Here is a 141,497-nt window from a genome sequence, read left to right on the forward strand (position 1 = left end):
GAGGAAGGTGATTGAACCATGGATACCACCTAAGTAAGTACTGGTTTCAAAATACCATGTTTGCTGCTTAAAGGTAACATGGGGATGGCGGTGGGTGGGTGAAGAAGCACTTTCACAGGAGAATCAGTGATTGGCAGATGCTTAACCAATTGCTCTCCTGCAGTTTTCCCCACTCACAACCTCACAGGCTGCTTTTCTTCCAGCCAGTCTTGGCGCCCAAGAGGGGCAGTACAGACAAAGAGAGGGGGCATGGGGGGAAAGCAGTACCTGTTGGAAGGGTAAAGCATCCGTCCTGCCCACTACTTCTCTGAAGAAAGCCCTTCCTTATAATTCAGCTTATCCAGCATTCACAGGGTCGGAACCCTTATGGTAATGTGTAGTTCTGCCCTAGAGAGATGAAACAGGAGGCTGCAAGGAGACGATGTTGAAAAGAACAAATTGGGGAAAGAGTCACATTCTGTCAAAATGTGAATACCCACAGGATTGGAGAGGCAAGCAACAAAATGTTCTACTTTAGAAAACACATGACTAGCCCTCAGAACTCATGGAAACAAGATCCTTCTAAAGCTTCCCGCCACTACCTTGAGGGTTAAATGACTCAGCGTCCCTCCTTCTCATTGATCCTTTCCTATAAATCCCCTTTGGTATTCTCATTATATTTGCTGATATAGATTTTGTCGATGTGTGCTTTTGCCCAAGTAACATCATTCAGGCCTTGTTAGAAAAGTGCAGAACTAGAATGTCTGAACACAGAAATGAATTTGGGGTGAGATGAGGGATTCTTCAACAAACTCCATATTTGAAATTTGCTAGTAAAAAAAATTGAGTTTATATTTTTTTCCCTGATTCAGTTTTCCCCCAGTGTGCCTAGTTATGATAGTGGAGCTTTCCTTTTTTTAAAAAAATGGTATCAAATATATATTGTCTGTAGTTAATATTATTACTTTAATATTCTCAGCAAGACTGAACAGATTTTAAAAGTCACACTTTAGGTACTAGTGCACTTACGTTGATGTTGGATGATCTTGGATCACAGCCTTTCCTACTAGGTAGGATTAAACTATACAGATTACTGACTGGGGTTGGGATTTTCGTTTTCAGAGACTTGGAAGATTTCTTTCTCTCATGTGGAAAAAGAGATTTTGAACTGCCATTGGAGCCCTGAAGCGTGCCGCAGGTACCATATGAAGGAATGCTGCAGGTGTGTATCTTTGAGGGCATCTGCCACCTTCGAAATCTAGTGGTGGGAAGGCAAAAGTGTGGCCTGCCAGGATCTAAGGACAACTGAATCAAAACCAAGAATCTTGAGAATGTCTTGTCAAATTCTGTGTCCCTGGATTCAGTGGCTAAAATTTGCATTTGGAACTGGAACAGCTGGGGGTGTTGGAGGGTTGCCAACTCTGGGTTTTGATATTCCTGGAGATTTTAGGGGTGGGGTCTAGGGATGGTGAGGTTTGAGGAGGGAGCTCAGTGGGATATAATGCAATAGAATCCAGCCTCCAAATCAATCATTTCACCAGGTGAACTGATCTCTATTGTCTGGAAACCATTTATAATTCCAACAGATCTCCAAGACCTACCAGGAGGTTGGCAACCCTAGGTGAAAATGCTGCAGGGAGAAGATGACTAGCTATGGTGAACCTCTGTGTCCAGAGGCAATCAACCTCTGGAATAGCAGCACTAGGAGGAAGCATTGGGGAAGACTCTTCATCCTGTTTGTTGGACAGGATGGTGGACTAGATGGACCACTGGTCTGGCCCAGCAGGACCCCTCCCCTACCTTATGTTCATTTGGTCTGGAAAGCAGTATCTTTTAATTGCAAAAATGGGGGCACTGGCTGTGTTTGCCAGAAGACAGCCACTTTGCAAAAGTTTAAAGGCATTCCTTTTTATATAATTTCTTCCCATGTCCCTCTCTGAGCTAAAACGTGGCTCTGGAATGGGTTCAGATTGAGGGTAGACAGGGTGGGTGGGGTTGAATTTGGAAATTCATTAATCACTGATGTCATACAGGTACTTTCTCAACCCCACTCCACAGGGTAATGCAGTGCCATTTCTGGTCATGGTTTTAAGGCTCAAGATGCAGCCCCCTTGCTGAAGCCAAACAGGCCTGGCCCTTCCCTGAGCCTGGATGAGAGACCACCTGGACTTCCTTGATGGAAAAAAGGCAGAATAGAAATAATATGCTATATGTGGCAGGACAAAATATTGATTCCAAGAACAAGCAGCATCCCTATCTACACTACACACTTAAACCAGTTTAATCCCCATTTATAATACATCCCAACCAGGGAAGCCTTAGAAAATGTGCAAAGGTGGTAGAGGTTCTCCAGTGCAGTTTTTCTCATCTTTCCTTCCTCCAAGGAGCTCAGGATGACATCTATGGTCCTCTTCCCCTCCCAGTTTATCCTCACAACATTTTATTCTATGAGGTACATGAGGCCGACAGAGCTAACTGGTGCAGTCACCCAATGCACTTCATGACTGAATGGGGATTCAAACTGAGGTCACTCAGAACCCAGTCTCATGATGTAACCACTACTTGGCTCAGGAATTCTCATTATTTTCATAATGTACACTTTTCAGAGTTATTTGGTCAAAACTATGACCACTAATCCAGTTTCCAAGGGGTTTGTGTGTACAAATCCATAATATTGTATTTCAGCACTTTTTTTCTTTGGTGAAAGACATTTCTGGACCCCGTTTAATAAATGAATAATGAACAGTGCCATCCTAGGCAGGATAAGACCCTTCTAAATCTATGAGTTTAGAAGGATGCAGCTCTTCTTGGGATTGTTTTGCATATACAGTTGATCACTCTGCACCCCGCCCAGATTGCTTGGAGAGGTCTTTCAGAGATTTGAATTAATTGAATAACTGAGGTCTTTTTTTGTTGGACCTAGGAAAGAGTGTCTAAAGATGCTGGATGACCTTGTGGATGCCCTCAAGATGGAATATCCTCAGATGTTGGCTCATCTGAGTTCCTATCACACCAGGACATCCTTCCTGCACACCCTCTGGGAGTGGAAAAATAATGAAGACTGGAAGCCCTCTGAGGTCTCTCAGTGTTTCTCAAGGGTCTTGGCCAATTTCATTCATGAGGTGGCCACAGCTCACCTGACCCATTTCTTCCTTCCCAAATGCAATCTGTTTGGTGCGAAGTTCTTCCCTCCAACTAAGCTGAAGTTCTTGTGGGCCCGCCTGAGAGAGAAGGAAGGAACAACGAAGACCTTCACAGTATCACGCAAGAAAGCTTGTTCTGCTCTGGTGGTGAATCCTGACATGAGCTGGCCGATCATGATAACACTTGGTCTGATGGTTCTGGTGTCCATTGTTATCCCCCATATTACACTTTAAAAATTGCAAGACACTTCTGTTGTCTTTACAGTAAGAGTAAGCATAGTTTAGAATAGTTAGTGACAAAGCAAACCAGTCCTGATTGAACTTGCAACTGAGGACTGTTTCTGAGGTAATGTTTGGCCTCCATAGGAATGACTTATATGGAACTGGAATGGAAAAATGTGATACAGATATGGGGCGGGTGAAGCCTACACAAGATCTGTGAGCAGGATTTTAGTTCTCTTGTCCATTCCTGCTTGTTGATCCTTCCTGTAAAATCCAGTGGCATTATCTTTTATAGCTGTGATTGTCTGTGGGAGTACTTCCACAGAGTTCCCATAGAGGGGGAAATGCTACATCCCAAATGATCCTCTCATTGGCCTGAGAGAGATTGTAGAAGCACTAACACATGCCACGTTTGATCTTTTTTGTACACTTTTGCCTCTCTGTGACTTTAATTAGGGCAAGTCAAGTATAGGATCAAAATGTTCTCTGGTGATATAGTGAAATCCCACACCAATAAACAGGCAGGGAAATGCACATTCCCCAGTGTAGCGCTGTTCCATCATGGCTTCCTTTTTTTCACCATATGTATGTCAAGATGCCTGTTCAGTTAGAAATTGCTCTCTGAGAATGCTGTCTTGAGAGTTTAGTCTGTGTCCCTGTAAAAAGGATTTAGCCTTTGCGTTCTGCCTGTGATGAAAAGTCCAAACTCTGCATCCCTCCAAGCCAATCAGACCCCCTCAGTCTGAGGTGAAGCTTTGCATACCTGCCGTGTCCTACTACAGGGCAATCCTAAAAGGAGTTACGCCCTTCCAAATGAATTGGTCTTAGAAAGGTGTAACTGTGCTTAAGATTTCATTGCAAACCAGCATAAAACCTCCCATTCTCTTATCTGTAGTTCAAGAGTTACCCTACTTTTTAGTATCCCCACCATGTACCTCGTTTAAAAGATTGTAAGTTTTGATAGAACACAAATTACACTTCTTGTCTTTCTTGTTTGTTTGTATTTGTTAATAAGCTGTGACACTGTCACTTGGTTGGACTGGTTTCTTTGTTCAAAAAAAGTGCAATGCTTCCTGGAAGTAAAAATATTTTTTTTGAAAAGTTAAATGTAAGGAGACTTTTTGCAGGGGGAGGGGGGAAGGTTTGGAATCTAGTCCTTAGCAGTATTAACTATAACTACAGTGCAATCCCAAAACTCTTGAAAGCCTGTTGACTTCAGTGAACTCGGAAGGGTATAACTCTGTTTAGATTCACTTCTTTGTTACATCTAAGCCTTACTGTATTATTATCAAAGGAGAAATCTAGAAATGATGTGCAGTATCACAGTTTATTCATGACTGCCCCATAGGAAGAAGTAGGTTGACAACAGGACCATTTTAAAGAAGCAATAATCCTAGGATGAAATATAGGATTGTCTGATGCTTCCATTTGTTTTTAATTTCAAAAAAGTCAATACAGGTCACAATTTGAAATAATGCATTAAGAAACACAAGGACTGCTGGAATGTAACAGGTTTACTACAATGTCTGAATTAACGGGGGTTTAAAAAAACAACAACAAAAAACCCTAAACCTAAACAATGGCAATTTCATACTAAATGACTCCCATTGAACCAACTTCAGATATGAATATGGAGATTTTATTTAGCCAGCACAGCCTACAGTGTTTGTTAGACATCAATTTGCCGAATCCTGTTTAAAATTTATTTATTTGAACATTTATCAGCCACTTTTCCTCTAGCATTGACAAATGTATCAGGAAATCCTTGGAATTTCAGTAGGGTTGTCTGGCCAAGTATTTTTACATAATATTCAGTATTTCCACAACCTGTATAACCACTACAACAGATTAATGTTCCATTATCATATATGTAGAGAGTGGAGGAGGAGAAGAAGACCGCAGATTTATACCCTGCCCTTCTCTCTGAATCAGAGTCTCAGAGGCTTACAATCTCCTTTAGCTTCTTCTCGCACAACAGAAACCCTGTGAGGTGGGTGGGGCTGAGAGAGCTCTCCCAGAAGCTGCCCTTTCAAGGACAGCCTCTGCAAGAGCTATGGCTAGCCCAAGGTCATTCCAGCAGCTGCAAGTGGAGGAGTGGGGAATCAAACCCAGTTCTCCCAGATAAGGGTCTGCACACTTGACTACACCCAACTGGCTCTGGAGGGGTGAAACATCCTTTTCGTGAGGAAATATTAACTTTTCCCCACCTTCTGTTTATAATATCAACAAATGTTTGCAACTATGCCACTCAAATACATTCTTTAACTTGTTCATTAATGCTCTTTAACTTGTTCATTAATGATCTGGAGTTGAGAGTAAGCAGTGAAGTGGTCAAGTTTGTAGATGACAATAAATTGTTCAGGGTGGTGAGAACCAGAGAAGATTGTGAGGCACTCCAAAGGGATCTGTTGAGGCTGGGTGAGTGGGCGTCAACGTGGCAGATGAGGTTCAGTGTGGCCAAGTGCAAAGTAATGCACATTGGGGCCAAGAATCCCAGCTACAAATACAAGTTGATGGGTTGTGAACTGGCAGAGACTGACCAAGAGAGAGATCTTGGGGTCATGGTAGGTAACTCACTGAAAATGTCAAGACAGTGTGTGATTGCAATAAAAAAAGGCCAACACCATGCTGGGAATTATTAGGAAGGGAACTGAAAACAAATCAGCCAGTATCATAATGCCCCTGTATAAATCGATGGTGCGGTCTCATTTGGAATACTGTGTACAATTCTGGTCACTGCACCTCAAAAAGGATATTACAGCATTGGAAAAAGTGCAGAAAAGGGCAACTAGAATGATTAAAGGTTTGGAACACTTTCCCTATGAAGAAACGTTAAAACGCTTGGGGCTCTTTAGCTTGGAGAAATGCCGACTGCGGGGTGCCATGACAGAGGTTTACAAGATTATGCATGGAATGGAGAAAGAAGTCCTTTTCTCCCTTTCTCACAATACAAGAACAAGTGGGCATTCAATGAAATTGCTGAGCAGTCAGGTTAAAACGGATAAAAGGAAGTACCGTATTTTTCGGACCATGTGGAGAAACGCCATCTTAGTCAATGTTGGTGCTTCATTGTGAGGGATCATTAAACTCCTAAGCAGGCTTTGGCCTAGCCTCCCTCCAACCCCCCCCTCTCCCTTCCAGAGCCAAACCAACAACTCTAGGGGGAAAGTCTCCTAGAGAGGCAGGAAGTTCTTTTGTTCTTTGTATTGGAGTTAGCAGGAAGAGAAGGCAGTTGGCAACTGGCGCTCAAGGGAGCATGTGATGAGCATGGGGGATCCTGCCTGTGAGGCCCCCAGGCAGTCAGACCAAGTAAGTCATCCCCAAGGCGGGGCAAGTTTAGACCAGGGACAGTAGGATGCGTTTATAACACCTTTCCTTTGTCATGCTGTTTGCTGTGCGGGTGTTGTGCTGTGCTAACTTTTTATATGCAACTGTTTTTGTTTTGTTTTTCTTTCCCTTTCTTTTTCTCTTGTAAATAAATATTTTTTCTGTTTTGAATGCTGGCAGTCAAACTCTGTACCACATAGATCCCCAACCGCCTTAGACCACGCTGCTTTAAGAAGGGGGCCCCGGGGAAGGGGGAAGGCATGCAGTTGGATAAGGTGCCAATCCTCCAGGGGTTCCCCAAAGAAGTGCTGAGGTCTCTGTGATACCCAAGTACAGGGTGGCAGAGGACCTTGAGGCCTGGCCTCATAGCTGGAGAGGGGGATTGGGAGTCCTGTTCCTCTCAATCTGAACCCCTAGACTGAGCAGGTGGTGGCAGCGAGCCCAAGGGGCAGGAGGAGAAATAGCTCCCTCCAGGAGTTGGCGACTCAATAGGGAGTTGACGGGACCGGGTCTGAAGGCAGAATCGGGCCGGTTCCGTCACAGACCATAAGACGCACTTTCCCCAAAAAAAAAAACAGTGGGGGGGAAGTGCGTGCGTCTTATGGTCCAAATACTAAAAGATGAGGGGGGAGGGGCCTGCAGCCCCCGGGAGACAAGCGGCGAGATTGCTCCCTCCGCCCCCATCGCCAACCCAGCACTTCGCAGGGAGCGATCTCGCCGCTTGTCTCCCAGCCAGGCATGCTTCCCCCGCACCTGCGTGCCTGGCTGGGAGACAAGCGGCGAGATCGCTCCCTGCGAAGTGCTGGGTTGGCGATGGGGGCGAAGGGAGCGATCTCACCGCTTGTCTCCCAGCCAGGCACTCAAGCGCGGGGGAAGCTCGCCTGGCTGGGAGACAAGCGGCGAGATCGCTCCCTGCGAAGTGCTGGGTTTGCGATGGGGGCGGAGGGAGCGATCTCGCCGCTTGTCTCCCCGCCAGGCGTACTTCCCCCGCACCTGCGTGCCTGGCTGGGAGACAAGCGGCGAGATCGCCCTCACCGCAAATCCAGCACTTCGCAGGCGCCGGCATGCTTCTCCCGCGCCTGTGTGCCTGGCTCCAGCTGTGCGGCCCCCGGCCGAGGCGGCCCGAAGGCTGCAATGGCGCCCGCATCACCAAAGATGGCCATTTTCGCATGTAGACGAAGGTGCATCTTATGGTCCGGTGCGTCTAATCGTCCGAAAAATACGGTACTTCTTCACCCAAAGGGTGATTAACATGTGGAATTCACTGCCACAGGAGGTGGTGGCAGCTATGACTTCCGGGGTTGGAAAATGCCGAGCTGAATTGCTTCTCAGAAGGGGAGCAGGCTGGGGCTTCTGTTCGGGGTAGTGGAGGGCAATTTAATGCCTACTGCCTACTTTTCTCAGTCAGAGATCAGTCCAAGATATGCACAGGAAACCCTGAGGAGATTTACCTTGGCTAAAAGGGAGTCCCGGGGGGGGCCTCCTTTGAGGCTTTGAGGGGTCTCTGGAGTCAAGTTGCATATTCATCATCTGCAGAAGTTTCCAGAATCATTTATTTGACATAAACTCGACAGGATCCTAACCTTCTTTGAGACTGCTAAACATCTAAAGCTATACAAGACCGGTGCTGGATCTGGATAACTGCAGAAAAAGATACTGATGACTATCTTAATTCTGGGACTATTTAAAGTTAAACAAAATAAAATCAGAAGGTGGGAAAAAGAGATTCAGAAAGCTCGGAAGAAGAAGGGGAGAAGGGGCAAAATTTGAACTTTGTAAATTTAAAGGACAGTGCTAAAAAGTGGAAAGGAATTTATTGTTTTGTCTACTTGCGGTTTTGTTGAAAAAGCCCCATTTTCACAGATTTGCAGCTCACAGTCAACACAGGAAATACGTCAAAAATCGCAAGATCTTTTTACCAGTGAAAACGGGATTTGGTGGCAAGAAAAGCAGGAAGTGTCAGATGGAAAAGGGAAATCATTGAAGCAACTAGCCTATTCTAGGACTATAATATCATAAAAAAACATCAGGGGCCATTGCTAGGAGGTCAAAATTTAAACAAAGTTTTTAAAGTGTTTGGGACATTAAACACTGGTGAAGCTGACAGAGGTGACAATTATAAGGTAAATACTATTGGACATTATCGCTGATAATTATTTTAGAAGCCTTTTGAAGGGAAATTTTTTTAAAGGGAAGCAGAAAGTCGTGACCGCCATTTTGGAAGAAATAAAAACTTTAAAAATTAATATCTGAGCCCAGGAGGCTCTGAGGACGGCAAAATTAGGCTTATTGAAAAGGGCAAGCCTTACTCTATCAAACCTGGTTTATTTTGGAGAGGTCAAAATTTTTGGTGTTTTTTTAAATGTCAGAGCATAAGTTAACCCGTGCAAGGACTGCCTCAATGGAGAAAATGCAAGAGCAATTAGAAGCAATGGAAGCCAGGATGATGAAAGGGGTGAGAGACATGATAACTGCTTCTAAAAAAGAAATTAGAAAAGATATTGAAGAGCTAAGGAAAGATATAGAAGATCTCAGAAATGAGACTGTGGTAACATCAAAGAAAATGCAAGAGGTGGAAGAGAGAGTGAAAGTTCATGATTCCACCATGCTAAAAATGCAAGAAAAGGTGGCAATTCATGACTGCAAATTGATGGAAACCCAGATACGTCTGAGAGGAGTACCTGAGGATGAAGAGACTGATTTGAAAGGATATATAATAAGAATAATTGCAGAATTTTTGGAGGAAGATCCTGAAGGAACTAGAAGCATGTATGACTATATGTATAGAGTGAACTCACTATATGCCAAGAAAAATAATCTACCAAGAGATGTGGTTATAAGATATATGACAAAAGAAATGGTGGGAAAAATCTTGAATAAAAATTTTGAAAAGACATTGATAGTGGGAGGCAACAATGTAAGAATCGTGAAAGAATTGCCAAGACAGGTGATAAATGACAGAAAAGCATGCAAAAAATTGACAGAAAAACTACGTGACAATGAAATGAGGTATAGATGGATAATACCTGAAGGTCTGAGCTTTGAGCCACAAGGAAAAAGGATTACAATTACAAGCACACAGGAACTGCGTAGGTTTTATGAAGAACATATAGAATTTGCACCATGATGGATTACAAATTATTATCTTGGAATGTAAATAGACTAAATTCACCACAAAAAAGAAAGGCAACGTTTCATTGGATTAAAAAGCAAAATTGTAATATAGTTTGTTTATAAGAAGTGCATATCAAACAAAAGGATTACAAATTTTTATGGAATAAACAACTAGGACTAGAATTTTATTCAGAAGAAAAGGGGAGTGATTTTCTATATTACACAAGAATTGGAACCGAAATTGGTGTTTAAAGATAAAGATGGAAGATTTGTAGCTGTAGAAATAATATTAAATGCAAAAAAAAAAATGTTGTTATTGGGACTCTATGCACCAAATGGTGCAAAGGATGCTTTTTTAAAAGACATTATACAACAATTTGATGAACTGATTTATGACCAAGTTTTGATAATGGGGGACTTTAATGGAACAATTAAGAACACACTGGATAGGTTTGGGGGTAAAAAAAATAATAAGGAAGGAAAATTGCCAAAGCCTTTTTTTGAATTGGTCAAACAAGAAAATTTGGAGGATATATGGAGAAAATTTAATCCTGAAGTGCGGGACTATACCTTTTTTTCAGCAAGACATAAAACTTTTTCCAGAATTGACATGTTGTGGGGCACTAAAGACTTAGGCCTTATAACAAAGAAAATAGAGATTTTACCTAAAATTGGGGCTGACTATAACCCAATAATGTGGATTACAAAATTGTCTAAGAAGTTGAGAAGATGGAGATTGAATGAAGATTTACCACAGAATAAAGAGATAGTGACATCTCTAGAAAATGAAACTAAAGCTTTCTTCCAAATAAACGATAAAGAGGATATAGAATTTCAGACGGTGTGGGATGCTTATAAAGCAGTAATGAGAGGAATATTGATTACATTGAATAACAAAGATAAGAGGGCAAAAGAAAAACAGATGTTGGACATTCAAAATGAAATAAAGAAAAAAGAAGGGGAACTGAGAAAAAGGCCAGGGAAAAAGAAAATTATAAGGGAGATTACAATATTACAAACGCAAATGAGACATTTGTTAAATAAAGAACTGGAATGGAATCTGAAAAGATTGCAGCAGAAATCTTTCGAGGGAACAAACAAACCCGGAAAATATTTGGCCTGGCAACTGAAGAAAAAGAGAGAAAGTAAAATTATTAATAAAATTGTGGTGGAGGGAAGAGAGGTGGTAGATCAAGAAGGAATAAACAGAGAATTCGTTAAGTATTATGCCAAATTATTTAAAGGCGTTAATATAAGGAAAGAAAAGATGGATGAGTACTTACAAAAGATAAAAATAGCACCCTTGGCAGAAAATATGTGAAAAGTTTTGAACGATCCAATTGAAAAAATAGAAATTGAAGCAGCAATTAATGCAATGGAAAATGGAAAAGCACCTGGGCCAGATGGATATACAGCTAAATTTTTTAATCCCGAAACTTCAGAAATTGATGAATATGATAAGAACAAAAGGGAAAATACCAAATAAGTGGAAGGAAGCTGTTATTTCCTTGATTCCAAAGGAAGATAGAGATGTTACGAACATAAAAAAATTATAGCCCAATTTAATTATTAAATAATGACTATAAAATATATACAAGAATCTTGGCAGAACGGTTTAAACAATATTTGATAAATCTTATAAAGGAAGATCAAGCGGGGTTTCTTCCCAAAAGGCAAATAAGAGACAATATCAGAACTGTTGTAAATATTGTAGAATATTATGAAAGACATCCAGAAAAGGAAGTAGCATTATTCTTTGCGGACACAGATAAAGCATTTGACAATTTAAATTGGGATTTTATGTTTGCAGTAATGGAGAAAATGGATCTGGGAGAAAGCTTTATAAGAATGATAAAAGCAATATATACTGAACAATGTGCAAGGCTATGTATAAATACCGATCTTACAGAAGATATGATAATTAGAAAAGGTACAAGACAAGGTTGTCCACTTTCCCCACTGTTGTTTATAATGACTCTTGAAATATTACTGATGCAAATTCAAGAAGATAAAGAAATAGAAGGATTAAAAGTAAAAGGATTTACTTACAAATACAGAGCATTTGCAGATGATATAATGTTTATAAATGAAAACCCCATACAAGTCACACCTTTGTTGTTAGCAAAAATACAAGAATATGGGGAGTTGGCGGGACTTTGTATTAATAAAGAAAATTCAATACTTCTATGTAAAAATATGCAAATAAATAAGCAACAAGAATTGCAGAGACTAACGGGCTGTGAAGTTACCTCCAAAGTAAAATATTTGGGTGTGGAGATAACAATGAAGAATACTGATTTGTTCAAAAATAATTATGAGAAGCTATGGCGTAAAATGGATGAAGATATGTTAAAGTGGAATAAACTTAATTTGTCACTGTTGGGTAGAATAGCCACAATTAAAATGAATATTCTACCAAGAATAATGTATTTGTTTCAAACTATTCCGATTGTGAAAGACAGTAAACAATTTAATAGATGGCAAAGAAAAATTTCAGCGTTTGTGTGGGCGGGGAAGAAACCAAGAATTAAAATGAAAATTTTAACAGATGCAAAAGAGAGAGGCAGAGTTCAATTACCAGACTTAAAATTATATCATGAAGCAGTTTGCTTAGTATGGATAAAAGAATGGATAATGTTGTTAAACAAAAAACTCTTAGTGTTGGAAGGTCATGGAAATAAATTTGGCTGGCACGCTTATATGTATTATGGGGGAAAAAGTTAGACGGCTTTTTCTCTCACCATTATATAAGAAACAGCTTGCTAAATACATGGATGAAATATAAGAAATATGGAGATGAGAGAAAACCGTTATGGATAGTGCCAGCCGAAGTGATAAAAATAACAGCTGAGATGAGTGAAGAAAAGTGGTTGTCATATAATCAACTATTAAAAATACAAAGTGGCAAAATAGAATTGAAAACTGCTGAAGAGCTGAATAATAAATATGATTGGTTTCAAATGCAACAAATAAAGAGCTTGGTGGAGAATGACATTAAAACTGAAGGAATAAGAAGAGAGCAAACAGAAATGGAAAAAGTTCTGCTTGGAGACAATGAAAAATTAATTCCAAAAATATATAAATTACTGTTAAAATGGTCTACGGAAGATGAAGTAGTGAAATCTCAAAATGATTAAGTGGGCAATTAATGTAAATAAAGAAATACAGATGGAAATTTGGGAATATTTGTGGAAGAACTCTATGAAGCTTTCAACGTGTCATAGTATTAAAGAGAACTGTTTTAAAATGATGTATAGATGGTATATGACTCCTAAGAAATTGGCAAAGATGAATAATAAGGTGCCAGACAGATGTTGGAAATGTAAAAAACATGAAGGTTCTTTCTACCATATGTGGTGGACTTGTGAAAGAGCAAAAAAGTATTGGCAGAGGTTTCAACAAGAAATTTCTAGGATCTTGGGATACGAATTTAAGAAAGTTGCAGAGACTTTTCTGTTGGGATTACAAATGGAAACATTTCCAAAAGAAGATAGAACTATAATTTGGTACTTGCTTTCAGCTGCTAGGACATTATATGTGCAGTTGTGGAAGCAAGAAATACCAGAGAAATGGGATTGGATTGTAAAAGTTATGACATGGAGTGAAATTGACAAATTAACAAGAATTTTAAGAGACTATGATTTAGAAGTTTTTAAGATGGAGTGGAAAAAGTTCAGAAGATATGTAGAAAAAGAGTGGAAAATAAAAGGACATTGGACAATTTTTGATAATGATTAAGTCTTAGAAAAAAGAATATTAATTTTTGTTTTTATTAGTTAAGGTACCTTTAAACACTAGTACTTTAAATAACACCGGCGGGGGTCAAGTAACAGGGGGGAGGGGTGGGTAGAAAGTAATATATGGGATAGATAAAAGAAGTTATTAATGATGCAAGAAATATAATTTGTTACCATATGATACCAAATAAAATTGTTATAACCAAGGAGGTGGTGGCAGCTACAAGCATAGCCAGCTTTAAAAGGGGATTGGATAAAAATATGGAGCAGAGGTCCATCAGTGGCTATTAGCCACAGTATATATATATGTGTGCGTGTGTATGTGTATATATATATATATATGTGTGTGTGTGTGTGTGTGTGTGTGTGTATATATATATATATATATATATATATATATATATATATATATATATATATATATATATATATACACACACACACACACACATATATTGGCTACTGTGTGACACAGAGTGTTGGACTGGAAGGGCCATTGGCCTGATCCAACATGGCTTCTCTTATGTTCTTATTCTTCACCAAGCAGAATAGGGATGCTCAGAGATCTTGAGGCTGAAAAGTGAAAAGGGGGGGCGGGCACAGAAAAAGGTATGGGGAAGTAAGACAGAGATGAGTGAGATAAGTGTGGAAAAGTGAGAGAGAAATTAAGAGAGGGAAAAATTGCATTATCTTGCTGAAACGCCCTAACTACTGCTTTGTAAGATATGGCTGAGCTGTGTGCAGGGAGAAAGCCTAGACTATTAGAGAAAAATGACCTGCAGGCTGTCAATTTCTGAGCAGCTCTCAGCAAGGTATTGGCTCCACTCTACCATCTGTTAAGAAAGTCTTGGAGATATCGAAGTCTACCTAGTCGATCCTAGAGGGGGTTTTGCCCCTAGTGGCTCCATCCAGAACTGCAGTTTAAAACGAAAAGGAAGACGCTCGCCTTTACTCAGCATCCTAAGGTTGCACCGGAGGCAGATCGAACCGCCCGTCTGCCGCAGCCGCCACCACCATAAGAACATAAGAGAAGCCATGTTGGATCAGGCCCATCCAGTCCAACACTCTATGTCACACAGTGGCCAAAAAAATTTAGATAGATAGATAGATAGATAGATAGATAGATAGATAGATAGATAGATAGATAGATAGATAGATAGATAGATAGATACTGTGGCTAATAGCCACTGATGGACCTCTGCTCCATATTTTTATCTAACCCCCTCTTGAAGGTGGCCATGCTTGTGGCCGCCACCACCTCCTGTGGCAGTGAATTCCACATGTTAATCACCCTTTGGGTGAAGAAGTACTTCCTTTTATCCGTTTTAACCTGTCTGCTCAGCAATTGCATCGAATGCCCACGAGTTCTTGTATTGTGATAAAGGGAGAAAAGAACTTCTTTTCCCATGCATAATCTTGCAACCACCCCCTCCGCTCTATCCAGCCTCCGCATGGTATAGCAGCCAATGCGCAGAGCTTCCTTCCTGCCTCTAGAGGGCCGCCGAGCTCTCCTCGAGGGAACTGCCAGCTTCTCTCGTCTCCGTAGCAAGGCGCAAGCGACCTCCCTCAGAAGATCCGCTTCCGGGGCTTTCCTGGTCTCTTCCACGCCTCCAAGATGGCGGTGAGTAGCTGCGGTTTGCAGAGATGCGGCGGAGGGTCGGATTGAATCCGCCTCCATCGTCCCGGACCAGAGTTCTTTTGGCGAAGCTTTGGTCGAGGCGACTCGGAGAAGGACTGGGGGGTTTCCCGCAGGCGGTTTGGGGGGCAGTGTGTGCTCTTCTAGGGTCCGGGAGCCGCAGGCATGTTGGAGGGACTAGCTCTTCCTGCAGCCTGGGACGCCGTCCAGCCTCCGGTTTTAATGAGGATGCTGCTGAATCAAAACTAGTAGGCCATCTCGTTCAGCACCCCGTTTTGCTTAGTAGTCCACTAGTCGCTGTGGAGAGTCGACGAACGGAACGGAAAGGCCAAGGCCTCCCTCGATGTTGCCTCCCAGCACTGAGATTAATTGGTTGATTTTCTCTGGACGTGGAAACTTCGTTTGGTTCATCTTGGTTGGTGCCCATTAATGGACTTTTCCTCCCTTGAGCTTGTCTAATCCTCTTTTAAAGCCATCACTATCTCCGGTGGCAGTGAATTTCGCAAGTTGGTTTTTTTTGGGGGGGGGGGGGAGCACTTCATTTTATTTGCCCTGAATCGGTTGCATATCAGCTTTACGGTGTTGTCCCTAGTATTATAGAACTTTTTAAATGTGCTCTCCCCACTACATCCGTAAGTTTCTGTCAAGTCACACGCACACCATTGCCTTTTATACAAAATCAAGAAACGTGAACTTCTGATCTTGTCTGCCTGGGTGGTCCCTACTTGCCATCCCACCCCCCATCCCTAAACAACAGTGTGACAGATCTAACTAGAGAAACTTCCCCCATTTTTGACCTGGGAAGAACCACACTTATGTAATAGTCTGGGTCTGGTTTCCCTTGATAACTACCAGCGGCTGGGATCTATCTTGCTCTGTGGGGTGGGGAAAATCTCAGAGCTGTATATTGCCATTTTAAAAAATTACTGTTATGTAGAAAACTGGCATGTCAGGGGAGACTAGGTTACAAGACTTCCCCCTGGCATCTGGCTTTCTGTGTGGGGAGTATAGAAAGGGATGACACATCTTTGGTAGATGAGTTACAAGTGAATTCATCTGGTAACACTGCACTGAATACATACTGAAAACTGGCATTGTAGAATGTTGTCATGTCCCCTCTCCCACCCCAATCTGCTGCAGGCATCAAAATGGTAGAGCAGGGGTGCTCAAACTGCAGCTTGGGAGCCACATGTGGCTCTTGAAGCCCCTACCACCTCGTTGGCCAGTTTGGAGAAGGCATTTGTCTCTTTAAATCATTTCTCCAACCCGAGCCAGCCAGCAGCTTGGAGAATACATTTAAAGTTAAAGTTGTTTTCTTTCCACCTTTCTCTCCCTCCCCCATCTATATTCCTTCCTTCCTCTTTCACGTTCATGTCTTGCACCTCTCAAACATCTGACGTTTAGTCTGTGTGACTCTTGTATTAAGTAAGTTTGGTCACTCCTGTGGTAGTGTTCAAAGTATTTATTGTTGTAGCCATAGGCCATAACAACCCAGCATACCCCCCAAAGTATACAGTTTACTTCTAGCCATAAAAATAAAACATTAAAAAACATAGTAACATACAGAACTATGAACAAGAGTTAAACATAAATAATAAAACAATGTGACAGAATGAGACTATAACTTGGCCAAAATACTTGTATGGGTGGCTGTGGTTATCATCTTCCTTATTTTTGTTGCTGAAAAGATGAAAGTAGCCACCTTAAGCGTAGCATCTGGAATGGCATCAGCCAATAAAAATGTAATACATTCCTCTTCTGATTTAAACTTTGTGAGAAATTGATTCAGCAGTTTATTTCGAATGGGCCCATAGAATGGACAGGATAGAATACAATAAGCAATATCTTCTATCTGATTGGTACCACAGGAACAGAGAAGCTGGTCTACAGGTATTTTTTGGAATTACCCTGAAGGTATAAGGATGGCATGGTTTGGAAATGGGCTTGGGTAAATGCTTTTCTTAGAGGGGCATTTGAGAGGTCAGCAAGATAGTGGGAAAAGAATTTCTTTTTCTTGAACTGGGGATACCAGACAGAATTTAGATTGATGGATCAGATTGATGTCACGAAGGGCATCCTTTTCAAAAATCCAGTCCCACAGTTTACTTGGGTCCCAGCCTATTACCAACTTTAAAGAGGGTAAAGAGTACATTTGTAAAATGGGAGGAAGTAATTTGGACCACTCATTCCTATTGCTGAAGTACTGAAAACTGTTTTACCAAGTGGTGGTCTGGAATACTACTAAGCTTCTTATAGTATTTTAACAGTATCAAGTGGGCTCTAGAGGTGATAAAAGGCAAACCGACTTCTAGTCTCAGGTGTGGAGCAGGCGTACCTTGGGGAAGGCCCAGAATTTTCCTTAAAAAGGTATTTTGGATAACTACTAGCTGGATTAGTATTTTCTCATTCCACCCCCAGATTTCTACTCCATACAGAAGCTGTGACACCACCTTTCCCTGGAAGACCTTTAGGGCTGGAGGTATTAACTGATCATCCTTTGAAAAGAAAAATTTTAAAATAACTCCCATAGTACGTCATACTGTTAAAAGTGTGGCATTAAGATGGGCTTACCAGATCTGGGACCTCTGGAAAGTTATACCAAGATATTTTAAAAAGGAGCATTGCTCTGTTTCATGAGCGTTGATGGACCAGCTGTGTTTTGGGCTATTATTACCAAAAACTACAATTTTTGTTTTACTGTAATTAATTTTCAGTTCTTCTCTGTCACAGTGATCAGTCAGCTTAAATAACACATCCTTCTAAGTCCTACCTGGGTGAATGACATAATTTAAAGTTAAAGTTGCTTTCTTTCCACCTTTCTCTCCCTCCCCCATCTATATTCCTTCCTTCCTCTTTCACGTTCATGTCTTGCACCTCTCAAACATCTGACGTTTAGTCTGTGTGACTCTTATATTAAGTAAGTGTGGTCACTCCTGTGGTAGTGAGTCCACAGCCTTTTTACTACTGTTTAACTCTCTTATAAAGGGTGGGTGTGCTGAAGGATACAAAATTCATCGGAAGAAGGCTTTGAGTATCTATGTCATCCTGCTTTGCTCACTGTGCTGGATTCATCATCTGATAAAGCTTACATTCTAAATAAAAATTGGTTGGTCTTAAAGGGGCCACTTGACTCCTGCTTTGTTCACCTCTTCAGACCAACACGGCTACCCGCTTGGATGTTTCATATTCTGATTCTCATGTAGCGATGAGGAGCAGTTTAAAATTCGTTCTGCCTTGGGATGTTGCTAGCTGAGGAATAATTCTAGGGTCCCCCACCATTGAGGTTGGTGTAGGGTTTATCCTGAGGTCATCTGTCTCCTTTATTATATTTTAGTGATAAGCTATAGTTGCTACCTTGTGAGCCCTTATGTTTTACTTCTTGGAGTTCGTATTTGTGGGTAAGGAAAGCTGCTTAAATCTCCAGCACAAATATTTAGGAGCCAGATTCATATTTCCGCCTTCAGGGTTATATTTCATCATATTTCCTAATTATTGCTAGAACAAAAAAAAATACTAGATGCCATAATACATTTTCTAGGTTCAGTAGTGGCCTGGCACCTCGGATTTGTCAAGCCCTGTGATATAGATATTGATGGTGGGATATTGGCAGAATTTAAGTGGGGTGGGGTGTATAAAAGGAAGAAGGAAAAGCTTTAAGGTAGAATTTTGAAACAGTCTGTGTTAAGGACTGTCATCTACTACAGTGATAAGGTGGGGGTTTTGTTCCCCCTTGTAGGTTGTCTTCAGGGCAGGTTTGGAAGTGGGCTAAGCTGACAATGGGGAGCATGGTAGCTGCAGTGAAAACAGGCAGTGTAGTGTAATGGTTAATGTTGGGCTAACATTTGGGTGGCCCAGGTTGGAATCCCCATTCTGCCGTGAAAATGTGTTGGCTTGGGCCAGTCACACACTCACGGCCTAATTTCTTCCACTCGGAGCTTTTGTGAAGGTAACACAGAGGAGAGAACAATGTAAGCCATCTTAGACTTCCATTGGGGAGAAAGGCAGTTTATAAATTTAGTAAATAAATACATAAACTGTGGTGAAACAGGGTGGCTTTTGGGGGGGGGCGGTGAGTGAGTGAAAATGTGACTCTTCCTCAATGCTGAGAAATGGTCCAGGTCTGGTGGGTATTGCAGAAAGCGGTTGCATAAACATCTAAGACCTTCCTTTGAGATTTAAAGGATTTCATCGTACATTCATAACACAAGCTGAAAATAGGTACTTGGATTTGCCTCAGCAGTTTGTCCCAAATCCCCACAGCCCTTTGACATACTGGTTCTTCTTTTTGTGCCACACATTTTGGTCACAGGGTTAAGCCTCCTTGGTTTTTAACAGTGCATTCTCTTTCCGTTTTCACACAGCAACAAGATCAGGGTGAAAAGGAGAACCCCATGCGGGAGCTGCGCATCCGCAAACTCTGCCTGAACATCTGTGTCGGGGAGAGTGGAGACAGACTTACCCGAGCAGCCAAAGTGCTGGAGCAGCTCACGGGCCAGACTCCTGTCTTCTCAAAAGGTAAAACTTGTTAAGGAGGCTGTCACTGAAACATTTCCAGCCAAGGCCCTGGAATTTGTTTGCTGGGGGGAGGGAGGGGCAGAGTGGAAGAGAAAAGCAAGGATCTGCCCTTGTGTTGCAGTATAACTAAAATCCATTTTAAGGTTATCTTAAATAAGGTATCTGTAGTCCAAGCAGAAGGTAAGATGATGATTCCAGGGGGATTGCAAATTGGACTGGACTAATGATAAGTGTGTGTAAGCATATAATGTTCATTGTCCAGACTTGTATTTCAGACCTCTCTGTCTTGTGGATTCCTAATTCTTGCAGTGTTGCCAACTTCTAGAGGTGTACATTTTGATTCATAATAGTCTCTTTTTCAAATTTCACAAAGGGTGGAAGCCAGAGACCTGGATTCTAAGCCAGCTTTTTAATAGCTGAGTGACCCAAAGCTGCATTTTGAATTGACTTGGGATTGCCCCCTCAAACTCATCTCCTCAATAATAGCTCCCTGGTCTCTTCTGAACTGTTGTGGCATGATCTACTCATAAGTCTTCTGTGCCTTTTTTTTTTTTTTAGGAAACAAGTGCAGACTATCATGTGTGGAAGCCATCCCAGATGGTTTTGGGGTGGACTTTTTGCCACATGTTTTTAGTTCCTTTGAGCCTTGTTTTTGTTAGCTGCCTAGTGAATATTGTTGAATCACTGAGCAGGATAAAAGAATGCACCACACCATAACTATGTCGCTGTCACTTCAGACTGGCTGATTTTGGCTTTCTTCTGCAGCTCGATACACTGTCAGATCTTTTGGGATCAGAAGAAATGAGAAGATTGCTGTTCACTGCACTGTACGTGGAGCCAAAGCTGAGGAGATCCTGGAGAAGGGGTTGAAGGTGAGCTGTTCTCCTTGTGATCTGGTGCTTTCTTACTCCAGCATTTAGAAGGGAAAAACTAAGCGTGAATGTTTTATATCAATATTTCAGGTGCGAGAATATGAACTAAGGAAGAACAACTTCTCGGACACTGGCAACTTTGGTTTTGGAATCCAGGAGCACATTGATCTGGGCATTAAATATGATCCCAGCATTGGAATCTATGGCTTGGACTTCTACGTGGTATGTATGCTTTCCTTATTGTGTTGTTAATTTGCAGTCTCAAAGTCATATCCTGCATAGTTCTTTTCTCCCTTTTTCTGTTGGACCTTATCTACCTTGTGCCTTGTAGTTATAGCAATGGACAGCCACCCATCCTTGGGATGGTCTGGTGTTAGCTATTGTAGGTCAGAAGAAGGGTATTCCCCCCCCCCCACCGAAGGCTGATTAAATTCCATAGCGATTTTCCCTGCTGTGTGTGTGTGTAGATGTGTCCTGAGGCTTGTTTGTTAGTACACACCTGTAGTTTTGCACTTCCGTCAATGAATAACCGAGTCAAGATGGAGGATAGGTAGACCATAGCCCATAGTTGTGCTGACATAGTTAAGAACTGTTGGCTGTGTTGTTCTCAAGTAGAAGAGTAAGACTGGAGTCCAGTTGCGCCAGAAGACCAACATAATTTCCAGAGCATAACCTTTTGAGAATCGGAGCTCCTTGCTTGCGTCTGACAAAGGGAGCTTTGCATCTCAGAAGTGTATATCCTGGAAATCTTGTTGGTCTTTAAGGAGCTACTCGACTTGACTCTTATATTCATTATTAGGTTTGAATTTTGTATAATTGCATCTCAGCTGTACTTTCTGCATTTCATGGCCTTTTGCTCTTTTAGTAGAGTTTTTTCATACTCTTAGATAAAATGATTGCGTAGGGAGAATTGAGTCAATGGATCTGAAAAAGTTAACTATTCTGTGAAAGCTTATGCTGGAAAATTCTGTTACATATTTTAATATGGTGCTAAATTTTTTTTTGCATAATTCAGTGAGTCCTAGCAACTCACTAACATTTTCTGTGTCCAGTGGTTTGGCGAGGGTTCATGGTTCAACATTTGGCATGCAGTAGATTCCAGGTTCAATCCCTGGTATATCGAATTAAAAGGATGAAGTAGGTGATGTGAGAAAAGCTCTGCCTGAGATCTCAGAGAGCTGCTGCCAGCCTGAGTAGATAATACTGACCTTGATGGACCAAAGGTCTGATTCAGTATAAGCTGCCATGAAGAAAAGGGAGCACTTAATATAGGCCTCTGGTTAGTGGTAGCCCAGGGGGCTCAGCATTTAAACATATATGAACATATGAAGCTGCCTTATACTGAATCAGACCTTTTGGTCCATCAAAGTCAGTATTGTCTTCTCAGACTGGCAGCGGCTCTCCAGGGTCTCAAGCTGAGGTTTTTCACACATATTTGCCTGGACCCTTTTTTGGAGATGCCAGGGATTGAACCTGGGACCTTCCGCTTCCCAAGCAGATGCTCTACCACTGAGCCACAGTCCCTCCCTATTTGAGGTGTGGGTTTAAAGACTGATGTTATCTCTGCAGGTTCTGGGCCGGCCAGGCTTCAGCATTGCGGACAAGAAACGCCGAACCGGCAGTATTGGGGCCAAGCACAGGATCAGCAAGGAGGAAGCCATGCGCTGGTTCCAACAGAAGGTACAATCTGGGGCTGTTTGGACAGCTAGCAAATTTGCAAAAGACATTTGATTGGCATTGTTAACCAACCACGCCTGAGGGGCCCCTGCTCGAATTGTTCAGCATACCACAGAGACAGCATAGTAGAGCCTTGTTGGGGAGGCAAAGAACAGCTCCAGACATCTTTACAGTATCATTAGAATGTGGTCTGCTCTTTCTGAATCTTAAGAGTGGGATGGACAGTAAGCCTGTGGTAGAACTTTGAAAGGGAGCAGAAGCATGTGCTTGCTTCTTTCTGCTTCTGTCAGACTCTGAATTTGCTCTCTTAGCAATTATGCCGGGTTTAGACAGGTTAGGAGGGTTAGCTGTTGACCTAGACAGTTAATTTTGTTTACAGGATGTAAAAGATATGCATATGGTGTAGCTTGCTTTCTGCAGCAAAGTAATTTGGGAGGACTTGCGTTAACTGGGCACTTAAACTCTTTTTAACCCAGCAGTGTACCATGAGATACATGGTAAAGTCTCATTCCAATTAAGTTCATATGATTCACCGTGTGGTACAGGAGAGGAGCTGGCAAATAGAGGTCTTCTTAATAAATAATAATTTAATAAGAGAAAATAGCTGTTTGCTTAGGAACCTTTGAATAAGAAGTGCCTTGCTGGCCACAGGGCAGGGTGATGTTACAAGAGTTGACTATGAGTGACTGTCCTGGGGAAAAAATACAGATGTTTGCAGGGCAAGTATAGTTTTTGCTGGCTGGTAACTTCTGTGAGTCCTGACCTGGATGGCCTAGGTTAGCCTGATCTTACCAGATCTCAAAAGCTAAGCAGGGTCAGCCCTGGTTAGTACTTGGATGGGAGACCACCCAGGAGTCCAGGGTTGCTACACAGAGGCAGGCAGTGGCAAACCACCTCTGTTTGTTTCTTGCCTGTGGGGTCACCAGAAGTTAGCTGTGTCTTGAAGGCATTTGCCATCACTAACCTCTATGGAGCAGTTTGCAAGATTGCTGATCGCAGTTGATACATGTGAGAAAGCATCTAGGAACAGTTTGTTTTGATGAGACGTTTGCTGTTGGTTATTTCTGATTGTCTCTTTTTTTTCTGTTGCAGTATGATGGCATCATCCTTCCAGGCAAATAAATGGTCCCTGTCCTCAAAAAAGTTAATAAAGTATTCCATTGTTTAACTGGTGGGCTTTGCCTCCTTTCTTCCCCCTCGGTTGTTGGATCTTTATATCAGTATTGGCTGTGGGTCTCTCCCCCACCCCCACTGCCAGCTGTGGTTTTGGAATCCAGGAGTACGTTGATCTCAGCATTAAATACAGTTCCAGTATATGAATTTATGGCTTGGATGAAAAAAATAGTCTTTTTTTTTTAAAGAGATTTTATTCAGTAAAAAGAAAGCTGGATACAAAGTTTTCCAAGTTTATCTTAAAGCAAATAATACAAATATTAGCTTCAATTTACCATCCTTTTTCCATTCCGCTTATCAAACTTACCTAACTTTTTACCACGCAATTTACTGCTTAGTTTACTCAGCTGAACGTATTCCTTTAGCGTCTCCAACCACCCCTCTTTATTTGGAGTTACGTTCCTTTTTCAGTATTTAACAATGACAAACCTTGGAGAGGTTACATAATTCAACAGGAAACATGGGCAGCCCATTCCAGACATAAGTGGCGGCCGGCCGCGGCGTAGCTGCCATGCCGCTAGTAGACTTCCTGAGGACTTTGGCACGCTGGAGTGTGGAGAGGGGAGAGGCATAGCTTGCCGTGAGATGGTCACGCCGCCGGCGTAGGCACAAGGGAGGCGGAGGCAGCTGGAGGGGAGGGCTAGCCCACCCACCCCCCATTGGCCAGTCCTGGTGCATGCGCTGCAGCTCATGACAGTCAGGGATGGGGAGAGGCAGCCTCAGAGAGGCTGATAGCCATCCCCAAACAGAGAACAGAGCCACGGAGAAGCCGTCAATCCCCTCACACCCTCCCGCTGTCAGAGGCTCTGCCAATGGCAGGCAGACAAGCAGAAAGTACCAAGTGCAGGAGTTCACTGTCATAGACAGCGGCTGGAATGTGTGTCTGGGAGTGAGCAGCCCAGCAGCAGACACCCCCCCACCCAGAGACCCCCTGTGTTGCCCTGATGCTCCCTGCCGTGTGCACGGAACACCTCCCCCGGGGCCTGCGGAACTCAGAGTGCAAGCACATCAGCCGCAGAACTCTGAGTCCACTTCATCAGCCCCCCCCCCCCCCTTAGTGCCCTGCGCACAACAGCTCTGTGGGATCGGGTAGGCTGAGGGGCGGCACTCCCCTGTCCAGCCATGTGGGGGGCAGCGTATAGACCATTTCCCCCCCCAAAACCAAGTCTGCCCACCCTCCCAGGCATTCCCTCAGAGAGGCCACTGACCGGGGGGCGGGGGTTGCCCAGGGAACGTGCAGCAGATGCCAAGCAGGAGAGACAACAGGGCACAGCTCAGACTTTATTTTTCCGGAACAGTGCAACAGTCTCCCTGGCACGCGCTGGGCAGTCTCGTCGTGGGCGGGGCTCCATTCAGAGCGGCAGGCAGAAACAGCTTGAGGGAGTGGGGGGGCAGTGGAGCAACACAGGCGGAAGCCTCTGTGTTGGAGTCCCACCTGCAAAACGGAGATAGAGATCAAGAGCACCTGCACGGGCGGCGGCTGGAAGAGCAGGCTGCGTTTCAGCCCGGTGCTCTCTTAAAGGGACAGTCTGACCCACCTCCCTGCAACAGGGCAACTGCCACACACACAATCCCCATGCTCTAACGGGTTGGGAACGCGGCAGAGGGCAGACCAAGGGAAGGGAGCAGGCAGCAGCACAGGGGAGTGGGCTCAGCAAATGCCCCCTGCTGGAGCCCACTGCTGGGTTCAAATGCCAGAGACCCTCGCACACCGAGCAGTCGAGAGCAAGGGAAGGGGGAGGATGGGGGGGGGGGGGACAGTGGAACTTACCCAGCCATGGGCGACAGTCCTTGCAGGCAGAGGCTCTGGGAGCTCGGAACCTGTGGAGACCTGGAAACAAGCAGTTAGCCCTCGCAAGTCAAAGATACTGTCAAAGCAACCACGCAGTGCAAAACCAATGTGCCTGCCTGTCCCTCACTCTAAATCTGTATGGCTGGGAGCTCGCCAACAGAGCTTCCCGCCATGCACTCCTCTCCCTAACAACTGAGTTGTGCGAGGCCAGAGCAGAAGTATTTCTAGGAGGGGGGAGACCGCGATTGGGTGCTGGGGAGGGGGCTCGTCAGCCCGAGGCACGATGGGATTGGTGAGGCAATCACGCCGCTCCCTAAGGCGTTTGCGAGCTTCCACAGTGGCGGAGGTGACCTTTGTTTTTGGTTTTCACGAGTGCCTAAGGGACATGCTATTTTTGCTGGCATAAAGTTGAGCCTTTGGGGGGGGGCGTGTCATGGGCCAAACTGCTCAGGAAGCTGCCTAAGCCTGGCCACCCCCCCAACTCCACCCTCTTCACCTGAATGCCACGCTCCACCTCACTTCTGCCCACGCTCGGGCACAGCCCTCGGGCACCACTGCCCTCGGGCAGAGCAGCACAAGGCGGCCCCCCGCCCACATAACCCCCCCGCTGTGGCGGCGCCGATCATACATCCTGCGCCCACGTAGCGGCTCGTCTGCTCCCAAAAGACTTTCCGCCCCCTCCCGGATTGTGCTGTTATGTAAGAAAGGTAACTCTTTACTTATTTATTGAGAAATAGCTCTAGAAATAATTTTCCAATATTCTTCAACTCTAGTAAATCCCCACATATGTATAAAATTTGACTCAGCAAATCCAACAATTACATTTAACCCCTTTATTAATTTTAGCAGATTATGAGGGGGACTAGGGATCCTTGCTGAAACATTTTGATCATATTCTTTTTTTCAGTAGTGAAATTTATCGAAAAATTTAAGCTACTTTTTTATGCTGTTGTCCAGAAATTCAGTTACAGATTCCAAATGCCTAGTCCATAGCTTTACAATTTTTTTTCCTCCTGATTGCTGTCTGACTGGTAAGAGATTATATATATTTTTGGAAAAATTGGCATTAGCTGGAGAAATATATAAGTAATTTGTTTTTTTATTTCTCCTTTTAAAAACCAATTGTGAAAAGTTTTTTTACCTGCAAATACTGGAAGAAAGGAATTTGTTACTTAAAGATCAAAGCCCGTGGACCTAGGTAATTGCTGAAGAACCTGGTACTTAATTGGATGAAGATGGGTAAAATGTCAGTTTGCCGGTAATACCAGACCTGCCCACAATGCACAGTAGCGATTCCTATCATGGGTCCCTCCTATTCTGGAATACAGAGAAGGACTTTGAGAGTGGATATACTTCACTATGCTTCACTTAGACTGGGCAGAATAAGGCACTATTGTCAGTCTGGCAACCAGCAGGGCTCTTGGCAGTCCAGCCTCTTGGTGGCTTGGCTTGGCAGGAAAGTTGCAATATCTCCATGCATAAGATATTGGCCCTTGCTGAGATGGATGACTTCTTCAATTCTCTCCCAGTACAGGTTTTATATGCTGCTCTTGCTTCGCTTCAGAGTTGTGTTCTTCCAAAAGGGTACAGTAGATCAGGTATCTTCAGCCTTTTACAATTTGAGACAAATATCAATATCCAGAGCAGAAGATCAACTGGGTGTTTGCCAAGGCTTTTTAATGAGGTAGCGGGTGCAGGCATTTGGGGGTTGGGGTTTTTTTTGTTCTGAATTCAAATTTGTAAGCTGCTGTGAGCCACAAAGGTGAGGTGTAAATTGGCCGATGCTGGTGGGACACCTCTCTTCATTTATGTTGATTGAGGCAGTCAGAGGGGAAGAATAGCAGCTTGACCTGTTGGGTAATATGAAACTGGGAGCAGCTTCTCACTGCCATGGTGATCTGTCTCTGTAGGATTGCCTCCCTTAACGCTTTACAAAAAGCTGCCACTCTGGATACAGAAATCTGTGTTGGAACCGGATCAATACAAACACATCCCAGCAACTGCTGTCTTGCCTACGGCGTTAGGCGGAGTGAGAGCAGGAAGTACTTTCAACTTGTCTGTAATTACTGATCTTGGCTTGTTAATTCCTTAGTACCATATTTCTTGAGCATTAAACAGTGCATACGTTAGGGTGATGGAAGGTATATGACTGAACACGTGGCTGGGTTGCTCTATTCTGTGATGTGTTCTGGCCTCTGGCTGGCAAATTGCTGCCGTCGAGCAAACTCACTTTTTACAAGGCTAGCAGAGTTCTATGTAATGCTCTTACTCCAGTTGCAAGAAATGACTTAACTCATGGCTAAAGGAGGAGCCACAATATTTTCTCTGCATTAGAGATCAATGCCAATGGCTTTGAGGCCAGCATGTGTCGAACTTGAAATGTTACAGGGTCCAGAGAGGTCCATTGCTCCCAAGCTTTTCCCTGGGAATTGAATTTGCTTAACAGCTGGTTTGAAGAGCCCCAGGAAAGGGACCCAGTAAGCCAGCATTTGTGCTGACTGATTTTTCTGCTGGCTCAAGAGAAGATGCCTGCTTCTGAACACCTAAAAGGCTGTGGCAGGCACTGCAGAACTTCTGTGGACAAAAAGCCATGTGAGTCAGGGCTTAATGAGGAGGGGAATCGGATGAGATTGCAACTTCTCTTGTGGATCAAAACCATCATCCCTGAGCTTAATGCCAGCTTTTGATCTGCTTTGTGTTGACTTGATTCTACCAATTTTCCTTTATTTTCTGAGGCCAGGTAGTATCTCTCACCTAGAGTGTATTATTACTCAGGGCACTGATGTCAGCAGTCTTGGCAGCAAGGAAAATAGTGACTGGCATCTTTCACAGAACTATTGCTGGCATGAAAGCTGTTATCCTCGGGTTGGCCTTTCTGTATGCGAGAATTCAACAGAATATATTGATGCCTTCCCATCAGGGATGCACAGGTACTCAAAGCTTTGTGGCTTTTGCTTGTGGTCTGCACAAAAATGTGTTGGATTGCAACATGTATTCTAAGACCTTGTTCCTTTCAAACGCAGTGCTGTCTTCCTCATTCCACCCCCCCCCCCCCCACAACACCTCTTTGGTATCTTAAGTCCCACAATAGTGAAATATATGTACAGCAAAAGTGATGTTTCTAGAATTGTGTCCTCTTTATATGTCTGAGAGCGGCTGTGGGTCTGAACAGGCCTTATATTCCCTCCCATGAGAATAAAAGTATTCACTCTGTGGTTGTCTTTGCAGTTCTGCTGCTGCCTTTTGCCCCTTGCAACTTTTGGGCCATAGCTCAGTGATAGAACGCCAGCTTTGTATATATAAGGCCCCCAGTTCAATCCCTAGCATCTTTACTTTATCAGGTAGCAGGTGACATAAATGGCCTTGACCCAAGACCTTGGAGAGCAGCTGCCAGTCAGAGTAGATAATACTGATTGAGGGTGCTATAGCCTGACTCAGTAGAAAGCAGCTTCATGTATATACATTTGTGTTCATGAAGTTAGGGTGGCCATTCTGTCCTTACATTTTGAAAATCATTCTCCCCCTGCCATGCTATGTGATCTATAATAACATTCTACTGGAGGGTATGCTCCCAATAAACACTTCTCCTGTTTTAGCAAGCCTGCTCACTTCACTTCCCCTGACGTAGGAATTAAATTGGAAAAGAATCTTGAGCTTCAATGAGCTGCACTTGCTCTTAGCCCAGAGGTCTTCTTACATGTCTTTTCCTGTCCTGTATATTTTAACCTACTGCAGAGAAAATAACTGTTTCGATCCAATTATTGAACTGGTTGTTGTTACTAGTACCTCCCATGTCAATAAGGGCTAGAGAAATGTGGGATGTTCTGTAACTTAAACTCAGTCCTTGAGGATAAAGAGGCTTATGCTATGTACATTTAAAAAATTGTGAACAGAGGCCATGGGATCCTAAATGGAGACTACAGTTATGTTAACTTCCATCTTGCAGAGCATTTTCACTGCTCATCGTCCCTTATTTCTGAACTCAGTGGGTCTGTACAGAAAATACACCAAAGCTTCAGAGTGTACTTCATATATATTTTTTTAATTTAGACCTGAAAAGTCCAAGATTCCAATAATGCAGTTTCATTCAAGTTAGACCCCGGGCGGCTGTGTTTTGAAAGGGAAAGGGGTAAGCAGATTTTTTTACATTGAGGCCATTCTGTTTTTCACTGGAACGCCAGAAATTAAGTAGCTCAGCCTTTGTTCAGCAGTTTCTGGGAGGTAGAAACAGCTGTGGTAAGATTTGTGACTGTTCTGGGAGGTGAAGCAGATTTTGGATAAGTAGAAGGTTTGGAAGTTGGCAAAACTGGTACATGAAAACTGCAAAATCTCTTCAGCATTTTTAGGTAAACTCCGGATGATATTGCACATCAAATTTTCTATGACTCATTCGTTAGCAATTGGTTGATGAAATTAAATTCTAAATTAGAGGAAAGTAATCTGAATATTGATTCTCTAGCCCTCATGTTTAAGAACGGGGCAAAAGCAATTATCAGAGACCGATTACTGAAATTGGAGTTGAAACAATCTCTGGCCAAAGTTGGGGGGACGTATATCCCAACCCTCTTTACAAGTGATCTTAAAAGTGCCAGGTATCTAGGAAAGATACAGCCAATTAAGATCAGGCGGATGCTGTCCTTGGCATGCTTGAACATTCTGGACACAGCAGTTCTGAGGGGCCGTTTCCATAAGATTCCGCTAGAAGACAGGATCTGTCCGTGCGGCCTGGAGGAGGTTGATACTGTTCCCCATCTTATTCTGAACTGTCTTTTCCATACAGAGGTAAGGTACAAACTTCTGCGGAACCACTTAATGTTAGCTGAATCTTTAAATCAGGCCCAAGTCTTGCACTTCCTCCTAGGGGACGGGTGTGATCAACTTTCCCTGGATCTTGCTAAGTTCCTATATGTTTCCGACCTTGACAGGAAGAAATTTAACACTGCTTGTATTTGAAAGAAAGTTGCCCTTAGTTAAGTATTGCCTATATCAGATAATTTTATTACTACTTTGATGGTTGTACATAGTTATTATATTGTTTTGTGATATTTTAGCTTGGTGTTGTGTTGTTGTTGTATTGTTATCGATGTGTTGTGTTGTTGTTGTTGATTGGCCTAGAGCCGTATTAAACTGACTGACTGACTGACTGACTGACTAGACCAGTTATTAATGGTTCATCCTATACCCTGCCCTTCTATCCTTAAATACTGACAGTTGCAGAGGCCACTGAGCTGGCCCTCGATCCCCGGGTGCTTGACTGGGGGAGAGCGATAGTACAACAGGAAACCCCCACGGTGCCTTCCAAGAGTTCCCCTTCCTCTGTCCATTCATTCAGGTCAGGGTTGTAGGCTAAGACACTCTTCTGATACTTCTTTCCACTTTCATTCCAACCGCCTGCTAGCAAGATTTGCCCACCGAGAGTAGCCACCCCAGCCATGCTCAGACCTATGGGCAAGGGGGCCATGCAGCTCCATTGGTTTGTCATAGGGTTGTAGCGTTCCACAGGGATCACGTCCACCCTCTCGCCTCGGGGGCCCAGCTGGCTGCCTCCCAGGACGTAGGCATAGTCTCCTAAGGTGGCAGCACAGTGCCACCCTCTTGGGCTACTTAGCCAAGAGCAATCTTGCCAAATGTCTGCCGCAGGGTTGTAGCTGCATACGGTGCGAGAGTAGGCATTGTTCACATAGCCACCGGTGGTCAAGATTTTGCCGCCAATGACCACACTGGCATGGCAGCAGCGTGACAACTCCATGTTGGCTTTGGCATGCCAGCTGTTGGTGGAAGGGACATAGCACTCAACAGAGACCAGGGCCCCCTTGGCATTGCGGCCCCCAACAGCATACAGGTGCCCATTGAAAGCACTGAGGCTGAAGTGAGTTCTCTTGTGCGACATGCTAGCCAAGTGCAGCCAAGTTTTGAAACGTGGGTCGTACCTGCAGGGAAAAGAAGATTGTCAACCAAAAGTACAGTGCATGCATACAGCACTGGGCCATGAGTAGCCCTTTGATGCAGAGAGAGAATGTCTTGAAATCTTTTAAGAACATAAGAGAAGCCATGTTAGATCAGGCCAATGGCCCCTCCAGTCCAACACTCTGTGTCACACAGTGGCAAAAATTTTTTATATATACACACACACTGTGGCTAATAGCCACTGATGGACCTCTGCTCCATATTTTTATCTAAACCCCTCTTGAAGCTGGCTATGCTTGTGGCCGCCACCACCTCCTGTGGCAGTGAATTCCACATGTTAATCACCCTTTGGGTGAAGAAGTACTTCCTTTTATCCGTTTTAACCTGTCTGCTCAGCAATTTCATCAAATGCCCATGAGTTCTTGTATTGTGAGAAAGGGAGAAAAGTACTTCTTTCTCTACTTTCTCCATACCATGCATTACCTTGTAAACCTCTATCATGTCACCCCGCAGTCGACGTCTCTCCAAGCTAAAGAGTTCCAAGCGTTTCAACCTGTCTTCATAGGGAAAGTGTTCCAGCCCTTTAATCATTCTAGTTGCCCTTTTCTGGACTTTCTCCAATGCTATAATATCATTTTTGAGGTGCGGCGATCAGAACTGCACACAGTACTCCAAATGAGACAGCACCGTCGATTTATACAGGGGCATTATGATACTGGCTGATTTGTTTTCAATTCCCTTCCTAATAATTCCCAGCATGCCATTGGCCTTTTTTATTGCAAACGCACACTGTCTTGACATTTTCAGTGAGTTATCTACCACGACCCCAAGATCTCTTTCTTTTCTTTCTACCACCCTTAATATTTATTTAAGTGAGTGGGCATGGTTTTTGTGCAGAAAGATCGGATCTATGTTCTAAAAAATGAACTTGACCTGCCTTACACTTACTCATACCATTAGGTCTACTCTGACAAGTGGTGGCTCTCCAAGGTCTCAGAGGAGACCTTTCACATCACCTATGATCTGATCCTTTTAAAACTGGAGATAATAGTGACTGAACGTGGGATCCTCAGTACTCTGCCTTTGTGCCATGGCCTTATTCCAACCAACATTAGGACCAAAAATCATTTTGACTGCACAATATATCCTAAATATTACTTCTTTAGCTCTGACTCAACTGCTTAAATCTCCCAGATTATATTTTCTGGTGGTTTTATGGTCCAGGATCAAATTTGACAGAAGCCATAGCTCAGTTGATAGAGCATCTAGGAGAAAAAAGACCCCTCAGTGAACACTGTGGAGATTTACAGCCAACCAGAGTAGACAATACTGAGCTAAATGGACCAGTGCCTTCACAGTATAAGCACATACGTTTCCCATACACTTCTCTCCTGAAGCCTTATTTGGTATTTTTGTTACCTGCAAACATTGTTAAGTGCATGTTTTGCTTGGTTTCGGGCATCATTCTGATCTTCTCCCCCTGCCACATACAGAAATCCATCCATCACCACGACACACTGGTTAAAGCATTTGTTTGGCATCTCTGTTAACTTATTCCAGTTTCCCTCTTCATCCCTGTAGTTTATGTCTTTGCTAAGGGCCTTTTCGGTAGAGCATGGACGGCCGCCGACTGTGATCAGCACTTTGTAGCTGCCTCGAATCTTGGTCCTTCTGGACTGGAGGCCATTTTGCTGATAGGGCAACAAGTGGTAATTCATAGCATCTACCAGCAGCTTATGACATTCTGGGTTCTGCATCATACATGGCACAGGTTGGATGTAGTTGATCAGATCCTGAGCTGGGATGGTGCCAAACCGAATGTTGTTCAGGAGATCCGCAGCGTGTTTGAACCGCTTGGAATCAAATTCAAGCCATTTCATTGCGGTCTGGAAGGCCACCACTTCATCAGTGATCTGAAGGCTGTCATCCATCAAAAGTTCATCAAGTTGATCAAAAGTGAGTTTCATGAACTGTTCTGTGTCAGAGAACTCCAAGAAGTGTTCTCTGATGAACTTTTTTGCAGCCTCCTTTACTTGGTTGAGATTGTATGTGTCTGCCATATTGACAATATACACCCAGTTTTCCACATTCATTTCCTGAATGAGGAAGTCGGTGCATATGTTGAGCAGAGCATACATCTGCAGGTGGCTGGCGGTGGAAATGGTGCTGCCAATGGTGTAGAGGGAAAGACTCAGCTTCCCTGTGTAGGCATAGGCTATGGCAGTGGACAGACCCAAGGAAGAGATGTCTTTGAGGTCCACTTGTTGAAGATGGGGATCTGTTGTCAGCAGATTTCTGAAATAATCACTACAGGAGGACATCACCAGCTTGTGAACGCTGAAGGACTTTGCTTTGGTGGTGATTGTGAGGTCGCAAAGTAATTGCTCTTGGCGCATGTGACTCATCACCTGCAAGATGCTGTTTCCATGGCTTGGATCTATGATTTCAACAGCGGTACACAGGAACCCATCAGAACCATTTTCAAATAACCCCTCCAACTGCTGCTGCTGGTCAATATCAAGGGAAGGATCCTCTACCATTGTGGGGTTAAGAAGACACTCTCTCTTCACTGCCTTGCTCTTCTTTGGGGTTTTCTTCTTGGGAGCCATTGGCACAAGAAGATGCCTGCAATGGCAACATTAAGGAGGAAACCATTTTAGATGATACACACATACACAGTGATCCTAAATGGTTATATTGATTTGAGAGCAGAGATTCCACTGAAACCACAGGATCTACTACTGCCAGCTAGGGTTGACAAGTCCCCTCCACTCTCCGGTGGGGGACTTTTGCATGTGCGCAAAGTGCATGCATAACGCAGTGACGTCATCGTGCCGGCAATGGCACTTGCGGTCGCTCTAGGCATTTCTGGGAAAACTCTATGGTTTCCCTGGACACTCTAGCCATTTGGGAGGGGAGAACTCTATGGTACCAATTGTATCATAGAGTTTTCATCCCAAATGGCTAGAGCATCCGGGAAAACCATAGAGTTTTCCCAGAAATGCCTAGAGCGACAGTCGCACCCCAGCGTCAGTACGATGACATCACTTCCAGGTGACGTCATCGCACCAACAATGTTCGGGGAGGTTCCCCCTCCTGGGCCGGGGGCTTGGCAGCCCTGCTGCCAGCTATAGTGGTTGTGGAGAAATGAAATTCTGTGTGTGGATGGGAGGAGACTATCAAACTTTATATAAGCCTTGACCTAGTTTCCTCCTCATTCCTCCCCTCCCCTCCTGTCTGTAACCAGTAGTCTAAGGACAAGTCCTTCCCTAGAGAGGACAGGAAATCCCTCAAGGTTAGAGGAGATCTGCCCCAGAATGCTGAGGAGAGAGAGAGAGCCAGTTCCTAGGTGGGACCTGTGGTTTATATTACTGAGCTTTAGGCAGAAAGCCAATCAGTTGTTGGTTGGAGCTTGCAACAGACAGAGCTCTGCTTCTAGGCCAGAGTTGGTGGCCATTTGGGGAGTATGTTTGACTGGCTTACCAAGAGTAACTAAGTTGCCTGCCCTGCGTATCATCTAGATAGGGCATGAGTTTATAGTACAGAGAAGAGATGGAGCATTTTTGCCCATGTTATTTTAGTCCTTTCGTTCATTTCTGAATTGGATTTGAATAGTTATGGGTTTTAAATTTTTTAACTATTGAAGGAGTGAAGTTCCTTTTGTACCACATAGTTTTCCCAGCCACTTGGAAATGCTAGAAGTGGGTCAGAGAATCCCTAGGAAGGAGAAAAGCTGTGAAATGGCCAGCTGCCAACATTCCAGGGAAGGCCCAAAGATCCCTGGGAAGCCTTGAGGTGGGTTCCTAGTGACACAGGAGAGAGGTTAGGAGGCTGTCCCGCCTAACCAGAGCCCCAAGACAGGAACAGTGGTGGCAGCAATACCCTGAGGCAGTGAACAGCCCCTTCAGGTCAGACTCCCAGGAGGGGTAGGCAGAGCTGGGGTATGCTGGCTGACAGGCCCAGTCTGCCACAGTGGACTTTGGACTTGCCTTAGAAAAGAACAAAGCACCAAAACCAGAACCGCTTCAGTTCAGTTTAACACAGCATTTCCCCCAATTCTTTACCTCGAATGCACACAGTCTTGTTAAATTCCCAAGGACAACCAGGATTTCACAATCTAAAACCCATTTATTTTAACAACAGTGTGGATGGTTTACTGTACTGTGTTGTATAAAGGCTACAAGGCTGGGTTTCAAACAGACCTTGGGTTTAAATCCCAACTTGGTGCCAAACCAGGCATATGCTTGGAAGATTGGATTCAGAGTGCCCAACAGTTGTTTTTTAAAAACTTCCCTTTTCGCACACAAGGCGACCAAATTCAGGTGGGTGCTATGGCATGCAGGGAAGTTTTCCCTATCTTAAACAACCCCGAGCAGCTGATACATGTTGTGTTTATAGCAGCTGCTCAGGATACTTTCAGCTCAGGAAAACAACATGGGTGCAGAGGCTTAAGCTCCTTTTTTTCCTGCATGCCCTGGTCCTAATTTGAATGAGGTCTCTCGGGCCTGAAAGTGAAGTTTTTCTAAAAAAAAACCAGCAGAAGTTCTGAACAGAGAACTCCCTGTGCATGTCTGGTCTAGCCCTCAGCCATGAGACTCACTGACTGTTTTTGCACACAGCTTACGTCGCAGTCACAATTAGGCTTCCCAACCCTCCCGCCCTGGTGGGGGACCCCAGGATTTCCACCCTCTTCCCCCGCTCCCCAAAAAAACGGAAGCGGGGGGAGGGGGGAAACGGCGCTGGGGAGCATGGCGAGCCGCCCGATCCTGGAGCGGGCGAGGCCGCTGCGCCGCTGCGGCCCCCTTCCCGCCCACCGCAGCTGCTCCTCCGAGATGGGCCCAGGCTGAGCCCATATCGAAGGAGCAGCCAAGAGGCGGCAGCAGCGCAGGGGAGGGCGAGGCAGGCCAGGAGCATGGCGAGCCGCGAATCTGGGCCCTTCTAGGACCTGGACTTGCGGCTCGCCATGCCCCCGGCCCGCCTCCACCCCCCCCTCAGCTTCCACCCCAGAGGCGGAGCGGGCGAGGCTGCTGCGCCGCTGCCGCCTCTTCTCTGCTCGCCGTGGCTGCTCCTCCGAGATGGGCTCAGGCTGAGCCCATCTCGGAGGAGCAGCCATGGCGAGCGGAGAAGAGGCGGCAGCTACGGGGCAGCTCGCCACGCTCCCCGGCGCCGTTTCCCCCCTCCCCCCTCCCTCCACCCCAATGTCTCCTGGCTCCACCCCCAAAGTCCCCAGATATTTCTGGGGTTGGACTTGGCAACCCTAGTCACAATCCTGTTCCCTCCGCAGCGTCTGTCGGATTTCCCACCATCTGCGCCGAAGTTACAGGAAGTGCCGCGGCTTTTGCGTAGCAAACGTAAACTGGGTTTTAGCGGTTTACGTTTGCTACGCAAAAGCTGCGGCACTTCCTGTAACTTCGGCGCAGATGGTGGGAAATCCGACCAGACGCTGCGGAGGGAACAGGATTGTGACCGCGAGCTGAGCTGTGTGCAAAAACGGTCACTGAGTAACTTCTGCTGCGTCATTCTGTCTTCTAACCTAATCTAGCTGACACAAAGGATAAACCGGGGAGGTTGTGAGAATAAAATGGAGAGATGGAATCCTCTGTACTTTGCTATGAGATCCATGAAAGGGGGTGAAATGTAATTAACGGATACTCTAATACAGTTTGTAAAACTCCATTTTAGAGCTCAAACAGATGAGCGGGAACACAATGTGACATATCTAATTTGGAGTGGTAACAAAACTAGAATGTCTCAATGCTCTTCTCCCCGCAACCAATACACACATTCAAATGTAAAATGCTGCCTTGTAATACTTCTAAAAAATCATGTGTTAGGACTTTTGGTCTCCTTTGTCCTAGGTTGGCTCCAAGGTTCCTACTAGCGTAACTCCCCTACCTTTAGCTCCTTCCAGTGTTGTCCACAAAGATTCCTTCTCAGACACTCACTTCACTCAGACCAACCCAAACATAGTATGAAAGCAAATGCTCAGCTCCATGGGTGATGTGAGTTCCTGGAATGTTGGCTTGCATGCTAAGCAGTGTGAGAGGAAATGCTGCTCCGTTAGAGGAACCGCTGTTGTGCGTACAGCCCTTGTGATCCAAGCGCTTCTCCCCTTAAATCCTCCCCCTTCCGTCAGCCCTGGCTTTTTTCTCTGCTCAGCTGTCTCTTGCTGAGCTATGAATATGTGCTGATCCCTTGGCTGTTCTTGTTCAAGGCCAGGTGTGCCAGATGTTTAGGCCCAAATAGTAAAAACAGGAAGTTTAAATTGGATCAAAAGGATATATGATGACTGTGCAATACTGCCGAGTGCTTTAGGGTGCACAATGTATTCACCTTGTAGGCAGGTCTGGTCTCCCAACTGCTAACAAGGGCTTTGCCTAACATCAGAGTTCACAGTGATGGCATATTTTGAAGCAGAGGCTTCTTAGCTCACTTTTGTACTCCTTCACTGTCAGGGACAGCGCATAAGAGTAGGTCAGGTAGGTGGCCACCTAGGGCACCACCTTGCCACGCGGGTGGAAGACCAGTGCCCCCTCCCTGCTCATGCCATCCCTGCCCAGACCCAGGCAGGGGTGGCACACAACGTGTTCACATGCCTTGGAGGTGTTTGGAGCAGCGCTGAATGCCTCCGAGGCAAGCAAACATGCCACGCACCCTGCCCAGCCCCTTCTGGGTCTGGAGGGGGCTGAGTGGGGTGCGTGGCTCATTTGCTCACCTTGGAGGCATTCAGAGCAGCTCCGAACACCTCTGAGTCAAGCAAATGTGCCATGTGCCCCGCCCAACCCCTTCCAGGTATAGAGGGGGCTGAGTAGGGTGCAGTGTTGTGGTGCATTTGCTTGCCTTAGAGGTGTTTGGAGCAGCTCCGAATGCCTCCGAGCCAAGCAAACACACTACATGCTGCCCCAGCCCTTTGGGGCTGTGGGGCAGTGCACGCCTCTTGCCTGGGTCTCTGGAAGCCCCAGCACTGGCAGTGTTCACTGTACCAATTTTAAATCAACCCCAGCCCACCCCCTTTTTTGCTGGAATCTCTCTTGGGAAACTTCCCCGTTACTGAGACGGTCAGTTGTAGCTGGAACCAGAGAGTACTGAGGTCTGGGACTCAAAATCTTCTCAACATCCCCGGGCCCAAGGAAGTGCGTCTCAAGACAACTAGAGACAGGGCCTTTTCTACAATGGCCCCTATGTGGTGGAACCAGCTACCGGAAGAGGTGAGGGCCCTGCGGGATCTTACTCAGTTCCGCAGGGCCTGTAAGACGACCCTCTTCCGGTTAGCCTACGCCTGACTGGATAAATGTAGCTTTCTAGATCTCTGTGATTACTGTATAGTTTTAATGCTAAAATTTTTTAAGGTTTTTAGGTTTTTAAATGCTTGATTTTAAATGTAATTACGTTGTTCCGATTTTATTGTTTTATTGTTTGTTGTAAGCCGCCCTGAGCCACTCGTGGGAAGGGCGGGATATAAATCCCGGAATGAATGAATGAATGAATGAATGAATGAATGAATGAATGAATAAATAAATAAGGTATTTCTCTGGAAAAGGCATGTAACTTATCCTTCAAAGCTCCAGCTACATATGCAGTAGACTTGCATGCTTGATTCTGGAGAGGGTAGGATAGATTTATCATTGCCGCCTGTGTGTGGGGGCAGATGTCTTTGAATGGTCCCCTGCATAAACAAAGCTTCCGACACAGGAAAGATAACTAATACATCAGTTTTATTTAGATATTTGCACCTGGCTTTTCTCCCCAGGTAGGACCCAAAGCAGCATTCAGAGTTACAAAGCTGCTTCTGTTTCTGTCACCACAACAACCCTGTAGAGTGGGTCAGGCTGAGAGTGTGTGGCTGGTCTGGAGCACCAACTTAGCTTCCCTGGAAGAGCAGGGATTTAAACCTGGATCTTCCAGGCTCCGGTCTGAAACTCTGACAATTACGTGGGATCAGGCTGATCAGAGTTTTTTTTACTTACTGCTTTCATTTTAAATGTAGAAAATTCAGTTCCCGGGGGAGCATTTGCTGAGGCAGTATCCTATATGAAGAGGTACAGCCCAGGATGGGGAACGGGGCAGCCTGAAACATGGCAGCGTGAACTTTAAGGGCTTGGGGACCCAGCAGGGAGGCACTGAGCACAGTGCAGTTTTGGATCCCTGATGGAGAAAACCATGCTGTTCTTCAGCTGTTTCTGTCCCGCTTCCCTTCCCCTCTGCTGAAGAGTGGGGGCAGGGGGAAGAGAGAGATTTTCAGCCTCTGAGTGACAAACCTGTTTGTTGCAGGACAGAAATAGCTGAGGTTCCTCTCTGCCTTGCAGCTTTGAGAGCTGGATAACAGGATCAAGTTTCTGGAAGGCTAACCAATTGGTCATTCTTAGAATAGGAGAGACCCAGGCTAGGGTTGCCAATGTTTTTGGACTAGCCCCTGTAGCTGTGCCTTAAACAGTCACTTCATCTGCATTTATCTCTTTTAATATTTATGTTCATTTTACTTCCCAATAGGGACTCCAAGCAGTTTACAACATTGTTTTGTCCTCCTCCTCCTTGAATTAACAATACTATGAGGAAGGTTAAGTTAACAGAGAGTTTCTGGCTCCAAGTCAGCCCGTGAGTTTCTGTGGCAGAGAGGGGTTTTGAACCCAGCTCTCCCAGATACCAGTCAGACACTCTAACCACTGTGCTGCTTTGGCTTGCTCTGTGAACTTCAGCATGTCAAGGACAGCTTTTCATCCGCTGACTGATGCAGAATCACAGCTGGATCCACAGGTGAATGCATGTAAATGAAAATGCACTTAGCGCAGTTCCTCTTACGCACACAACAGCATAGGGGCTGCAGAAATACATAGGGTGCATTCACACACACTAAAGAATTCACTTTGCAATTGAATTTTTACTACATCATAATAGCAAAATCTACTTGCAAACGGTTGCCATGTGAAAGCACCCATATAGTGTTTTAAGTATACTTTTAAATCAAAACATCCCAATGAATGTGTCGCAGAATGGGATGTGCAGTAGATGGTTTGCAATTGCTTTCATTTAAAGAGTAGGCCATGCTGAGGGGGGGGGGTGTTGTTTCCTGGCCAGCAATTATTCTAGGTTATGCTTGATTTCTTGCATTTAATAGTTTAATCCTTTATAAGGCTGAGCACACTTTATTTAAATGTTTATATGTCACCTTTCCTCATGGCTCAAGGTGGTTTATGATTCACAGTGAAAATATTACAATTTAAAACCAACAGAATAAAACCCAAATTCTCCCCTCCAACCTTGTTACTGCATTTCTTTCTGTGGGTTTCAGTATGGCTAGCGTTCATAGAATTATAGAGTTGGAAGGGGCCATACAGGCCATCTAGTCCAACCCCCTGCTCAACACAGAATCAGCCTACAGCATCCCTGAGAAGTGTTTGTCCAGCCACTGCTTAAAGATTGCCAGTGAGGGAGAGCTCACCACCACCCTCGGTGACTGATTCCATGGTTGAACAGCTCTTATTCTAAAAAAGTTTTTCCTAATATCCAGTCAATACCTTCCCACCCTCTGCGCCTGAGGTTGGTTGAGCTCGAACTGAGATCTGCCAGAGCTAGTCTTTCTGCGCACATTTACTTAGGGAAGCAAGCCAAAGTACTATCCCCGGCCAGGTATCTTTTCAACATCACTATCCCAAAATATCGGATAGCTTTCTCAAAAGCACGGCTCAACGCACTTTTTTCTTCGGTGCTTTTGGGACGCTACGCCGGGCGCCCATATCTGGAAAGACTGTGCCCTTGCAATTGTAACGAGGTTGAAACAACTCTCCACATTGTTTTGCAGTGCCCAAATTACAAGGACTTGAGGGCAAGACTAATCTCTCAGATTCTCGGATCCTTGGCGGGCTGGCAGGAAGATGAGCAAATTGCCTTCCTCCTGTCTGACGCTCATTCTGATGTTTCTTCTAAGATTGCCCGTTTTTGTTACGCTGCTCAGTTGGAAAGGAGGGTAATTGAAAGTGTAAATCTTGGTTATGGGTTTTAACAATATATGTAATAGTAGGAGACAGGAATTTTGTGTAAGAGGTGAGGGGTTTGTTTCTGTTTTTTAAGTTTTGTTTGTATTTTTAAGCTGGTCAGATGACCGTGAATAAAGAACTACTACTACCTTCCCACCTTTTATCTAACCTCGTTATTATAAATCCTCCCTCTGCTGTTAACAGGAACAGTTTCTTGTCCTCCTTTAAGTGGCAGCACTTTAAATGTAGAGAGTAATAATGTCCCCCCCACAACTTTCAACTGTAGCTCCTCCAACCAATAAAAAATAATAATAATTATGAGTGAAAGTTCCAGCTTTGTCTGCTTTCGGTTGTCATTAGCAAAACTGAGATTACGTTGGTTTGTGTGCAAATATTTTCTTGTTTAGGAAACCTTCGATATAGCTAATCAATTATGATGAGCAGGCACTTCAACAAAATGGAATTTGTTCCTTCCCCAGTAAGTGAGATTCTAAATGCCCATTTTACCCTGGTACAAAATCCCAGTTACTGAGAAAGAAGCAACCTCCAGTTGGTTGAAGAGCCACATTGGAACTAGACTGAAGATTTCCTAGAGCAAGAAGACTTTGGTCATGGTCAGAGTTGGCCCTAGAATGTCTGGCCCCCTAGGCAAGGCTAACTTCTGGCACCACCCCGCACTGATAACATAACCGAGTCACATGGGGAGCACCCAATCAGGCGCCCCCCAGAAGGCCAGAGCCCTAGGGAAACACCTCGTTTGCTTAGTGGCAAGGATGGCCCTGGTCATGGTGCAGCACATCAGAAAAGGACTGCGTGAGCCTGAAAAGTTCATGTTCATCACCAGTTACAGCTTAGTTGTGACAGTGGTTTGCAACAGATAGGGACCAGATGAGGGGCTCTTTCTGGGACATTTTCAGCACCTGAAACACTGCCATGAACATTTGGCTGTGATTGTCCAAAAGGGCCTTCTGCCCCTAGAGTGTTTGGTAATTTTTGTTGGTGAAATTAGAGAGTCTCTGATTCACATCATCCCAGTGCTTTGGAGGATTATGGATACAATGTCAAGCACGTGGACATCACAGCAGTCTTTCTCTTGTGGTGCATAGAGGAGTCTTTCCCAAACTGATGATAATCTGAGGCACACTCCACTCCCCCAAATTAAAACTGGAAGCATACTTTGCTCTTACACACACACATGTGCAAGGTTTTTTTTTAGTGTGCAAGATTGACACACAAACTCTAAGAGCACTTTATCTGAATTAAGCCCCACTGAAACAACTTCAGTAGGATTCGGAGTAGACCTGCTTAATGCTTAGGATTGTTCCCTTTGAGTGACCTGACCCTGCTCATACTGTTCCCCAGGTATTAAAAAGTATAAGAAACACCACATTAATTAAAAATAAACAGTTAATATATTTTGTTTTCTGCTGGTATGCTATGCTTATACACAAAGAATGATTGCAGATACAGTCATTGATTGCTTTATTTGTATGTTTACTAAATTCAATAAAAAAGTTTTTGGACCAAAAAAAAAAAAGAATTTGAGTGGCCCATAGCCCATAAGAGACTGATCGGACATTAGTGCGGAGCTACACATTGATCCACTTTTTGCCACGTACCCCAAATATTTGCTCCAGTTTGTTTTTGGTAGGCTAAATAGCAAAACTGAACTGCAAAGTCAGACTTTGAAAACATGCACACATTTCCCTTACACTGCAGAAGGTAGCATACATATGGATCATCATGTTACATACCATTTACTATCAACAGCAAAATTTAGCACAAAGCAGCCACTGCATATACTAAAATCATCATTTTATAGACTCATCATAGAGTCTCTCTCTTCCCAGCATGTAGAAATTTAGATCTTTGGGTGTGAATGTGTTTTGCAACTGGAATTTTACTGCGTAAGATTAACAAAAATCCAGTTGCAAAATGCATTATTTAGTGTAGTGCGAACGTACCCTGTGTCTTTATTCTCTGCATATTTTATGTAATAACACCAATAATGACATTTCTAGCTTTGAAGAGTTCGAAGTATTTTACGTAACTCTAACAGAATAGCCTCAGTTGTTTTAGAGCCTCTAAACCAACTGAGGCTATTCTGTTAGAACTATGTAAAATACCTCTAAATTTGAGATATTATTTCCCTTTCCTGGACACTTTTCTTGTGTTATGAAAATTTTTAAACCCACAAGCACCCCACCATACTGAGACCCTGATCCAGAGATGCAGTTCTGAAACTAGTGATCTGAACTCTCTGTTGTTATTTCCCACTCTGATCACACTAGCTGTCCCTTTCTTCACAAAGAAAAACAAAACGCACTTGGTTGGCTCTGTGCCCAGTTTGGAACCGCTTCACTTACCTGCCAAGGACTTGGTAAATACTCCAGTGGAAAGGGTAGATGGAGTCTGTGGCAAGCTGTTCTGAAAATGAAGGCTGTCTTTTGCTCCCTACCTCTGTGTCAGAGGTTGATCTAATGGAGGGTGAAGCCACAGGGGTCTGTATGCTTTGCAAGCGAAAAGAACCGAGGAGTCTGGGCAGAAGGCCAGACCCCAGCAGCTCCCCTGGCTCTCCTCCTCCTCCCTTTTTCCCAATTCAGCCAGGCCAGCTGACTACCCTTATCATATCCTCCATCACCTTGGCTGGACGGGAGTGACGCAAAAAGAGGTCTGACAGGCCAAGAAAGGGAGAAGAGCTGAGCCAGCCAAAGGCAGCTTCTGTGAGGCCAAGAATACACGTGGCACCTTTACCATTGCAGAGTGGGCAGCTTAACTATTCCTCTGGTTCTGATCTCCTCTGAGTCACTAACTGAAGCCATGGCTCTTGTAGACTCTGTCCTCCTTCTGCAGCTTTGGGAGGGGAATCATATTGGCATACCTTACCAGGCTGTTGTAAGGATTATTAATATCTGCTGTAAGTAGGGTTGCCAAGTCCAATTCAAGAAATATCTGGGGACTTTGGGGGTGGAGCCAGGAGACTTTGGGGGTGGAGCCAGGAGACATTGGTGGCAGAGCCAGGAGCAAGGGTGTGATAAGCAAAATTGAACTCCAATGGAGTTCTGGCCATCACATTTAAAGGGACAGCACACCTTTTAGAATGCCTTCCTTCCATAGAAAATAATGAAGGATAGGGGCACCTTCTTTTGGGGCTCATAGAATTGAACCCCCTGGTCCAATCCTTTTGAAACTTGGGTGCTATACTGAAAATTTGGTGCCGCTACCTCCAAAAACAGCTCCCTCAGAGCCTCTGATACCTGCAGATCAATTCCCTATCATTCCCTATGGGAATTGTTCATGGAGGTGCATAATAGCTGTGGGGGTGGGGCTTCCCCCGCCGGCCAGCTGGCTGGGGGAGGGGGGAAGCCTGTAAAACCAGGGGATCCCCCGCTGGGACCTGGGGATTGGGAAGCCTAGCTGTAAGCATGCAGCAAAATGAAATGGGAGAGTGAACTGTACTGTTTCCAATTGCATTTTTGAATGTTCTTGTGTCTACAGTGTCTTAGAATTCCATTGTTGGAATTATGTCAGAGATTAAAGGTAAATAACAGGAATAGTATGTCTCTGGTATAATCCAACAATGGCATTTTAGGATGGTGGTGGGGAAGAGGGGCAAGTATCTTGTATTTAAAATTTTGATATTTCTTTTAAATATATATAGACATCTGTCTGCTCCTTCCTCTGGAGGCTTGGCCTGCCAGAGCCATTTCTCGACAAGTAGGCTCGTTAAGGAGATACCAGCATTGTTACAAGACATCACCCCCTTTTGTCAAGGGCCCTGATTTCTTAAAGGCATGCCACTTTAGACCAAGCCTATAGGACAGAATCATTCTATAATAAGACAGTGATTCTCAGATGTTTCAACAGGATAAAATTACCCACCCCCAAATAAAAATGGGAACTCTAGAATATTTGCTAGTGCAACCCAAAGAAAACACCGACAACCCAATGCTGAACTGGCGCAAATAGTTTTGTGTTGAACAAGCAAACTGTGACAGAAACTGGGGTGTAGTAGTTAGAGAACCAGACTAGGATCTAGAACACCGGTGTTCAAAACACCCATTCTGCCATGAAGCTGGCAAAGGTGACTATGATGATTTCACCCTCCTTCACAAGGTTTCCTTTATCGTGTTCTTTCCTGAGCAACTGCTTTTCCTTTGTTTGGCTGTCCCACCCAGTCCTTTGAATGTATATTGTTAGATGCTGATCCAGCCCAGGGAACTGAGGAGAGAGACTAAAATCCTACTTTTGGTCCTGGTTTGATAATGGCACACGTGAGGCTGATGGTAAATGGAAAATAGCAAACTTTCTTATTTCACTTTGAGGGAAAATGCTCAGGTGGAAATCTTAGGATTTATGTCAACAGGCAAGAAGAATGAGGTAACTTTGTATAAAAGTAAACACCAGATAATTTGTCACAAACAAGTAACTGTTCTAGTTATTCGGACAGGCCTTTAAAACTCGAGGAGAGTGATTTCTAGGCAGTTTTTCTTACATAAACTAGCACAAGCTTCTTGGTATAACAAACACTAAAGTTGGTGAAGGCATTCACACAAGTTCTAATTTCCTATTGGCTAGGGATCACCCCTGTCTTTTGGGAGCTATTTCCCTCTAGGGTTGCCATTCCCCAGATCCCAGCAGGGGACCCCCTGGTTTTGGGGGCTTCTGCCCACTATTGGCAGTAGGATTGCCAATCCCCAGGTGGGGGCAGGGGATCCCCTGGTTTGGAGGCCCTCCCCCTGCTTCAGGGTCATCAGAAAACGGGGGGAGGGGAGGGAAATGTCTGCTGGGAATTATTATTATTATGGAGATTTATTCCCATAGAAAATAATGGAGAATTGATCCGTGGGTATCTGGGGCTCTGGGGGAGCTGTTTTTTTCAGTACAGCATCTAGTGCCTCTCCCCAAAATATCCCCCAAGTTTCAAAAAGATTGGACCAGGGGGTCCAATTCTATGAGCCCCAAAAGAAGGTGCCCCTATCCTGCATTATTTCCTATGGAAGGAAGGCATTGAAAAGGTGTGCCGTCCCTTTAAATGTGATGGCCAGAACTCCCTTTGGAGTTCAATTATGCTTGTCACAGCCTTGATCTTGGCTCCACCCCTAATGTCTCCTGGCTCCACCCCCAAAGTCCCCAGATATTTCTTAAATTGGACTTGGCAACCCTAATTGGCAGGGAAACCCTATCCTCAAATAGTGACATCATGTGGAAGTGACATCATTGCATTGGAGATGTCGCACAGCAATGCTCTGGTTTTGGGTCAAAACTCTATTATTTGAGAGGAATTTTATCATAGGGTTCCCCCCCCCCCAAAAAAAAACAGTGTTGCCATGCAACATCCCCAACATGATGACATCATTTCTGCATGATGTCATCTCATCTTAGAGCCCTGCCCCCGCTCCCAGAAGGCTGGTTCCCACCTCCTGCTGGCACACCATTGGGACCTGGCAACCTCAGACTTGTTATGGATGGACTAAGCTTCCTACTTTCCTAACTCAAGATCCTTCTTGATCCCACTCAGCTTCGCTCTCTTACTGTGAACTGTCAGCCCTCAACTGCCACTCCTAACTGGCTCTCTCAACTGAAGAATTCCATTGGAATCGCTTGTCACTCCAGGTTCTCAGGCCCTGGTTACAGCATTAACCATTTACTGTGCATTACACAGGGACCTTGGCCTAAGCACTTTCCGACTCACTTTTTTAAAGGGTTTTCAACTCCAGCTTGGGACATTCTTGGAGATTTGGGGCAGTGCAATTTGGAAAAGGTGCTCAGTGGAGATGCCATGCCACAGATAGGGTTGCCAACCTCCAGGTGAAGATGCAGTTCTCCCAGAATTATACCTGGTCTCCAAACTACAGAGATCAGTTCCCCTGGAGGAAATAGCACCTTTGGCAACTACTCTCTGAGGTGCTTGCACGGGGGACCTTCCCTTTCCTTTCCCTCTGAGATATATCGTATAGTCTAGAAGGAAGTGAAGTTCCTCTTTCAGCCCTGCCCCCAAATCTCCATAAATATTCCAAGCCAGAGATGACAACCCTGCAGAAGGCTGTCTCTCAAGCTACCATTTCCCCCAGGGGAGCCAATATCTGCAGTCTGGGAATCAGCTGTAATTCTGAGAGAACTCCAGGCTCCACAGGGAGATTGGTAACCCTATCTTGCAAGGTTATAAAGATAAAATGGAGGAGACTTATGAAACTGTGTCTGCCTTTCCGGCCTCGTTGTTGTGAGGACAGAATGGAGGATGAAAGACCATGTCAACCACAGTGAGCTTTTTGGAGGCAGGGTGGGATTTTAAAAAATATACTGAACCAATGTTGAAATCCTTTTCGGGCCAGCGGGCTTCTGCCAACTCTCAAAATGGCGGCCGCGCCTCAGCAAAGATGCTTCCTACCCTGACTCAAGACGGGAAGGTTCCAACCTATTTCCCACTCAGACGATGCATGCCCTGATCCAAGATGGCGACGTTGGCCTTTCGCTAGCTCCTCCAGTTTAGAAGCTTTTGCCCTCTTCCAAGATGGCGTACAGCCGCTTTAAGAATCATAGAACTGTAGCAACGCCCCCCCCCCTTTCGCGGCCTTTCCGGGTTTTTTTTTTTTTCCCTTGGCAAAGATGGCGGTACGAGAAAAGCAAGCGAAGAGAGACGAGAAGTCCCGGGTTCTCCTGGGTAGGAGTTGAAGCAACGGCCACTTCCGCCGCGAAGAGGCCTCGCCAGCAGTAAAAATGGCGGAGTCGGTACTCGAAGTTGTGGGGAAGCTGCAATCGAGGCTTTCAGGCAGTTCGGAGCCCAAGAAGGTAAAAGGAGCCCCTGCAGGGAGGCGAGGGAGGGAGCCGGGACGGCGCTGCAGGCCGCCCGGTGGTTCTCCGAGCGGGGGTGGGGGTCAGGCTGGCCCACCGGGCCTCAACGGAGAAAGCGAGAGCGGGGGGGGGGGGGGGTGCTCATATCAAGGGCTGTGATGGATGCGCGTCGTGAATGGGGAGGGCGCAAAGCTGGAGCTGCAACTCGGAGCTCTTTCTCGACATCCTGACAGCGGGGGCAGGGGGAGCAGGCAGATCTGCAATCCCACCCCCACCTCCCGTGTTTGGAGGGAGCTGTTGCCCAAGCGGCGGGACTCCCCCAGCTAAATCCCCCGGGGCAAACTCGGATTAAGTTACCCCGGGACGCCCTTTGACACGCCTGAAGCTTAAGCCAGGGAGGCTGGAGAAGGGTTAAGTGGGGCGGGAGGGGAGGGGGGTTGTTCCTGTTCTCAAAATCTCCCTTCCCAACCCTTCGATCACCTTTCACTTTTTTTTTTTGTATCTACCTAAAAGACATTTGACTGGTCAGGGACTCGATTCTTTGGGGCCCAGAACCCATTCCTTGGCTTTAGGCACACTTTGTCACAATTAATCTGTTAGTCTTATGATCTTTCCCTTTTTTTTTTTTTTTGCCCTGTTTTTCGTTGGTGTTCTCGATTGACTTCTGCTCCCCATATTTCAACATGCAGAGGGCCTACTGTTGAAATTCTTCTTCAGTCCCCCTGGCTATATATACAAATGATTAAAGTATGTGTATAGGGTTTGTGCAGGGGTTCTCCTGCACCCCGCTCCATCTCATCCACTCACCTCCCATTCAAGACATGCAAAGAAAACAAGCCCTCTAGTTGGAGTTCCTGGCAAGGGACCCCTCAGCCCGCATTTCCTTTGCTGTAGCCCTTACAGACCCCTCCCTAGTGGTCCGAGCCACTGGACTACCATAGGCCACCTGCTCACCTGCACTGAGTCCTTTGTGGAGAAAGGCAGAATAAAAGTATTGTTAAATGATAATTGTCACTGCGGACTTTGGGTGTGCACTGATGTCAGGCACAGCATCTGACTAAATGCATTTCAGCCCTTGAAAGTTCACACTGCCATCATTGTGTTGGGCTTGCAGATGCAGGGGTGCTCTCTTTATTTTTGCTGCAACCTACTAACACAGTTACCCCACTGGAGAAAGTCTGTGTGTGTGTGTGTTTGGGGGGGGGGCGTGAAAAGAAAGGGGGAAATGTCCTCTTTCTATCAGAAAACTTGATAAGAATATCTGCAGGACAGCCCTTGGTGCTGTCTGTAAGATTTTACCCTTTAAAATAAATTCAAGGCAGGTAGCTGCCTAGTATATGTACAGTCTTGAAGACGTTGATTTATGATGGCCCAATATTTTCTGGATCATGGTCCACTTAATGGAAAGCTTTTGCCACAATAAATCTATTAGGTATCAAGGTACTTTTAAAGGCTATTTCTTTTCTTTTTCATTGTTTTTATGGTGCTTTAAAACTCTTTTCTTTTCTGGACTAGTTTTAGATTAATTAGTCTGGATTAATTGCTGCATTCTGGTTTTGTATACCCATCGGAGCCACATTTACAGAGCTGCTCTGTAGCCATCTTTTTTCTGTATATATAGTCACTGTGAGCCTCCTTAAGCTGTGTAAGGAAGTGGTGTAGAATAAGATGTTTGGAACAGACATGGTGGGTGGGTCAAGTGGTGCTCTGTTTTGTTATACTTTTAGCTCTGTTTAGTGGTGCTCTGTTTTGTTATACTCTTTGTGAGGGAGGTCTGATTCCCTTCCCCCCTCCTCAATAATTTTGTGCGGTATGGTAGGTGGAAAATATTGCCGGTGTGCGGTCTGCTCCTTTACTTGGAGGGGGGGAGGGATTTGAACCTGGCATTATCTAGTACTAACTTAATAGTTTAACCACTGTAGCATAGTATCTGTATCTAGAAGACTGATAAAGAAAAGGAGAGATTTAATTCTGCCTTCCCAAATTCTTTGAACTCTAAATACTAAGCGTAGGTGTGAGAAGAGGTACATGAAGCATTTTTCATTGTGGCATGTTAATTACTTAGTGAGCATTTCAAGTGCTGGAAGGAAGGCACTTTTTTCTCCTGTAGCCTGAAACCACTGAGGTAAGAGACGTTGTTCTTAAAAGTACTTCTAGTGTTTTAAAAGGTTTACTGCTTGCTCAGGAACTATCTGAACTGCTCCCATTAAAAAAACAAATCCCTTTGGGATTCTGGGAGCTCAGCTATGTTGGCCAAAGGTGCGCTGCTTGAAAACCATTCAAAAATGCTTTTAGGTTTGGATGTGATTTTATTTGGTTGAGGGGTGTTCTAAAAAGCACCAGCCTCAGAGTCTTTTGCTCAGGAGCAACTGATAGATTTATCAGTTTCAGAATGCTATTTTTTTTTCATGCAACTATTTAGTAAACTTCAGCTTCCCCTGCAGTTCCCTTGTTCCCACAAATGATTTTGAGCTATGAGAACTGGAAGGGTGCAATAAGGAAAAGTATGCTGGACTAGATGGACGACTGGCCTGATCCAGCAGACTCTATTTATGTTCTTACATTTAAATAACATACATGCAGAGGAATGGTAATGCTACACTGGATTTTTTTTTTTCAAGTTGACAGATCTGCTTGTGCCTATCTGCATCCCCACATACATGTGAAGTTTTATAGCAGGGTTGTGGGACATGATTCCATTTGTTGTACGCATTTGTTCGTGATAGATCTGTGTCTAACTCAGTGGAAGGCAGTTTCATGCGGCCACATACCTTGCTCAAAATAATGTTTTCTTACCATAGTTTCCACATGTTTTCATCAATGCATAGTTTTCTTTAGGTAGATAAGAATTATCTCTGGTTTAAAGTCTGTGTTGTACATGAATCACTGGCGATTCTTATTGTACATGAATCACTGGCGATTTCTGTAGGCAGAGCTACTCTGTTATCTGGCCCAGAAATCTTTTTTTAAAAAAAATTAAGAAAAAACTGAAGATTGTACATCTTTCAGGGAGGGAACATATCTTTGCGGTAATATTTTGAATATAGATAGCCTCTAGATTAGTCTCCAGATTTTTCAGCAAAATTGGTGGCTCTCAGACTGTGAGTTGGGATCCAGAAGTGATCCATGACTTTCTCGCAGATGGACTGCAAGACTAGGGGGGAGGAGCAGGAGGAGAAAAATCAGAGTGAGCTGGGAGAGGAGGCTTGAGGGCAAACTTGCCTTTGCCTCTCCATAATGTGCCAAATAGCTATGAAATACAGTTTGTTATTCAGTAACATTGCGCATGTATACTTAGTATTTATTTATTGTATGGCAGTTACACACAGGAAGTATATAATAATATAAACTATGTAACTAAGTTGATGCAACGGGTATGCAGACCGATTGGGTAATCCCCCTAAATACTAATATCTAGACTTTCAGTCTACTCGGTTGTAACTGGGAAGAATTCAAAGAGCTCTGTAACATCTCCCTGAAAAGCATGACGCTCACATTCCTGTGACAGATGGAGAATAGTTTGGTGGGCTGCACCACATATATTCAGGTCCTGATATTTTGCCCCATTTAAACAACAGGTCTGCACAACTGCCATAGCCTGTTTGTATTCTGTTAGTTGTCTTCCATGCTTTACATGACAAGTCAAATCCTGAGGGCCTCTCATTGGTGTCTCTCAGGTAATGGATATTGGGTGGCACTGACTGCATCCATGTTTGCAACCAAGTCATTCCCTAGAATAAGATTTTGTAATTGCAGATTTGTGCTGGCTGAGTGTCAGGATCTTAGTCTGGATAGGCTTAGTCAGCTGTGTCTTTGTGGATGGGCAAGCCTGTTTTCAATTATCCTTCTATATTCATGAAGAAGAGCATCTTGTTCTTGGAGATGTGGAGAAGCAATGTGGCACAACATGGGTAGCCCATAGTTTGGAGTGGGTTTAATACATTGCTGATGGCTCTCATTGTTGTGTTGAATTGGGCATCAAGTTTGTGGACACTGAGGCTGTTTAACATACTGAAGCACCATATTCTGTAGTACTATACATCAACCCCAAAGCTGAGCACCTCAGTGTTGTAGCAAACGTCCCCCCCAAGTTGTACCACAGATAATTTTTGGAGAATGTTGTTTTGCATGCACATTTTCACTGCTACATTGGTAAGATGGTGTTTATAGCTCAAGGTCCTGTCCAGGGTAATGCCAAGGTACTTAGGGGCATGGTGGTGTGTAAGTTGGCTGCCATTAAAGTAGACATTCAGTTCACGGTTGGCAAGATTGTTGTTGAGATGGAAACAGGAGCATTCTGTTTTTCCTGGACTTAGGATAAACTGCCATTTACAGTAGTAGCCAAAATTTCAAGGTCCCTGGACAGCGTTTCCTCAGTCCTTTAAATTGATTTGTCTTACTGCAATTGCCATGTCATCAGCATAAGCAAACTTCCTGGGTATTGTCCTGGGAACATTAGAGAGGTACAGATTGAAAAGAACTGGAGTGAGGACTGAGCCCTGGGGTAGGAGGTTATTCAGTTTCTTCTGCTGGCTGGTTAACTGGCACGTAATTACTTGGAAAGTTCTGTCGCTCAGCTTGTTATTTAGGAGTTGAAATGATGTTCTGCAGGGGAAAACTTGTACAACAGATATCATAAGCGGCAGTCAGATTGACAAAAACTACATAGGACACTCCTGATACCCTGTTTCTGAACCTGATCTTCACAAACTACAGTGTAGTCTAAATCCTGCTTGTTCTATAGGGACAAGTTCATTAATTCTGTCACTGGTTCTGTTCATAATTAGCCTCTTGAGTTTATAACAGGAGCTCAGAAGGGAAACAGGTCTGTAACTTTCCACCAGGTGTTTTGATTTTCCAGGTTTCAGAATGGCAACTATCTTTGCTTTCTTGAATTCCCCTGGGAGTCTTCCTGTTCTCATGATGTCAGCGAGAAACTTTGTGAGCCACTTCTTAGTGAACATGCTGCTGCTGATCAGGAACTCATTATAGATGCAGTCAAGGCCTGGTGCCTTTCCCGTCTTGATATCCTTTAGTGCCTTGGAAATCTCATCAGCACTGAAATTCCCCGGCAGCTTGCACTCTTCAGGGCCAGGTGCATTTCGAACTGTGTTCTTTTTTAAAAATCCTGATAGTAAAATCTCAATGCTTTGGAACTCTGGATAGGGCTACCTGTCGGGCAGCTGACTGTGTGAGAAAGTCTTAAGGACATGTCTGGATATAGGCAAGGACTGACTTCTCCAGTCAGATAAAGGAAATGCTACATCAGGGCTGGACTCTCTGTTCCATGCCACTGATTTGAAGGTGCCTGTGCCTTAATCATCGAAAACAAGATGCAAGCCATGTTCTTCAGCCCAATCAACAAGTGCTTCACTGTTCTTACCATTAGCCATGTATCTCCAATTTCCATGGTGGCTGTTGAAGTCACTGATGTATATAGGACATGTATTAATCATGAAGCTGCAGGAGATTTGTAAACATTGACAGCATGTGCTTTCCCAACTTTTACTACAATTGTGTGGATGTCATTGTGGATATTGGTCAGTCCCATTTTCACATTTTCACTGTTGCTTCCAGCATAAGTCACTATGCTGTAGGTATGATGATATATGATGCCAACAACATCGTATCCTGCGATTTTTGCTCTGTGGTGGGCTTGATATTCATTATCAAGCTTAGTTTCTTGGACAAGAGTTAAATCTATTTTATTGGCTAGTAAGATTTACAACAATTATTGGCATTTAGGCTTGCTTTATACCATCCATATTCATTTGGCAGATTTGGATGCAGTCTCCTATACCCCTCGTCAAGTAGCCCTGAGAAGGACTTTTTGATTGGTTGATTGTTTCCATGCATGTAGTGTAGCCAATTGTCTAGCTGCCAGAAGTTCTAGCTCTTTAGCATTATCCAAGATCTACTACAAGGAGGTGAGCTATAATTGTATACCTAGTGGTGGAAAGTGCCATCACGTTGCAGCCAACTCATGGCAAATCTATAGGGTTTTTGAGGCAAGAGACAAACAGAGGGGGTTTCCCATTGCCTGCCTCCACATAGTGACCGTGGACTTCCTTGGTGGTCTCCCATCCAAGTACCAACGAAGGCTGACACTGCTTAGCTTCCAAGATCTGATGAGATGGGGCTAGCCTGGGTCATCTGGGTGAGGGCATATGTATACATACTAAACATGAAAAATATGTTGATCTGAAGTGGATTTCTGCTTTATGAATACATGAAGCTGCCTGCTTCCGTATGAGATCACTGATCCATTGCAGTTACTCTTCTCTAACTGGTGACAGCCCACCAAAGACACAGGCCTTTTGCATCATTTCCTGCCTGATCCTTTTAAGGGGAAATCAAAGCTCCAGCCTTTGGTAAGCAAAACAGATGCTCTGCTACTGAGTCTCAAACTCCCCAGAGTTTAAGATCATGAATCAGCATCCCTTCCAATAAATTAAAACCAGGGGGGGGGGGAAATACAATGACATAAAAACAAAAATTAAAACATTGGGCAGGAAGGAGGATCAATGAGGAAATGCCAAATGAAACAAAAAAAAATTCTTCCCAGAAGATGGCAACAGAAGGGGACAGACAAATCTTTCTAGGAAAGTATTTTAGAGTTTTGGTGCCATAACCAAGAAGGCCATCTCTTGTGTTGCTGCCCACCTAATCTCAGAAGACAGGAGCACCTGAAACAGAGCCTCCGAAGAAAGTTCTAATTATCTAGAAATAAGTTCATTATACAATTTTCACCTCTATGCCTTGCATTTAATATTGATAAAGTTCTGAGGTCCACTGATTTATTGAAGGGGTCCATTTATCTCCCCAGTGCTGTAATATGAGCCTTTCAGGCATTGCAAGGGCACAGAGGATCATCACTTAGCCTCCAAGAGATGGAAGAAGATGATATTGGATTTATATCCCGCCCTCCACTCCGAAGAGTCTCAGAGCAGCTCACAATCTCCTTTACCTTCCTCCCCCACAACAGACACCCTGTGAGGTGGGTGGGGCTGGAAAGGGCTCTCACAGCAGCTGCCCTTTCAAGGACAACCTCTGCCAGAGCTATGGCTGACCCAAGGCCATTCCAGCAGGTGCAAGTGGAAGAGTGGGGAATCAAACCCAGTTCTCCCAGATAAGAGTCCGCACACTTAACCACTACACCAAACTGGCTCTCCAGATGGGCGTATAGTTTGCAAGTACATAAACATCATCAAAAATAAATGAATATTCTAATATAAAATGGATATGACTAATAACTTCTTCCTCCAAAAAAATGAATGACTGGACACACTCAAAGCATATGTTTAAGGGATGCGTTGCAATGCCAGCAGTTAGAGACCTCCCTCAGATCTTTGCTAAAAGTCACTGTTGCCCAGTATATCCTAATTCCATTCCTTTCTGAGACCTGGCATGTCATGTTTATTAATGAACATCAAATATTTATAGACCAATATTGTAGACTTTGTCTTGATTGAGTTAGAGTTTCCAGGAGCAAAGGTGACCAGGAACAGGGCCGTATTCAGATACCAGCAGATGTTGCAATTGTAAATATTGCCATTCAGCAGTTGACAAATCCTACTTAGACCACAGCTGAGAAAATGTCAAAAACCGATCATCATAGTCTTATCAACTGGTCCAGTGTAAAAATCCCCCTTTCAATCCTTCCATAATAGAGGCTTCTGCCATTCAGGTCTTGATTGGATCAAACTGATACTGTTGTCACATCATGTACCATTGTTCTCTAGGTGTAGAAATTGCAGGAGGAATGGGATCCACTCTACTATAAGTAGACCCTAATACATTCCACTTAGAGGGGGTCACCAGAAAAGAAGTCTCCAGAATAGTCCAAGATGCAAGGAGTGACCCCAGTAATTAGTACAGTAATTAGTTACCAAGTATTCCTGATGATATAAACTAAGAGCAGGGAAACCAAAACCTCCTTCATTGAATGGGAGCTGCACATCATAAAGGTCAGGCAGGTTCATGGGGGTGTCCTCTCCCTTATCCCCTGTATGTAGTAGTCTGATGAAATAATTCTGCAGTTTGTTATTGTATCAAAGTCACAAACTGTGATTGCTGCTTTCCGCTGTAAATCAGGATTTCCACTCTGGTTTGTAGGGAAGCGTGCAAACTTGCAGTTTATGGTTTGGACATACCAGTAAACTGTGATATGTCCCCAAAACAGATGTCTTTCATTAACTTGCTGGTGAGCGAGGGAATCCAAGGATTCCCCAGGGCTTGTAATCCCCTGTAATGATGAACCATTGGTCTCTTTGAGTCATGTCTCCATTGCTCAAACCAACCTGACCTAAGATTCTTTAAAAAAAAAAAATTAAATTAAATTTGCAAAAGCGGGGGGGAGGAAGAGGAAAAGGAATAATAGAATGTTACATATCTGCATGTTATAGTATAGGAGCTCAGGGCAGTGTGTAAGGTTTCTTCCATTCCCTGCAGGTAAGTTAGGCCCTTGCAGGGGCGTCGAACTCATTTGTTAGGAGGGCCAGATCTGACACAAATGGAACTTCATGGTGCCAAGCCATATGTGCCATAAAATGTAATGTGAAGTAGCAGAAATATAAACTTTATAAAGGACACTGACAAACACAATTAAATATATTATTTTTAACTTAAAATACACATGCTTAAAACTCTTGCAATATTTTGTTTAAAATGGAAAGGTGGGGGAATAGTGGGATTTGGCAATGCATTTTAAAAAATAAAATATCAAGAAAAAGCACAAGGGTCACAGCAGAAACTAAAAGTATAAATTGTGCTGAGCCTGGGAAAACAATGACATAGCATTGCAAGCTTCCCTCCCCCTCCCCCAAGTCTACTCAGATTAGCAATGGCTCTCCAGTGTAATATCTACCTTTGGCTGTGGGTTCCCGGGTTAGAGTATTCACTAGGTCAGGTCCATTGAGCAGAGACAAGCTGGCTCAAAGCCTCAATCAACCCTGTATTTGGAAGAGCACAACTCCAGAAAGCTTGAGCTTCAACAGTCTATATGGGAATGCTGAAAGTGAAACTGATCTCCTCTCCCTTGAGACACATTGCAGCACAGATGAAGCTGCAAGAAAAATGTGGAATGGATCTGCCATCCAGGTTCCTGGGCCCTATCTATCTGGGTACAGAGACCTTCATGGAAAATCCACTCCCATGTTCTCCCCGCAGCTTTGATGAAGGGTGCATTCCATGTTTTCCTTGCAGCTTTGTCAGTGCTGCAGCCTGCAAAGATTCTGGGAGCTCAGCTATGTCGGCCAAAGGTGCACTGCTTGAAAACCATTCAAAAATGCTTTTAGGTTTGGATGTGATTTGGAATTACAGCGGATCTCCAGACCATGGAGATCAGTTTCCCTGGAGAAAATGGCAGCTTCGGAGGATGGACTCTATGGTATTATAACCTGCTGAGGTCCTTCTCCCACTCAAACCCTCCACTCCCCCAGGCTCCATCCCCCAAAAATCCTGGTAAGTTACAACCCTAGCCTGGGCAGGGGGGCAGCAGGGCTTCTTTCTAAGAATGAAAAAACTCAGGTCCACAGGAGCCATTGGTGCCTTAAAAATGGAAATGGGCTGAAGAAGAACATATGAACATATGAAGCTGCCTTCTACTGAATCAGACCTTTGGTCCATCAAAGTCAGTATTGTCTTCTCAGACTGGCAGCGGCTCTCCAGGGTCTCAAGCTGAGGTTTTTCACACCTATTTGCCTGGACCCTTTTTTGGAGATGCCAGGGATTGAACCTGGGACCTTCTGCTTCCCAAGCAGATGCTCTACCACTGAGCCACCGTCCCTCCCAAGAACACCGTCCCTCCCAAGAAGGCTGGAAGAAGGTTGTTATGAGATCTAGCATAAGGTTTTGAGTGCTTGACTAGGGCTGAGAAGAGTCAGGCTTCTGTCCCTTCTTGCATTGGGTGACCTTGGGTCTTCAGTCATTCTCTCTCAGTCTATCTTACATCACAGAACCATCATGGGGATAAAACAAAGGAGGGAGATCTATGTGCGTGTTGCCTTGCATTCTTTTAGGATTGCGGGATTGAAAAAAATTGAATTCCATTTATTTGAACTTTTAGGTCACCCTTACGTGTGTGTAACAGGGCTCAGGGCAGTTTACAACAGAATAAAAATACAATAATCCAATAAAATTAGACCAACATCAGAACCCAGTACACAGTCATAATAGAAAGCAATTCCAAGGGTGGTGGATAATTTGAATAAAAAATGGGGTAGGTAAGGGAGTGGGGTGGGAAACCTGAGAGTGCCAGACTGCTTGATATCCCATCACAGTCCTCAGCCAAAAGCCTGGCAGAACGTCTCTGCCTTACAGGCCCTGTGGAAAAGTAAGTCCTGCAGGGTGTGGATATACTCCAGCAGGGAGTTCCACCAGGCAGGGAACAACTAGATTTCTCTCAGGCCAGGAACCACCAGGAGATTTTTAGTACCCCAGCGTGACACTCTATTGGGGGCATACTGAGAAAGGTGATCCTGGAGGTATGTGGGTCCCTAACCATGAAGGGCCTTAAAGGTCAAAATCAGCACCTTGAACTTGATCCGGTGCTTGATCACGCAGCACAGGTTGAATGTGTACCACCCTGGGGGGGTGTCCCTGTAAAGATGTGTGTGGCTGCATTTTGGACCGGTTGGAGCTTCCAAGTCGATCCCAAGGGAAGGCCTGTGTAGAATGAGTCACAGTAATCTATCCTGGAGGTGAGCGTTGCATAGGTTACTGTGGGTAGGTCAGAGCCAGTGCAATTGTAAAAATGCCAGCCTGGCAGCCTTCACTATCTGGGCCTCTATTGCAGGTTGGCATCCAGAGTCACACCCAGGTGCCTGATGGTTGGTGCCAGTGAAAATAGATGTTAAACAACATCGGGGAAAGGAGTGTTCCCTCAGGAGCCCCTCACACCAGCTTTGGGGACACTTCCCTGCCCAGCACCACCCTTTGTCCCTGACCGTGGAGAAATGAAGTAAGCCATTACAAGGCTACCCACAAACTCCAATGGCAGTGTGGATTGATAAGGGGAGTGCTACAGAGCCGTTCCCTCACTACTAAGTGGCTATGTCTAGCAGCTAGTTGTTGGAGAGAGAACTCCAAAATGTGGAGGCTTTCCTTTCCTAGTAGGTTTGAGCTTTGCCTGGAAGGAGGTTAGTAAAGAAGGGCTAGAAGAGGGGGAGAGATCATTCTTCTCACTCACCGATAGTTTCAGAGGATAGCCATGTTGATCTGCCAAAGAGCTAGATTCAAATCCAGTAGCACCTTAGAGACCAACAAGTCTTCTGAGATATAAGGACTTGGGGATCTCCATTCCAACAAGTCTTCTGAGATATAAGGACTTGGGGATCTCCATTCCAACAAGTCTTCTGAGATATAAGGACTTGGGGATCTCCATTCCAACAAGTCTTCTGAGATATAAGGACTTGGGGATCTCCATTCCAACAAGTCTTCTGAGATATAAGGACTTGGGGATCTCCATTCCTGCTTGTACCCGATAAAGAAAGCTCTGGCTCTAGAAAACTTGTAACCCAAGATCTTGTTGGTCTCTAAGGGGCTACTCAGATCTAGCTCTTCTTACCAGATTGTATGGTGGAATAGATGAAAGCCTTGGTTTTACAAAATGCTTTCTTACTTTGTTTCTTACTTATATGTCAGTAAGGTGCCACTAGTAACATTTTAGATCTCTTTTGTGGTGAAGGTTTGATAGGAACTCTTGTCTCTTTACCATAATTGGTGTTGTGATGGCCTGTGCAGCGTCGTGGTTAGAGTGTTGGACTAGGATCTGGGAGACCCTGGGTTGGATCCCCACCCTGCCACAGATGTTTGCTGGGTGACCTTGGGCCAATCACATGCTCTCAGCCTAACCTCCCTTACTGGATGTTGGTTGTGAGGAGAAAATGGAAAAGAGGACAGTGGTGTAAGCCGCTTTGAGTCCCCTTTGAGGAGAAGGGCAGGGTATAAATAAATATATAAATGATTCAAGTTGGCATTGCCACTGGTGGCAACTTTAACAGTTCTCCCCCCTCCCCACTGATCCTGGACCTGAGCTGTGTTCCCACCCTGTTTCTCTAATGCAATGACGTATCAAAGGCAAGGATTTGTCTCCTTTGCACGGTGTTGAAAATGGAATATCTCCAGAGCCACAGCAACGATCCCCACTAATAGGGGTGAACGCGAAGTCACAGGTTACCAGTAGCAGTGCCATCAGCCTGAGAATTTGGCATCTCTGGGCATCAGAAGATCACTGAAAGTTGTTTACAGCAAGTCCGAATTCAGTCTGTGTGGCTGTCCTCCTAACAACTCCATTGGTTTTGTTTTATCCCCTTCCTGTATGTCTGTTTCAAGGAAGAGCTATTTTCCTAGGTTTTGTGATTTGTGTGGGAAAACAACAACAAAAACCAACAACCCATTTTTTTCCTCCTTTGCCTTTGCAGCTGCTGAAGAGTTTGAAGAGGCTTTCTGAGCTGCCCATAACGGTTGATATCCTTCTGGTAAGAGCTCTTTCATAGTGACGCTATTATATTTTTTAACCACCCGTCACAGCCAAGAAGTGGCAGGATGAGATCAGGGCTTCAACACCCAGGATTTTAAAATAGGGATTAAAAATTACCCGTGAGCAACCCCATCAGTCTTAATGGCACAATCTCAATTTTTTTTATTGGCGTGACTACTTGGGTGAGTCTCAGTAGTTGTGTCCTGAGGAATGGGGGGCATGTCACTTGGAGGGCCCTGGCCTTTCTCTTTTGCACTTTGTGCTTACCCATCATGGCTAGTAAAATTGAGCCTGGTAAGAGAGAGGTATTCTAAAGGAGACCAGGGTTGCATCTATGCAGAGATGATGTTCTGTGTCCCTCCCCTAGAGCTGCTGCAACTGCTAAGGTGTTTGCAGTGGCGACAGAGTATCCATATGGAAGTCTTCTCCTTTCATTTGTCTCAGCCTTTCCCCTTGCACCCACTAGAGTGTTCAGGTTTTTTTTAAAAAAGCAGGGATCTCTGTAGCATTCTGACCGTCAATTCAAATAATGTATTAGTACCCAGCTTTAACTTTCAAAAACCAAGCCGCTAGCCCTTCTTGTTGTAAAATTGCGAGGAGAAAAGCGCAGCTGGTATATTTTCCTCATATAACGTCACGATCAAAAGGACGAGAGGCTTTATTTTTTAAAAAAAGCTGGCAATGAGTATATCTGTTGCAATAAACCATTTACCAATTTTAAAAAGCTATTTGGTGGAAGACGAAAATGGCCTTTGCAGGAACTGGGGTAAAGAAAATGGTGCCAGTGTGGGCAGGGCTTGAAAAGACACGCACCTTCTGGTCCACACGGTGTCCAAGGTGTTTCGGTTGCAGTCTTTCCAAAAAAGATAGTATCAAACCAGGTTTGGGACAAATCGTGGCAAAGTGGGCAGAGAAGTTCCTTGGAAGCAGGATGAGCAGTGGATGTCGTCATGTGGATGCACCCCCAAACTGCACTGCTATAGGGGTGCCAAGGCAGAGGAAGACTTCCATGTGGAAAAAGTCCAGGAGACACTGAAAGCTTCTTTCAAAGGGGGGGAAGGCATCTTGGAAAAAGTGGTTATGAAATCACCACTACTCTAGCCATCTTTGGTCTCAAAAGGTCTATTGCCCCCTGGCTAATATTTCCTTGTTGTGTAAACTGCTTAAGAAAGCTTCATCTGGCCACCTCCATGCTTTCTTAGATGATTCTATACGCTTGTTTCTGTTTGGTTTCAGGCCTCATATTGGAATTGAACCTGCCATGGTGCTTCTCGTGGATTACCACTGAGATGGGTTTTGAGGGCACCATCCTCTGACTGTTCTGTTCCCATATGGCTTATCTGTCCCTCTGATTGTTCTGTTCCTATAGGACTGATCTGTCCCAGACAGTTTCTCAATCCTCTGGTCCTTGTGCTGTTTCTCTTGTACATCTGAATCATATGCTTGGAACTTGTGCATGAAGGCACAGAGGAGGACGACTGCCAATAAACCAAAGCTCTGGTAGGACCCGCAACCCCTTCGTCACACACCTCAGATGGATGCAGCAAATGGGAGTGACCAGCTGAGGTGCTTGAAGAAGGGGTTCTGCCAAGGCCTCGGCTCTTGAAGAAGGAAGGGGTTAAAAATCCTGTGGCTTCATGGAGAAGCAAGGCAGAGGGTGCCGGGTATGACCATCTAACTAAACCAGGGGTGGCCAAACTGCAGCTCAGGAGCTGCATGTGGCTCTTTCACACATACTGTGCGGCTCTTGAAGCCTCCACTGCCCAGTTCAGCCAGCTTAGAGAAGGGATTTCTCTCTTTAAATCACTTCTCCAAGCCGAGCCAGCAGGCGGCTTGGAAAAATGCATTTAAAGTTGCTTTCTTTCCACCTTTCCTTCCCTCCCCCCTCTGCCCATCTGTCTGCCTGCCTGCCTTCCCTCCATCTCTCCCTTGCAGCTCTCAGACACCTGACATTTATTCTATATGGCTCTTTCATTAAGCAAGTTTGACCACCCCTGAACTAAACTAACTAAAAAAATGTCTATACTTGCCTTGGAGATGCAGGATATGCATATACTTCCTTTCTCTTCTGCGAAGGTCTCTAGTGCGGGGGTGTCAAACATGCAGCCTGGGAGCCGAATCAGGTCCCTGGAGGGCTCCTATCAGCCCCCCGAGCAACTGCCTCTCGTCTGCTTCCTTCTCCATCACTCTTGCTTCCTTCTGCATCTCAGCTTGCTTTGCATGCTCAATCATGCTCAATCGCACAGGAGCTACAGAACAAAACCTCGATTTTCTCCATTGGTTGAGGGAGGGAGGGAATTAGCCAGAGCTTCCTTTGCTCAGTTCCCTAAATCCCATGGGAGAAATACAAAGAAAGCACCTTTAAGACCAACGAGTGCTAATGTTTTAAGCATGTTTTATTTTAAGTTTTTTTTTAGTTGTGTTTGTCTGTGTCCTTTAAAAAGTTTATATCTCTGCTACCTAATCTTAAATAGGGACACACATGGCCGGCCCGACATGGCCTGGCCTAGCTTGACAAGGTCTCCTTTAGGTCAGATCCGCCCCTCATAACAAATGAGTTTGACGCCCCTGCTCTAGTGAGTCATGCAGAATTCTGGGAAACCTGTAAAAAAATATCCCCCAGAAGCATGACCAGCACTATTGCACTGACTGTATGTATCTTTTGATGTGGCTTTTGTGAGCACTTTCAGGGTAGTTCCTGCGGCATGGAAATTGCTCCTCCTTGCACCTTCCCCATTCAGAGTACTTTTGGAAGCACTCATCAGATTTCTGCACATCACAATGAGGTGCAGATGGATTAAGATTCATATTTAGACTTCAGTATGGGGTGGGAAAGAAATCTAGCAAAAGCCAAACACACACATTTTTATTAAAATGTTTATATAATGTTACCTTTTGGGATATATGTGCTAAAGGGAAACTAGTATTGGGGATTGATTCAGGTGGGTAGCCATGTTAGTCAAAAGCAACAGAAGAAAGTTCTAGGGAGAGCCAGTTTGGTGTAGTGGCTAAGTGTGTGGACTCTTATCTGGGGGAACCGGGTTTGATTCCCCACTCCTCCACTTGCACCTGCTGGAATGGCCTTGGGTCAGCCATAGCTCTGGCAGAGGTTGTCCTTGAAAGGGCAGCTGCTGTGAGAGCCCTCTCCAGCCCCACCCACCTCACAGGGTGTCTGTTGTGGGGGAGGAAGGGAAAGGAGATTGTGAGCCGCTCTGAGACTCTTCAGAGTGGAGGGCGGGATATAAATCCAATATCATCTTCTTCTTCATCATCTAGTCCAGTAGCATCCGTAAGACCAACAAAGTTTAATTCTGGGTTTAAGCTTTTGTGTGCCTGCACCCTTCTTCAGATTATTCTGAAAACCTAAGCAGAATTTCTACATTTTCATGCAGGAGACTGGAGTTGGGAAGACAGTGAATGGTTTACGGAAACATGAACTGGTTGGAGACTTTGCCAAGGACTTGGTGGCAAGGTGGAAGAAACTGGTGCCTGTCCCCCAGGAAACAGACCGGTAAGCCCTCGGCTGTGATGTCCAGAGACTTATTTCCCAAGTTATAGGGCACAGCAGACATTGAACATCATTGCAAACAAAGATAAAGCCAATTTTCCTTCCATCCCTTGTGCTCCTGTCATGATCAAATGTGTGCTGTTTATTTAGATTTTTTTTTTAAAGAAATCCCACCCATTCCTTAAGAATTCTCTTTCACTTTGTTGCGACAGCCATGAGAGGTAGGTTAGGCCAAGAGTGTGTAACTGGGCCAAGGTCACCCAGGGGATTTGAACCAGGTTTCCCTGGTCATCCTCTGACACTCTCCCCTCCCAACAGAGCTTCTCAAAATGAGTCATGAAATTAACCATTACAGTTAAGATTGACGTATAGGACCTGCTGCATTTGGAAGGATCAGTCAAGCAGATTGTATGTGGCCAGCCAAACCTATGTAAACAACAAAAGCCTGAATGAAGCAATAAAAATTCTTCAAGGTCTTTTTAAGAATGTCAAATCCCAGATTCTATGAATTTCAGTAGGAAATGTCGGAGGGATCTTAGTGAATGGGAGAGATCATATGGAGGAAGACAGCCTCTCTATCTTTGTGCAATGCCTTTAAGAGTTGATAGGTAATAATCTTCCCCTTGAACCGCAGAAGCAAAAATTGGCAGACCACACAACTCATAACAAATGGGAGTAATATCCCCTCAGTGACTAATGCTAGGAATTAATCCTGGCTGCCTCATTCTGGATTGGTTTTAGTTTCCAAACTATCTTCAGGGGTTGCGCATCATCAGACTGCTTAGCAATGTTCCACTGTGGAAGTTATGAGGAGACATACCTCAGAGGCCAGGTGCCACTGGGTCTAAGATTTGGGCCATCACTGACCTCCAACAGGTATTTAGAAAAGGGGTTGCGAACATAAAGGAGAAATAGAGCTATCAATCTCAGCTGCTTTATATCTCCCAAGACTTCTCCCAGCTGCTTAAGAAGCATTGAGCAAGGATCAGATATCACAAATTGTGGTCAACAAAAATGCAGCTAATCAAATTGGGCGTATCATGCAGCTCAACCCACAGAGGACTGTGCCGTCTGGACCCTCTCTTTCTTGGCCACAGTTGGAATTTGATGCCAAGCAGTTTTTAAAATGCACAATATGAAAACTCTGTTCTTCAAGTCAATAGAACTTGCATGCATTTTGCTTAAACTTGCTCACTGGCTGACATTACTCTGAACTTGGTCTCGTAGATTTTATTAGCTTTTATTTTATTAGCTTGGAGAAACGTCGACTGCGGGGTGACATGATAGAGGTTTACAAGATAATGCATGGGATGGAGAAAGTAGAGAAAGAAGTCCTTTTCTCCCTTTCTCACAATACAAGAACTCATGGGCATTCAATGAAATTGCTGAGCAGACAGGTTAAAACGGATAAAAGGAAGTACTTCACCCAAAGGGTGATTAACATGTGGAATTCACTGCCACAGGAGGTGGTGGCGGCCACAAGTATAGCCACCTTCAAGAGGGGTTTAGATAAAAATATGGAGCACAGGTCCATCAGTGGCTATTAGCCACAGTGTGTGTGTATATATAAAATTTTTTGCCACTGTGTGACACAGAGTGTTGGACTGGATGGGCCGTTGGCCTGATCTAACATGGCTTCTCTTATGTTCTTATGTAGTTTGGAAATTTAAGGGTAAAATATAGAAGAAAGAGACTGTCTTAAGTTCTTGGGTAAAAGAAAGTGAAGGAAGGTGGAAGTTCTGCTCTTTAAGGCTGGAATTTATAGACGCTTTTGAAAATATGCCATGTGTATCTTGAACCATGAGGACTAGAAGTTTTGTTTCAAAAATCCACAAGAGTATAATGCTCTGTTTTGCTTCTCTAGAAGTGACAGTGTCTAGCAACCTGGGCTGCGTTCTTTGCCTCCAGCAAAGAGGGTGGCACTAACCATGCCATCAAGTTCACTTAATTCTTCTTTTGGGCTCTCAGTCAAGGGTGGTCTTAGCCAATAGGCCAAAGGGGCAGCTGCCCTGGGAGCTATGCTTAGAGATGCCCCAGCCACCCAGAGCCTTACCCCACCCTACGACATTGGAGGGGTGAGGAGAAGAACAGAGCAGGCTCCTGCTGCTGCCACATGACCCACCATGTCTGGGTCTTGGGCTCCTTGCTTGCAGCAGCTGCTGTTTGCTCCCACTCCATCTGGGGCTTGGACCACCCAACCAGGTGGCAGCTGCTTGTGCCTGCTCTGTCCAGAGTTCAGGTAGTCAGCATATGGTTATGGCTGCCACCCACTTCGCATGGAGCAAGAGCCACCCCATGGTTGATTCCAGCCCCATCTTGGAACTTAGAATTATTAAAGCCCAGGACCACAGAATTATTGAGACTGCCCCTGCTGTAGATCCGTGGATCTCATTTTCATAATTCTCTCTCTCCCTCCCTCCCTCCCTCCCTTAAGGAATAACCTTGAATCTGAAGAACGCAACTACCACCGAAGCAGCTCAAGGAAACTGCAGCGGGAACCCTCCCCCAAAGAGGATGAGGAGATGGAGCAGGACTATTCAGAAGCATACCAGCCTTCCTGCAGCCAGTCGTATGAGCCAGACTGTGGTGCAAAGAAGCTCAAAAGGTACCCCAAGCCAGAGAGACTCCATCAGACTGTGAGCTGTGGCAGACCAGAGGGCAGGACATGGGGCAGAGAGTCTCCCGTGCTCTCCTCTGATCAGGAATGCTTGGACTATGGGCATCCTGTCTCGCCCACGCTGAGTGATAGCCCTCAGGAATTATCCCCGGACCTCTGCATAGCTGAGGAGCAGGAGCAGAAGGTCCTTCAACGGAAGGCTAACAAGAACAGACAAGAGGGGGGTCATGGACGGACCCTCAGTGAGCCCCAGGACAAAGGCAGCTTGAGTTGGAGCAAAGAGCATAAATCCTCTCACAAGGAAAGGCGGTGGCCAGAGGCCAAGGGGGAGGAGAGTGTCTTGGCTTTTAGCCCAGAGCGGCTTCACAAGAGGTCTTCCAAAGAGCCTCTGCGAGAAGCTTCTTTGCCAGGTGGCAGCAAGGAGAAGCTGAAGGCCGCGGACAGCAGCAAGCCGGAGAAGAAGAAAGAAAGCAGCAGCTTGAAGAGGGAGAAGCTGCTGCACACTGACTTTGAGGAGGCTCTGGGCAACCACATCAAGAAGCAGAAGCATGTGGATTCCGAGCCACCCAAACCCAAGAAAGCCAGGCAGGGTTCAGAGGCCTTGCATGGCAATCGGGAGAAGCGAAAACCGGAGCAGGATTTGTCCAATAAGAATAAAGAGAAAATGGCTTCTAGTAGTTTGAAAACCCCAGAGGGCAAATCCAAATCCTCCGATCTGAACAAAAAAAGAGCCAGCTTCTCCCCTTCCGATTTCGGCGACAGAGAAGCAGAGGATGAATTTGAAAAGCCAATAATGTCTTTTGAGAATTACCTGATGTATGACCAGCCTCAGCACAAGAAGAAAAAGAAGAAGAAGGTGCCAGTCAAGCCCCCAGCACCTGCTCCTGTCAAGGACCGAGGGCACGACAAGCAGAATGGATCCAAGTCCAGCACCAAGAGCTCTGACTCGAGCCGAAAATCCCACAAGCAGGTGAGCGAGAAGAAGCAATCGGAGGCGTCCAAACCAACAAAGGTAAGCCAAATACCGTGGCCACATATCTTGCCCAGAACCAATTTGGTTGTGACACAACGTGTGTGTGAGGGGAATTGCATTTGAGGGGCTGTTAAGGATATCCAAGGTGATGTGGCAGGAGTGTTAGATGTTTGGGATTACACCCAGGGGTCCAGAATCTCAAGGAAGGACACTCTTGCCCAGGGAAGAAAGTTAATAAAGAACTTTTTTTTAATATAAAGAACTATATACATAATTGGGTAGCATGCTTTTAAATGTTCTCATATTTGCTTATTTCTCTCTTAAAGGTAGCCACTTTTCAAGTATATTTGAGTTACTATATAAATCTGACTTTTCTAAATTATCTGTTAATTTGTCCAAAATAAAAAAAAATCCCAAAGTTTGGTATACCAAGAGTAAATAAACAGAGGCTTATCCTCCCTCCATTTGCTTGTCATTAGGCTTTTTGCTGCTGTGAACATTAGCAATATAATAAGTTCTTTACTAATATTTGGAATTTTTACATTATCCCATAGATTTTGAAGCAAGATTTCTGGCTTCACCAGAATTTTAAAAAATCTGTAATCATCTAATTTCTGATAAAACCTGTTTCCAGAAGTTATTGATCAATGTGCATGATCACCATGTAGAAACATCCCCACTTCCCCTCAGTTTTTCCAGCACAATGGGGATACCTGAGGCATATAATATGAAAGTTGGGTAGGTGTGAGGTACCACCTTTTTAATTATTTTTATGTTGACACGAGGGAGTTCCAGATAGAAGATCATTGTGAGTCTGATCATTCTAGATTATGATCTTTATGCCCTGTAGTTGGAGATGGCAATTGTTTATTTGTGATAAGTAACAATATGCATAGTTTAGAAATCAACCCTTTAATTGGTGAATATTTACAGATATGAGTTCTTTGTTGTAAGAGAATCAACAGAAAGTGTGCAACATACCAATTCACAAAGATTGTATAAATTGGTGAATATTTGAATATTTACAGACATGAGTTCTTTGTTGTAAGAGATTCAACAGAAAATGTGCAACATACCATACCATACCATAGACCTTTATCGCTGCCTTTTTAGACCTCAAGGCGGCGTTTGACTCAGTTCCTAGAGAGTTGCTCTGGGTTAAGTTGGCCAGGATGAACACGGATCCCAGATTGCTTACCTTGACTAAAAAACTGTATACACGTACCAGCTGTCAAGTTAAGTACAACCTCCAGGGAAATCTAACTTCGGAAATTCCAATTTGTAAGGGTGTGAAACAGGGCTGTATCTTTGCCCCAGCACTTTTTAATCTTTTTTAAAATGATCTAGCTCCTGTTTTATATGCAATCGATGGGCATGCCCCTAAAATTGCTCACCGTCACGTTCCCATCCTTTTATACGCGGATGATGCCGTCTTATTGTCATGTTCCCAAATTGGATTGAGGTGTCTATTATACCAAGTTATGACCTATCTCAATAACAACGAGTTAACCCTGAATTATGGGAAAACAAAGATTTTAGTTTTGTCTAAATCTTGGAAGCAATTATTATGGTCAGTCCAGGGAAACCCTATTGAACAGGTCAAAACTACCAAATATCTGGGGATTAATTTTTCCTATAATGGGAGCTGGGCAACCCATCGCAAGTGCGCTCTAACAGTGGCAAGAACTAGTGCCTTGGCTATTGCCCGTTTCTTTTATTTGAAAGGGAACCGATATGTCCCTTTGGCCCTAAGAGCTTTTAACGCGAAATCTAGCCCCCAACTTTTATATGGTGCCCCTATATGGATCAGTGCCTTTGATCACACCACTGAAGGCCTACAATCCTTCTTTTTGAGGAAAATTCTGGGACTACCCAACTGTGTTCCTTATGCTGCAATTTGCAACATACCAATTCGCAAAGATTGTATAAATTGTCTGGCAGTTGCTTTGAAGGACATGCTTTTTAAAAGATTTATCTGTAGTATATTTCTCTCTCGAAAATAATGTGGTTTCAATGACATCTGAACTTTTTCTAATTTAAGGCCCTGTTATGAAAGCCTGTTTTTTTAAAGAGAACTGTGGCCAAAAATGTCTTTGTAAGTCATCATATAACACAGTACAGTGTGGGTGCATTGCTGCTGGGGGCCAAGGATGAGCAAGGAACCACAGTTATCATCCATTCTTCTTTTTGGGTGATGTTTCACTCCTCTTTTATTCCTGCAACTGGCTCACAGCATAATCCCTAAACAAAGCTTTACACCCTTCTCAGCTCATTGTCTTCAAAGGAGAAGGGTGTATACCTCTGATTAGGATGGTCCTGTTAGCGCCCTAAGAACTGATTAGGATGGCCCTGTTAGCTTTTTATCTTCCATTCCATGGAGAACATTGGTCTGGTTTTTAACTGTTTTGAGCCCTTGCTTCTAGCAGAGATTATTTTACATGGCGGGAGGGGCAGAGGTAGGACTAGGCAATTCTGTGATAGAGATGAAGGTGCAAAATAATGTGGGAAAGGACACTGAAGAAACAACACTTTCTTGTGTTGATTCTAACCAGCACCTGTCTGTAAAGAAAAATGTATTCGGGTTCATTAGCATGAATAAGGAACACATCTTATATAAAGCAATACATCATATATCACCTTTTGAAATGTTAAATATGTGAGAAACCTCTGATGTGCTCTCTGAGGTGATAATAAGGCTGTTTTATAGTTTATAGCAACTGGTGGGTATGCATCTTCATTGTATCTAAATCATCAACGGGAAAAATTGTTTCAGATGTCACCTTGATTTATATCAATCTGTCCAGCCTGCACTTTTTAATGTGTTGTAGTCTTATAAGCCTTCAACTTCAAGAATGCCATAGGGAGAACTACTGCAGACTCTCTCCCCTAGCTGTCCTCTTGCAATTCTTCTGTAGCTCCTTTTCCATTTGAGATAGTGTGTAGGTCTTTAGTGATCTAGGACAGGGACTGGAATGGCTTTTGGGACACTTGGCATATTCTTGTTCTTGTTCCCATTTAAGGAGAACATCCTGAGATGTTTGAGTATTCTCTTACCCATGACTTCCAGGGGTAGGAGGTAGGTTGCTGTTTCCATCTCCAGTTGGGAGGGAGCAACCTCTGTCTTCTGTTCTCTTCGCACTACTTCTGGCTTAGAGCAAGGTCTATGAGAGCCTTTGTTCAAAGACAGTGGTTGCTGCCTCCTGATCACAGATGGAAAGAGCAACCTATTTCCTGTCCCCAGAGGTCATGAATAAGGAAGTATCCAAATGTTTCAGGAGGTCCTCCGCACCTTTGCATAGGAAGAACCTTTATGGTAAATCCAGTGTTCTGTACAAATGTCTGTGGGGGACGTGTCAAGGCAGGAAGATCAGATTTTTATACACCAGGGCATCTGGGATAGTGCCCATTCTTCCTGGCTACTGCATGCATTAAATTCACTCCCAGATTTAGAACCCTAATGTTGGAAGGATTTTATACAATACCCCCTCGAAGCTGTGGAGTCTTGTGAACAAAAATTCTACTTTGTGAGCTACTGGCATTAAAGTTGTGAGCAAGTGATTTGGCGACTGCATAAATTGGTTTGCCCTGGGGCCATCTTTCTTGAGCTAAGACAAAAATGTGTGAGCTGGGGGGCTAAAAAATTGTGAGCTAGCTCACACTAACTCAGAGGGAATTCTGATTTTATAGATTGTCTAGACCAGGAGTGGCCAAACTGTGGCTTGGGAGCCACATGTGGCTCTTTAATACATATTGTGTGTCTCTCGAAGCCCCCACTGCCCCATTGGCCAGCTTGAAGAATGCATATAAAGTTAAAGTTGCTTCTTTCCATCTCTTCCTCCCTCCATCTGTTTTCCTTCCTTCCTTGTGGCTCCCAAACATTTGACGTTTATGTCTTGCGGGTCTCAAACATCTGACTTTTTCTATGTGGCTCTAATATTAAGCAAGTTTGGACACCCCTGGTCTAGACCAATTCCAACATTAGTCTATTGTAGTAAAATGAAGTAGAAGTCCAGTGACACAGTTATCTGCTATGAGCTTGTCCAGTTGTCTGATTGCATCTTTTCTTCTAAGTTTGTTCAAAGCTTAATGTTTTCATTACCCTTAACACTATTTGATGGACTATCATATTTTCCAAACACTAGTCCAGGAGCCAGAAGAAGCCAAATCACCTATAAGAAAATTGTCTCCACGATAATGAATGAGCCTCATGGCTTCAGAGGCCATAATTTGTCCACCTTTGCTCTAGAAGCTGAGCAGGAATTATCTGAAAACAGCTTATTTCTGTTGTATTCACTAAAACTTTCTCAGACTATCATTACTTGCAAAACAAATCTGATTTTGTTCCCTCACTCAGCCAATGAAATGTGGCATGCTTTTGAGTGTCATCTGTTGCCACCTAGCTGCCTTTGTCAGTATTTGTAAACAACTCAGTTTGTTGCCTGCAGTGAGTGATAATTGCTTCTAGGAGACCAGGCCAAAAAGCTTTTGCAAACTGGAAGAGGGTTTTATTTTTTGCACCAATATTTAACATGGGTATGTGTGAGGAAAGAATGGCTAGTAAATATTTTTGTGGACTAGTAACTACATGCAAGCTTATTATACCTAAATGCTGTGTTTTAACCCCCTTTAGATTCCCATTGATGTGGTGCCAACACTTCCTGACATACCTTTGCCCCCAATCCAGAGTTCCTACCGCCCTCTTCCTTCATTGGATTCACTCCCCCTCAGCCAGCCAAAGAGGAAAGGTAACTCCTGAGACGAGAATGGAATGGAACCTACTTGTGAAAACCCTTTTGCTGTTTCTTGATGCAGGACTGAGATACTGGAAGTGGTTTAAAAATCTTTTTGTAAATGTATTTATATCCCTCTCCACCTCAAACTCCTGCTTACAATAATGAAAACGGTGAATGAATCTCATAGTGGCATCATTAAAGAACAAAAATTTCTTGTAAAGTATATCAGTCTGATTGCTAGAAAGGGTGGCATATGTTGAACATATGAAGCTGCCTTATACTGAATCAGACCCTTCGTCCATCAAAGTCAGTATTGTCTTCTCAGACTGGCAGTGGCTCTCCAGGGTCTCAAGCTGAGGTTTTTCACACCTATTTGCCTGGACCCTTTTTTGGAGATGCCAGGGATTGAACCTGGGGCCTTCTGCTTCCCAAGCAGATGCTCTACCACTGAGCCACCTTCCCTCGCCTTCAGTACTGTCTTCTCAGACTGGCAGCGGCTCTCCAGGGTCTCAAGCTGAGGTTTTTCACACCTATTTGCCTGGACCCTTTTTTGGAGATGCCAGGGATTGAACCTGGGGCCTTCTGCTTCCCAAGCAGATGCTCTACCACTGAGCCACCGTCCCTCCATGTATGTATGTAAGTCCCATCATGTCACAGCCAATTTATGTCAACCTTAGCAAATGGCTTGGAAAGAAGGCAAGCGAGAAGCAGAGGTGGTTTGCTATTGCCTTCCTTTGCATAGCCACCCCCAGTATTACCTGGTGGTCTCTGTCCGAGTCCTGACCAGGGCTAACCCTGCTCACTTCTGAAATCTAATGAGTTCAAGCTATACTGTGCTACCTTCCCTCCTGAAGGTGCCATAGCAAGGCCTGTTGGTATGGAAACTTTTGAGCTTGCTGTTAAAAGACAATTAAAGATGCATTGGCTTCTGTGAATCTTGTTGGGGAGAAAAATCCCACAAAGTGGATGCTGCTGCTAGGAATCTTGTGGCTCTCACACTGAAAAGGTATTGGCACTATGAGAGACGGCATGCTCTTGCGTGTCCTGGATCCAAGGTATCGAGTATGCCTGCTGCGGTGAGGAATCAGGCAATTTGAGTTGGATGATAGACAGTCTGTAGGCTGGATTCCATGGTGAAAGGGCTTTCTTTCAGCGGAAGGTGCCTTCCTTTGATGCAAGGTAGGACCTCTGTTAGCAGAATGGATCCATGAGATCCAACCCAGCATTTAGCAGTTTGTCTTTTCCTTACAAAACTAGGAGTGTTGTAGAGTGTGCTTTGAGGTATAAGGAACCCTTTCTTGGTGTCTGGTTACCCAAGGCTGATAGATACATTCTAGAGTACACAGGTTGGGTCTGGGTTTCCTCTTCAATTCCCATGCACATGATATCTGATTCGGATCACGACTGTGAAGAAAGGGCCTGGGCCTACCACCCCTTGAACTGTTTTCCTAGTCTGAAATGGACTGGGGGGCATTATTTGGCCTGCAAGGAGAAGCCCTGAAGCAGCCCATGTCGGTTCCCCAGGCGGGCAAACAGCACAGCCCTGGGACTATTACAGGATAGGTAAATGGTGCACTGGCACAGGCTGAATCTGCTCATCACAAGTACCACAGTCGTGATCTGAATTGGGTATCTTACATGTGGGAATTGTTCAGAGCCTGCGACTCACGACGGTGTGTGGGTTCCAGAACCCGTCTTACGTACTCTGCAGTGTGTGAATCAACAATGAAAGAACTAATGTAGTTTTCCTTGGTATGCTGCTGTTCAGTTAATGTATGCTTGCACAGTTCTTTGTACTTTCCTATGCAGCTTTGGTTTAAAGAGAAGAAGCAGTTCCTCCTTCCCCATGCAGCTTCAGTATGCTTGTTCCAAGCTTCCAGCACTTAGCCATTCAGACCACTTTCAAGCAGTATGCAAACAGATTAATCAGTTCTCTTCCATGATAGGGTGGTAGTGGCTATTTACTATGATAGTGGAATGAATCCTCAGTGTCCATCAGCAGTATACCTGATGTAGGTGCTTTGGGGTTTTGCCTTGTGGGGTCATTTGATTGACTACTGCTGGACTAGGTAGATCTTCAGTCTAATCCAATGAAACATTTTGAATCTTCTGAGAATGGGCTCATCCAGCCGTTGGCAGATTGCCTTTGATGATCCGCACTTGATCCCTGCGCTGGATCTTGTGACCTGATAGCAATTCCCCTGCACACGCGCACACAGCCCTACTTAACCTCCTGTTTTGCAGCATTGTCCTCCCCTACAGAGGAGGATGAAGCAGGCTTCACAGGGCGCAGGCTGAATTCCAAGATGCAGGTGTATTCGGGATCCAAGACTGCCTACCTCCCAAAGATGATGACTCTGTATGAACAGTGCATCCGGGTCCTCAGCAATAACATTGACTGTGAGTATTGCCAGCTGTGAGTTGCCTATCATGTGCACTGGGTGGCTGCTCGTGGTTGGGTTTTTTTACTGCGGTTGATCTGAGACTTAGGCAAGCTGCACTTCCAACTTCCCACATCTCCCAGGTAAAACAGATGGTAAAACTGACGCAGGTATTTGGAGGGGAAAAACTGTGTACAGGAGGAAAGTCTGTGCATGTTTAGTTTAGTTTATTTGTAATTTGTATCCCGCCCTTCCCACCAGGTGGCTCAGGGCGGCTTACAGCATATAAAATTTAACATAAGAATATAAAATTAAACATTTCACACAGTTTACATAGTTAAAAATTTAGACATTTCACACAGTTTACATAGTTAAAACATTAAAAACACACAGCAATCTTATAAAAACAACACTCAGTTTCAAGTTTCAAGTGCCGGTTAGTTGTAAGCCAGCCGGAAGAGGACTGTCTTACAGGCCCTGCGGAATTGAGCGAGGTCCCGCAGGACCCTTACCTCTTCCGGCAGCTGGTTCCACCAGGAAGGGGCCATTACAGAGAAGGCCCTATCCCTAGTAGATTTCAAATGGGCTTCCTTTGGCCCGGGGACAACAAGGAGATTTTGAGTTCCCGATCTGATTCCCCCCCTCCCTTTCTTGGGATCAGCGACTTTAAAAGAAAGGCCATTTCGTACTAACTAGCGGTAACATTAATGAGGATTCATAGTCCATAATGCTTCTGCAGTCAAAATGGTGGTGATTGCGAGTCCTTTATTAGGAAGCAGTGCACACAAGGTCATGCAGTGGCAGGGCTTTTCTTGAGCAGGAAGGCAGTTCTGGTTGGCTTGGCGTCAGGGGGTGTGGACTAGTATGCAAATTAGCTCCTGCTGGGCTTTTTCTACAAAAAAGCCCTATGTAGGACAAAGGTGGTATCGGGGTGTGGCCTAATATGCAAATGAGTCCCTGCTGGACTTTTCCTACAAAAATAGCCCTGTGCAGTGGTAATAAATATATACAGAAGCACCCTACAGTACAGTTTTAGTGCACCGATGTACACTTGTGCATGACTTGCACTTGGCAGTTGTTCAGCTCTGTTGTTTCCCTTTTCTGAAGCATCTCACAGGAGCCCTTTAGTCTTCATTTTCCATTCCCTTTCTCAGGCTAGTTCTTCTAGCATCTCACCCCTCCAATAGACCTTCAGGATTTCATTTTCTTTTTTAAATTTAGAACTGGATTGAGCTGTATATCATCTGAGGCCTTTCCACCAACCCCAATCCCAGTATGGCTTTCGGAGCCAACTGCAGGACACACCTTGCCTGCCTTCTCAGCTCCTGTTTCCTGTGGGTTAGCTCCTGCTTCTGATCCCTTCCGCCTGCCATCCTTTTGCTCTGTGACCTCTTGTCTGAGCAACGACATTGGCCAGTTTGGAAAAGGGGCAATGAAGCAGCTGGATGATCTGTAGTTGAGTCCCTAACGGTCACCAGCCAGCCTTTGCAGCAACATGTTAGTGATCTAGTGCATCTTGATGCCTAAATTTCAGAAGGCACTATAGTGGTCTATGTTTTATAGTGTGCAAGAATATTATTTTACTTTAGGTATTTATCCCCTGCTTTTCTCCCCAAGGGGGACTGCCAGCTGCTTACTACATTTCTCCCCTCCTGTGTTTCGTCCTCACAATAACTACCCTGTATGCTAGACTAAGAGAGAGTGATGGGCCCAAAGTGAAAAGAAAAGAAAAGGAAAAGCTGTAAACAACCATATTGTCCCTTGCAAAATCCAGGACAAGAAACAACATCCATGTAATATCCTTTTATTAAATGTCACAAAGCATTGCATGCAAGCTTTCAAGGTTATCAGAATGCTGACCACTACACCATGGTGGAATCAACTCCCAGAGGAGGTGCGAGCCCTGCGAGCCCTGAATCAGTTTTGCAGGGCTTGCAAAACCGCCCTCTTTCAGCTTGCTTTTGAGATGGAACCCGGCTAACTGACATCTGGCCATCCTATACATGTTTCTGAATTGTAGCACCTTAATTAATAATTTATAATGGTTAACTGTTTTATCTAATTTTTAACTTAATTTATAAATGTAATTCAACTGTATTTTAATCCGTTTTATAGTAATGATTGTATTTTATTGAAATCATGGTTACACCATGTCCTGTGAGCCGCCCTGAGCCTGCCTTTGGCAGGGGAGGGCGGGATATAAAAATAAATTTATTTTTATTATTATTATTATTATTACAACATGCTGTACACCAGACATTCTGACCACTACACCATGCTGGCTTGTGATGTTTATGACCCTCCCTGGGGGAGTTCTACCATATAGAGGCAGCAGTCTGAGGACTACAGCACATAATTTCCCCCTCTTTCCGCACAGCAATTTATGAAGTTGGTGGAGTTCCTTTCAGTGTCCTGGAACCCGTCTTGGAGCGATGCACCCCAGAGCAGCTGTATCGCATTGAGGAGTGTAATCCCGTAAGTGCCAGGAGAATGGGGCCGGGGGATTTTTTGGTGTTGGCCTGACTTCCAGCACCCTAGCAAAGGGCTTGGTGCAAGGTCATTGTTCAGGGGTACCTTAGGATTTGCAAAGTTGTGTGGTATATCGATAGTACAGCCGAGCTCTGAACTAGGCAGTGCCTTGTTTATTTAACAATTACAAAAGCAGAAAGCAATCCAATAAGATAATACAGTGAACAGTGGAATTCTGTTCCTTTTATAAAAGCACCCTCCTGAACCATCTCGCCTAGCCTCTGCTGTGCAGTTGGCAGAGCTGCTGTTTGCTCAGTTTTGACTGCAGATCTGAAATATGGGGAAAGAAAGACTGGCCTACAGTGCAGGTCTCTTTCCTGGATTTCTGAGAGAATGGATGCGAAATGCATGAAGTGCAATTATTAATCATAAGGAATATGTGATGGCAGGTGGGATGTGTGCAGAGGGAAAGTTTACTTCTTGTCTGGAGTCTGGGGTGTGTGCACGTGCAAAAGACTTTGCAGCATCCCTGATGGTCAAGGCCGAGCCACCCACTGATAGGAGAAGATGGGCCTTGCTTGCACCCCAACGGTGTCCCTGTGATGAAGTACTTTAACTCACTCACCCCAAAGAATGAATGGCAGCCATCCACTTCCAAAGCCAAAGGACTGCAACCAGGTTTTCTAATTCAGATTTTGAATTGTGAAAAGAAGCCAGTATCATCTGGGTTTTGCTCTAAGTTGATCACAACATTTCAAACCCCCCCCCCACAAGGTTTTAAACAGAATGTGTGCATGTAGTCAACTTGCTCTTTGCAGCAGCAAGGTTTCTGATGGATGTCATGCCAGTTGTGTTTTACAAATCCATGATGCTATGGAATTTCAGTTGGAGGAGCCCAAGACTGTTATTTGCTTTTCTAGATCTTTCAGAGTACAAGTGGATGAAGGTTCTTCACCAGTTCTAGGTGGCAGGGGTGGAGAGTCAGGAGTTGTCTGCTGAGTGGTGCTCTGCAGCTCAAGTGGGCAACAGATTGGCATGGCACCTGAGTTTGGGCAGCACACACTGGTATCCAGCTGCTGCTGTTGCAAATGAGCCTCTGGAGTAGAAAAAAGGCAGAGTTGCCACATGTCTTTGGAAAGAAAAACATGCTCAACAACCCTGTAATTTTTTCCTGTCTCCACGGAGCCCAGGAGCAGCTGGTGCAAATGGTCTCCTAGGTTCACACAGTGGGGACAAGGAGAGAGAACAAGTTTTGTGTAATCGTTTGGCTGGCAGAATTTGCCAGCATGTACCTTGCTCTCTATTAAAGGCCCTTTGACAAATTGCTGGCAAACTTCAGCAGTCATAAGATAGGAGCTTTATGTATTCTGTGTAAAATAAAAATTCCCCATTCTATGCATGGTTGTTTTGTTGTTGCTGTTGCCATTGGCTTTGTCTTGTGTGATTTAGGTTTTGGAAATGTTTGGCAAGGATGGTCATGGGGGCAAATGGAAGGAAGGGGAGAATGCAGAAACTTTTCCATGTATGTTTGCTATATACCCATGAGAGTTAGGAGCTTGGATCTTGGCTTTAAAAAGAGTTTGAGCAAACCAATTATATAAGCCATGGCTGTCCAGAACATCTGAATGCCGCAGTTGGAGCTGCATTATGTGCCTTTTGATGGTTCTGAGCTGCTAGCTTCTCCCTTCTACTCCCTGAGCTCATTTTTTGTGCTTTTGGTTTCCAGTTTTTAACTGAGGACACCAATGAGTTGTGGCATAATCACTGCATCCGTGATTTCAAGAAGGAGAAGCCAGAAGAGTTCGAGTCATGGAGGGAGATGTACCTCCGCCTGCATGATGCCCGAGAGCAGCGGCTGCTCATGCTGACCCACAACATCCGCTCGGCTCATGCCAATAAACCCAAAGGTAGAGGGGAGGGGAGGGCAGGCCCTGCAGTGGCAGGAAATGGGGAGGCTCCATCCATCTGTCACTGGATCTGAAAGGCAGCAGGGATCAGCTTTTGTATTAGGCCTGCTGTTTGCCTCTAACTGCACTTCTATGCTGGATGCTATAATTTCTGTCCATCATATTAATAGGCTGCTCTGCTAGATCAGTGTCTGCACAGCCGGCTACTGTTAAGAGCACAAGAGCGGGATCAATATGAAACCAAAGTTTTAGTAGTAGTTGTTGCTGTTTTAATGATATTAATAGTTTCACTTATGGAAGGCCTTTCTCACTGGGACTCAAGGCAGATCACAAGTATGATTTTTAAAAAAAAAAAACGTTTCAGTGTCACTAGACATATGACAAAATAGGATAACAGCCATTCAGTGAACAGACTCCAATGAACATATGAACATATGAAGCTGCCTTATACTGAATCAGACCCTTGGTCCATCAAAGTCAGTATTGTCTTCTCAGACTGGCAGCGGCTCTCCAGGGCCTCAAGCTGAGGTTTTTCACACCATTTTGCCTGGACCCTTTTTTGGAGATGCCGGGGATTGATCCTGGGACCTTCTGCTTCCCAAGCAGATGCTCTACCACTGAGCCACCATCCCTTCTACATATGAAGCTGCCTTCTACTGAATCAGACCCTCGGTCCATCAAAGTCAGTATTGTCTTATCGGACTGGCAGCGGCTCTCCAGGGCCTCAAGCTGAGGTTTTTCACACCATTTTGCCTGGACCCTTTTTTGGAGATGCCGGGGATTGAACCTGGGACCTTCTGCTTACCAAGCAGATGCTCTACCACTGAGCCACCGTCCCTCCTCCACCAATGCATGATCACATTTGACTCTATCAGCAAATATTTCTAGTAAGACAAAATTATGCAGCTGGGCTGCAATTATAGGACAGGAGGGAAAAAACAGACCAACACATGCAAATGTATCTGTAAGACAACATGATAATCAGTGTCAGAAAGATTTTATCCCTAATCAAAGTTGGCATCTGTCGTTAGGATGTGCATTTTCTACACCGCTTATGTGGTTTCAAAGGTTAGGGTTCATAGGTATGGTCATCTGCAGTGAACCAAGGCGAATTCTAAAGTTCTCTTCTACAAAGCCAGATTTGGCTTTCAGCCCAAGTTTTTGACAGCTGCCTCCAAGCTGCCAACAAACTTTTTAAAAACCCAGCTGGGCCTACTCATATGTGTTGAACACGAGCTTTTCACTGCACTGTGACCATGTTAATCTTCTGTAGACTAACCTGCTCTTACAGTGCATGACTGCAAGAGCCAATAGAGAACATGACAAGGCTATTTGCCTCTGTGAGGTAGGATTGCCCAGTATCTTACAGGAGTGGGCTTCCTGTTACTTCTGGGGCAAAGTGGAAATAGAGGTTTCACAGACCTTGCTTCACTTATGCAGTGTATGAGGGGGGAAACTGCCCCTGTTTAATGGTTTCTGGCTTTGGTGCAGCAGGATGTGATAAGCCACCTGTCCTGCAAAGCCCTAGGTCTGGTGATGTGTTCTTGAAGTGCTACTGCTGGTTAGAGCTGCCAGTTAGAAAAGCCTTCTATGTTGCCCCTGTGTGGCTGTAAAAAAGAAACTGTTGCAGGGAACATATTGACACTCCTAAAGGGAAAAGGTGCAGATGAGGCCTGGTGAGCGGGGAGGATAGCGAAGATGAAGGCCGTCTGCTGTGAAGTAGGGAAAGAGCAGGCTGGCCAGTCTTTGAGGCCTTGAACAGACTTGCTTCCTTTGGCTAACCTGAGTTTCTCTCACCTGCATGATTCTAGGCAGAGTAGCCAAGATGGCATTTGTCAATTCTGCTGTGAAGCCCCCCCGGGATGTGCGAAGAAGACAGGAGAAGTTTGGCACTGGAGGAGCAGCCATCCCGGAGAAGATCAAGTGAGTCTCAAACCACATCCTCTGTGTCAGTGGACCCTACTGCAAATGGAAGTCAAGCAGCTTGTTCAAGAGGGACCCCCCCCTTTTTTCTGTTTTTCAGTATATGCTGATACACACACACACACAACATTGTGCAGTTTTACTGAAGCTGCAGAGCGATCACCCTTGAGCATGTACAGAGTGCTTTTTTTAACATGTAAGTCATTTAGGATCTTTCTTTCCCCCTCAGGATAAAGCCAGTTCTCTTCTCCCCGGCAAAAAGCAGCAGTGTTCAAGCAGAAGAGGAACAGGCCTACGAAGGGCCAAGCACGAGCAGCAGTCACTCGGGCCCATCTGTGGGCAGTTCATCTTCTGTTAGCTATGACCCTCGGAGGCCTCCTGTGAAGAGTAAGTGACCAGGGACACTGCAGTGTCACTTTTGCCAACAGTTGCATCTGGCTTGAATTTATGTTTTATAGGATGGCGGGGTTTGGTACTGAAGGTGCTGGATGTGTAAAAGAAAAGAGGTGGTAGCTGTGGGGAGAAGCACTCCTGAAGGGTGTGACCTTGTGGCTAGAGGAGTGGCGTTTAACTTGCATTTCAGGGAGCCCTGTCATTTTTGGGGAGTTTTTAGTGTAGCTTTCTTCAGTAGGAAGTAGAGTAGTTCATTTTGGGAGCATGGACCTGGTTTGCCCAACGAAACCCTTAATCATTCCAGCCAACAGCTTTGATCCCAGGGCAGATCTCTGCTGATGGGTAGGATATCCATCAGCAGAATGTGTCTTGCTTGCCGTTCCTTTTTTGTGGCGGCCCAAAATTGATCCTTGAAATACTGATCCTTGAGGACAAGGATTCCCATCCACTCTCCCCTCCCCCTGTTCTTGCCCCCAAGGAGGTTAGCAGACTGTCTTTATTTATTTATTTTTGCAGAATCCAAGGCTATAAGGATCTAAGTCTGAGCCCTAGTTCAGGCTGTGCCCCGGGATCCTCTGTAGCACGTATGGTGCCGGGAGACCCAAGCTGAATCATGAGATCGCAGTGTTGGGCCGATTCTTCACTCCCTTTCTGGGACGTGGGAATCAGAAATTTCCGTTCGATAGCTTAATTTAGCAGCCTGGCCTGTAAAGGGGAAAGAAGTGAGGTCTGGGGGTGGTTAATCTTTCATTGCCACAACAAGGAGTGGAAGAGAGAGTTAAAGGTCTAATTGTAACCCCCTCAGAGAAGGGGGCCTCTGAGATAGAGAGTGGCTTTTCGGAGTTGTAGCTTGGTATTAAAGATGGGCAGGGTTGCAAATCTGGGTTGGGGGTCAAAACTGTTTTAGTTACAGTTTAATTTGAACATTTGAAACAGTATTTACACTGTTGCATTATGGTGCAGCTTTAAATCCAATGATCGGCCTTGGAATGGGTATCTTCTTTAATAATTAGTGGTTAGTAATAAATATACTTAAGAATGGCAGAGGAAGGTTATAACAGTTTTTGCCTTTCAAAGCCAGACATTGATTATGATCAGAGAGGTTTATAGCAATGCTTATCTATATTTATGGAGTGGAGTCCTCTGCTATGACCTATATGCCCCTAGAGCTAAGTGATTTTTAGCTACCTGAAAGACATCTATCTGGCATGAGTGGAAGTGCCCAATACGTTTGGGTTGCTTCTGCAATGGAAAAGGGTACTGCCAGGGCTTTTTTTGAGCAGGAACACAGTTCTGGCTGCCTTGGCATCAGGGAGTGTGGCCTAATATGCAAATGAGTTCCTGCTGGACTTTTTCTACAAAAAAAGCCATGGGTACTGCCCAAATGGAAACAAAGCTCAGGATCCAAATCATTAGGACTAAAAACCCTGTTAATTTCATTAATAGTCTGCCTTTCTCACTGAAACACATGGTGGAATGCAAACTTTAAAACAAGCCACACCCAAAGGAGAAAAAAAACAATCAAATCGAAGGGTGTTCAGTTTTTCACAGGCATCAACACCAAAAACCTATTCCCTTGCTAAGGCTGCCCTTCAGAACAATTCCATTTCACACCATGGCATGATGGAAGTGTTAATCTCAGGATGCTGGATTTTGGCCCTATCCTCTGCTTCTTTGGCAGGGCTATGGAATCCTGGCATGTACCCCTGATTATCACCACTGGCATCCCATTGTCTTGTGTATGTGCACATGTGTTCTTCGCACCCTTCAAAGATACCCAGCTACACACATGCGTGCTTTCCCCCTTTCATAATGCTAGAAGGGGCAGCACCACAGCGTTCCCTTTTGTTGGGGTCCTTTACATTTAGAGGCACCCAGCAAAAGTGCTCTTGCGATCCCATCTCTTGAAGCAGTAGGAAGTTGTATAGACCCAGGGGTTTGTGAGGAAGCAACAGAATGTACACCAAGTCAAGAAGGCCCTTCCCCTTCCTCTTGTTTTACTTCCCCCTGCCTTTATGGCTTTATCTGTATTAGCTTATAAAGTTGTGGGCTAGATTTCTTCTTTGTAAGGGTGTGTAACTTCTAGCTTTCCACATGCCTTGTCTGGGCCTCTTTTGATGGCTAAGTATAAAAAGCACGATCCAGATCAAAAGGACTAGTAACTTCTATTCAAAAATGAACTTGGGATTTCATGATGTGATGTTCCTGCACATGCTTGCCACCTTCTCCATTGTCTTTTCCCTTCCCTTTTCAGAAATTGCACCCATGATGGCAAAGACTATTAAGGCGTTCAAAAACAGATTCTCTCGAAGATAAAGGTGCCCACAAGCCAGGGAGGAGAAGGGAGCTCATCTCTTCAGTGGGAGAATTATTTGTGAGCAAACAGGGAGGGACCCCCAGGATCCGCCACCAAACCCCAGTGGAAGACCAACAGCACAGTATTGTTTGAAGCAGCCCTCTGGCCCTACCCTCTGCTCCCGTAGCCTGGCATCTGAAAATGTGAAATCTGGATATGTGTGGAAACAAGGAAGTCCAGAGACTGCGGCTTGGCCTGTAATCTATCTTTCTCCCCCTCCCTGCCTTGATGATGGAGTGGAAAGGAATACCCCTCCTGCCCTACATGCAGTGTTTTCCTCAGCCCCAGTTTAAGAATCCTGAACTCTTGTGCCTCTTGAAGAAAAGCCTGTACTCCAAATCCGGATGTTGTGTTTCAGACTCCACCCTGCAATCCTTAGATCCTGCCAGAGGTTTCCCAGCTTTTTGTCAGACCATTTTTGGAGCATCCCTTTTGTAATCCCTTTGCCCTTTAAATCCCACCTCTCAGAATGTTCCTTGCATTGCTGAAACCCTTGTGCAGACTGGGAGCAGTCGACTTTTCCTAGCTGCTGAGGATGTCCCTCTATTCCAACTTCTGTTCCTTTGAAAAAGGAGTGGGGGGTATTGGGTGGGGGGCCCTCCAATCCCCATACTCCTTTTTAAATGTCATAGGGAAAAAAAACAGCACATGAATTTTTGGAGGAGGCCAGGAGGGAATGCACAAATCTGAATTTTAAACACTCAGTTGTTTATTTTTAAAATGGATCACAACATTTGGAAGCCAATTTTGTTTTTAGCAGGAATAGTGAAGGCCTTAGTGTTTAGTTTTTGGGGGGGGAGGGGCTGTCTTTGTGTGCGCACGCATTTTGTGTTTTTTAAAACTTAAAAAAGAGATTTTAGATTTGTTGTTTCTCCCCTCCCTTCTGGATTTTGGTCAAAAGATGTTTGTTATGCAGCCACTTCATGTTCACCTGATCCCTTGCGAAGTACTTCAAGGGAGTCAAGGAGTTACTTTAGAATTTTAGTTCATAATACCTGGTCACTTGATGGGAAAAGGCATCCCCCTCAAGTGAAATCTCTCTTACTCAGGAGTCCTGGACACCAGATGTCGGAAGAACTGGCAGGCAAACTGTGTAAGTTTCCGTCTCTCTGGAGCATCTGCAAATGGGTTGAGTGTAATGCAACATTTTCATCACTTGAGAGGGCAAAGGAAAGCCCGCTGGGTGGTCTGGCCCATCTGAGGAGAGCTTGAGGAAAATGTGTTGCTTGGGTACTGCTTTTTTTAAATGCTGGAGGAGGGGACACTGGGCTGTAAAAATGCTATTTATCCTGACGGCGATGGGTGTAGAGAGATATGGAATATGTCTTGGGAAACGTGACAGTGTGTTTCTTGGCGCCAAGGCTGAAGGAACTTTGATTATGAAGACTTACGAAGGAGAGACTGATTCATAAGGGAGTGGGGGAGGATTCTTCTAGTGACTTTCTAGTCTTGCAGCATCTGCTACTGCAAGAATGCTCCACTTCTATACCGGGAGGCAGTTGGTGTTCCTGATAGAGAAGACCCTGCTCATTCTTTCCTCTAATAATCCCTCAATATTTGGGGCAGGATGGGACCTTCTTTTTTTTCTTTTTTCTTTTTTTTTTGCTGTGACTCATGTGCCATGCAGGGTAGGAAAAGCTCTCTTGATGTTTCTCTGTCCAATGCAATGTCCCTGCAGTTCCAACTCCTTTTTCTATAAGTTTTTAATGATTATGGTATTTGAAAATGGGTCTCTCACAGTCTGCTCCAAGCCAATCAAAGGCCCCAGAAAGCTTTAAATTAAATTGTGTAGCATTTCAAAGCGTGTTGTGCTGTTTTTAAAAAGAAAGAAATCGTGCTCCTTTCTTGCTTTTGCTGTATTTAATTTTGCTGTATTTAGTTAATTATATAATCTGCCTCCTGTCGTGCTTTTTAATGTGTGTGTGTGTGTGTTTTTTCTCCTTTTTATAATTGGGATTGGGAAGGGGAAACGGAATGGTTCAGAAACCAATGTGTTGACCAGTGAGGAAAGAACATTTGGATGCATCTATAGGATTCCCAAGTTGTGTTAAATTTGGATATCTAAGGTCCAACCTTGGTAGTCACCCCTCCTCCCTGCCCATTAATTGCAAGTAGAAAGCAGACAAGTCTCTCAAACATGTTCAGCCCCAGCTGAGGAACTGCAGTCTGAAACAGCATCTTGTACTACCTGACTGAAGCCTTGCCCACCTAGCCCTTGTAATGTCATCATTTCACACCAGGTCAGGTGGGGTCAAAGGTTTTGTAGCTCCACCCCTTCACAATGCATATTATTGTCCGTTGCTGGGCTGGATGGACAGGATCTCAAGTTTCCTTGACTCAGTAGGGGGGGAGGAGGGAGCAGCCAGGGCTTCCATCAGGTTTCCCCTCCTCTCCATGTTGGTAGTACCTTGATATTGGTCAAGGTCAATACTTGGGTATTGCTTAGTTAAATGTGCAGCCCTGCCATCAGCTATGCCATTGGGGCTACTTCGCCAATGAAATTGGATCTTTGTATCTGAGAATTCAGCCAGCTGTCAGTATTCTGGACTAGTTTGGTGGAGAGTTTTTTTGCCGAGGGAAGTTTGCAGTGCAAATATTATGACTTCTAATTCTCATACTGGAAAACATTTTCTCAATGGATGAAGCAGGCCCTCTGCAGAGGCAGTAGAAGGAGCTGTCATGCCCCATACTAGTTGGGAAGGTGAGATCTTCCTCTCTCAAAGCCAGATGCTAAATTAAATGGTTGGAAAGAATATTGAACCTCCTTTTAATGGGCAGATGGTGCCCAAGTGGAATCCGTTGCAGAGTGAAACCACTCCACTTCTGATTCTCCTTTGGGTGTCCAGAACATTTTAAAATAAGTACTGTTTTCACTGCTACACTACAAAAAATAAAGTCGTCCTTTTTTTTTTGTGTACCACGAGGAAAAGGTAATGCCGAATTACAGTTGTATTTTGGTCCCTGACTGTAAATAACAATTTTCTATGTTACTTTTTTGTGGTAACTATGGAGATGAATATTTTAACTAGATAAGTTATATGAAAGGAAGAAAGCTGTGTCTCAATAAAAGCCAAACACTGGACTTTGTTTCTGTGCCATCTGTGTCTTCTGTGTTTCTCTTACTTGTATTGGGAAGTATACGAACTTAATCTCTTGGATTGGACTGCAGGGTTGCAATCTAGTTGTGTGAGTGCTATCCTCTGATAGAAAGCTCCTTCTATTGAAGGAAAGCACCTCTGGCAGTTGAACAGATACTGCAGGGTCTGATCCTTTTAGCTTCCAAACTATGTATTATGTTCTGTTTAATGGGAACCATAGCTCTGTGGTAGAGGATTTGCCTGGCATGCAGAAGGTCCCAGATTCAATCTTGACATTTCTTGTCAGAGACTGGTTAGTAAATTGAAAGACCTCTACCGGAGTTTCAGCTCTAGGATGGCAAATACCTGGAGATTTGGGGAGTGGAACCTAGGGAGGGGAGAGACCCTCAGCATACCTTGACTGTAGTGCTCACCTACCAGTTTAACTGTTTTGTAGAAACTCATTCTGAAAGTGGCTAACCTTGCAGGGCTGACTTTCTGGGTAAACCCCAGAAAAGGTTAGAAGCTTGCCCTTTTCCTATAGATCCATACAAATATAATTTATCAAAAACTTACTGGCAGAATTTTAGAGACTGGTCAGAAGTGGAAAAGTGCTGGCTTGTATATTCCAAAAAGTATCAAGGTTTCTCTCCTCTCCCCCTCTTCCCCGCAGCAAAATGTTTCCAGGAGTTGCTATTGCCAGTTCTTCACTTGAGAGTACTGGGAGTAATATTTATTTATAACGGTTATAGAAGAAGAAGAAGATATTGGATTTATATCCCGCCCTCCACTCCGAAGAGTCTCAGAGCGGCTCACAATCTCCTTTCCCTTCCTCCCCCACAACAGACACCCTGTGAGGTGGGTGGGGCTGGAGAGGGCTCTCACAGCAGCTGCCCTTTCAAGGACAACCTCTGCCAGGGCTATGGCTGACCCAAGGCCATGCTAGCAGGTGCAAGTGGAGGAGTGGGGAATCAAACCCGGTTCTCCCAGATAAGAGTCCGCACACTTAACCACTACACCAAACTGGCTCTCCAGCAAACAATTCATAAAACTCCAATTCATAACCAATAAAAGGTGATATAATTATACAATAATTATTATACAATACTAAAATACGATACCACCTAAAATATACATAAAATACGAATACAGACTTTAAGACACAGAAGTTGTAAAATTAGTGTTAAAACCAAGGATAATTAAAAACCCTGTCTAGACCTCTTACTGGGAGTAACGACTGTGAACAGTGATATTCTGAAACAACATGAAAGTCATCCAGCCATTTGACTGCATACTGCAAGTGGATGGAAACTCAATCCAGACTTAGAGTACATTGATGCAGAACACCAGCAGATTATAAGGCAAGAAATTCAGCATTGAAGGGGTGTGCTTGAACTCTTAGTGGCTAACTATTATGGTGTTCCTGGCATCATATAACTTGGCATTTCAGGGATCTTTGAACAAGCTCTTAATAGACAATAATGGAAATTTTCTTGTACAGGTGCTTGGCAAGTATGATGATTAGTTAATGTGAGCATTTGTGGCATATATATCTTCAAAGGGGTATAATGACCACTATGGTGGGAAAACCAATCACCTTTATAGCCAACGAAGGGTTAGAAAATAACAGGTTCGCCAGAGCTAAGTATTACTCTGTCAGATTCCACATTTGATGTAAGTCCTCTGAAAAGATATAATATGCAGAGAGATTTGTGAATGACGATAGAGGCAAAATTTACGTAAAAACATTTCCTAGGATTCAGGACAGTTCACGAAACAACTGGACAAGGGTGCTATTGTTGGGGATACTGAAGGAAAAATAGATGGAAGATTGCTGTGGACAGTATTATAATAAAAGTACCAACCTGAGGGAACAAAAAAAGGGTGTTCAGGCAAAACTACTTACAACGAACTGAAGATCTTCATTTGTACCCCGTGCCTGCCACGATCTTGATATGACAGTTTCAGATGCATCATAATCATCAGAGGAATCTATTTCTCTTTTTGGTGTGTTACAGCATATCTGTGCTATTTTCTGCCTCCCTTCAATGGCAGCAAATTGTAGCGAAGTGAAACATTGCTGTGAAACCATTGAGTGACACTTGCTGGGAAAGTCGCATAGGCAATGTGAAGTCTATTTGATATCAAACGAAGTTTATGCTACTCTGATGAAGTACCAGAGTTGTCTCAAGCAGGGGCAAGTGTTTCACCATGAGGAAGTGTCCAGCACAACAATTTGTTATGAACAAATGACAATCAAGTTCTTGCCATCAATTACAGTATGAAAGATTTAACAAGATGGTTTTCCTTTCAATATTTCTTTCATTTTTGTCCAGTATTCTTTATTTTAGAATGTTCATAGCATAAATAAAAATGCAGATTAAAATCATTTAAAAGTTATCAGGTTTTCTAACGATTCTTCCTCGTTATTTCATAGAATCATAGAGTTGGAAGGGAGCTCCAGGGTCATCTAGTCCAACCCCCTGCACAATGCAGGAAACTCACAAATACCGCCCCCCCCTCCAAATTCACAGAATCCGCATTGTTGTCAGATGGCCATTCAGCCTCTGTTTAAAAACCTCCAAAGGAGAGCCCACCATCTCCCGAGGAAGCCTGTTCCACTGCCGATAAAAATAGTTGTTCTTCCTGGTTGTGAAGCTGTTTAAATTAATTATTTGTCATTTAGACAAGTTAAATTGAAGCCCCAACTATCCTACAGCTCAGCCTGATGGGATGTACTAAAACGAATGACAGGATGGTCCAAAGGAAACAATAGCAGAGCCTGGATGGTCCATAGGATATAATGGGAGAAAAGATTGTCCATTGAGTTGCATGGGCTTCATTGAAATACATTGAAGCACAGAAACGGCTGCAACAAAAACCTGGAATGGATAATCTTCTCTCCCATTATATCCTATGGACCATCCAGGCTCCCATCCAGGATCTGCTATTGTTTCCTATGGAACTGTTTGCAGCAGGAGAGATTTATCTTCCCTCCCATCAGTGGAGTTGGTATCTTCCTCAAGATTTATGAGGGGTGTAAAGCGGTTGGAAGTTGGAATATCACAGGTTGGTGGGAGTAGATTTGAAGCATAGAAATCATTAATTTTAGTTTGTTTACGTGCTGGCTGAGAGAAAGAGTCATCTAGATCCCGAGTTCTTTTGCTGATGTCCATAATGATGAACCAGAATTCAGACCTAGGCTCAAAAGGGGAGAGAAAAAAACTCTAAAAGCCGCAAAGCCAGACACAAGGTACTGAGATTCTAGAAAAGAAAAGAAAAGAAAAGCCCTTAGTTCAACTTTTTTCAGTAAAGGCTTTTCTTCTGCGGAGGTATAAATCTCAAGGCTAAAATCTCCAGCAGTCAGAGACCAAATGTCAAAAAGTCTGTGGGAAGTGAGGAGCAGCAGTCTCGTTACTGTTTGCTCATTAAAAGTCCTCACTCCTTCCCCATCTCTGCAACCATTATAAAAGGTTGCAGATAAGATTACTGTAGAAGTATAAAGGCTAAAACCAAAATAAAACTAAACAACAGTACTCCCCTTTGACGGAGCTCAGGCGTCTGCTCCCTCAGAGTCGGAGGATATGTCCCTCACCTCCATGACTGCTGGACTAACAGGCGAAAATGTACTCTGCCAACCTCCAGGACAGAATTGACAGGCGAAAAGGTACTTTGCCACCCTCCAGGACTGGATTGACAGGCAAAAATGTACTTTGTGAACCTCCAGGACTTGATTGACAGGGGAAAATGTACCTTGCCAACCTCCAGGACTGGATTGACAGGGGAAAAGGTAGTCTGCCAACCTCCAGGACTGGATTGACAGGGGAAAAGGTACTTTGCCAGTCTCCAGGACTGGATTGACAGGTGAAAAGGTACTCTGCCAACATCTAGGATTGGATTGACAGGCGAACAGGTAGTCGGCCAACCTCCAGGACTGGATTGACAGGGAAAACAGGCAGTTGACAGTCTCTAGCACTAGATTGTCAGGGGGAAAGAGCGATTGACAGCCTCTAGGGCTAGATTGACAGGGGAAAGGGCAGACTGACAGCCTCTAGGACTAGATTGATGGGGGGAAAGGGAAGTTGGCAGCCTTTAGGGCCAGATTGACCGGTTAGAGGGGAGATTGACAGCCTCTAGGGCCAGATTGACAGGGGAAAAGAGAGATTGGCAGCCTTTTGGGCCAGATTGACAGGGGAAAGGGGAGATTGACAGCCTCTATCTAGGGCCAGATTGACAGAGGAAAGGGGAGATGGACAGCCTCTAGGGCCAAATTGACAGGGGAAAGGGAGACTGACAGCTTCTTGGGCCAGATTGTCAGGGGAGAGGGGAGATGGGCAGCCTCTAGGGCCAGATTGACAGTGGAAATGGGAGATTGACAGCCTCTTGCACTAATTATAGCACTGGAAAAAGTCCAGAAAAGGGCAACTAGGATGATTAAAGGTTTGGAACACTTTCCCTATGAAGAAAGTTAAAATACCTTGGGCTCTTTTGCTTGGAGAAACATCAACTGTGGAGTAACATGATAGAGGTTTACAAGATTATGCATGGAATGGAGAAAGTAGAGAAAGAAGTACTTTTCTCGCTTTCTCACAATACAAGAACTTGTGAACATGCAATGAAATTGCGGAGCAGTAGGGTTAGAACAGATAAAAGCAAGTACTTCACCCAAAGGGTGCTTAACATGTGGAATTCACTGCCACTGGAGGTGGTGGCGGCTACAAGCATAGCCAGCTTCAAGAGGAGATTGGATAAAAATATGGAGCAGAGGTCCATCAGCGGCTATTAGCCACAGCATTTTATTGGAACTGTCTGGGGCAGTGATGTTCTGTATTCTTGGTGCTTTGGGGTAGGGCAAAGTGGAAGGGCTTCTAGCTCCACTTGTGGACCTCCTAATGGCACTTGGGGGGGGGGGGGTTGGCCACTGTGTGACACAGGGTATTGGACTGGATGGGCCATTGGCCTGATGCAACATGGCTTCTCTTATGTTCTTATGTTCTAGATTGACAGGCAAAAGGGAAGTTTGACAGCCTCTAGGTCTAGATTGACAGGGGAAAGGGCAGATTGACAGCCTCTAGGGTCAGATTGACAGGGGAAAGGGAGATTGACAGCCTCTAGGGCCAGATTGTCAGGGGGAAAGGGAGATTGACAGCCTCTAGCACTAGATTGTCAGGGGGAAAGGGAGATTGACAGCTTCCAGGACTAGACTGTCGGGGGGGGAGGGCAGATTGACAGCCTCTAGGACTAGATTGTCAGGGGAGATGTTAGATTCCCAGCTTCTGAGAGTGGTTTGCCAGCAGAAAAGGGAGATTGCCTCGAGGTGCTGGCACCCAGTACCTGGTTATCCTGGAAACCAAAGTCCTTTTTGGGGAGACACCTGGAGGATTTGCACCCTTAGCAACTGCATGCCTTTCCTTTTACCAGGACTCCCTACAGTGGCATGGTTGAAGGCGGTTGGGGAATTATGTGGTACAAAGGTTTACTGCCAACCTTTCAAATAGTTAAAGGTTTATTCTTTAAAACTAGTGAAAAATTACAAACATAATTTTAGCACAGCACACGATAAACTGCCGGAAGATCAAGTAAAGGTTGGTTTGAAACACATTCTTCCGTGTCTGGATTGATGTTTAAGCAGAGCAGGCCCATTTATGCTTAGTTACAACATTTTGTAAAAACACCTCATTGCTTCAGGCTTCCTGCATGCAGTTAGGGCCAGCAACATGGTCAAATATGGTTGCTGGCTACTGCCTGGAGAGTCGCAGACCCAGCTGCAAGAGAGAGGCAGCCTTGTGCTCTTCAGAGTAAGCACTTTTGTTTATTCTCTGACTCCACCCACTTTACATCACTCTCAACCCCTTGTAACCTGGCCCACCTAGGTTTATGCTTCTTTACCTGTTGTCCCCAGGAAGCCTCTTCTGTGGAAGGCATTCTGGGGAAAACCCATGCGTTCCAGGAATCCTCCACCTCATTGCTGGGGAATGTCCTTTCTACTCTTTTTTCCTGCATGGAGGAGAAGGCTGCCCATGGTCTCTTCCAGTAGTGCCATTAGTATCTCTCAAGAGAGAGAGAGAGAGAGAGACATCCCCCCCCCCACTTCCTGCCAGTCTTTGAGCTCAGATACAGAAACTTTTAAAGCAGGTTTACCACTGCTCTAGGAGTCAAGGCATTTCTCCACACAGCCAATATAGGGTTGCCACAAAAATTTTATTTTTCATGTCCCTAAATTTCCCTGACCAACATTTGTCAGTTTCCCTGACCACCATTCAAGTATAACCACAAGTTAAAAAATGAATAGGTCGTGTTGCATTAATGCAAGGCTTAATAAAATTTTCTACTCTACAAATGTCAATGTCTCAAATGCAACAATATTTGTCAGAGTAAAATTGAAACTATCAGCTTCTTTCAACATTAACTGCACCAACATCTGTTTTGCAATTACACCAAGATACAAACTTCAAGTAAACTTTGAATGCTGACAAGTAGGAACTTTCCCAAAGCTGGGAAAATTTCACAATCATATTCTGGTTCCAGAAAGTGTAATGAGCAAACCAGCAGCAAGGAAGTAGGTGGAGTCTCTGAAATCTGGAGAAGCACATAAAAAGGGTTATAGAACTGGTACTCTGTAAACTCCAGCAGGAAAAAACGATCACGTTTGCATGGTGCAGAGTGGAAAGTGCTAGTTGTCTGTGAAATCCAACAGCAAAATGAATTTGCAACTCTGTGCTGCGTTTCCGCTGTCAATCTAGTCCTAGAGGTTGCAAATCTTCCTTTCCCCTGTCAACCTAGTGCTAGAGGCTGTCAACCTCCCCTTTCCCCTGACAATCTAGTCCTAGAGGCTGTCAACCTCCCCTTTCCCCAGACAATCTAGTCCTAGAGGCTATCAATCTCCCCTTTTGCCTGTCAACCTAGTGCTAGAGGCTGTCCATCTCCCCTTTCGCCAGACAATCTGGCCCTAGAGGCTGTCAGCCTCCCCTATCCTCTGACAATCTTGCCCTAGAGGCTGTCCATCTCCCCTTTCCTCTGTCAATCTGGCCCTAGATGCTGCCAATCCTTTCCCTCTGTCCATCTGGCCCTAGAGGCTGCCAATCTCCCTTTCCCCCCGTTAAGCTAGTGCTAAAGGCTGTCGACTCGGAGGCTGGCAGACTACCCTTTCCCTTGTCAATCCAGCACTGGAGGTTGGTAGATTACCTTTTCACCTGTCAATCCAGTCCTGGAGGTCGGCAAGGTGCATTTTCCCCTGTCAATCTAGTCCTGGAGGCTGGCAGACTACCTTTTCACCTGTCAATCCAGTCCTGGAGGCTGGCCGACTACCTTTTTCCTTGTCAATCCAGTCCTGGAGGCTGGCAGAGTAACTTTTACCCTGTCAATCTAGTCCTGGAGGTTGGCAAAGTACCTTTTCGCCTGTCAATCCAGCCATGGAGTTTGGCAAGATACATTTTCGCCTGTCAATCCAATCCTAGATGTTGTCAGAGTACCTTTTCCCCTGTCAATCCAGTCCTGGATGTTGTCAGAGTACCTTTTCCCCTGTCAATTCAGTCCTGGAGGTTGGCAAAGTACATTTTCCTCTGTCAATCCAGTCCTGGAGGTTGGCAGACGATTGTCCATAGGAAGCAATAGCAGAGCCTGGATGGTCCATAGGATATAATGGGAGAGAAGATTATCCATTCCAGGTTTTTGTTGCAGCCGTTTCTGTGCTTCAATGTATTTCAATGAAGCCCATGCAAGTCAATTGACAATCTTCTCTCCCATTATATCCTATGGACCATCCAGGCTCTGCTATTGTTTCCTATGGACCAACCTGTCATTCGTTTTAGTACATCCCCAGCTGACACCATCTGCAGCTTTGCCGCCCAGTCATTCACCACTCCCATGGCTGGCCCTGGATTCCAGCGTAAACTTTCACAGACTAGAGGAGACCACTTCAGTAACGAGTGAAACTTCTGAATGTAGTCAATTTAGGGGTGGCCAACGGTAGCTCTCCAGATGTTTTTTTGCCTACAACTCCCATCAGCCCCAGCCAGCATGGCCAATGGCTGGGGCTGATGGGAGCTGTAGGCAAAAAACATCTGGAGAGCTACCACTGGCCAAGTGTGTGTGCAGTCTTGTAAAACTGAAGTCTAATCAAGACTTCAATAGCCTTGTTACTTACACCACACTAATAAACAATGGTAATGGGCGCGGATTCAAGGGGCTCCATAATGCGGAGGCAGCCACGCAAAACTCCAATCCAATGAGAAAAATGCAGATGCAAATTACTAGCGTTGCGAAGCATACGGAATAGGATTGTTTAGGCGCCAATTACAACGGCTGTGAATACGCATCGCTGCGCTTATGTTGAACCGCACATAAAAAGCTACGCTATTGTTTCCATTTCACACACACGGAAGTTTGTACCGGAAGTTGATGTTATGTGCCTGTTTGTACGTCTCTATGGAGGGGGCGGGAAAGCGACCCTCATCACGTGAGAGGAGGCGGCCGGTGAACACGCTGTTAGAATCGGAGTATTGCGCCTGCGCAGGCTTTGTTGACATCCGGGTATTTTTTCATTCTTCTTCTTCCGTCTCACGCTGGGCCATGTCTCACGGGCACAGCCACGGCGGGGGCAGCTGTTGCCATGGCGACGATCCCGAAGAGCCTCCCGAGCGGCGTGGCCAGGCCTGGGGCCTTTACCTGCGCATTGACCGCGAGCGGCTGGAGTGCCTGAACGAGCGCAGGGAGGGCAGCGGGAAGCTCGTCTTCCGTGCTTGGGAAGACCGCGGCGACCGTCAGCAGGTACGTGGGGTTGTGTGTCAGTGCGAACGCGTGTCTTGTGGCTTCTGGGCACTGTTTCTGCTCTTTCACTTGAAAGCTCCCTTGCGTTTTAGCCTGCGGCAGTTTGGCAGAGCGCTTGTGGAGAGGGGGAACAGTAACCATTGCCGCGGTCAGAGTGTCAAACTAGGATGTGGAAAGACCTGGGTTCGAATCCGTGCTGCGCCGCAGAAGCTTGCTGGGTGGCCTTGGGCCAGTTACTCTCATATTCTAGCCTGCCTCTCAGGGTGGTGGTTGTGAAGATGAGATGGAGGCGAGGAAAGCAATGCATGCCACTCTTGAGGAAGGTAGCATGGAAAGGCACTAATTAAATGTGCATGGAGCTGGTTTATCCAGATTCTTTGTCACAGAGGGGCTAAGGTGTGCTGGTTAGAGCAGCAGTCTAGTATTTAGAGAACTGGGTTTGGATACCAGTTCTGCCATGGAAGTCTATAGGGTAACCTTGGGCCAGTCTCACTCTCTCACGCAGAGTTGGTTCGGGTAGAAAAACATACAAGGGGAAAAAAATGAAAGATAAAAGTTTGTGTCATAATCTGCTGTATGCCGTGCTGATTGACTTTTAAGGTATATAGATGTATGCATGTTTGCAAAATTGCCGTTTCTCTGCCCCCCTCTGGCAATTTGTCAGTGAGGTGAAAGGCTCATCATGAATGCAACAGAAGCACCTGTGAGATTCTGGATCACTCAGTCTTGAGTGGAAGACAGGTTTTGTCCTTTGGCAGCATTATCTCAAGTGCACCTTTTTTCTTCATGGAATGGAAAGGCAGGCATTTTCTTAACAATGGGGGGGGGGGCGTAATCTCAACATGCCTTTAGGTTTGCAAAGGTGTGGCTGACCTTATATTTTTGAACCTAGATTAATTTAAAAATGTTTCAAGAGCTTGTTTAAGCATTTGAATGGTGCATGTTGGTAGTGATGTGGAAACTGAGATAATTTTACCTTTCCTTACATCGGTAGTTGTTTTCTCTTTTCTGCCATGGAAATTGAATCTGTCGTAATGTTTTCCAGTGAATCTGCACTTCGTTCAGACTGATTTGAGATCATGTTTCTCCCTAATCTTAATTGCTGAGGGTGGTATTTAATCTCCCATTTCCTAATCAGAATCTGATTGCTAGGCATTTCACTGGTATGGCCTCTGAACATGGATACAAAAACTAGATATTTAGTTTTGGATGAATGTAAGGTTTCTGCCTTTTGTATTGGTATAAGTAAAGAGTATTGTCTTTTTTAGCAGAAGGTGTGAGAAGGGCAAGAGCTGAGCAGGTGAAGAAAAATAGATTGACTTAAATCTGTAATCTAAAGAATCACCAAGAAGGCTGAAATCAAGCTTCTTGTTTTGTATTTCATATTCTTCTAAAACAAGCATGTGTACCAATGGCATGTAGTTTAGTTTGCAGTACAGAAATGATTTGTTTAAAGACTTGCGGTGGGATATCTTGCAAAGATATGCAATGGCTCATGCTTTTGAGACGGCAGAAGGTTCCTGCTTTTGAGACTGCAGAAAGAAATTGAGATTGGCCTGCCTAATTTCTAGGGGGGGCGGGATAAAGAGTGGTACCTAGATTTTGTGAAGATGATAGGTTTTGAAGGGAGTGGGCATTCAGATTCAGAGCTGGCAGTGTCTTCAGCTATTGTATTAGTTAGAGAATTAGAGATAGAGTAGGATCTTTGAATCCCTGCTTTGCTGTGGAAGCCTCCTGGGTATTCTTGGGTCAGCCATTCACACACTCAGTATAACTTACCTTACAAAGCCATTGTGAACATAAAATGGTGGAGAGGAGAACTATGTAAGCTGCTTCAGGGAAAAATACAGGATATAAAGCAAGTGTAAAATGGGCCAGATATTTAAAAAACATGCTGGTACAATTGGGGTAGATAGGGTGAATTAAGCATATCGACATACACTTGCATGCTTGCCATGTCTAGGTTTTTCAAGCAATGCAGAGATGTTTGGGAAGGAATGAGTTACAAGAGGAACATGGCAAGGTCTATGAGGCCCATTTTTTGGAGAGACAAGAGAGGTGCATCCTGTGTCCAGATTGCTTTAGCTACACACTTGTATTGAGTTTTTATTGCTTATAGGAGACCAGGCATGGAAGCTTTTGCATATTGGCTGTCCTTTTAAAGCTATAGTTGTAACACAAATAACTGCTGTAGGTATGTGTGGTTGGACAGGCTAGTTTTTAAAATATGGGCTGCAATAGTCTTAGTGTGCTTATTTGCAAATCTGTTTAAAGCCTGAAAAATTGCTAAACTATTTGCATGTTTGCATGTTTATCCCACCATGCTAAGAAACTTAAAGCATTAAAATTCAGTGCCCTGTGACATTGTAGAAGTGCCAAAGAGCAGATGGTGTGACTATTCAGTGACTGGAGTCCACAGTGCCAGTTATTTCTTAGCAACCAGAAGTAAAGTCTTAAGACATTAAGCCCAGTTTTGTTTTTCTTCCAGTTTGTTGAAAGTGACGACGATGAAGAGCTTCTGTTTAATATTCCGTAAGTACCTATTTTTAATGAATTCCTGACTCACCAGCATCTAGTCCATGTTGACCTCTGGCTGTTTTGTAGAGTTTTGACCTGAATAGAAAAGCATTTTGAGAATGGGCTGGTGGAAGCTAGGCTGCAGGGAGGAATTTCTGAGAAATGATAGCTGCTTATGGCAAAGACTAACTTGACTGTTTGACTAATAACTACTTGGAAAGCTAATTTATCCACTTTTTTGTTGCAGCTTTACAGGCAATGTGAAGTTGAAGGGGATAATTGTGATGGGAGAGGATGGTGATACTCATCCGTCAGAAATGCGGCTGTAAGTGGCTCTAAGTGTTTACACAAGAGTACGTCCCTCATTATTTAATGGGGCTAACTGCCGGGCAAAGTGTTGTAACCTTAATCCTCTTCTCCACCTCCTGTTAATTTCAACAAGCTTTCATACTAAAAAGCCTGTAAGCTAAGAATCGAGCCTTATTGGTTCACATCAAAAGACTGAATTCTGCAGGTCTGTTCTGTTTGTCGGGCTGTCTTCCAGTCCATTGACGCTAGTGGATCGTGGGTGAAGCCACTGAAATGAGTTATTGTTTGTTTAAAGAACTGTGAGAGGATTTTTGTCACTTGGCTTTGCTTTATAATGGCATAAGTTGTGGGAGTCATGCATATGAGTTGGTGCCTGTAGCAGTTGATTGCAAGTACTTTGCAGGGGGGGGAATCACATTCTGCCATCCATGGACTCTTTGGGACAGTGAGACACAAAGAAGCAGTGACTGTCAGCTTGGGGATGAGATTGAGAGGTCCCTTTAGTTACTAAAATGAGTACGCTAATTAACAGTAAGTTACAGTTTTCTTTTAATTAGAAACGTTGTCCCCTGCTGACCTACAAAACAGTGGTACCCATGGGAAGCCCATGCTTGCAATTTCTTTTATAGGGGGAGACGCTCCCTTGTCTTAAACAGAAAATGAAATTTCTTGTTCTGGTTTCAACTTTCTCCTAAGATAGTTGTTCTTGGTGCTGGTTCAGGCTCTCTCTTATTGCAAAGGCAAGTCATTCTCAAAGATGGGTGCTGAGGAAGGAAGGGGAACCTATGCCAAATTATACAAGCTAAATCTTGCTGCTCTTTCCTTTCCCCAGGTTTAAGAATATCCCCCACATGTCTTTTGATGATGCTGCCAGAGAGCCAGATCAGACATTTAGCCTGAACCATGATGTTATGGGAGAACTGGAGTATCCTACCAAGTATGGCATTGTTTTTTTCAAAAAGTCCAGTGGCAGCTTAAAGACTTAACATTTATTTCATTATGAGTTTTCAAGAGCCCCTTTAGACGGTTCTGTTGTCTCCTCCCTTCCCCCCCTTCCATTGAGATTTACATTTGAAAGGCTTGTAATTCACATCAAGGCTTGGCTCCTGCCCCATAACCTTCCCATAAGATTCCCAAGTCTGATTTTCCCTTCATGTACTTAGTTGAAGAAGTGGACTGTGACTCCCATAAGCTTATATTTAAATACAGATTGTTAGTCTTTAAGGTGCTCCTGGACCTTTATTTTATTTTTTCTACAACAGACTAACATGACTGCTACTCCTTTGCAATCATCATGGGAGGCGCTGTTTCTCCAGTCTTCAGTAGGGGTGTGCAGATCCTCCTACATTGTGAAGCCGCATAAAGCATGTGTTTCATGCTTTCCCAAATCCTGTTTCTCCATATCCTTTATTGAGTCTCTTGTTTTGAAAAAAAATCAGTGCTTCCATGACAGAACTGCAGTTCCCAGCATTTCTTGAGAACAGAGAGTCATAGCTCGGGTTTGTTCCTTGCAGAAAACTGCTTAGGGTGCTCAAGAGGAGGGAAAGACTGTTTGGGGCTTATTAATGGTCCACAGCTGGATCTGCATTGGTTGCTTCAGTGCTGGTGGGTATATTATGCAGTGTCTCCTCTTCCTCAATTCCCTATACAAAATGTTCAGTAACTCATATTGGCTTTACACATTGTCTTGATTGGTAAATAAATATACCTGCTTTGTTCACTAATCTTCTTCCTTAGGATAGTTCCTGTGTTGAAGGGTGACTATGCTTGCCCAAAGGAACCTGCATAGACTCTTTATAAGGGCCTTCACTTTCTCTGGTCTGGTCTTACAGTGGAGGGCTGTGGCTTTATGCCCCTCAGGCTTCTTTCATGTAAGTCTTTAGTATCATGTATCAAGTCTTCCAGCCCTCCATTTAGTCATAACACATATTCCTTTTAAAAAACTTTATCCTGACTTTCTACCACTAGAGGTCCAAGGTCGCTAGTCATAGACAAACAGATGAATGCACATGAAGCTGTCTTACACTGAATCTGTTTTAACAGTAAGTATAACCGACACTAGGCAAACAATTGATAATTAATAATTTCCATTTCCACATAGAGGTTCTATTAGCCCGAGAAGTCCATCCTTCTTAGTTTCCTCAATCACCTGCATAGATTGTTCTATCACCAGAAGCATAAGATCATAGGCACATTTGTTCACAATTGTAGCCCATTTGTTCTTAAACATAGTGGGTCCCTTTTGGATCCTCAGTCCACCTGGGATACGGTCAGCCTGACAGTAGTCCGTTAGTGATGCTGCATGTAATGTTTAAATTCCATAGTGATCCAATCCAACAGGTGATTGAGGAAACGAAGAAGGATGGACTTCTTGGGCTAACAGTACGTGGAAATGGAAATTATTTATTATCAATTGTTTGCCTAGTGTCGGTTATGCTTACTATTAAAACTGCATATATCATCACTCTATTGTAATGTAATCAGGCCATTGCTCCATCAAGGTATTGTCTGAGTATTGTCTACTCAGACTCGCAGCAGCTCTCCAGGGTCTCAGGCACAGATCTTTCGCATCATGTACTGCCTGGTCCTTTGTAAATGGAGATGTGAGGGATTAGACTTGGGACCTTCTGCATGAAATGCAGAGGTTCTTTCATGGCTGCACAACTTACTCACAGCAGCCCTTGCAAGTGGGGGCATTGGAAGATCAGGCAGTATCCTTGTACCTGGCATATGCCCATGGCAGGCCTCCATGCTCCTGGTTTATACTTGAATATCTTGATAAGCTGTGCCAAAGTTCTGTTGGTTTTAGCTATGTCAGTTAGTTCTAGGCTCCTGTTTGCATTAGCTTATGTACCTGGCATGATGTTGTATATCACCCATGCAAAATATAACGACAAAAGCCACGTTAAACATTTCATGAGAGCCAATCAAAATTACACAAAAGCTTGTGCAGGCTTTCAGGTTCTCCAGAATTCTTCATTAGGTGAAATCTTCATTAGGTGAAATCCCCTAAAGTTTAATGGTAAGAGAATTCTGCTCCTGGAACCCGCCCCCCCCAGTAGCCACAGACATAAAACCAATCTTGCTAGACTTGGGTCAACCCTAGTACTGCTTTCATCTCGACAGAGAGCAGGAGCTAGAACTGGTGGAGTATTTCTGTAGGTACAGGGAGTTCCACCCACAGAGCATGACTTTCTTAGTTCCCCCCTTTTATAGCTTCCCCAAATCCTATTCTTGAGGGGGGGGAGGGAGGGGTGTAGAGGAAGTTGTGCTCTAGGGGTGTGCATTTGGATATTCCTAATCTGAAACTGTGCCCAGAGTTCCCTGTTTTCATTTTGGATTGGCTTTTTGCAACCCAAAGATAAATTGGGAATTTCAGACACTGTTGGGATTTGAAATCATTCCATTGTGCAACCCTGTTGCACGCTGTTGGTGGAAGTCCTTGTGCCTACAGAAATGCTCTGCTGGAACCAACCCAGTGTCTCCTGCTACATGGCTTTTTATTTGTTTAATTTCTGTTCATTTCCTTGAGTGGTTACAGAATCACTGTGTTGCCACTGCTTGTGTGTAGAATATGTTTAGATTATGTTCCCAGAGCTCTTGTGTGTGAGGAACTCAGTTAGCTTGGTTGCATGCGAGTTAATTACTTTAAACAAGAAAGGAAAGCCAGTTTGAAACCATTTTTATTTGAAATATTGTTACAGTTTTAGGAAGAATTCTTAATCTTCTGCAACTTGGTTAAAACACATATTCACATAGTCAGATTCTGTAATTCTGACATGTCTTAATATTGTACATTAAGCATGTTCATATGCACACACCCTTCTTCATTATAACTTTTGATTCAGCTAGCACCTGCAAAGCAATTATAACTTAAGCAGGCACTATACTCATTTCACAGTGGCAACACCTGAAATGCATTTTTGAATAATAAGCATTTTCAGTAAGCAGCCCAAATAAAGCTGGAAAGCTACGCAAGGTTGGCCATGGTTAGTACTTAGGTGAGAAATCACCAAGGAAGATTGATATTGCTATGCAGAAGAAGGCAATAGCAAGCCACCTCTGTTCTTCCCTCGAACACCCTGTGGATGGGGTCACCATGAGTTGGTCGCGACTCAGTGGCACATTAGTCACTCGAGAGCCTAAAGAAAGGATATGAACGTTTACTGGATTTACTGTCATGAACTTTTAAGCTGTTGTGCTTATACACTTACATGTAAGTCCTGTGGAACTTACGAACCCACCTAACTAAGCCTGGCTTGATAAACTGTGGAGGAGTGTTGAACTGGAATCATAAGAGACTCAAGTTCAGAACCCCCATGTGCCATGGAAACTTTCTGGGTGACCTTGAGCAAGTTAACACTCTGCCTGTAACTCATCTCACAAGTTGGTTGTTGAAATGGAGGAAAAATACGTTGCAAGCAGCTTTGGGTCTCCATTGGGGTGGGTTTAAATATTTAAGTACATGGATGGAAAGTTCATGTGCTCTCATTATTTATTCTCTCTCTTTGCCATGTACTGGTGGGTTGCTTTGTTTAAATTGCTGCTAATACAGAGGCCCTACTTTTTGGTAAGAAGTGCTGTAGTTCTTTGAGAATTCAGTCATGATGGAGCAGGAAGTCAGAGCCTCACAGTCACCCAAGGTCAACTGTAGGAAGTCTACTGGTGCATTACTTGGCCCCAAGGTTGCATGTCCCTGCACCCTCACGCTTCATGACATGCTGTATCATTCAGTGTGGTGTAATGGTTAGAGTATTGGACTAGGATCTGGGAAACCCAGGCTCATATCTCCCCTCTGCCGTGGAAGCTTGCCAGTTGACCTTGGGCAAGTCATGTATTTCCAGACTAACCTGCTTCACAGGGCTTTTGTGAGGATAAAATGGAGGAAGGCAGAGGGATGTAAGCTGCTTTGGATTCCCATTGGGGAGAAAGGCTGGTTATAAATGAAGCAAATTGATCGGGTGCGGGGGGGGGGGGGAGTTGAAGTACACTGGTATTAACCTCTCAGAGGTGGGAATTTTGGGAACTCTCTGAATTACCTGCTCAAATCTGAAATGACGGATGCTATGAAGAGTCATGTAACTTGTTCAGCAGGTTATCACACTGTTGGAGGTGCAGCTGTTGGAGAACCCAAAAGAATGTGAGACACCACAAAACGCTGCCTCACAAAACAGTTTTAAAATCTACAGTTCTGCTTCATGTATAGCTCACCTTTCTTGCTGAGACTCAAAGTGCGTACAGAATATAAAACAGGGAGCAAAAAGCTCCAATTAACAGTACAATAGGACTAGGACTGGACAATAATGCTATCAAAATGGAAATAAAACTATTTAAGGTACAATGTATGATAATGTAGAAAGTGGGTAACAAAAGTAAAAGAAAGTGCAGTTAAAGGATGCCATTACATTCAAGAAATATTGCAATAGACCATGAGCCTATAAAGTGCTGTCCTGAGTTGTTCCATTATGCAAAACGTAATGTCTTGATAGAATTCCCTCCAAACTTTCTGTTTTGTGCCTTCTTCAGAATGATAAAGTCATGGGGGCTTCCCTGACTCTGTTGCAAAAAAGCAGGCTACCCCTGGGTGTGAGTGTGCCATTGGGTAGCTATCAGAAGTCCTAAAATGACTTTAAGTCATCTAGAAAAGCTAAATTATGCTTTTCTCTTTAGACCTTATGGATTCAAGACTATGATGATTTCACAAACTGGTTGTAGCTTTTCAGACAGACAGATCCCTGTTTTCTATCCTGCTGAACTGACATTTCTGCTGCAACGGGCATTCTTTATAACTCCAGAGACTGGAATGTGTCTGTAACAAGAGCTTTGCAGGCAGAACATTGGACTGTTTTTCCCCCCCTTTGCAGAATTGCTCGATTTTCAAGCGTTCATCATCTCTCAATGCACTTCTCCAAGAACTTTGGTGCTGAGACGACAAAGATCTTTTACATAGGCCTGAGGGGAGAATGGACAGAGGTAAGAGTGCTCTGTGTGTGTGTGTGTGTGTGTGTGTTGGAGGCACTGACAACCACTGAAAATGCAGAATGAGAGCTTATGTGCAGTTATGGTGTGGCCTTTTTGAGCACAGGCAGGCGATAGAGGTCCAAGCCCAGTTGCAATGGGAACATGGTGAGTGCCTTTATAGAGGGTCTATCCAGGCAGCACTCCCACCCTGTCATGCTAACATGTAATATGGCTGCAGTTGCTTTGGATTGGAGACCATGAAAGTCTGGTGCAATGGCCCATGCATAAGGTACAATCATATTAGAAGCGAACCAGACTTAAATGTAGTTGTGTGTTGGTGCTCCTCATGCATTACAGTTCCTAGCAGGTTTTCTGGTGGGAGAAGACATGATTGGTTGGTCTGTTTTTGTAGGGAGTTGTGCCAACCTTGAAAATAGTACATACAAATTCCGCATAACCGTAGGTTTGGGTAAGGCAGAAGGGCATGTTGTCGGTTCTCTTCCACTGAACAAAAGTTTTCCTGATTGGCATGTAGGTGACTCATACGTGCTATCGATTGGCATTTGGCTTGTTCTTGCATACCACCTATTGTCATTTTAATACATCTCCCTCATGTTTAGTGGTATGAAAATGCTTCCTGTCTTGGGCTAATTTCTGTTGATGCTGGCATGGGAAATATCCAATATGTGGTGGTGTAGTTCGTATCAGACTAGGATCTGAGAGACTAGGATCTGCATTAGTATCAGATTAGGATCTGAGAGTCCCAGAATCAAATCCCCCTGCCCTCTTCTGTAGAAACTTACTAGGTGACTTTGATCTATCTTGCCTACTGCCAGAGTTGTTAGGATAACATGGAAGAAGGGGAGCAATGTAAGCTGCTTTGGGTCTTCATTGGTGGTGGTGGGGAAGCAAATGTGTAAATAAACAGAACATTCTGATAGCTGAAGCAGGTTGTTAAGGCTGTTCAGAAATTCCTGCTTTTCTTTCAGCTTTCCAGATCAAGAAGGTGAGAGCAGTAAGAAAAGTAGTTGTTGCTGACTTTTCCAGAGCTGAGCCCTGCCAAGATAAACAACGTTTGACTGCCCCAGCTAGCTGTGCACCTGTGTAGCCACAGTGCATGCTTAGAGCTTGCTTGGTTGGATGGGATGTGGGGGGGACACACTTCCCTGGAGGATGGCAACCCACACTTTGGGGGAAGTTGCAGCAGATCTCAGTTAAATTATGGGCAAAATCTACAGATTTATTTATTTATTTCATTCTATTTATATCCCTCCCTACCCCACCGAAGCGGGCTCAGGGCGGCTCACAACACAAAATTCTAACAATAAAAACAAAGAATAAAATACATTAATAATTTACACAATAAAATAAACACAATTGTCAGCGTGCTGTGCTACAGTCTTCCTTAAAATTCAGATATTCAGATATACAGTTGCCGGTCAGTTGTATGCCAATCGGAAGAAGACTGCCTTACAGGCCCTGCGGAACTGCCCAAGGTTCCGCAGGGCCCTCACCTCCTCCGGCAGTTGGTTCCACCAACATTAAAGACAGTGCTAAAGTGGCAGTGGAGTGGGTTGGCTTTCCAGAGCTCTTGACACTTTCAGGGTGGTAGAATTAAAGGAAGTTTCCATCTCATTTCCTCCACAGGCTCACCGCCACGAAGTGACCATCTGCAACTATGAAGCAGCAGCAAACCCTGCCGACCACAGAATTGATCAGATCACGCCGCAGACACACTTCATTGCTTAACTTTGGAGGCTCATACTGCACAACCGTTGTGTGAACTTGGGACACTTGCGGCGACAAGGAGTGTAATAGCTTTCTTTTTGTGTGCAAGAGTTTTTTTGGAAAAGCAGGGTGCCAACATTTGACGATCGTGTCAAAAGCAATTCCTGCTGCTGCCAAAAGGACAGTCACAGCTTAGAAGCTTGAAAGCACTGAGGAATGGCTCCTTGCTGGTCTGCACAGCAGTCCTCTTGACTACAGAATACCTTTCCAGGAGGCTGACTGTTTTCTCAGTCACTGAATTGGCTGCTTAACTGCTGATGAGCGTATATGAGGTGTTAGGCTATTGGGCAACAACTTTGGAATCATTTGCAAAATCTGAAGTTTAGTTCTGGTTTTGGAATGTAATGTGGGGTGGGGTGGGGGTGCGATCTGTGACTTGCCTGACTGACTTCACATGACCACACTTGGAAGTTAGTCAGGCCAGTCATGCCTCTCTGTGGGCATTTATTCAGTGGGTTTTTGCTGATGTCTGATAGGTTCAGTTGTTTGCCTGAAACCTTGGGAGCTGAAGAGTTAGGAGAGTCTGTCTGTTGTAGGTGCGACTTTTTAACTAAGGTGGCTTGATTGTTCTTTCCTACTCCCAATAAATATGGCAAAAAAAAATTCTTTGTTTCTCTTGATTGCAACACTTACACCTTTAAGGAAGGAAGTCATTGGCACAAAATTAAATATAGAGAACAAGCAAAACAGGAGATGAAACTCTGATATGGAAGCAACAAAAGCTGTGGGTTGTAGTTGGTAAGCCTTGGTTTGTTGGTGCTGGAAATGCTTTCTGGACTCAAAGATGGGACTGATGCAGAGTGGAAAGCCTCAAGCACCCATCCCTGAAATCAGTCCGTGCTACCAGCTAATCGAGGTTCAGCTGTTAATGAACAGTGAAGTTTCACTGATCTTCACATGTCGCTTGTCTCCTAAAGTACATCCAAAGGCATTTACAAAACCACAGGATCGTAGTAGCCTGTACATTAACTCTGCATGTAGATGTCGCCAAGTGCTGTTGAGGCAATTCTCTACTACAGGGCATGTTCCTCTTTCACTAGACATTTTGGAGCTGCTTGAAAAATACTACTCTATCAGACGACTATATCCAGAGGAAGTGATCTCTGTGGCAGAAGCTCACCTCTGCAGTGCTCACAGAGATTGCAGATCAGGGCAGATATTGATACTAGTTTTTGTAAATAAGAATTGGTCACAATTTGACTTTGATTGCAGAGCAATAGCTTATGGTGACAAAAAATAACCAACAATTGCCCTGACTTGGATAGCCCAGGCAAGCGCTATCTTGGAAGCTAAACAGGGTTGACCCTGGCAAGTACTTTGAAGGGAGACCACCTTGGAATATCAGGACTGGGAGGTAGAGGCAGGCTGTATCAAGCAACTTCTCTGAATGTCCTCCATGCCCAGTAGGGCTCACCAGAAGATGCCATGACTTCCAGGCTTGTGTGCACACAAAATAAAAAAAACAAACATTAAAAAGCAAATTATTAAAAAAGCAAATGTCTTAAGCAAGTTGCAAGCCAATTTTTCTCAGTCCTGAGATGCCTTCCATCTTGGGCAGAAGGTGGCCAGGAGGGTAAGCTTAGCTATGTTGCTTGGGCTTCCTCTGATTGCTGCAAGCCTCTTTCGGAAGGAGCCTGCACACTTCTTGTTAGCAAATAAGATTTTTAAAAGCTGTCCCCTTCAAGAGTGGGGTTCTTGGCTTAAGGGAAGTGTTGGATCCAGGTCAAATAATATGCACACCAGTGAGGGCAGCATATGGGAAGGGAGCTCAGCAAGGAGGGAATTCAGCCTTTAGCCTCCAAAGCTGCTTTTTCCTTCAGGAGCATTAATCTTTGGAGATGAGTTTCAAGTGGGTAACCATGCTGGTCTGCAGTAGAAGAGCAAGATCTGGGTACCATAGCACCTTAAAGACCAATGAGATCTCCATGGTATAAGCTTTTTGAGAGTCAAAGCTCCCTTTGTCAGAGGCGTCAACTTTTAAGGTGCCACGGCACTGGCACTGTAATCTTGTTCCTCGGGAACTGACTTGTAATTCCAGGAGATTTCCAAGCCCCATCTGATTTAGCAACCCTACATGGTATCCAGAATTTAAAAATTCAGTGTATGTTGACAAGCCTGTAAAACTTGCAGGAAGGGCTAGCAAAACGGGCACCTACCAACCTGGCAGGGCAGACAAGACAGCACCAGTTTTCAATCTCATTGTTACAGCAGCAGTCACAACAGCACAAAGCCAGCAATCAGCCATGCCCACGCTGCTCTTTAGCTACAAAGTCACGAATTAGCAATTAACTCCTTTCCAGGTTAGTCTTGCCATCTCTATTAAGGATCAACACCACCTCCCCCCCCCCATGTTATTACCACACGGAAATGCCAAATAAAATGCATTGGACAATGGCTGAAGTTTTTTTCCCCCTCTAAACTATGAACATACTATGGGAATTACTGTTTTTCCAAGGCATGAATGGGTATAACTCTTCAATGCTAGATATAACATTAATTTTTTAAAAAGGCATATATGACCATTAAAATGTTACAGCAGTGCTTTTTTTTAAAGGGATAAAATATTTAAAGGAGAATTTTTAAAAGCATGAGAGCTGCAGCGCTTTTTAAAGGAGGGTTTTTGGTTTTGTTTGTAGGCTAGTAAATTTTATCGTTTTTTTCTTTAATTTTTCTCTAACTTGCTTTTGTTACTTCCAATCAATCAACCTTCGCATTGTCTACCTTCGCAATTTTACCTAAGACCTTACTACACATAGCAAAGAGGCATGAAAAGATTAAGGGGAAAACTTTCGTTTTAGCATCAAATATTAAAAGGCATCTAGGGTAATGGGGTTTGGGGGGGGGGGGTTGGGTAATACAGCGCCAGCCAGAAGGCAACCAGGATGGCCGCCTCCATCAGCACCTCTGGCTTCCGGATTCCGTACAAATATGTCATTTCCGGAAGACACCCCCTCCTCCCCGCGCGCTCCGGCGGTGGCAGCGGAACATCCGGGGCGGTCTGGCGGAGCTCGACACTGGCTGAGTCTTCAGTCAGAAGCCGGGTGAAAAGGGGACGAGAAGGAAGGGAGAGGTGAGGACGAAGGAGTTCAGCGGGGCCTGGCGGGCACAATGATTTGGGTGAGGGGATATAACAAACGGGGGGTGGCGGCTGCCTTTGGTGGATCCGACCGAGCGGTTGACTGAGGCGGGGGGCGGGGGAGAGGAGAAGTGGGCGGGGCCAAGGCATGTGCGGCAAAAGGGTGAGGGAGGGGCGTGGACGCCTGCGGTGGGGGAGGAGGGTGTGGCACCTGTTGGGAGGGGGCTGACTTGGGGAGGGTCTTTCTTTTTTCCAGGGAAGGGGAGGGATAGAAATCCATAAAAGATGAAAAATGGGGGCTGAGGAAGTAGGATGGGGATCCTGATCCAGGCGCGAAGGGGGATGGAGGGAGTTGCTTCTAAAGAGTGCATGGGACTTGGCAGGTGCGGCTTTGTTTGGTTCTTTTACAGGTCCAAGAAGCTAAATGCAGAGGAAACCGCCGTCCTTTTCATCTTCCTCATCCTTTTTTTGTGCTGTGCTGACACCATCCCACCCACTCAGCCTTTCAGGGTCAGGGCGGAGGGGATAGGAGACTGGTGGGTGATGGTGTGCTGTTAAGCATGGAAAGGCTCCTTCAACATGTTAAAGAAAAGCTGCGTTGTACTGAATCAGACAGTTGGGGCATCACCTGATGTCTTTTAGGTACCCTTACAAATAATTGATGGGCACTTCGTTTGTACCATCTTTATTCTGAGTAAGTGCTTTGTGTGCCAGTCTCACGTGGATGCTGAAACTGTATTTTGCTTTCTTTCAATCTGAAGTGTTCAGCATCTGGAAAGTATGTTGAACTGCTTCCCATTATGCATTCAGATTTAGCTCTTTATCTCAGAGGAATGGAAAGGGGGATTAAGAGGGCTGAGATTCTCTGGATTCAGAGGTGTGTGCTCAGAGCTATCTACCAATTGGAATGTTGTAATGCATAGTTGTGGCTTTTTATCATGTGGTCCGATCCAAAATACATCTACTTAGAAAATAAGCTCTGCTGAGCTTTGAAATTCTGTATATTAAGGAGTACTGGTTTTAGTAAGTAAAGTAAAGTAAAATTTTATTTATATCCCGCCCTCCCCCGCCAAGCAGGCTCAGGGCGGCTAACAACAGCAAAACAACAATACATTTAACAAAACATTAAATTAACCCCAAACCGATTAATACATTAGTTAAAACAGTTACTAAGTCTAAAAACATTAAGTTGGTTTTGATGATTATATGCCAAACCCTCCCCCCCACCGCCACCAATAACTCATCTGACTTTTAGCAAGCAACATCTAGTCATGAAAAATATGTAGGGGTGACTTTTAGGTGAATCAATCAGGCAGGGCCAGAATTTTCAGATCAGGTTATTATAAGCATCAGGATAATGATCATTGGCCATTAGTTATAATGTGGCACAGAGTTAGGTTATATATGGCCTTGCTGAGTTAGCTGAAGGGCCTTCTAGTTGAGCATTTTGTTTCCAGTGGTGGTTAGCATAATGGTCTTGAACGTAAATGCCTTCTCCCTTTGTCTGTCACCTGATATTTGGTTAGATTAACTAAGAATGCAAAAGTGATATCAAGGCTCATGGCTGTTCCATCCTTGATGTTTTTGTATGAATTCTCCTTAAGAAAACCATCACCACTTTTGAGAATGGTGAATTCTGTAAACTGACTCCACGTTGCATTGGGTATTTTTGTGTGTTCGGCATGACCAGACAAAAGGATGGAGTATATGGGATGGTAACTCGTTTTTTGGCCCCAGTCTCCCTCCTGTCCAGCGTAAATGGTCTACTGCAGAATTTGTAGCAAAGAATGACAAACATCTTCTATTGCAGGTGTGTCAAACTCATTTGTTGTGAGGGCTGGATCTAACATAAATGAGACCTTATCGGACCGGGCCATGTTTATCATAAAATGTAATGCAAGGTAGCAGAGGTGTAAACTTTATAAAGGACATAGACAAACACAATTCGAGATTTTTTTTAAAAAAAAAATACTCCTAAAGTTAAACATGCTTAAAGTATTAGCACTCTTGCAATATCGTGGTCAGTATCAAAGCAAGTTCTCACTCCCTCTCACTTCCTCCCCAAGAGAGTAGCCTCAGCCAGTGGGAAAAATAGAGGCTTTGCTCTGTAGCTTCTGTGCAATTGAGAAACACTGGCAGAGCAAGCTGTGACACAGAAAGAAGCAAGAGAGGAGGAGAAGGAATCAGACTTGTTTGCGGGCCTGACAGGAGCCCTCCGTGGGCCTAATCCGGCCCACAGATCGCACATTTGACACCCCTGTTTTATTGGGTTGGGTTATTTGCCCCACAAGGTTTGAAGTATTTATTTAACTTAAGAAGTGTGAAATGATAATTTGGCATCTGTTGAGTGGGGTTTTTTTAAAAGCTTTGGTTAAGAAGTTGGAATAAGAGAAAAATAAATCCATTTGGTTTCAGTGCGGATTAACCAGTTGCCGTTTTCATTGCAAACTGAATTCTGGGCATTCTGTGAAGGTGGTGCTAGAGACCTGCTTACTTGTGCTATATTCAGAATCTTCTGGGATGTTGGGGCTGTGTGTGTGCTTGCAAACTGCTTCTTGCTGAGAATGCTGTCATTACTGAACAGGCATTATTATTAATATTGCATGACTTCCTTTTGTTAACAGGGAATCAGTAGAGAATACAACTGAAATCCCATTCACCATTTGAACAGCTTCTTCCTTCCCATTCACTCAAATATGGACAATGAATGATTACTAGTAGCCATGGTGACTAAAGAGAAACCTCCATATCCTGAGGAAGTTAATCTCTGAATACCACTGCAAGGAGGCAACATCACTGGAAGCTGTTTACCTCTCTTTGTTGAGCCTCCTGGTGAACTGAACTAGACAGCCCATTGGTCTATCCTTGGGTTTTCAAATCTACGCTTTGTATATCCTTCCCTGCACTAGTTCCCAACTTGTTTTTGGGCCCAATTCAAGATACTGGTGTTGACCTTTAAAGCCCTATATGGCTTGGAGCCAGAATACCTTAAGGACTCCCCTCTCCCATATGAATGTTCCCATCGACTCCAGTGATCTTTGGAGGCCCTAGTTTGGGTGTCCCTGCCATCTGAGGCTAGATGGGCAGCAGCCTTAGAGAAGTTCTTCTCGGTCGTGGTGCTAAAACTTTGGAATTCCCTCCCCACAGAGAGTTATCATTGTCTTCTGCCAGTGAGTGAAGACAATTTTTGTTCTGTTTGGCATACCCATAATAACTGCTATTGGCCTCCTCCCTGTTTTTTGGCATTATATGTGTTTATATGTTTTAATTGAATTACCGTATTTTTCGGACGATTAGACGCACCGGAGGATAAGACGCACCTTCCTCCTGGGGGGCAATCTGATGCTTTTTCCTCTGATCCAGCGCTTCCCCGACGCCTGCTTGCCTGGCTCCATCTTCTTCAGGCAAGCGTGGGATCGCTCCACATGGCCCCAGCGCTTCGCAAGCGCCGGCTGCGGAGGGGGCAGCGTGCTTCCTACTTCCCTGTGTTCCTGCCTTCAGCTCCCTCCCCCCTCCGTTCCCAGCACTTGCTTTAAACGTCACAGCTGAAGGCAGGAACACAGGGAAGTAGGAAGCACACTGCCCCCTCCGCGGCCCGCGCTTGCGAAGCGCTGGGGCCACGTGGAGCGATCCCACGCTTGCCTGAAGAAGATGGAGCCAGGCAAGCAGGCGCCGGGGAAGCGCCGGATCGGAGGAAGAGGCAGCAGATCGCCCCCTCGCCCCCCGAAGGTACGTACCTTCGGACCATAAGACGCACACACTTTCCCCCCCACTTTTTTGGGGGGGAAAGTGCGTCTTATGGTCCGAAAAATACGGTAGTTTATGTAGATATATACTTTAAAACAGGGGTGTCAAACATGCACTTCGGGGGCCAAATTAGGCCCCCGGAGGGCTCCTATCAGGCCCCCGAGCAACTAGCTGTCATCTGCTTCCTTCTCCCTCTCTCTTGCTTCCTTCTGCATAACACCTTGCTTTGCCAGGCTTGCTCAATTGCTCAGGAGCTACAGAGCAAAACCTCTATTTCCTCCATTGGCTGAGGCTCCTCCCTTGGGGAAGAAGGGAGGGAGAGCTTGCTTTGCCAGGCTCTCTCAATCACACAACAGAGCTACTGAGCCAAGCCTCTCTTCCTTCTATTGGCTGAGGCTTCTCCCCCTCCTGGCTCCCTGGGGAAAGAAGGAAAGAGCCAGAGCTTCCTTTGCCCAGTTCCCTGGATCCCATGGGAGAAATACAAAGAAAGCATCCTTAAGACCAATGAGTGCTAACTTTTTAAGCATGTGTTAAGTTTTTAAAAAATATATTAGTGTTTGTGTTCTTTATAAAATTTATATCTCTGCTACCTAATCTTAAATAGGTACACACATGGCCTGGCCCCTCAAGATCTCATTTATATCAGATCTGGCCCTCATAACAAATGAGTTCGACACCCCTGCTTTAAAACATTCAATGTTAACAGCATTTGCAATGTTGTTTGCTGTTGGGGAGCCTATTTAGATGGACAGATGGCATGGGGGTGTTGTAAATAAATAAAAGACGTACAATTGCCCTGTGGGGTCAGAGCAAGGTCTCTTTAATCAGTCTTCACCTCTAACCTGGGCAGTGATTCTAAAAGATCACAAGCCAGATGGGTATGCAGAAGCTTCTGAACTCCAGGAGACCTGTCCTCCACAGAGCTGTCTAATTCCTTGTTAAAGCCATCTGGACTAGTTACTGTGATCGAATCGTGTGGCAATTCTGACCGGAACCTCTTGCCAGTAACTTGCATTAACTGACCCAGAGTCCTGTCATCAGAGGAACAGAAATGTCTGTTTATTTCCCCTGTTTGCCATTTGATAGCTTTGTGTTATATCTTTCCCGTGAATCCTATTTTTATTCTTCCGCATCTTCAAGAGTCTCAGGGCAAATATGGTTCTCCTCTGCTCTGTTTTATGCTTTCAGCAGCCCTGTAAGGTAGGTTAGTCTGAAAGAGTACCTGGCCCATGTTCATCCTGTAAGCCTCACTATCTTTAGCCTGCCTTCCTGATACATAATCTTTTTATCTGCCTTTTCCAGCTGCATGATGTTTTTGAGGGAGTCACCTGAACTATGCACAGCATTTAGAGTTCTTGTGGCACCATAAATTTGTGTAATTACATGATACCACGCTGTTTTATTTTCAATCTTTATTCCCTGGATGTTGTTATTCCTGAATAATGCGATATCTTCAGCAAGCCACCTCCCTTGTTGTTCATTCTGACTCCAGATAATTTATGAATAGGTTAAATTAACACCTTTTTTGGGTAGAAATCCTGGTGTGAAGAAGAATATGCTTTCCTCCATTGAGAAAAGTGTCAGTTTATTTCTGTCTGCTTCCTGCCGCTTAGCCTAGCCAAAAGGGGACCAGTCCTCATCTCATGACTGCTTGGTTTTGTTAGCAGTTTTTAAATTTTGTCAGAAGCTTGTCGGGAGATACAAGCGTATAAAATCCAGCAGATCACCTTGATTATGTGTTTCACACTGATCGTGAGTTCTGTTGATGCAAAACTGATCTTTGCAGATGTTCTACTGATTTTTCCTGTGCATTTAACAGTTGTAGCCTTATAAAGCTTCCCCACCAATATACCAGAGCTTCAGTTAAGCTATTAGGTCTATACTGGATTCCTTCAAAAAAGCTGGTGTAATACTGGTTGCTTTCCAGTCGTCTAGTAGGGAAGCTAATTTTAGTGGTGCTGTAAGATTTTTGTTGTTGTGCTGAGTGGTTGTAAATTCAAGCCAAAGTATCAATTCCCTTGAAAGCTATCCAGCTCATTCAGATATTCAGTTATCACGAAGCTCTGTAAAATGTTTTGTGTGCCCCCCGCCATCCCTTTAAGCCTTGACTTTTCCTGTTTTGTGTCTTCCTCTTGAACTTCTGCTTTCACGGTTAAGATGGGCCTTCCACATAAATATTTCCTTTCCTGGAGTGTGTGTTTTTATCTGTCTATGAGAACTAGGGTGCTTTAACAGCTAGTGTGTCGGACTAGGACAAGGGAGACGTGAGTTCAAATTGCTGCTCAGGCAAGTCCACTGGGTGACCTTGGGACAGTTCTCTTTCAGCCTAACCTACTTCACAGGGTAGTTGTGAGGATAAACTTGGAGGAGGGGGAAATCATGTATTTCATCATGAGCTCCCTGGAAGAACACTGGAATCGAAATGTGCCATGTGGGGGAAAAAAGATTACAGGTAATTGGGTGACAGTATTAAATGTTTGGGTAGTTGCCTTGTACAGTGGTAAAAATGTAAACTGTGCTTCAAAGAGCTAGTATGAGAGAGAGATAAATGGGATTTATATTCTGCCCTTTACTTGGGAGTCTCAGAGCAGCTTACAATCTCCTTCCCTTCCTCTCCCCACACCAGACACGCTGTGTGGTAGAGCTCTCAGAGAACTTTGGCTGACCCAAGGTCACCCAGCTGGCTGCTTGTGGAAGAGTGGGGAATCAAACCCACTTCTCCAGATTAGTGTCCGCCACTCTAAACCACTACACCAAACTGGCTGGGTTATTTAGGGAGACGGAGCCATGCATATGGGTGGCTGGGAGCCCTAGGAGTCTTTCTGTCCTGGTGAAGGTTCCCTGGCCTGCACATATATATGAATATGCCATAGATAGTGAGAAGTTAGTAGTGTTTCTTACTGGAGACTGTATATTCCACAGGTCTTTTATTCTCCAGAGATTTCTTTCCCCAGACTTTCTATTCTCTGTGCATAGTGTCTCTGATTTCCATAAGGATAGCAAGTCCAACACAAAGTTAAGTATCCTGTGGGTTAAAATGCATCTGTTTTTCTGATCTAAGTGCCTTTAAACATCCTTAAAACTACTATTAGGGTTAATGTTGTCTGCTTGGAACGGCAGGAGTGCTGCAGTATGTCTGGCATATGTTTTTCACCACCAAATGGTGATGAGCCAACACGGCGTCGTGGTTAGAGAGTCAGACTAAGATCTGGGAGACCCAAGTTTGAACCCCTCACTCTGCCATGGAAGCTTTCTGGGTGACCTTGGGCCAGTCACTCACTCTAAGCCTCACAAACTCTTAACTCACAAACAGAGCAAAATAAATTGCGTACTCTCTGAGCTTTTGAGCTGGAGGTCGTAAAATCTAGGCTGACTGCCTGCAAACAGGTCCTCTGCCACTGAGCCACGACCACATCCCTTGTGGTGTTCTGGCTTTGAATATTGTGTTGTGGGTTACTTTTGGGTTAAGTTTCAGTGCTGCTTTACAGTTCAATCTGGGATAAACTAGCTTGGTAGTTTTTGGTCTTGCTAAGTTACTGGCCAAATAGACCTCAGTGGGATCTGGGATAAAATAGCTTGCAGCATCCAGCATTGTGCGTGTGTCTGTGTGTGTGTGCATGCGCACGTCCTGTCTGGGCAGATGGCCTTGTTGAAGACATCAGGTGTAGAAGTTTGCAGCCTGTCTTCAGGGGAGCAGCTCAGGAGCTGACTTGAAGGCCCGTTTGAGGTGTGGCTGTTAGATAAAGACTAAGAGGTGAGAAGTGTGTGTAGGACTGCAAAGAAGGATTAACTTCCGCACTTGAATCTGGAATGGAAGTGGCCATAGGGTGGCCTGTTCTGCTGCCTCCCTCTTTCCCAAAGGCAAAGTCACCCATCCACTAAGCTTTTCCACATATCACGTTGTCACCATACAATGTCTCATAAACCAGAAGCAGGTGCATGACCCCTCTCCCTCAAGTCCCCGAAAGCAGAGCAAGTAGTTCCACAGAGTTTTAAAAAGTAGTAGCCTGGCACTATCAAGGTAGAGATGGAAACGCTAAAGCTTTTTTTTTTTTTGTCATGGCAGGGGTTGTGACTCTGCTTCGCATGCAGAAGGTGCCAGGTTCAATCACTGACATCGCCTGTTAAAGAACCAGGTAGTAGGTGATGTGAAAGACCTGCCTGAGACTCTGCAAAGCCACTGCAGGTCTGAGTTAACAATACTGATTTAATTTAATTTGATGGATGGGTGGCCTGAATCAGTATAAATCAGCTTTGTGTGTGTTTATGCGTGCTTTAAAAAAGAAGCCAAAGTTCTGCCAGTGAAATAAATTTGCAGATTGGGCATATTTACCCAAATTTGCTGCCCAAGATGACATTTTGGTTCAAAAAGGAATTTGTCACACAGTTTGGGTTCTTACACTGAACTTCCTTGAAGAGCAGGTGGGGAGAAAAGTTTTGATTCACAGCATGAGTGGGGGATTTGGGGCACTGGGGGTATGGCTAGGGGAACCAGATTTCTTTTTTTTCCTGAAATGCCTATTCCAGCTCGTTTGTAGCTGTATGTCTTTGTTGCAGGAGAAACCTCGATCGGTGTTCCCCTCTGCAGCCTCGAGAGGGGGAAAGTTTATGTTTTAATTGACAGCTGAGATTTGGGGGGATTTTTCTCACCTGGCTTATACTTTGATAGGCAGTTGCATCATGCATATTGCCAGAGCTCCTGGCTGTGATGGTGCTTCATTCTTTTGACCTGGTGGCAGTGTACAGACCTTGACAGGCCCTCCATGGAAACAAGGATGACCCAGCATCTGCACTACCCTCATGGGACACATCCATTGGTCTGCAAAGAAATCCTAAGATGGAGGCATGCAGGAGACAGCCCACAACTTGGGCCCTGCACACTATAGCAAAGACATAATTTGCATTGGTCTGAGGGGGGTCTTGACATTCTCTGCTCTTCCCCCCCCCTCCCAGGTAAGTATGACACTTCCCAGCCATCATAGATGCTGATTTTTTTAAATCAAAACCCTCTACCAAAAGGTCTCCATTTATTTATTGAATCAGATTTGTATCCCGCCCTCCCCTTACGGCAATTCCGATAAGAGATGAGTTGTGGGGCTCCAAGGTGACGCAGTGCGTGAAGCACACAGCGAGGGTGAAAATCTGCCCGGTATAGTGACAACTGGGAAACAGCTTGATTCCTGTCTAGCTGTTTATAACCCAAGTTGGTGGCTATCAGGTATACTCTTTTTTCCAAGCAACCAAGGCGCAACAAGGTTGTGTCCCTGCATTGTTATCAGCAATCATTGTTATCGCTACAAAGTGCTGGTTATCACCTTTAAAGCCCTGTATGGCCGAGGACCTGCCTACCTTAGGGACCGTCTCTCCCCACACGTTCCCCAGAGGGTAGTTAGATCTGGATTTCAAAATCTATTAGCAATCCCTGGGCCGAAGGAGGCCAAATTAAAGACCACTAGAGAGAGGGCCTTCTCGATAGCAGCCCCCTACTGGTGGAATCAGCTACTAGAGGAAGTGAGGGCCTTGCGGGACCTTGCCCAGTTCCGCAAGGCCTGTAAGACCGCCCTCTTCCGGTTGGCTTTCAACTGACACTGAGCTTTGCATCGTAGGGAAATTGCAGAAATGCTGTCGCCATTGAAACTATATAACATCTAAGAGACTAGCACCCAATTATTCTGACTGTTTTAATTATTGAATGTGTAATTTTATAATATGTATGGATTTTAATTGTTTGTTGTGGTTTTATACTGTGAGCCGCCCTGAGCCTGCTTGGGGAGTGGGGGCGGGATCTAAATCAAATAAAGTATAAGCAAGCAATTATATAAATAGCCTTGTCCTTTTCCTGGTGGCATAGAGGCAGGCCAAACCTCATCCTAACCCTTCCTGGCCTGCAGGAAGTCCCAAGCTCCTTGCCCAGTGTGAGCAGGGGCTCCTCTGGGTCCTTCACATGCTGCCTCCCAAAGTCTTTTTGCCGGGTATGGCAGAGGGACAGTCATCAAAGAGGTATGTGAAATATTAGCAAGCAGTTGACAGGCGCAGGGAAGGGTGGGGGGTCTGCCATGACTGCAGTGCTGCTGTTTTCCGGGCTGAAGAGGATGAGACTGCCACGGAGAAGGGAAACTCTGAGGGCAACATCCACACTCTGTACTCATGCTGGCTGTGACTTCTTCAGATCACCCCCCAGAAGTGCGTGATGGCCTGGCCGCTCAGGGCTTGGCTGAAAGTTGTGGGTTCAGGTTCCCTTAAACAGAGTCTTGCACATGATGATTTGATCTGATTGAGCTGAGAAAGGCAAAACGAGCTAGAGGCAGCATGAGTGGCCGTGTTGCTCCCATATACAGGTCACAGCAGAACGGGAGAAGGCCAGGCCAGCGGGGTGCATGGCCGAAGGGAATACTGATTTCTGGTTTTGTTTGGTTTTAGTGGTTTATATCGTCGAACACACCTTGGTGGCCATCAGCAGTAATTAGAGCGTCCTTAGGTCGGATAGGAGCTGTAAGGTTCCTTAATGCGTGGCTCATGGTGGGGGGGGGGGGGGACAATCACAGCTAGATTGTATTTCTTCCATCTTTAATTGTAATGACTGGCTGATCCACACCTCCCATGTGAGGAAGTCTAAGAAAATATATTTTTAAAGTCAGTAACCATGTGGATGGGTGCAGTTGTAGTCCAGGCTTGTAAATAGTCACTTGCCTGTTTTTTTGTGGTAGGTAAGAATTCCCTCAGCAACCGGGGTGGGGTTGAAACATCACACAACTGTCTTGCTTATGTTAAGCTGCAATTAATCTCAGCAGTACTTGATTGAGGCCTCTTGGGAACTCTCAGCATGCTGCTTTGAATTGTATGAAAGAAGCAGCATCCTAGTAACTAAAATAATTGAGGTGGGGGTGGGTGGGGAGTGTAAGCTGCAGGAGAGCTGGCATCTTTGTGGCGGCCTTTGTCACAAACGCACACCCATCATCACTTAAGCAGACTGGGATTTTTGCACTAAGACGTTCAGCCAGTCTCATTTGGCTAATGTTAACAGATAGGGTACGTTCGCAAAGCATGCACAAGGGCTAGAGAGTTGAGTGCTTGTGTGTGCAAGGAAGGAGTGAAGTCTACTTTCTCATGACAGATCGTCACAGAGATAAGTGCTCCCTGTTAGAACAGCCTAATGTTGATTCTCTGATTCCATCTAGCTTTTTTCCAAGGAAGGGAAGTTTCAGCCCTAATTCTGAAGTGTCGTCCCCTCTCCCTGTTTAGGTTGAATGCCCATCGCATCGCCTTTCCTTAATAATGGATGAGCTGTGTTCTGGCCTGTGAAAGTGAATGCCAAATAAATCTTCTAAGGTGTCATAATTGCTTTTGTGACACTAGCTAATATGGCTTCCCTTCTGGAATTTGTCATCTTAGAAGAGGCTTCCCTTCTGAAATGGGAAGCTTATGCCAATCTCCTCTCTTTACTGTGGCAGCGGCCATGTATATCAGAGCCCTGGGAAGAACAGGCCACGGCACAACTGGGAGAGCCAGTTTGGTGTAATGGTTAAGTGTGCGGACTCTTATCTGGGAGAACCGGGTTTGATTCCCCACTCCTCCACTTGCACCTGCTAGCATGGCCTTGGGTCCGCCATAGCTCTGGCAGAGGTTGTCCTTGAAAGGGCAGCTGCTGTGAGAGCCCTCTCCAGCCCTACCCACCTCACAGGGTGTCTGTTGTGGGGGAGGAAGGTAAAGGAGATTGTGAGCCGCTCTGAGACTCTTCGGAGTGGAGGGCGGGATAGAAATCCAATATCTTCTTCTTATCTTCTTCTTCTTCCCCACTCCCAATAGCTTTGCATTAAGAATCCCTGACCTGGATGGCCCAGACTACCTTGAGCTTGTCAGGTCTCAGAAGCTAAGCTTGGTCAGCCCTGGTTAGTGCTTTGGTGGGAGACCACCAGGGAAGTCCAGGGTCGCTATGCAGAGGTAGGCAATGTCAGACTATCTCTGAAGGTCTCTTACCGTGAAAACCCTATGGGATTGCCGTTCATTGGCTGTGGCTGATGACAAAAAAAGCAACAGGAAGGCCAACCAAGTAGTAATATTATGTTGATGCACTGGTCTCCTGCACTAATTTTTGTCTGGGTATGCAGCGTCTCTCCCAGAGCACATGCTATTACACGCAGTGGCTAATCTGTACATTACATTGCAAGCACATTGCCCAAAATAACAGATGTCTATGATTGCTTTTCTCAAATATGAAAAGCTTGAAGATCTTGATTGACTTGGCAAACCATCGGAGTTTAGAGGAAGTCATTTTTAGTTTCTTTGTGTTTCTTGTTTCCATTTGTTTTGCCATATTTTTGTTTTCAAGCTTAATTTTGGAACCTGAAATTAGCTGAGATTTTGGGCATGCTTCAAGCTCCTGAGGTTACAACAAATGGTTTTGGTGAACATGTCCAATTCTTGGCTGGGTGTTTGCCTCAGAGAGCCCTGTGTCTTTCTTCCTGATGGCCCTTCATGTTGGCAGGGACAAAGCCATTTTTCCTGCTATGGAAGGCTTCTTCCAAGCAAAACTATCCTTCTCTTCCTGGATGAAAGCTATAGTGTTTGTCTACATCTTGTACACGTGCTTTCTCCTGCAGCAATTTTTTGCAAATCTCCTAGTATGCCAAGCTGGACTGGGGGCAGATGGAAGGGAGAGAAGTTCGGCTAGAGGTCAGAGCCATTTCTTAGAATATTAAAAAAGAGAAGCATAGCATATTTGCATGTATTTCTGTAGAGACACTTATTGGGTTTGTTATTTTACTTCTTGAGGAAGTGAACTGAGTTCACTTTTACATCTATATTATACATGTTAAATCACAATTATAAGTCAATAACATTTTATCATACACTAGAGAAAACTGGACTAGCTCAGCAATTAAACAAATTTGTTTAGGGAGATTGTGGAAATTACTTCCTTGAAGATTCCAGTTAGGTTTGTTTAAGGGTATATAGGTTGTTCTGGGCTGTTTATTGTTGTCGTTCCTGACTCCAAAAATTCCATGCCTCGGAACTGTTAGAAGAAGACTGCAGAATGTGTTCCAAAACCAAGTAATCTGGTTACCAGTATGTCTGTATAGGTCTTCAAGGGAATTGCATGAAGCTCAGTATCCCACATATATGCAACCCTAAGTCTGAGCTGCCTATTTGAATATATCTCCTTTGCAAAGAGGTGTATTTTAAATATGCCTTGGGATAAGGGCTGCACGGCCTGAAATAGGTTGGGATTCAAATTATTCATAGCTTTTGAACGTCTTGTACATCTTTCAGTCTTGCATCTGGTTTGTGTGGCGCCTCCCTTCATCTAGCTTTTCAGGTCTATTAGCTGAGTTTCCAGATGTTGTTTTTCATATTGGCTGCTGTGAGAAGCCGGCTTGGCTTCCCCCTGCCCCCCCGGTTTATAGGTGGAGCAGTCCATTCATGTTTAGTCACTTGTGGGGCCATCTGGAACAACTTGCCCAGTGGGCACTCCTCTCTCATGCTGGTTGCATGAAGTTTGAGGAGTTGTAGTCCAGGCAGTTAGAGTGCCAGTTCAGGGTATTCTAGGTTATAATATCCCTCGTGGTGAAAATCAAGGCTTTAATTTTTTTTTTTTTTAAAGAGGAACAAGGATTCTCATATGGAGGATTTTTTACCCCCTGAACTTGGTGGAAGGTGTCAGCAGTTTCTTGCTTCTGTTTCTTTCTTGTAAACTGGATACAAAATGATCTGCCTCACAGGACTGTTGTGAGTTAAATATTGTGCAATGTCTTATGTATATGAAGCACTGCGTAAATGAATATTTTTGTGTGTGCCTCTTTCTGTCCTGTAGGTGTGAGCAGTTGAAGTCTCTATTGGTGTATGTGCGGTAACAACATGTCTGTTCCCCTCCTCGCCGATGCCGTGACCGTTTCAGGGGCAGAGCGGGAGACTGCAGCGGTAAGCACGTGCTCTCTTAGGCCTACCATCTGCTGGGATCCAGGAAGATTAGAGGAATTAACTGGATCTCACTCCTCCGTCCCCCTCCCGCTTGTAAATGCAAAGGGGCTCCTCTCCCAGTGAAGTGGGGGTGGGAGGGATTTTTGTAGATGGAATTTTTGTGTGTGCTCGTGTAGAGGGGAGAGTGGTGGTAACGAAAGAATAAAAATAGTCTGGTTCCTTTTCTCGTTAACCATACCATGTTGTTTGTGTAGGAGCTGCACACAGCCAGCCTTGCCGTCTCTGGCAGGTAATTAGCCCCGCTGTCCAAACGTGTGCTAGCCTCATGGCTCCTGCTGTACTAACGAGAAAGTCAATAACCAAGCCTCATTCTTTGCCATCCTAATTTAAGCATGGGGAAGCCGTGACAGACCAGAGGGGTGTGACTGTCACTGCACAGCCCTAATGCTCACTTAATCCTCATGCTTGCTGCCGTCCTTGCCTGTACTCACATCATCGGAAACATCCTGAGCTCTCTTGCTCACCTGTGTATATTCTATGCCCACGCAAATCTGAATTTGACAAGGAGTATAACATACATATAAATCAATCACATTCGCCTAGACATGGTGATCAGAGATCTAGAAGCAGCTCTCTCGCGTGGATCACAAAATCTGCGGCCGGGGGTGGTGGTGGGGGTTGGTATCCACCCATATATGTTTCTGTAAACCTGCAGTAGCTCCCAGGTTTGCAGGAAAATACAGAAAGCCAGATACTATAAAAGCTTTGTTGTCTGATGCTTGTTTATCCAAAATGCTCAGATAATCAGCATTGCAGGGAGAGCAGCCTCACCCCTTCAGTGACGATACCCCTCTGTCTTTGAGTGTATCTTTCCCCTGCCCCCTCCCCAGCCAGCCCACTTGGTGCCTCTGGATGTTGCTGTGCTCCTGACAGCCATTGCTGCCAGCTTATCCTTGGGTGCCTCCTTCCTCCTCAGCCTTCTTTAAGCTGTCAGGAGCCAGCTGTGTCAAGCGGTGTCCTGGGCAGCTGGCCCACTGTCCGCTTGTTGCACAGATAGCTTGGGGGGGGGGATGGGGAAGGGGCCCCGCTAGGCATGGGTGTTGTCACCATGACGTTCTCAATGAAGTGAGGTTTGGTTGCTTTGGATTTCTCTGAGTAGGGAGTAGAGCAAAAAGCTTGAGCATCTGGCACATTTAATTAACCTACAACCCCCCACTCCTTGTGACTGCCAGGTAACAAAACTTTTGCTGTACATTGGTGGTTTCTGCTTCTTTCCAAGATGGGTAGGCATTGCGAAAAAAACAACCATGGGAACTAGTCGAGCATAAGGGGGAATCACTCAATTGAACGGGGGAAAGACTGGCCAATTGGGTCTGGGGTCAGAATAGGTGATTAGGTAGAGCAAAGGGGAAGGAAAGAGGGGGCAGTGGGGATGGGATTTCCCTCCTGTTGATCCTCTTTGTTTTAAATAATTCTGCCCCTGGCATTCAGCTTTTCAAGCACTCTATGTGGCAGCAGGGAAGCTAGGGGCATGGTAAGTATGAGGCCCAGTGAGTAGTTACCACTGGGAATGGCAAGTAACCATGAGTAGTGCTGGACGTTGTGTCTCTGGGCCAGTCTCGTATCCTCCAAGCCACTATCATCCGTCTCTCTTTTTTTGTAAAGCTTTTCTGCACAGTCCTAAGATCTGGTATCTTGCTGCATCAAATTTGATGAGAGCCAAGATACTCAGGATGACTGATTCTGCACCATTAAATGTATTCTATGGGTTGGATCCTGTGGAGCTGTTCCGCTAGCAGAGATGCTTTCCTCTGAGACAAGGAGCCTTCCTTTGGCACGAGATGCTCAGAAGAGCGTATTGAGTCAGGGGAGGAGCTCCTGTTGCAGAAGAAACCCTCTCCACTAGCTGCACGAATCCATCAGATTCAGCCCTATGCTTGTGTGACTGCCAGGAGATACATCTGTTTCTTGCATTCTTGTCTTCCTAAAACCACTAATCTAGAATTCTGCAATGATGATCTGTCACGTTCTAAGGCCAGGAAACTCAGTTGTTAACTGCAGAGTTGCATGAAGAGAGCTGCAGCACATGAAAGTAGTCCTCAGAACTGACATTTAACGTTTGACGGAGTTGGGAGGGACAGTTGCGGAGTTGGTACTTCTTGGACTGGATAGTGGAAGGGAAGGATTGATGGGATGCAGGAAGATGGTAAAGCAGTAACAGATCTTTCTAGGATGGGGGCTGAGATTGGGACAGACGGCTATTCTGCCTTGCAGATTCCTGACATGCACCCCAACTTCATTTCCCCCCAATAATGTGAGGTTTAGGAGCTTGCTGTTCTGAATGTCTCGCCTTCGTTTTTAGCAGAACTTTGGAACAGCTGGAAAGTCTTCTGAAGCAGCTGCAGTGATTAATATGGGAGTTTAGTTAATCTGGAGTAAATGACCCCTTTCAATCATGTCTGGCTAAGAATCAGGGAAATAAAATGTTTCTACAGATTGAAAGGCTAAGGTACAAATATCCATATTGAGTTCCTTTTCCCCCCTGCTTTAACTGTAAGTGCTCTGTGAACAGTAGCAAGGTTGAAGCGGATCAGGAGAAGGTGACCCTGAGGTGTAACTGATAGTGTGAACAGGCCTCTGTCACTGCCAAACTGCTATTGGGCTTGGCATCGTAGACTGCTACCTTTGCAACCAACAACAGGACCTGTAAAGCAGCTGAGGGATACTTTTGTTTAACCCCTTTAGAAGAGAAGAAGAAGAAGAATTGCAGATTTATACCCCACCCTTCTCTCTGAATCAGAGACTCAGAGCGGCTTACAATCTCCTTATCTTCTCCCCCCACAACAGACACCCTGTGAGGTGGGTGAAGCTGAGAGGGCTCTCACAGCAGCTGCCCTTTCAAGGACAACCCCTGCCAGAGCTATGGCTGACCCAAGGCCATTCCAGCAGGTGCAAGTGGAGGAGTGGGGAATCAAACCTGGTTCTCCCAGATAAGAGTCCACTCACTTAACCACTACACCAAACTGGCTCTGGATTTGAATTGCTAATCCTTGTTTGGCTACCAAATAGGATCCCCACCACCAAGAAGGCTAGGACTTAGAAAGGAGAGCTGAAAGGAGGGGGCAGAAGGAAGAGTCAAGGAATTAGGGAGAGTCCTGAAGCCTCCTTTGACCACCACCACCATCTGCTGAGAATAGCTGTTGGCTTCCTGTGTGGTTTCTGCAGTGTCAGCAGGCATGGTCCATGTAGTGTCCAAGCTCATTTCTGCTACTCTGACAGCTAGAAACTATGTTAAAACGAGATTCTCAGAAAATGTCATTCTGTGCTTCTGTGGAATAGCCTCTCTCTCACACACACATGCATGCCAATCAGCCAGCCAGCCACTGACCCTGCTTTATCCTTCCCTCTTTAAAAGAAAATCAAGGTTGAGCTAGGCAAGGTAGGAAGAGGACACAGCAGCCTGGTCAGCTTATCAAATTAATGAACAGATGGTGATAACCTTCAGCCGAGCAGTCACACCCCGTTATGTGTGTCTGGTACTCCCAGGTGACAAGTCTTCCTGCACTGAAACATGGAGGGGGTGGCCTAGCTTAGGCTTCTCATTCAGCCTGTAAAGGAAGGCAAGAGAGTCGTGGTTTGGCAAGTTCCCATCCAGTGAATTGGGGGCTGGGGGAGGGTCCCATTGATTACAGCTGGGATTGGGTGGCAAGCAAGGGGCTGACTGTTCTTCAGCCATTTCTTCCCATCTTAGTTAAGTTGGGTCATTCCTGATTTTTCCTATATGTTTTTAAAAAAAAAAACCATTTAGTTGTTTGCAACTAATGGGGCGGTGCATTGCTGGCACTTTCTCAGCTTGTGCTGGCCTAATGCCTTTTGTTCTCTGCTTGGTTTCACAGGTCATTTTTTTACATGGACTCGGAGACACAGGGTGAGTATAGTAAGCCACCATTGGCTGTCTAGCCTTGTTGCGTAGCTGAGGCTGTGCTAGTGACTTGGAGGGGCTGAGAGGCCTTTGGGACAACAGTGAGTCCAGGATGAGACTGAGACTCTTGGGCGGAGCTGGTGGCCTCCTGCCCCTGTCCCCAGTAGGGTTGCTGGGTCTGACTCAAGAAATATCTGGGGACTTTGTGGGCGCAGCCAGGAGACTTTGAGGGTGGAGCCTGGAGCGAGGGTGTGACAAGCAGATTGAGCTCTGAATTGGTCTCCTTAGGAGTGCCCAGCAGACATTTCCCTCCCCCACCCCCGCTTTCTGATAACCCTGAAGTGAAGGGAGAGCCTCCAAACCAGAGGATCCCCTGCCCCCACCTGGGGATTGGCAACCCTAGTCCCCACTGATCATTGCAGCCCTGGTCTCCGAGCTTCTCTGGAGCAAAGGGTATGCAGGCTGGAGCCAGCTCACTTCTGATCTGTGCCAGTAGCAAAGATGTGATAAGTTAAGGCCATGTGTGGCCCAGTGTGGGTCTCTTCCTGCCAGCAGCTTGTCCAGCTCTCAACATGGCTCGTCATTGTGGCCGAGCCGGACGAGCATCTCCCAGGGTCCTCAGACCTCCCTTCCCTACCAGGCTCCACCTCTGAAGCACCGTCCCCTGCCAAAGCAAGACCTCAGAGGCCAGGCATGATGCAGTTGGGGTGCTGGCCAATGAGACGCAACTCAGGTGGTGAGCATCCAAGGCCCCGATCAGATCAGCTGGCAGAGCGCCTAAGCTTGCCCGGGCCTAAGTTCCAAGCCATCTACAGAGGAGGGTTCCTGGCCTGGCAGGGTGGCAGGACACCCTATGAGATGCACCTGCTGTAGCTCCCAGGCACCAGATGAAGCCAGGGAGAGTGATCATGGGTTTGGGGGAAAGGGCTAAGGACAAGGGGGAATAAAAAGGCAGAACAGGAGGAGGAGATGCCAGGGTGAACAAGATGGAGGTGGATGAGCAGACAGACAGCTTGGTCTGACAGCTGATGGAAGCTGCCCTGGGCCCAAGAAGAGGATAGCTGATGTCTACAGTTGCCTCTCTTGGGTGGTCTGAGACTCCACCAGGACAGCCTTTGCTTCCCTCTCCACTCTGCAGGCCAGTTCTCCTGATGCCCGAGTGCTGGCCAAAGGAGAGCGTGACACAGCTGCCTGCATCTGCCAGCCTTTGAATAGTGATAATTTCCAAGACACTTGAGGAGACGGGAGTTTTTGATGTGTGTGCAAATAAAACAGTCCCTCGCTGCTTATTTTGAGGGGTGAGGGGCTGTTCAGAGTAGTGCCGGCAAATGCAAGTCAAACCTTGTGTGTGTGGGGGGGGGGGGGGGGAGATGGGAAAGAGATTGCAGCCTAACTAATGGCAGCTGTCCCAGGTGAGCTGCCTTTTGTGCAAATTGGCTTGGGGGATTTTATTTGCAGGTGTGTGTGTGTTGGGGAATTGCACATTTCAGTGCTCAAGCAGTGTGAAGATGGTATTGATCTGTCTTACTGTATTTTTTGTCACCGATATAGTGACGTGTGAACTGCTTTGGGAACCTGAAGTGCTAGGAACATACTGCTTACCACAACAGTAGCAGAGCAATGTAAATTTCTGTAGAACAAAATTGTCTCAGACATGATCTAGGGCTGCACAGGCAGTGAGGAGCAGTCATTTCGCCTCACCTTTCTGTGCGCATCCTCTGTAAGGCAAGTTCTGATCTTTCTCTCTACCTTTCCTTCCTCCAGGCACAGCTGGGCTGAAGCCCTGTCTGCCATTCGGCTCCCTTATGTGAAATACATCTGCCCTCACGCGTAAGTGTTGCCTTGGGCCTGTTTTTGAGTGAGAGCTGGCTTGTGGTTCAAAGAGGTGTCTATAAAGGGAGGGGAACATCATAATGTCAGACTGGTTTGCTTTTTCCCAGCCAAAAATAGAGCTTCCTTGCTGACTCAGTACATAGCTGCTAGGAGCTTACGGTCAAATAATTGGCTTGTTATTTCAAACAGATATGTGATGTTCACTGTCCCACACTTTTCTCACTTCTATTAACTCTTTTTTTCACCCATTCTTCCACGTCTTCAGTCTTTTTACTCAGGTCTCCTTTTTTACTTGCTCTATTTTAGTCCTTTTCTGCATTCTTGTCTTCAGCCATCTTGTCCCTGGTCTTTCTTCCAGTAGCCTCTTCCCACATTCTACTCATCCTCCAACCCTACAAAGGTCCTCTTATTCTGGAGCTTCCATGTTGCTTTAGACACAGCCAAACTGTCAATGTTCCTTCCCTCACAGAAACTAACACTTGGATAGCTTTGAATGTTCCATGGCATGACACCTGCTTAGCCTGTGGGTTCTGAAGACTTCACTGGCCCAAGTGTAATAGCATATATGAACATATATGAAGCTGCTTTCTACTGAATCAGACCCTTGGTCCATCAAAGTCAGTATTGTCTTCTCAGACTGGCAGCGGCTCTCCAGGGTCTCAAGCTGAGGCTTTTCATGCCTACTTGCCTGGACCCTTTTTGGAGATGCCAGGGATTGAACCTGGGACCTTCTGCTTCCCAAGCAGATGCTCTACCACTGAGCCACCGTCCCTCCCCAAGCATCTAGGTTCTGGGAGTATGTAAGAGAACGCTGGTGCCTCTTGTCATTTGAGTGCCAAGACAATCTCCTCCTACTTGTTCCACTTGCTGGTTTAAGTCTTGGCTGTCTCAAGATAGACATGCCTTTCTCACACTGTGCGTTCCTATGCTATGCGGCACTCTTGAGGCACAGTGCTTTGTGTCATATTGCCTGCTCAGGAAAGAATCTCTAATCATAAACCGAATACTTCTAGCACTCAGTATCTTAAAACTATTTGACTAAAGATCTTGTTGGCCAGGTCTTTACCTGAAAGTGAAATCCTCCATTGTTCAGATTTGACTGTATTAGCTGTTCATGTTTTGTGAGAAGACAGTTGGCTTTAAGAGTTCAGCACAACGGGGTTGTACATTTCAAAGCTGACTCAGTAAATTTGCTTTCAGCATCCTGGAGTGTGAAAGTACCTCATCTCTCCAGCCTCAGTCTGAGTTAAATTGAGAGGAGAGCCAGGTATTTATTAAAAGGAGAAGGATCCACTGATTTAGTCAGACCTTCTGTTCCAGTTCCTGACTTCTGTGAGGGCTGTGCACCTTAGTATTTTATTCACTTCTCCAGTCCTCTCTAAGAACTACTGATTGGCTTGTGCACACAGGGCAAAGAACTCTGCTCGTTGGGAATGTCTGGGTTTCCAAATTATTTGCTGCTTGTGTGAGAGCATTCTAGTAAGCAAGACGGAGAATGGCTAAGCAAAGAGGTCCAGAGCTTAAGATAAAGAAGAGCTGTTCGGTTTGCCTTCGTGAGTGCCTCCTGGAGCTGAGCTTGCTAAGGGGAAAGGGTTGGAAGAACCTGAAGCCTTCTGAAAAAACCTTCCTGCATCCCTCTTCATCCTATCTGTAAAAATCAAAATGGGTCCTGCAAAGAACTGCACAGCTATGCCTTGAGTGTGCTGCCCTCCCTTCTCCCATTTTCCCCATTTACCTTAGAAAGTAGCTTCACGTTGCTCTTCCGGATACAGTTCTGTGCAGATCCAGTCACCGTGACCCTGGAGTCCTTCTATAAGCAGCAACAGACACTTGGTCGACAGTTCTTGGGGGCATTGTGGCATGCACAGGGCCCTTAGCCTCTCCACCGAAGGAAATGGCTGCTGCTTTGTCACATCTCCCTAGCCAAAGCACCAATTCAAGGCTTAACTCAGTACCCAAATGTCCAGGTCCCCGGGTGGCCTGCTAGGCAACCACATCAAACACTGCCTGGTCCAGGAGGAGTGGTGTGTGGCTTTGTGTTAGAGACGAGGATGGGGCAGACAGCAGGCTGTACTTATGGGAAGGCTTTTGCTGGCTGCTTGCTTACAAGCCTGACTGAACCTGGGCAGCATTCTTTGGAGAGAATTTTTTGTGTGTTTTCTGGTGGTGGGCAGGTGTGGGGAGGTTCTGGCAACATGCTCTGAACAGGGCTGGATGCTTTCTCCACATCTGAAGTTGTATCACATAAGCACAGAATTGCTGATGGCGGGCCTAAAGAGTCAGGGTCCTTTAAAAGAATCTCAGCTTTCATTCTTCCCAAACAAAACTGCATGTTCTGTCGGTCTCTCTGGATATGTCCTGGTTTTAGAGAGGTGTTTGGGAACCGTGTGATCCATAGTCACTTCCTGCCTGTCAGGTGATTATTTCCTGCTTCTTTCCCCTTGTGCTGCAGGCCCAGGATCCCCGTCACGCTCAATATGAAGATGGTCATGCCATCCTGGTTAGTATAAAACAATGTTTAGTTGAATGGCCAGCCAGGTAAGTTGTGTTCCCTGATCTGTGCTTTCCTGTTTGGGGCGTCTCTTAACTCTGGTGTGCACCATGTGGCAAGGAACCATGGCATTTGGGGCTACAGTTGAGGTTCTGGCCACCAAGGGTGATGGAGAAGATGCGAATAAAGCGGTGACCAGAGAGGGAAGAGGGAAGAAGATTAGCAGGCCTCACAGAGAAGGCCTGACATCTGCAGCTGGCTAATCCTGTGTGGAGCATTCAGTGGGTTGATGAATGATTTAGGAGGTTAGTTTTGGGTGGGTAACCATGTAAAAGAAAATTCGCATACAGGAGCACCTTAAGGACCAACGAAATCTCCCAGGGTATAAGCTTTTGTGAGTCAAAGCTCACTTTGTCAGATGCACAAGTGAGAATGAGGATCCATCCCGTCTCCAAGAGACCCTTCTTTGTAATGCCCCTCCCACCTTCTGACCTGGATAGAAAAGAAAGGCTGAGGGGTCCTCATGTGCATCTAAGTGAGCTTTGGCTGACAAAATCTCATACCTTGGGAAAAAATTGTTGGTCTTTAAGGTGGACCAGGGGACTCCCATTCTGTGGTTATTTCTCCTTGTTGCGGAGGGATGCTGTCTTTAGAACAGAACCAGAGGGGCAGCAGGTGGAAGGAATATGTGGCATGATGTCGTGTCTGTCCCAGAGCCCTCCACCTGCAGCATGTAGTATTTCTGTATGTGGTCCGTTTTTGTTTACCTTCCATTATTTCTGTGAACTCAGCATTTGCTGGGCATCCTGTTTTTCTAGCCTGTGGCATTAATCTGCAGAGCTGATTTTAAAAAGAAAAAGGAGGTGGGGGTGGGGAGAGCCTTGCTGGTTGTCTTCCATGTCATACCTAGTGAAACAAATGTCTGTGGGTTCTTCATGCGACTGGTGATGCCAGGGAGAATGGCAAGCTGCGCTCTTTCCCTGTGGCACTGACGTGCCCTGGATTTCTTCATTGTCAATGACTATGGTATTTTCATGCACACAAGTGTTTTGGCGTGAAGGGGTCCAGCCACACAGTCTCATTTTCAATCTGCTTATCTCTCAAGCCTGATTGCTGTGGCTGACCTTCACTTTCCCCTTTTCAGGTTTGATTTGATGGGGCTAAGTCCAGATGCACCGGAGGATGAAACCGGAATTAAAAAAGCTGCTGAGAACAGTAAGGCACTTATCCCGTGGTTGGCCTCTATAGTTTCACTGCATCACACATACTGGCATTTGAAGGCTCACGAGAGGAGAGACCAGTCCCTTCCCCTATGCTGAGTTTTTGCCTGTTCTTGGCTGCAGTCAGACATGTTAAATAATGCCGTTTCAATCCACTTTCAGTGCACTTTCAAATTGGGTTTTACCAGTTCACACAGTAAAATCTAGTTGGAAAATGCATTGAAGGTGGATTGAAACTGCATTACTTAGCATGTCTGATCACAGTCCTTGTATCCTCAGTGCCAAAACCCCATTTCCTGGCTCTTGGAAGGAGGGGAAGTCAGTGGCGTTTCATTCCAATCATATCCTGGGTGTATGGAAATAAAAGATTCAGGTGCCTGGGCCTGGTGGAGTGCCGCACTGATGTTCTCAGAATGCAGCATGCATACCAGGAGGCGTTCTCTGGACAATATGTGTGTTTTACTTGCATGCAAACTGTCCACTGATGCAAACCGTGGCTTCTCCCTTAACCAGAGATTTAAAACCATGGCTTGGGCTGGGTTTGCAGTAACCATGGTTTGGATTGGTGCAGATGTGATGCAAAGCCATGGTTGACACTGGTAAGGTGAGAGAGGAGCCGGATCCCTCCAGGGGGAGCACACAGACTATGGCAGGTCCCTGTTTTGCAAACACCCTACCTTTGCACTTTTGCTTTCATGTTCTGGTGTATTACTGAAGAAGAATGTTCTGGGTTTTCAAGGATAGGGTTTGTCTTGTTTTCTCTGCACCTAATATACCCCCAACCCAATCTTTGCCACCACAGAGCTGGCAAGCTAAAGTACTACATTTTTAAAAAAAGGAATCTGGAGATTTTTTTATGCAGATATAATTCCGTCAGTGGAGTTCTCGGGTCCTGTGGTGGTCAGACTATGAATGGGGAGACCCGGCTGCATATCCCCACTGAGCTATCACTTTCTTTTTGAGTTAAAACACAATTTTATTAGTAACATATGTTAACAAAATTATTTTTTTAATCTTAATAACTTCTTTTATCTACCCCATATTTTACTTTCTACCCACCCCTCCCCCCGCTACTTGACCCCCGCCGGTGTTATTTACTCAAAATGCTAATATTTAAAGGTACCCTTAACTATTAAAACAAAAACTTATTTTCTTCTTCTAAAACTTAATCATTATCAAAAATTGCCCAGTGTCCTTTTATTTTACACTGACAGAACTAGCATCAAATGCCATCATCACTGTCAGACTAAGTGATAAATTTTAATCATATTGACTGGTTTTTAGTGATGTTAAAATTTAAAGTTTTATATTGTTAATTTAAAGCCTTATTTATTACTGTATATTTTATGAAATGTTGTTAGCCGCCCTGAGCCTGCCTAGGCGGGGAGGGCGGGATACAAATAAAATGTATTATTATTATTATTATTATTATTATTATTATTATTATTATTATTATTATTATTATTATTATTATTATTATTATTTTCCACTCCTTTTCTACATATCTTCGAAACTTCTTCCACTCCATCTTAAAAACTTCTAAATCATAGTCTCTTAATGTTCGTGTTAATTTGTCCATTTCTCTCCATGTCATGACCTTTATAATCCAATCCCATTTCTCTGGTACCCTTCCTTGCTTCCACAACTGCGCACACAGTGTCCTAGCAGCTGAAAGCAAGCACCAAACCACAGTTCTGTCTTCTTTTGGAAATCCCCCCCACCTGTAATCCCAGCGAGTCACTTTCTTTCTTTCCCAGCCTGAATTACTTTGCGGGGGCGTTATGAAGTTGAAATGGAGGCTAGGCAAGCCATATATGCCAAGAGATGGAGATGGGCAGCTGTGTTTGAAGCTTCTGTATCATTGCCTGTATGCGCAGAACCTTATGCTGCCTCAAGCTTTCTTTCCTTTGCCTTCCAGTTAAAGCTGTCATTGAGCATGAAGTAAAGAATGGAATCCCAGCCAACCGCATCATCCTAGGAGGCTTTTCACAGGTCAGGCAGGGGAGAGGGCCAAGCAGTGCTGCGTGGGGACACAGGGCACTGGCAGCATCATTGGCAGTTGCATTCCTGGGTGGGGGCTGCTGGGTGAGTGAGAGAGAATGGGAGATAAGCTTTGGATGCCACTTTCCAAGTCACTGCCTTTCTGTTGGGGGAGATGTACATGAACTTCTGGCCTTTTGGAGTTGCATAGGTTTTCAAGAGAAGGGGGCACTCTGAAGACACCACTCGCTGAATTTAGTGTTCAGTGCAGAACTCGTCGTCCTTCATTGTTCTGCTTTCATTTAGTCTTTAAACTCCCCAAGTTTCCAGCCCATATGGCCGTGGGAAACATGGGCTGTGCTGATGAGATCTTGGAAGCCCAATGGAGTACAACAGAGCTGCTAGAGAGGAATTCGGTTTTTGATCACTGCCTGCTCCTTCACAGCTAATTATGTGCTTATTTTGGTGGGGGAGGTGGGGATCTCTCCTTTTGGGCTGATCCTGAATGGCTTTCTTCCTCTTGTCCCCCAGGGCGGCGCGCTTTCCCTCTACACAGCTCTCACTTGCCCACACCAACTGGCTGGCATTGTGGCCCTCAGCTGCTGGCTCCCCCTGCACAAGGCCTTCCCTCAGGTATTGCAATCTTGCTCCTTTTCTCCCCACATTGATGTGGTTTTCCTTGGTACCTAAGCCATTTGGGGTGGGCGACGTTGGTGAGGAGAACCAGTCTTCCTCCTCCTCCTCCTCCATTGGGGTAACCCTGCAAGCATCGATTGCTAGCAGAGACTGCATTTACCAGAACGCAGTGCCCAACTCTTCTTCTCTGCCTGGGTCGGTCACAGTTCCTTGTCGTTGCTCTTGTTACAGGCAGCAAACAATGGTATGAACAAAGACATACCCATTCTTCAGTGTCATGGGGAGATGGACCCCATGATCCCAGTGCGTTTCGGGGCTCTCACTGCTGAGAAACTGAAGTGCGTCGTCACCCCAAGCAAGGTCCAGTTCAGAACTTATCCAGGACTGATGCACAGCTCCTGCCCTCAGGTTAGTTGGCAACCAGCTTTAACCCCTTTTCCCTGCTTCATTGTGGGGGACTTGCTTGCAAGCTGGGGGATGCCTTCTCGAGCAATGACACCAAATCTTAGGGATCACCTTCTTCCGCGTGAGGTCCCACAGCAGAAAGGCTGAGGCTGTCCCTGCTGTCTTGCTTCAGAGGCTCAGCTAACAATGAGAAACAGCATTTTCTGTGATGGTCCACCCCTTTAGAATGCTCTCCCTCCATGGAGGCTTCTTTTTCTGAGGGAATCTGTTGTGCTGACTGAGCTTTGCAGGGAAACTCCAATGCCTGTGCCCACTCCTTCAGCTGAGGGTTTTGAGCATGTGTGGGGGTATTGATTCCAGAGTGCTGCTGTATGTTAGGAGAGCCAGTTTGGTGTAGTGGTTAAGTGTGCGGACTCTTATCTGGGAGAACCGGGTTTGATTCCCCACTCCTCCACTTGCACCTGCTGGAATGGCCTTGGGTCAGCCATAGCTCTGGCAGAGGTTGTCCTTGAAAGGGCAGCTGCTGTGAGAGCCCTCTCCAGCCCCACCCACCTCACAGGGTGTCTGTTGGGGGGGAGGAAGGTAAAGGAGATTGTGAGCCGCTCTGAGACTCTTTGGAGTGGAGGGCGGGATATAAATCCAATATCTTCTTCTTCTTTTGTTTTTGTTACTACAAAGAGCTCTGGGCGCCTTGAAGATTTAACTCGTCAGTTTTCAGCCTCTGGCAAAAAGCGGATTGCGGCCTGCAAAAGCCTCTTGTGTGATACATTTGTACTAATATATCGTAATCTTCTTTTCCACCCACTGAAGAGGGGGAAGGTGATTTTTGTAGAGTTTGTCCCTTTCTCTGCATCCCTCTGCTTCACATATATACACGTCCCTCTCAATATTGCTGGTGGCTCATGGCCCCTTGAGGCCACAGTTTTTTTCAGGGAGGGTGTTTTAATTATTGCTTTTTGTTTGATAAACTCATGCCTTTTTGGACTTGAAACTTTTGGACTTTTGGACCTTTGGGACCTAAAGCGCAGCTAATGTCTAGGTGAAAATGTCCAACTTGAGGAAATTATGAACAATTCTTTTATCTCCCCCCTCCCTCAGGTTTTGAAAACTTTGGATCTCATTTGAGGGGATTTTCACGAATGGCTTAAAGCTTCTACCTCATTATGGCAGACACAACTCTGAGCGTGTGTTTTCCCTTAGAGAACAAATTCTGGTGGGACAACAGCGTTAAGGCCTTTTGCAGCAAAAATGAAAGAGTTTTGTGGGGCCTTAAAAACAAGCATATTATATATAGCTTTGCTAAAGTTTAGAAAGTTTTGAGCATGTGATGAAAGCAGGTTTTGGTCCCTGCAGGAGTCAATGCTATGGATAAATCTCTTCAGGGTGCCTCTGGATTCTACTTGTGTTTTACCTTTAAAAATGGCACAGGAATGAGGCATTCGTTGATTTGGGTTATCCAGATTGGGGTGTAGGGGGGGGGGAAATGCTGTGCCTTGATTCCTTAGATGGGGGGTGTTTCCTGCTGGCCCTTAAATAGGACTCCTCCTTTCTCAATCCCTGCAGGAGATGATGGCTGTGAAAGAATTCATTGAGAAGTTGCTGCCCAGGATTTAAGTGGAGCTACTCAAGACTGTTGCAGGGAGAGGAGGCCAAAGGTCACTGCCTTCGATCTTTAACCCTTGACCTGTCAGTTGCATTCGGAAGCCATGGCGATCCACCTCCACTCTAGTCGGTTTCCTTTGGTTTCCTTTTTCTGGCCCTCCCCTTCCTCCTGTGCTTGCCCCTCCTTCAGCAGAGGGGGAGGCATTTCCTGTGTGTGCACAGCGAAGGGCTGGAGCGGTTTTAAGGTACAAGCTGAAATCCGTTTGGCTGCCTTTTTCTGTGAATTAGTGTGTTTTGGGGGGGGGGTCATTCAGGCTCTGTCCCCCCCCCCCCCCCTCAAGTGCTAACTGGTGGCAACCAAAGGCTCTAAAAGCAAAAGGTATTAGGTGACTTGCTTTCTTACTTTGCAGTATTTGCGGGGATCTTAAGAGAGCGTACTGAGGCCCCTTTAGGGTTCCTTCCCATCTCCCTCCATCTGTGGTGTGGAGAGCCAGTCCCAGCTTGTGTGTGTTTGTTCTGCTGGAGCTGGCACTCGACTTTTTCCTGGGCTGGGGAGGTAGGGGGATTCTTCTGCCCCGCCCAGGAGGACGTCCCACAGAGCCCCGTACCTTAAACCTTGCTCCAAAAACCCCACCAGCATTGCCCAGGCGAGGGGGAAGGGCAGCCTGGTGTTGGACGGCTGTTTCTTACCCTCCAGACCCGTCTTATTCTGCTCTGCCCCGTCAGAAACACGTAGCAACAGCTGAGCGTGCACACACCCTGGCAAGTGTTTGGAATTGCAGTCGGGGTGTTACTGTGGTGGATGCCCTCACTGTCGCCAGGTATTCATTCCTAACGTCATTCCCCTCTGCCACCACCTTTCCTTTTTCTCATCATATCCGCAGTGGTCTTTTCCATCACGCTGGGCCCAAGTTAGTTCCTTGCTGCACAGGCAGGGCTGAGCTCAGGGGAGATGGACATGCAGCGTAAGGCTGTCCGTAGCCTTCTGGGCACACACGCATCCTCCCCCAGCGATCGCTGGCAGTTCCTCTTGGGGCCGGGGCAGTGCCTCAGTGGCGACCGCTTGTGTGGCTCAGCAGATCATTCAGGATGGCTGCTCGGTGATCCTTTCACTTTCCATATCAAGCAAGCTGCTTTTTCTTTTTTTGCAGCAGGGGCCACCTCGCCTTAGCACCTGTCTTGGTTGTCAGTGGATCTGCTAAGCCCAGCGTTCTCCTCTCTCAGCCTCCTCCCCCACCAGTAGCCCCATCCTAGCCCTGGTGGCTGGCAACCAAGATGGTTTCCTTTATTTCTGTGACAAGGCCCCTCTTTCCTGGAGTGTTGGCTCTCATCATTGCTAGCAGGGAGTGGGGACGGTCTGTGCTGTTGAGCAGCGGAGGTTCCCCCCCACCCCCCCACCTCCTACCCTCCCGACGGGGCTGCAACCAGAACTTGACAGCCAAGGACAGCGTGTATCTTCTGAAGGAGCTTTTTCTGTCCACTCCCTCTCTGTTTCTGGCGAAGGGCTATTTCTCTTCCTTCCTCCCGTATTGTTTTGCTTGCTGTGTGGCCTACGCCCCCTCGCTTTCTCCCCATTGCGGTTGTCAGGCAGCAGTCAACAAGCGCAGAGTCCATCCTTGTGCTGGTCCGAGCTCTTCAGAACCAGACCTGGAAGGGGAGGGTGTGGCGGAACCCCTGGCAGAGCAGTGATGCTCTCCCTCTTCCAGGAGATGCCTGCCCCCTTAAGGAACTTGCAGCGTGGCCTAGTGACAGTTCTAAGAGAAGGGATAGCTCTCTTCCCACCTCCAGTTCTCAAAAGACATATGAGAGTGTCTTGCGGCTGCTGCGGCTGCCCATGCCACCTTACCTTTGTTGGGTATAAGCGACTTCCCCCCAAGGGGGAAGCTTCTGGCTTCAGGTTTCTTCTCAGGCACCTGGAGGGTCCCTAAATGCCTTTATATGCTTTTGTTGGCAGGTGATGACAGCCAGCCTGTTTTGTCTTTGGTATTTCCATGGTCTCATTCCAAATAGTGTCCCCAGTTTAAGACCAGAACAGCTAACGTTTGTGCAGGCAGAAGGAAAGGGGATGGCTGAGATGGGGGTGGTGGGGATGGGCTGGAATTATTCAGTACAGCCTTTTTATCGTTTATGCCCAGAGTGGTGGGAAGCAATAACCCTCTCATAGCCATAAGCCATTTTTAAAAGGGTCTGCTTAAACAAAAAGACTTTTGCTTGTCCCCTGGAGGAATCAGCTTCTCCCCCCCCCCCCCCACTTTGGGGGAAAAGAACAACTCAGGCCTGATCTGCTCATGTGCAACAGACTGAAAATGGTAGACTGTTCCACTTAACAGCGGAACCTGCTGCAAGGATGCATTTTAAAATGTATGCTGTCATAAAAAGAAGATTCCCCCGCAAAAAAAGAGGGCACACAAGGAATAGACTGAGCTGGGACGCCTTTTCCTTGCGTGCAGCTTCTCTACTTGCAGGGAATTTTTAAAAATGGATATTTAAAGATGTCACTTCCCTTTCTCCTTGTGCTGCTTGAGTAGGCCAGGCCTTAGCTTTGGAAGTCCTTGAGTAGACCAGGCTATATTCTGGAATGGGCATGGCAGAGAGATTCGGTCCCTGCCTGGGAGCCTGGCCGGCTGCTGCTGCTCCTCTCTTCCCAGACTGTGAACATAGATCACTTTTGAGTGGTGGCCATCCCAATAAGTGCTCGGCTGTTGCCTCAAGCATGACTGGATCCTTCTCAAAGCAGGGCCTGCAAATTGTTGATCTCTCTGAAGGATGTTGTTGAATATGGCCAAAAAAAAGTGTACCGGGGGGGAGGGGGGAGATGGTGGTTTATTCCTCTTAATTTTCTTTCTCCTCATCCCCTTCTCTTTCGTCTTCCTCATCCATCGTTTTTATTTTCTATGTTCTACTGTTGGATATGAGATTAAACAAATACAACCACCCTGTTGCCTTGGCCTGTTTTCTTCGGCGCGATTGAGGCAGGATTCTTGTTATGCAGTTTTTATTCGTCTACACTACAAGCCTGTGAGGTAGGTCGATATTTGAGGTCAGAGAAGGGAGTGGATGAATGCATGAATTGGCCAAGGCTGTCTGGTGAAGTCCTGTGAGTAAAGTGGAATTAAAAGACCCTGGTCTCACTCCTCAAGTCACTCTTCAGTAAACCATTGCAGTGGAGTATCAGTGGAATCGACATTTACTGACTTCTAGCAGAGAATCACAGCCTCTAGTTTGCAAGCTGGGCTTTCTGTGTCTCTTGGGTGGGGGAAGAATGAGAGCCCAGAATTGTCTTTCCCCTGTTTTCTAAAGTTAAGAGTTTAGTCTTCACTTCTGGGTGTACAGCCACTATTCCGGGGGGAGAGGGGGCAGGGTCCGACTATAGTTTTTAAATACAGTACTTTTTAAAAGAAGTTTTTGTATTGCGCTGAGACATTATTTATTCCATAATGAAGTTCCTCCTTTGTTCAGGTTGTTAAAAACCTCTGGATGTTATATAGAGCATATATAATTCAAAATTTAGTTCAGGTATTTCCATCTATCCCAAGACTGTCGGTTCTCAATGAGGGAGTCTCTCAAGGACTCTCCCAGCTCTGCTCCCTGAGATCCAATTTAATTTGAGCTGCTGTGGATTAAAGTGGAACCAATCACCTCCCTGCTGCTTATCTGCTCCTTTTAAGAGTGCCGGAAGTTGTGCTTTGCCCGGTTTGGGGACTGAACAGTAAAAGGGGGCAGGTGTTTGCTGAAAACTTGCTGAAGAATTAAAAGCAGGAAGAAGTCTTGAGAAATAGCTATGGTTTTTTCCTGCCTGGGGCAAAAGGAGATCTGTTCCTGTTTAGCACACCTGATTTAGTCAAGTCTTTGATACTGGTTTTAGTCGAGTTGATACAAGTTGTAGTCGAGTCTTTGATTTCGAGCAGCAGGTTTTGAATTACATGTCTGCAAATTGTTCTATTGAAGTAATTGAACAACTGACTGCATGGAACTGCAGATGAACACATGAAGCTGCCTTCTACTGAGTCATACCCTTGGTCCACCAAGGGCAGCATCGTCTTCTCAAACTACCAGGGGCTCTGCAATGTCTCACACTGAGGTCTTTCACATCGTGACTCGATTCTTTTAACTGGCACTACCAGGGGTTGAACTGAATCACAGGGGTTGGAAGGGACCTCCAGGGTCATCTAGTACAACCCCACACACAATGCAGGAAATTCACAAATACCTCCCCCCCCAGTGATATCTGCTCCATATCCACAAGATGGCAAAACAAACAAAAAAACCCTCCTCCAGGCTCCCTGGCCTGGAGACAAATTGCTGCCTGATGCTAAAGTGGCAAACAGCATTTCCCTGGGCGTGTAAGAAAGGGCTCAGAGAACTAAGCCCCGAGGCATTCCTTCCTGCCTTCCTTCTCATGATCTGTCTGAGTTCACAGAATCAGCATTGCTGTCAGGTGGCCATATAGCCTCTGTTTAAAAACCTCCACAAAGAAGGAGAGCCCACCACCTCCCGAGGAAGCCTGTTCCACTGAAGAACTGCTTTGGCTGGAAGTTCTTCCTAATGTTTAGCTGAAAATTCTGATGTAATTTCAACCTTTTGGTTCTGGTCCAACCTTCTGGGGACCTTCTATATGCCAAGCACCTGCTGTACCACTGAG

At 45.1% G+C, this 141,497-nt stretch overlaps 6 protein-coding genes across 8 annotated transcripts in view; 5 read left to right on the plus strand and 1 right to left on the minus strand.

The window, feature by feature from the left end:
- LOC132586165 (cyclic GMP-AMP synthase-like) overlaps positions 1-3,760 on the plus strand; it is a 9,766-nt gene extending 6,006 nt beyond the window's left edge. The window contains exons 4-5 of the mRNA XM_060258139.1: positions 1,102-1,201; positions 2,903-3,760. Of these exons, the coding sequence (XP_060114122.1) occupies positions 1,102-1,201; positions 2,903-3,356 (554 nt within the window). The 3' untranslated portion in view covers positions 3,357-3,760. The remainder of the gene's footprint in view (positions 1-1,101; positions 1,202-2,902) is intronic.
- An 11,254-nt stretch (positions 3,761-15,014) lies between these two features.
- Positions 15,015-23,390, plus strand: RPL11 (ribosomal protein L11). Its single transcript, XM_060258357.1, has 6 exons — positions 15,015-15,143; positions 19,520-19,673; positions 20,439-20,545; positions 20,636-20,767; positions 22,115-22,225; positions 23,315-23,390. Exons 1-6 carry the CDS (start codon positions 15,138-15,140, stop codon positions 23,342-23,344), a joined length of 540 nt encoding a protein of 179 aa, XP_060114340.1. The 5' UTR covers positions 15,015-15,137; the 3' UTR covers positions 23,345-23,390.
- A 6,983-nt stretch (positions 23,391-30,373) lies between these two features.
- Positions 30,374-43,602, minus strand: LOC132586233 (kelch-like protein 31). Its single transcript, XM_060258234.1, has 3 exons — positions 43,435-43,602; positions 32,514-33,719; positions 30,374-31,117 (listed from the first exon to the last, which is right to left on the minus strand). The coding sequence occupies exons 2-3, from the start codon at positions 33,701-33,703 to the stop codon at positions 30,385-30,387; spliced, it is 1,923 nt and encodes a 640-aa protein (XP_060114217.1). The 5' UTR covers positions 33,704-33,719; positions 43,435-43,602; the 3' UTR covers positions 30,374-30,384.
- A 4,060-nt stretch (positions 43,603-47,662) lies between these two features.
- ELOA (elongin A) lies at positions 47,663-86,691 on the plus strand. Its single transcript, XM_060257487.1, has 11 exons — positions 47,663-47,860; positions 60,286-60,342; positions 63,737-63,855; positions 66,287-67,481; positions 72,073-72,187; positions 74,420-74,575; positions 76,934-77,031; positions 78,752-78,932; positions 80,744-80,855; positions 81,085-81,242; positions 83,503-86,691. Exons 1-11 carry the CDS (start codon positions 47,789-47,791, stop codon positions 83,562-83,564), a joined length of 2,325 nt encoding a protein of 774 aa, XP_060113470.1. The 5' UTR covers positions 47,663-47,788; the 3' UTR covers positions 83,565-86,691.
- Positions 86,692-95,140: 8,449 nt separating this feature from the next.
- On the plus strand, positions 95,141-106,628 carry PITHD1 (PITH domain containing 1). 2 transcript variants are annotated; one of them, XM_060258140.1, is made up of 6 exons: positions 95,141-95,450; positions 97,939-97,982; positions 98,215-98,292; positions 99,109-99,213; positions 104,141-104,249; positions 105,885-106,628. In XM_060258140.1, exons 1-6 carry the CDS (start codon positions 95,253-95,255, stop codon positions 105,984-105,986), a joined length of 636 nt encoding a protein of 211 aa, XP_060114123.1. In that variant the 5' UTR covers positions 95,141-95,252; the 3' UTR covers positions 105,987-106,628. The 2 variants fall into 2 exon arrangements, with proteins under 2 accessions (XP_060114123.1, XP_060114124.1); XM_060258141.1 differs by lacking the exon at positions 98,215-98,292 and having other exon boundaries at positions 95,182-95,450.
- A 2,359-nt stretch (positions 106,629-108,987) lies between these two features.
- LYPLA2 (lysophospholipase 2) lies at positions 108,988-139,789 on the plus strand. Of its 2 annotated transcripts, none has more exons than XM_060258300.1 (10): positions 108,988-109,095; positions 122,660-122,766; positions 126,663-126,694; positions 128,453-128,518; positions 130,974-131,021; positions 132,157-132,227; positions 134,151-134,224; positions 134,744-134,845; positions 135,080-135,256; positions 136,817-139,789. In XM_060258300.1, the coding sequence occupies exons 2-10, from the start codon at positions 122,689-122,691 to the stop codon at positions 136,865-136,867; spliced, it is 699 nt and encodes a 232-aa protein (XP_060114283.1). In that variant the 5' UTR covers positions 108,988-109,095; positions 122,660-122,688; the 3' UTR covers positions 136,868-139,789. The 2 variants fall into 2 exon arrangements, with proteins under 2 accessions (XP_060114283.1, XP_060114284.1); XM_060258301.1 differs by having other exon boundaries at positions 108,988-109,072; positions 122,658-122,766.
- The last annotated feature ends 1,708 nt before the right edge of the window (positions 139,790-141,497 follow it).

This window comes from Heteronotia binoei, chromosome 17, assembly GCF_032191835.1.
Source record: "Heteronotia binoei isolate CCM8104 ecotype False Entrance Well chromosome 17, APGP_CSIRO_Hbin_v1, whole genome shotgun sequence".
NCBI classification, from domain to species: domain Eukaryota; kingdom Metazoa; phylum Chordata; class Lepidosauria; order Squamata; family Gekkonidae; genus Heteronotia; species Heteronotia binoei.

Coding starts and splice junctions, on each gene's coding strand:
- PITHD1 (XM_060258140.1), top strand. CDS start 95,253: ATGTCTCACGGGCACAGCCACGGCGGGGGCAGCTGTTGCCATGGCGAC. Junction 95,451..97,938: donor ACCGCGGCGACCGTCAGCAG/GTACGTGGGGTT, acceptor TTTTTCTTCCAG/TTTGTTGAAAGTGACGACGA. Junction 99,214..104,140: donor GAACTGGAGTATCCTACCAA/GTATGGCATTGT, acceptor CCCCCTTTGCAG/AATTGCTCGATTTTCAAGCG.
- LOC132586233 (XM_060258234.1), bottom strand. CDS start 33,703: ATGGCTCCCAAGAAGAAAACCCCAAAGAAGAGCAAGGCAGTGAAGAGA. Junction 31,118..32,513: donor GCACTTAACAATGTTTGCAG/GTAACAAAAATA, acceptor TTTTCCCTGCAG/GTACGACCCACGTTTCAAAA.
- RPL11 (XM_060258357.1), top strand. Junction 20,546..20,635: donor TCCTGGAGAAGGGGTTGAAG/GTGAGCTGTTCT, acceptor TCAATATTTCAG/GTGCGAGAATATGAACTAAG. Junction 22,226..23,314: donor TGCGCTGGTTCCAACAGAAG/GTACAATCTGGG, acceptor TTTCTGTTGCAG/TATGATGGCATCATCCTTCC.
- ELOA (XM_060257487.1), top strand. CDS start 47,789: ATGGCGGAGTCGGTACTCGAAGTTGTGGGGAAGCTGCAATCGAGGCTT. Junction 63,856..66,286: donor GTCCCCCAGGAAACAGACCG/GTAAGCCCTCGG, acceptor CCCTCCCTTAAG/GAATAACCTTGAATCTGAAG. Junction 74,576..76,933: donor CCTCAGCAATAACATTGACT/GTGAGTATTGCC, acceptor CTTTCCGCACAG/CAATTTATGAAGTTGGTGGA.
- LYPLA2 (XM_060258300.1), top strand. CDS start 122,689: ATGTGCGGTAACAACATGTCTGTTCCCCTCCTCGCCGATGCCGTGACC. Junction 128,519..130,973: donor AAATACATCTGCCCTCACGC/GTAAGTGTTGCC, acceptor CTTGTGCTGCAG/GCCCAGGATCCCCGTCACGC. Junction 134,225..134,743: donor TCCTAGGAGGCTTTTCACAG/GTCAGGCAGGGG, acceptor CTTGTCCCCCAG/GGCGGCGCGCTTTCCCTCTA.